At 38.9% G+C, this 144179-nt stretch overlaps 3 long non-coding RNA genes across 3 annotated transcripts; 2 read left to right on the top strand and 1 right to left on the bottom strand.

Moving 5' to 3' along the window:
- The first annotated feature begins 44261 nt into the window (after positions 1-44261).
- On the top strand, positions 44262-50288 carry LOC111093015. The gene is made up of 3 exons (XR_005380256.1): positions 44262-44505; positions 46465-46546; positions 47282-50288. It is a non-coding gene; the product is annotated as an uncharacterized LOC111093015 (long non-coding RNA).
- A 1435-nt stretch (positions 50289-51723) lies between these two features.
- LOC102152390 lies at positions 51724-86063 on the bottom strand. Its single transcript, XR_005380415.1, has 3 exons — positions 85955-86063; positions 68557-68675; positions 51724-51864 (listed from the first exon to the last, which is right to left on the bottom strand). It is a non-coding gene; the product is annotated as an uncharacterized LOC102152390 (long non-coding RNA).
- A 19-nt stretch (positions 86064-86082) lies between these two features.
- On the top strand, positions 86083-105577 carry LOC111093069. Its single transcript, XR_005380414.1, has 5 exons — positions 86083-86171; positions 102766-102880; positions 103522-103648; positions 104190-104254; positions 104867-105577. It is a non-coding gene; the product is annotated as an uncharacterized LOC111093069 (long non-coding RNA).
- Positions 105578-144179: the final 38602 nt, after the last annotated feature.

The raw sequence follows: 144179 nt of genomic DNA, 5'->3' as shown, positions 1-144179 counted from the left end.
AGACCCAGCAGGCCAGAAAGGGCTGGCATGATATATTCAGGGTACTAAATGAGAAAAACATGCAGCCAAGTATACTTTACCCAGCAAGGCTGTCATTCAGAATAGAAGGAGGGGTAAAGAGCTTTCCAGATAGGCAGAAACTGAAAGAATATGTGACCACCAAACTGACTCTGCAAGAAATATTAAGGGGGACTCTGTGAAAGAAAGAGGGAGCTCAAAGAAATGGTCCACAAAAACAGGGACTGAGTAGGTAATATGATGACACTGAACTCATATCTTTCAATAGTTACTATGAACGTGAATGGGCTAAATGATACCATCAAAAGATGCAGGGTATCAGACTGGATAAAAAAGCAAGACCTATCTATTTGCTGTCTACAAGAGCCTCATTTTATTTTATTTGTTTTAAAGATTGTATTTATTCATGAGAGACACAGAGAGAGAGGCAGAGACACAGGCAGAGGGAGAAGCAGGCTCCATGCAGGGAGCCCCACGTGGGACTTGATCCTGGGTCTCCAGGATCACACCCTAGGGTGTAGGCGCGCTAAACCGCTGAGCCACCGGGGCTGCCCAAGGAACTCATTTTAGACCTAAGGACACCTGCAGCCTGAAAATGAAGGTTTGGAGAACCATTTACCATTCAAATGGTCCTCAAAAGAAAGCTGAGATAGCAATCCTTATATCAGATAAATTAAAGTTTATCCCAAAGACTATATTAAGAGATGAAAAGGGACACTATATCATACTTAAAGGGTCTATCCAACAAGAAGACCTAACAATCACTGGATATTTATGCCCCTAATGTGGGAGCTGCCAAGTAAATCAATCAATTAATAACCAAAGTAAAGACATACTTAGATAATAATATACTTATAGTAGGAGACTTCAACATGACATTTTCTGCAAATGACAGATCTTCTAAGCAGAACATCACCAAAGAAACAAGGGCCTTAAATGATACACTGAACCAAATAGATTTCACAGATATATACAGAAGTTTCCATCCAAATGAAACTGAATACACATTCTTCTCAAGTGCACTTGGAACTGTTTCCAGAATAGACCACATACTGGGTCACAAATCAGGTCTCAACTGATACCAAAAGATTGAGATTGTCCTCTGCATATTTTGAAACCATAATGCTTTGAAACTAGAACTTAATCACAGGAAGAAATTTGGAAGAACCTCAAACATATGGAGGTTAAAGATCATCCTACTAAAAGATGAATGGGTCAGACAGGAAATTAGAGAATAATTAAAAAGATTCATGGAAACTAATGAAAGATACAACCATTCAAAATCTTTGGGATACAGCAAAAATAGTCCTAAGAGGGAAATATATCACAATACAAGCATCTCTCAAAAAATTGGAAAAAACTCAAATACAGAAGGTAACCTTGCACCTAAAGGAATTGGAGAAAGAACAGCAAGTTAAACCTACACCAAGCAGAAGAAGAGAGATAATAATGATCCGAGCAGAACTCAATGAAATAGAGACCAGAAGAACAGAACAGATCAACAAAACCATGTGTTGGTTTTTTGAAAGAATTAATAAGATAGATAAACCCCTAGGCAGCCTTATTAAAAAGAAAAAAGACTCAAATTAATAAAATCACAAATGAAAGAGGAGATATCACAACCAATACCAAGGAAATACAAATGATTTTAAGAGCGTATTATGAGCAGCTATATGCCAACAAATTAGGCAATCTAGAAGAAATGTACGCATTTCTGGAAAACCATAAATTACCAAAACTGAAACAGGAAGCAACAGAAAACCTGAACAGGCCAATAACCAGGGAGGAAATTGAAGCAGTCATCAAAAACCTCCCAGGACACAAAAGTCCAAGGCCAGATGGCTCCCCAGGGGATTTCTATTGAATTTTAAGAAGAAATAATACCTATTCTACTAAAGCTGTTCCAAGGGATAGAAAGGGACAGAATACTTCCAAACTTGTTTTATGAGACCAGCATTACCTTAGTTCCAAAACCAGACAAGTACCCCCACCAAAAAGGAGAATTATAGACCAATATTCCTGATGAACACAGATGCAAAAATTCTCAACAAGATACTAGCCAATAAGATCCAATAGTACATTAAGAGGATTATTCACCATGACCCAAAGGGATTTATCCCTGGGATGCAAGGGCGGTTCAACACTTGTAAAATAATCAACGTGATAGATCACATCAACAAGAGAAAAAACAAGAACCATATGATCTTCTCAATAGATGCCAAGAAAGCATTTGACAAAATACAGCATCCATTCCTGATCAAAACTCTTCAGAGTGTAGGGATGGAAGGAACGTTCCTCAGCATCTTAAAAGCCATTTACGAAAAGCCCACAGTGAATATCAGTCTCAATGGGGAAACACTGGGAGCCTTTCCCCTAAGATCAGGAACACCACAGGGATGTCCACTCTCACTATTGCTATTCAACATAGTACTAGAAGTCCTAGCCTCGGCAATCAGACAACAAAAAGAAATAAAAGGCATTCAAGTTGGCAAAGAAGAAGTCAAACTCTCCCTCTTTGCAGATGATATGATACTGTATATAGAAAACCCAAAAGACTCCACCCCAAGACTGCTAGAACTCATACAGCAATTTGGCAGTGTGGCAGGATACACAATCGATGCCCAGAAATCAGTGGCATTTCTATACACTAACAATGAGACTGAAGAAAGAGAAATTAAGGAGTCAATCCCATTTACAATTACACTGAAAAGCATAAGATACCTAGGAATAAACCTAACCAAAGAGGTAAAGGATCTATACCCTACAAACTACAGAATACTTCTGAAAGAAATTGAGAAAGACACAAAGAGATGGAAAAATATTCCATGCTCATGGATTGAAAGAATAAACATTGTGAAAATGTCTATGCTGCCCAGGGCAATTTAGACATTCAATGCAATCCCTATCAAATACCATGGACTTTCTTCAGAGAGTTGGAACAAATCATCTTAAGATTTGTGTGGAATCAGAAAAGACCCCGAATAGCCAGAATAATGAAAAAGAAAACCAGAGCTGGGGGCATCACAATGCCAGATTTCAGGTTGTACCATAAAGCTGTGATCATCAAGACAGTGTGGTACTGGCACAAAAACAGACACATAGATCAATGGAACAGATAGAGAACCCAGAAATGGGCCCTCAACTCTATGGTCAACTAATATTCGACAAAGTAGGAAAGACTATCCACTGGAAAAAGGACAGTCTCTTCAATAAATGGTGCTGGGAAAATTGGACAGCCATGTGCAGAAGAATGTAACTAGACCACTCTCTTACACCAGACACAAAGAACACTCAAATGGTTGAAAGATCTAAATGTGAGACAAGAATCCATCAAAATCCTAGAGGTGAACACAGGCAACACCCTTTTTGAACTTGGCCACAGTAACTTCTTGCAAGAGACTTCTATGAAGGCAAGGGAAACAAAAGCAAAAATGAACTATTAGTTCTTAAGGTAAAAAGCTTCTGCACAGCAAAAGAAACAGTCAGCAAACTAAAATATAAACTACAGAATGAGAGAAGATATTTGAAAATGACAATATGTAATGGGAGAAGTCATTTGCAAATGACAATGATATAAAGGGCTAGTATCCAAGATCTATAAAGAACTTTTTATGCTCAACACCCAAGAAACAAACAATCCAATCATAAAATGGGCAGAAGACATGAACACTAATTTCTCCAAAGAAGACACACATCGCCAACATGCACATGAAAAAATGCTCTGCATCCCTTGCCATCAGGGAAATACAAATCAAAACCACAATGAGATACCACCTCACACCAGTGAGAATGGGGAAAATTAACAAGGCAGGAAACAACAAATGTTGGAGAAGATATGGAGAAAGGGGAACCCTCTTGCACTGTTGATGGGAATGTGAACTGGTACAGCCACTCTGGAAAACAGTGTGGAGTTTTCTCAAGAAGTTAAAAACAGAGCTACCCTATAATCCAGCAATTGCACTACTGGGGATTTACCCCAAAGATACTGATGTAGTGAAACGCCAGGACACCTGCACAGCAATGTTCATAGCAGCAATATCCACAATAGCCAAAGTGTGGAAAGAGCCATGATGTCCTTTGACATAGGAATGGATAAAGAAGATGTGGTCTATATATACAATGGAATATTACTCAAGCATCAGAAGAGATGAACACCTACCATTTGCTATGAATGAACCATACCCTACCCTGGAAGGTATGCTGAGTGAAGTCAGTCAATCAGAGAAGGACAATCATCATATGGTTTCACTCATCCGTGGAATATATGAAATAGTGAAAGGGATTATAAGGGAAAGGAGGAGAACTGAGTGGGAAAAATTAGAGAGGAAGACAAACCATGAGAGGCTCCTAACTCTGGGAAACAAATGAAGGGTAGTGGAAGGGGAGGAGGGCAGGCAGATGGGATGACTGGGTGACCGGCACTGAGCAGGGCACTTGATAGGATGAGCACTGGGTGTTATACTATATGTTTGCAAATAGAACTTCAATAAAAACGAATAAAATAATTGGGCATCCTGTGTGTGTGTATGAGAGATAAAGACACAGTGAGAAGGAGTAGAAGAAACTCATGTGGCAAGTAAGTGTTTTATATTTTCTAGAACATTTAATCGGATTTGTAGAAGACATATTTATTTCCATTACCTTTGCAAAAAGATTATTGGACATTATAAATCCATATACACTCTTCATTTGGACTTCATTTCCTGCTCATTGTCACCCATTAACCAATTCTCAGCTCATTTGTTCATTTCTATCATGTACTTACTAGATTTTTATAACTTAGGTATACTTAGTGGAACTTATTATAAAAATGCAGTTAATCATCAATATGGTGTTGGCAAGCTTCATACTCCTAGTGGCTTCATTCCTTTTATTTTGTTGTTACTTTCATGAACCCTGTTTTATTTTATTTTTTAAAATATTTTATTTATTCATGAGAGAGAGAGAGACAGACAGAGAGAGAGGCAGAGACACAGGCAGAGGGAGAAGCAGGCTTCACGCAGGGAGTCCAATGTGGGACTCGATCCCAGGATTCCGGGATCACACCCTGAGCCAAAGGCAGATGCTCAACCGCTGAGCCACCCCGGCATCCCCTCCCTGTTTCATTTTAGCAGTAGCAATATCCATATCTGGATACATGAACTAACTGAAAAAAAATTCTCCATTCATTTAATCAAAAGCATTTCCAATAAAAATTTACATTTTTTACATTACTTATCAATATGTGCAATACATTTTGGTTCAGCCAATAGTAAGTTAGTAGTAATTTATGTAATAGTAATTAGACAAAACAATAATTAGTAATGTAAATTATTACTAAAATAGTTATCACTGAAATAGTGATAATTTTTTAAATCATTAACCCTCAGAGTCTTAAAGGCACACTTTTTTATTTTTTGCAATTTATTGTTATATACACATATCTGTAACAGGTAATAAGTTGATCAAAAAAGATATTCGTATGTAAAACATACTACATTAAGATAAACTTCAGTGGGATGTGGAATGGAAATACAAGTTTAAAAAAAAGACTTAATTTCCAAATGTTAAATGAGAGCAGTTTGTGTAATCTTAAAAATAGGTAGTATTTGTTATCTGATACCACTTTTGAATAGATTTAAACGAATGACATCACCGTTTTATTTTTTAAATGTCAGTATTTATAACAATTGCAAAATTACATCTTCTGCAACTATTCACATTTATGATTTAAAATTTTACATGTCTAAAATTTGCAAGTGGCTGCATAGTTTTTCAAAATTACCTTATGGAGTACATGTGCAAAAAAATGTGGGAATCCAACAGCTTTACAGCGTGCCTGCCTGATTGCTGTGTAGGAGGCAGTGTATATCCTTAACTAGATTTTGCCAAACTTTGAGTCGTTGCCCCATTTTGGACTCCCACTAACAGTATATGAGGGCTCTTAGAGCTTCACATTTTCTCAAACATTTAGCATTCTCAAACACTCAACTTTTAAGGTTTTGCCAGTCTGAAGGGTGTAAAATGCTATCACTTTGTGTTTTTAGGTTTGCACTTTCCTGATTACTGGTGGGGTTAAACTTCTTTTTCATGTGTAGTTTGGCCAGGTGTCATTTCCTCTTCTGTGGGCTGCCTTCCTCATATCTTTGCCTGTTTTCCAATTTTTAATGTACATCTCTGTAATGTAAGGAACTCATTTTTACAACATGTTGACTTTTGCAGCTTATTTTGGGGAAAACATCTTTATGTTTCTCTACCTACTACTCATGACATAAAATGTAAGCATCAAGCATTGCATATGCAGACAACTGGAATTCCTGGGAATATTTGTCTGGGGTTGCTGTTGCAGTTAGGTGGGGTTTTCCAGAATTGAATGATTTAAGGTGGGAATTGGGGGTAAGGGGAGATAATATAAAGATGAATCTATTTTTTTACTTTCCACAACAATGTTTATTAATCCATTAACAAATGAAAGCAGAAGTGAAACGCCGGGACACCTGCACCCCGATGTTTATAGCAACAATGTCCACAATAGCCAAAATGTGGAAGGAGCCTCGGTGTCCATCGAAAGATGAGTGGATAAAGAAGATGTGGTCTATGTATACAATGGAATATTCCTCAGCCATTAGAAACAACAAATACCCACCATTTGCTTCGACGTGGATGGAACTGGAGGGTATTATGCTGAGTGAAGTAAGTCAATCGCAGAAGGACAAACATTATGTGGTCTCATTCATTTGGGGAATATAAAAAATAGTGAAAGGGGAAAGAAGAAAAAATGAGTGGGAAATATCAGAAAGGGAGACAGAACATGCGAGACTCCTAACTCTGGGAAACGAACTAGGGGTGGTAGAAAGGGGGGTGGGCACTGAGGGGGGCACTTGATGGGATGAGCACTGGGTGTTATTCTATATGTTGGCAAATTGAACACCAATAAAAAATAAATGTATAAAAAAATGAAAGCAGAAACCCCTCAGAATGCGATTAGTTTTCAGATAATCCTCATTTTAAATCCATTTTATTTTAAACTCAGAAATATTAAAGAATTATGCTGGAAAGGTGCTTGTTTGAGGGAGGTAGTCACCTTTGGCAAAATGCAACTTCACAGCTCATCTTTAGGAGACACTACAGATACTCAGGTGAGAGAAAATTATATAACAACTAATACAGTCCTTGAAACAGAGATCTTTGCATGTAGAAAAATTCTTATATTCTGAGGAAGAATAGGGGAGGTAGAGGAGAGAGTTACAAGAGATTTTTCAGTATAAACAGTACAGGGGGTACAAAGATCTGACTCTCTTCATGATATTTTTTAATCATTTGTTTTTGGTAATATAACCTACTTTCTCCCCCTCTTGACAAATTTCAATAATTATGATTATTGGAAAAAATAGGATTCATTTCTGTTGAAATTCATTTGGCAGACATCTTTGAAACAATATTTTTATTCAAAAAAACTGAATTTTTGGGATCCCTGGGTGGCGCAGCGGTTTAGCGCCTGCCTTTGGCCCAGGGCGCGCGATCCCGGAGATCCGGGATCGAATCCCACATCAGGCTCCCGGTGCATGGAGCCTGCTTCTCCCTCTGCCTGTGTCTCTGCCTCTCTCTCTCTCACTGTGTGCCTATCATAAATAAATAAAAAAAATTAAAAAAAACTGAATTTTTATAAAGCAATTTTCCACAACCAATTAGAAACGCACACTCCTTTTTGATAACTTTCAGAAGAATCTGTGATTGATCAGATGAAAGCAAAAACATATCCCTTCACCCATTCCTAGTTAAAAAGAATATGCCTGGTTTTCAATGCAATGTATCTCTGCTATATCTGGCAGAATTGAAATTGGGAAGATTGTTAAGCAGATTCTAAGATGATTTGGGAAGTTCTGGCTTGCTTACCTCATACATGCAGAGATGTACTGAGATTCCCATCACTAACATGCAGAGATGTATTAAGATTGGTCTCATGCACAAAAGTGTTCGAGAAATAGGTTCACCTAAATAGGTTTAAAACTGTATGAGGGCGGGATCCCTGGGTGGCACAGCGGTTTGGCGCCTGCCTTTGGCCCGGGGCGTGATCCTGGAGACCCGGGATCGAATCCCACATCGGGCTCCCCGTGCATGGAGCCTGCTTCTCCTTAAAAAAAAAAAAAAAAAAAAAAAAAAAAAAAAAAAAAAAAAACTGTATGAGGGCGAGGGTTTGGGGTGACTGGGTGATGGGCACTGAGGGGGCACTTGGCGGGGTGAGCACTGGGTGTTATGCTATATGTTGGCAAATTGAATTCCAATAAAAAATTTTTTAATTAAAAAAAACTGTATGAAACCCCGGTGTCCCTGGTCTTCACAGATCTGTTCTCTCCTTTGACGCTCTGAGTCACATGTGGCAGCAGGGAGTCCTGTCTTCATTATTTTCTCTCCCCAGGTATCTGAGAAATTTGCAAATGGCTGTGTAGTTATTCAAAATTACTTTATGGAGTGCATGTGCAAAAATCCATAGATGGCCAACAGCTCTAGAGTGTGCCCAAAGTAAGAAGCCATCCATGGCCCTCCTTACCCCATATCAATTGTTCCTTATCACCTCAGTCAACTGTCCACCCTTCTTAGGTCACTCTTGATGCTTGATGAGCATTTTCTTCTATTTCTGCTGTACAACAAAGGTAGGTTCAAGCCTTGCTTACATCAAAGATATAGGTACAGGTGGTCACACTGAGCAAACCTTGCATGTGTGTCTGTAGTACAAGGGAATTACAAGATGGAAAATATGACTGTGGATCACTGCCCCCACTGTCCAGTGGCCATGCCTGTCTACAACACGGAATGCTCCTGATGTCTCACCTTAGCTTCTGGCTCCACCGCCTCTCCACACAGTGGAAAGGCCTTGCACAGACCTTCTATTCATCCTGCTGACATGTAAAGTGAAGGAAAATTGGTTAGTTCTAAAGCTGTACTTAATTGCCTAATCTATTCTACTATGCCATAAGATGTAGTATTATTCTGTGTGCCTCTTGCCCAATCAGGGATTTATTTACAAAGGCACCAATTACAAAGGTGTGGGGGACCCACAAAACAAAGTTCAGAAACCTGAGGTTAACATCGGAGAAGCTGTCACCACCTCGATAAAAGAACAAGTGGGAGATGTTACAGGAGAGAGAATTGTAGAGCAGGCTGCCTGAGTCAGATACACTGCCAGGGAGAGAACAAGGCAGTGAATGCTCTGCCCTTCCCCTCCTTCCTCCCACGGGTCCAACCCAAGCTGAAGCAGAGAGCACAGGAACATGTCCACACAGTGTAAAGATCACAAGGAGTGTGGAAGGTGGACCTGGATGGACAAATAGGAGATATTTAAGAAGTCACTAAGAAAGAAGGAATTCTTCCAGTTAAACTGAGACACTGCTCCCTTGTCACCTATAATTTTTAGTTTACACTTACTGAAATAAGGCTGTTAGACATATAAAAAAAAGGGGGATTTATTTTTATCACATAGTACCTTTCTCAATTTAAAATAACTTTACGCTCCAATGCCATATAATAGTCTAATCATTTTAAAAGCATTTGGTGCCAGATATTTTTCCCCCCAGTGGCCACAATAATAGTTCTTGTCCCATATGTGTTTCTAGAACCATATACTTCCACATGAAGAGGGAAAGCCTATTTCTTCCTGCTTTATGTCTAGGCTAGTTTGCAACTTGCTTATAACTAATAGAAAGCATCAGTTCTGGCATGATTTCTGAAGCTAAGTCTTGAAAAGATGATACAGATGCCACTTGGCTTGCTGGAATATTTGCTCTGGAGCCCAGGGCCTCTGCATGTTCATGGTCTCAGTGGTCGTAGCTATCATGTTGTGAGGAAACCCAAACTCACCCAACTCCTGAGGGATCCTATGGAAAAGCCCACTATGTGAAGTGAGAAAGATGCTTTGCCAGTTTCCAGATGCTCCTGCTTCCTCCACGTCTGCTATGTTGGTTGCAGCTTCTAAGGGACTGTAATCTCATGAGATATTTCTTAACTAAAACCACTCAGCCAAGCCCTTCCTGAATTCCTGGCCCACAGGAACTGTGAGAAATAATAAAATTTTGAGGTGATTAGTTATGCAGCAGTATTAACCAAAGCAATTTTCAATGTCAATTACACTCAGCAGATGTAGAACCAACAATGTGTCTACTTAATTGAAATATGGCAATATGAATAACCATGACCAAATTTGCACATGCACAGGCAATGACAACTATGTCATGTTGGTCCCCTGGCCAAAGCAATTGTGAAATGGCATCTATTTTAAGATGCATGCCAGTGGAAAAAAATATGCTACTTAGTATTGAAAACATGCAGGAAAATTGGTGCAGAGGAGGAACAAAGACAGTGAAAAGAGGAAACTGGTAGGTATGGTAACTTACTTGGAAAAAGCTTAATACTTTGTCATTAAGATGATACATGCTCATCAACAAGAAATAAAATCAAAACAAAAATAAATGCAAAAAATCTACTAAGACAATAAAATCACCAAAATCTCACCATCCAGAGATAAACTTCTAGATTTCTTTTTTTTTAATTTTTTAAAATTTTATTTATTTATTTATGATAGTTACAGAGAGAGAGAGAGAGAGAGGCAGAGACACAGGCAGAGGGAGAAGCAGGCTCCATGCACCGGGAGCCCGATGTGGGATTCGATCCCAGGTCTCCAGGATCGCGCCCTGGGCCAAAGGCAGGCGCCAAACCGCTGCGCCACCCAGGGATCCCAACTTCTAGATTTCTAAATGTACATGGACATACATATAGAAATGTGGGCATAAAAAAAAAAAAGAAATGTGGGCATATGCACGCTTTATAAATAAGTTCATCCTACACAGCATCCTTTTTTTTCTCACTTAAAAACATGTTGATTTCATGTTTCTACCTCAATAGATAAAACACTACCTTATTTTTTAAATGATAGCAAAGTATCTTATTTACTTAACCAATCATTTAATGACATTTTATTTTGCTTTTTCTTTTCAATTTTGCTTTTACGATGATTAAAACAGGCATATTTATGTGTACATGTTTTCCCTATTTTGTAACTATCTCTTTGTAGAGGATTTCTAGATATAAAGATATAAGATTTTTAGATTGAATGAGTTGCCCAGTTATAATTGTGATCAAGAAAAATGCCTTCCAGAAAGGTTTTATCCATTCATACTTCTATCAACAGCTTTTTTTTTAAAAAAAGATTTTATTTATTTATTCATGAGACACACACACAGAAAGAGAGAGAGAGAGAGAGAGAGAGAGAGAGAGAGACAGGCAGATAGAGAAGCAGGCTCCATGCAGGGAGCCCGATGTGGAACTTGATCCCGGGACTCCAGGATCACGCCCTAGACCAAAGGCAGGCGCTAAACTGCTGAGCCACCCAGGGATCCCCCCTATCAACAGCTTTTGAAAATGCCAGTGTTCTGTCTCCTTTGCCAAGAAGCAATGCAGATCGTATCACCCCAAAGGGTGCTGCTTTGGTATATTAATTATTTTGAATTAAAGGCACTTGAAAAATGGCAGGTACCGGATGGACACTCTGACCCTGCTTTTTATTTCTGAAGGCAGGAGATAAAGCTCCCATGTGAAAGGTGTCCTCCCTATACCAGGAGGAAAGAAAACATTCTTATCACCAGTGATAGGGAACTGAGGCTGAAAGAAATCTGTCCCAGCAGACCTTGTTAAAATAAATCTTATCTCCTTTAGCTTCCCCATATAGTTACTTTTCTATTTGCGTATCTTTGTTCAATCCACTATAAAAGCCTGTAGGTTTTATCAGTTCTTTGGGTCTCATTTCTTATGAGGGCTCCTATGTCATGTAAAACATAAATGTGTGTGCTTTCCTCCTGTTGATATGTCGTATGTCAGTTTAATTCTTGGGCTCAGCTGAAAAACCCTAAAGGGGTAGAGGTAGAAATTTGCCATCCCTACATCAACACTTGGCTTTTGTCATTCATCTGATTCCAATATGATGGTTTTAGAAGATTTCTTTTAAAAAGTTGAGGATATGAAATCAAGATACAAAAAAACACTGTGTTTCTACACATTACTAGCAAACTATCAGAAAGAGAAATTAAGAAAATCCCATTTATCGTTGCATCAAAAAGAACAAAACACCTAGGAATAAATTTAACCTTGAAAAAGGTTTATGCATTGAAAATTAGAGACACCTAACTCTGGGAAATGAACAAGGGGTGGTAGAAAGGGAGGTGGGTGGGGGAGGTTGAGGAGACTGGGTGACGGGCACTGAGGGGGGCACTTGACGGGATGAGCACTAGGTGTTATGCTTTATGTTGGCAAATTGAACTCCAATAAAAAAATATACAAAAAATTATAAGACATAAATGAGAGAAATTGAAGAAGACACAAATAAATGACAAGATCTTCTGTGCTCATGTATTGTAAGAATTAATATTGTTAAAATGTGCTTGCTACCCAAGGTGATCTTCAGATTCAATGCAATCTCTATCAAAATTCCAATGACTTTTTTCATAGCAATAGAACAAACAATTCTAAAATTTGTATGGAACCACAAAAAACCTCAAATAGCAAAAGCAATCTTGAGAAAGAAGAATAAAGGTGAAGGCCTTGCTCTCCTAAATTTCAAACTCTATTACAAAGCTATAGTAATCAAAACAGTATGGTTTTGGCATAAAAATACACATAGATCAATGGAACAGAATACTCAGAAATAAACCCATGTCTATATGGTCAATTAACTTCTGACAAAGGAGTTAAGGATATACAATGGGGAAGGATAGTGTCTTCAATAAATGGTGTTGGGAAAACTGAACAGTCACATACACAAAAAGAAGGAACCTGGACCACCATCTTATATCATATACAAAAATTAACTCAAAATATTTACAAATCTTGTGTCTGGTAAGGGGTTAATATTCAAAATATATAAAGTACTCACACAACTCAATAGCAAGAAAAAATGGGCAGAGGATCTGAAGACTTTTTTCCCCAAAAAGGACATACAGATGGCCATAAATATGTGAAAAAATAGTGATCACTAATCACCAGGGAAATGTATATCAAAGTCACAATGGGTTATCACCTCACACCTGATAGAATGGCTATTGTCAAAGTGGTAAGAAACAACATATATTGACAAGGATGTGGAGAAAGGGAACACTTGTGCATTTAGGTGAGAACATTTACCATATTTACAATAGATGAGATATAGAAACATTGATAAATATCCATTGATAGATGGATGAATAAAGAAAATGGAGAATAAATACACAATGGAATATTATTCTGCCATAAAGAAGAATGAGATCTTGCCATTCACAGCAACATGGATGGACCTTGAGGGCATTACGCTAAGTGTATTAAGTCAGAGAAAGACAAATACTACATAATCTCACTTATATGTGGGAAAGTAAACACAAAAACAAATTAAAGACAAACAAGCTCATAGATGTAGAGAACAGTTTAGTGGTTTCCAGCGGTGGGGGTTGGGGAGTGAGTGAAATGGGTGAAGGTGGTCAAAAGGTACAAACTTTCAGTTATAAATAAATCAGTCATAGGGGTATAATGTACAGCATGGTAACTATGATTAATAATGCTGTCTTGCATATTTGAAAGTTGCTAAGAGAGTAAATATTAAAAGTTCTCATCATAAGAAAAAAGAATTCTATAATTATGTATGGTGATGGATGTTAACTAGGCTTATTCTGTTGATTATCTCACAATATATACAAATATCAAATCAAGTAATATACCTTAAACTAATATAATGTTGCATGTTAATTATATCTCAATTTTTAAAAAATGGGGAATGGGGGAAGTTTACCATAAAAATTTCTTTCTTGTTGTTTTATTTGCAGTTTAGAAAATAATGAAACTGAATGTATCATTTTTTGGGTCCATTCTAATTTCTTTATTTGTAAATTGACTATAGTCTGACCATCTTTTTTTGTTATAATTTATTTGTAAGAGCTCCTCATACAGTGGTAGTAATTCTTTGTCTATCATGCATGTTACTAAATGGTTTTTCCTAAGTCTCTTAAATTTCTATAATTGTGGTATTTTTGTTTTTGTCTTCGCTGCCAGGAAATATTTAACTTCTATGTAAATTTCTATGGTTTCTGGCTTTGGAGTCAAGTTAAGAAAGAGACGTTCCACTCCATTATTCTTGGGAGTGTTTTCTCCTACATTTTCCATTTATTACTGCTCTTTAACTGGAATTTAACTTATGAAATTTGACTTTTCCCTAAAATGGCTAGCTGGTTGTCCCAAATTATTTAGTGAATAGCAGTTCTTTCCCTTGTGATTTGAAATAGCACATTTAATCTCTAAATTCTCATAATACTTGAGCATTTCTGGATTTTCTATTCTGTTCCTTGGCAGTCCATCTTTTCCTATGTCAGTACCATCCATGTTGTTCTTGTGGCTGTTTTTAATCATCGCTGAATACAATAGGGATGAATATATCTTTTTTTTTAATTTGAGTTTTTATTGTTAGTTGCTATTGTAAATGTAATTTGTTACTAGTTATGGTTAGTATGTGAAAAGAGAAATGGCGTTTTTGTATCTTTATTTTGAAACTAGCTATCTTACTGATTATCTTGACAATTCTAAAAATTTTGCAGTTTGTTTTTCTGGACTTCACAAGTATGACATTTTATTAGCTAGAAATACTAATAATTTTGCATTCTCCCTTCAAGTATGTATGCATCATTTCATTTTCCTTTTTTTCTTTTTTTTAAGATGTTATTTATATATTCATGAGTGACCAGAGAGAGAGGCAAAGACACAGGCAGAGGGAGAAGCAGGCTCCCTGTAGGGAACCTGATGCAGGACTCAATCCCAGGACCCCAGGATCACAACCTGAGCCAAGGCAGATGCTCATCCACTGAACCACCCAGGTGCCCCCATTTTCTTGATTAATTGCATTTCCTTCAATATTCAGAATGATAGTAAATAATTGTAGTAATCTAAGATATCTTTATCTTATTTCTGGATTTAAAGGAAATACTGCCATTATTTATCCGCTAAGCATAATGCTGGCTTCAGAGTTACACTGTGTATTATTTTATAATATTCAGGCAGTATCCATTCAATACTACATCACAGTTTAAAAAAAAAATCTCCAATAGATTTGGAATCAAACAAATGTTTTTGGCAGCTAAGAGAGTATAATATGTTAATTTATTTACTGGTATCAAATTATCCTTGCAGTCTAGAATGAATTACACTTATTAATGGTCTATTATCCTTTCAGCATTCCATTCAATGATATCTCCTAATATTTTATTTAGCATTTTTGGGTCAATATTCATAAATGAGGTTGGTGAGTAGCTTTCTTTGTTAAGGGTTGGCAATTGTGTCATGTTGCTTATAACATATGTTTGGAATGTATCCTTTTCCTTGAAAGTGTTCCAGGGCTCAGTAGCAAGGTTTATTCCATATAGCTTTTAAATATTTGGTCACATGATTATACCAGGTCTTTTTGATAGGTGGCTTAAAAAAAAAAAAAAAAAAAAAAAACTTTTCGTTTTCTTCTGACTTTGGTTTCAAGGTAAGAAAGACTTTCCAATTTAATTTTATTAAAAGTGCTTGATCATACTTTCATATTGCCTGTTAAAAACGTCCATCTTTAGCTAATTTTGTGCTTGTTCTTTAAGTAGATATTATATAATATTTTGGGTTAAAAACTAATTAAATACTTTATGCAGATATTTTGATAAAGAATGTATTTTTCAAGCATTGCAACAACTCTGACAACAACCACAAAATACTTGACTGAGTTGGCCAGAGCTGAGTTAAATTTTAACTGATGACGGTTACTCTAATTTCAAAGTTGAATATTATTAGATAAGAATTGCCCTATGTATGCAAGTCTCAAAAAAACTTTTCCTCTTCATGAAAGTTTTTTTCAAGTTTTTCCCCCTATTTCTCTTTTGAGGATACATGGATACCTGATTTCACAACTGTCATTCTCTTTCACAAGCCAAGAAGAGAAATCCATCCTCTCGGAAAGAATTTATCTTCATGCAACAACAAGACCTCATGGGCAATTTCTTAGCAATCTGACTGGCTTCTGGGTGCAGTATATCTAGTGGCCTGGTGCTTCATGATTGCTAGGAGATGTCACAGGTTAGACGGAGAGAGACAAGAACAAGAGAAACCAAACCAAATAAACTACAGACACCGGCAAGGGCCATACTTCTCCCACCTTCCTCTTGCAACCAAGGGCAGCTTCTAGGAAAGCTCATACTGTATCTAGAATTTCTGTAAGGACTTCCTCACTCATGATTAGATTCATCAGTGTAACTTTAATGCTAGACTATGTAGTGAGTGTTTTCTTATGCTTGCTAATAGTTGTGATGACAAAACACAATTTTCTAAACCTGAAATGGAATGCTTCTGATACAAAAATATTTTAAATTGGTGTTTAAATGACTGAAGTATATAATTAATATTAAAATGCTTTTTAAAAATAAAGTCATTAGAGGCATTTGGCTTAGGAAAATAATCAGAAATAAGGTAAAGATTTGTGCACATATCAATTTATCTCAATGTTATTTCTGTAAGCTTTATAGACCTGTCATCCAAAAGTGGTTAGAGGAGCAAAGAAACACAGATTAGTAACAATAACAACCAAACAGTTTCAAAATAATTCAAGTTCTGCATGCATTAGGGTCCTTTGATTATAAGCACCAAAAAATAACTGTGGCTAACTTGGGCAACAAGGGAATTTGTTGGAAGGATGTGGATAAATCATGGATATGAAGGAAAAATTGAATATCTAGTTCTTATAAAAGATGGGTCAAAGGAACAAAAGAATGATCACCACAGGGCACTACCATCAGGATAAACTGTTCGCCATCCTTTTGTCACTTTACTCAAGATTCATATACCTGGGAAGAAAATTCTGAATAACCTTACTTATCCACCATTTGACCAGAACAACACTGATACCCCGAGTAACATTTTTTTTTTCTTACCATGACTCAACAGAATAGGGAGGGATAGCAGAGATTGCCATCTCCAGGATGTCATACTACATTCATGATTTCCCTTGCAGCCTAGTGGGGACTACGTGACTGAATTCTGGGCAATGGAATGGGGCAAAAGTGATGTGTGCCATCTCCACCTGTGGCCCCTTAAAACTCCTGCAGGATTGGTGTTCTGTTTGTTCATCTCCAGGCAGGATGTGGAAGGATCAGTGCAGGACTCTGAGGTCCTGGGAATGTCAAATACAACACATGAAAGTTGCTGAATTTCCACATCCTCACATGAAGGCCACCCACTGGACACCCATTAGACAGCAACAGGAGCAAGGCATAAATTTGAAATCTGGAGGGTTTGTTTCAGAAGTCGGGCCACCCCAATAGTCAAAGATGAATGTTGATCAGGCAAAAGGAGCAAAACAAAACAAGTAACTGATTCCACTTCAGTTTTAATACTTGTCATTTTAAAGGCACAGTGAGGAGGTTATAGAGACCACTGCAATAGCTCTCATCTCTCACGTAGTTACTCCCACATCTTATCCTCAACATCTCAGAAAACTCCTCTTCCAGTCCTAGCCCACGCACTTCTTACTCAACTTCAGCTTCCCTTCTTTCCTTCCAAATCTGCATCACGAAATCTCAAAGAATCATTAGGCAAAATCTCCTCTGAGGGTGGGAGAGAGATGGAATAAACAGCTCTCAGCAAGGGGGAAATAGAGGGAAAATTCATGCATTAATAATATCGTAACATTTATAACAGTGAAAATTTGGAAACCATCTAAACGTTAAATAATTGGAAAATGGTTAAATAAATTATGGCATACTTGATACTGGCTCTGTGAACAAGATATAGTCCCTGTGCTCATAGACCTTATACTCTAATAGAAATATTTTATAGCCATCAACAATAAACAGGGCAGCCTGGGTGGCTCAGTGGTTTAGCGCTGCCTTCAGCCCAGGGCATGATCCTGGAGACCTGGGATCAAGTCCCACATCGGGCTCCCTGTATGGGGCCTGTTTCTCCCTCTGCCTGTGTCTCTGCCTCTGTGTGTGTGTGTGTGTGTATGTGTGTCTCATGAATAAATATATAAAATCTTTAAAAAAAACCAATAAACATGCTTTGGAAATAATAATATGAAAAGAAATCTAATGGTATAATTTCTAATGAAAAACTCCAGGCAAGGAGCTGCATATATGTAAATAAAATCCCAATTAAAAAATTATATATCGGGGATCCCTGGGTGGCTCAGTGGTTTAGCCCCTGCCTTAAGCCCAGGGCATGATCCTGGAGTCCCAGGATCGAGTCCCACATTAGGCTCCCTGCATGGAGCCTGCTTCTCTCTCTGCCTGTGTCTCTGCCTCTCTCTCTCTCTCTGTTTCTCATGAATAAATAAAATCTTTAAAAAAATTATATATCTAAGTCCTTATATATATATGTGTATGCACATATATCTGTAAGTATGTATATCAATCTGTTAAAAGTGATTATTTCTGGATATTGATATTACGGGTGATTCTTATTTCCTTTTTTTATACTTTTCTATATTTTCAAAATGTTAAAGATAAGTAAATTTTAATAGTAAGTGGGTTTACAAGCTATTATTATTTTTTCCCTATAATTTTATACATTTTCCAGATTTTAATAGAATGTATAATTAGAAAAAAGTAACAATCAGTTTACAGTATTTGATATCACTGTGTACTGAGAGATGCAGATGTGGCCTCTTGATTTAGTAGACTTTTGCCTCTAAGAGCTCCATAGACCTCTGTATGTGTGTGTAATCTAATATGTATTGTATATATAATCCAATTGGATTTTTACAACAGGGTGGAGTATTCCCAAAGTACAATTTGCATATGCTTACTTTGACTATATCACCATGAACTCTAATGAAATTGAGCTTACATGCCCTTCAAAATACAAGCACTAGAATTTCATCAGATGGCTTTTAAGCAAGCAAATTCATATCTTTAAAATATGGAGATGAAATGATTAATAGCACTGGGCAATTCTGTTCAAATTTATTTAGAATTTTTGCTATGCTTTCCTCTTGCTGATACAGAAATCTACAGAGATATTAAAATGCAATTTACATTGTGGTTAAAGAAAATGACTTTTGCTTAATACAATATAGCATCATTGAATGCTAACCCCATGACTCGTGTGCCTCCTTGAACTACCAAATACCATTGAGAGGAGTGAGTGAATTATCGTAGGTGATTTTAATTTAGATTACTAAAACATTTCCATAGGCATAGAAGTCTAAGTTGATTAAACTACAAACTTATCTGATTATAGCACTTATTATATTATGGTTGAAGTTACAGGAAAGTACTTCAATTGATTGGATAATTATGAATAAATAGGGAAGGATATGACTTAGAAAATTTGTTTCAATTATTTAAGTGATTGCTATACGAAGGAAATTAAGAAACTGGAATTGTCTTGACACCGTATCAAATTGCCAGGCAGAAGTTCTGACCATGAATAACTTCATGGTGTGTATAATGCCATCAATTTAGACATGTCTTAATTATTTTCTTAGTTTACTGTTTACATAGGCTAAGAGATAGAGACAGAAAAATGAAAACTCAACTAATAGAAGCATTTCACTAACTGGCAGTTTGTCTCTAGCTCATATCTTCAGTTGATTTTAGAGAAGTCTCCCTACAAAAGTGTCATTAGATGTGCTAAACAGACCTCAGAAAAGGAACCAGGAACGGTATTTTTACTGGTTTCTTTGGTCTCAAACTTCTAATTCCCATTGACAGAGGTGATCTGATCTTGAAATTTAAATGCTCACGTTATTCTAACGAATCTTTTCTTTTGCTGAAGAAGGTTGAGGCTATGAGTAGTTGCATAAGCTCCCAGCCATGTAACCTAGGAAGTGGTGGAAGAGCAAGTGAAAGGCTGCTTCCTCCCAGTTCCCAGGGTACATGCTGCCATGTCCCATTGCATCAGATCTTGATCAGCTTGGAGTTTTTCTGGTTCATCAAATCTTTCTTGTTACATGACTACAAATAACTACATCTCTCTTTGGAGTGGTACATTTGTTACAATTGATGAACCAAAAATTGATAAGTTATTATTAAGTCCATAGTTTACATGAGGGTTCACTCTATGTGTTATACAGCCTGTGTGGGGTTGACAAATGTGTAATGACATGTATCTGCCATTATAGTATCATACAGAATAGTTTCACTGCTCTAAAAGTTCTCTGTGTTCCGCCTATTCATTCTTCCCTACCCCAGGTCCCTGGAAGCCACTAATCATTTTGCTGTCTCCATAGTTTGCCTTCACAAGCATGTCATATAAATCATGCAGTATGCAGCCTTTTGAGACTGACTCTTTTCACTTAGCAACATGCATGTAAGATTCCTCCGTGTCTTTTCATGGCTTGATAGCTCATTTATTTATAGCATTGAATAATATTCCATTTTCTGAATGTACCACGGTTTATCCATTTGTCTATTGAAGGACATCTTGGTTGCTTCCAAGTTATGGCAATTAATAATAAAGCTGCTGTAAACATCCATGTGCAAGTTTTTGTGTGAACAAAACCACATGAAAGTTTTCAATTCCTTTGGGCAAATGTCAAGGAATGCAATTGAGAGATCATATACAAGGATATTTTTAGCTTTGTAAGAGATAGCTAAATGTTTTCCAAAGTGATGGTGCCATTTTGCATTCCGCTAGCAATGAATGAGAGCCCTTGTCCCACATCCTTGCCAACATTCGGCATGTCAGCATTCTGGATTTTGTCCATTCTAATAGGTGTGTAGTGGTATCTCCTTGTTTTAATGTATATTTCCCTGATGACGGGGAAGTGGAGTGTCTTTTTATATGCTTATTTCCCATTTGTATATCTTCTTTGATAAGGTGTCTACTAAGGTCTTTAGCCCATTTTATAAATTGGGTTGTTTGTTTTCTTTCTGTGCATAATCTTGTTTAATGTAATTCTCAATATTTATAAATAAAGTCTTTTACCTTGTTTCCTGCACAACTCCCCCTGCCTTTTCAAGTAAATTACTAGGTTTGTTTTGCTAATATGTTAAGATATCTTGCATTTACATTCATGAGTGAGGTCTAGTTTGTAACTTTCTTTTCTTGCAATGTTTTAAATCAAGCTTTAATAACAGTTATTATGGCTTCATAAAATATGTTGGACAGTGTTCACTCTCTGAATATTCCTTGGTAATATTGTCCTGTAAAGTCAACTTTCTGTGAGACTATGATTTTTTTTTTTGAGACTATGATTTTTTTGATGCAGGTTTTAATTACAGACTCATAATTTCAAATTATTATAGACAGTTCAGATTGACTTTTTTTTCTGTATCAGTTTTTGTAAGTTTTATTTTTTCTAGGAATTTATCTAATTCATCTCCTCTTTTTTTCTTCAACTAATACCTCCAAAAGTTGATAAGTTTTATTAGTTTTTTTTTAGCATGCAAGTTTTGACTTGGTTAATATTTTCTATTGCAAGTATTGTTCCTAGTTTATTAATTTCTTCTCTTGTCTTACCTTTTTTGCTTTATTTTAGTTTGCTATTTTTTAGACTTTCTTGAGATGGATATTCATCTCACTGATTTTTAGTTTTCTAATACATACATTAAATTTATACATTTGTCTCTAATTGTGTTCTAAGTTTTGACATGTCATTTTTTCATTGAAGTATAGTTGACACATGATGGTACCTTAATTTCAGATGTACAACATAATGATTGGACAAGTTTATACATTATGTTATGCCCACCAGAAGTATAGCTATTATCTGTCACCATACAGTCCTCTACCATTGACTATATTCCTTAAGCTGTACCTCTCAAACTCATGATTTATGCATCCCATAACAGGAAGTCTGTACCTCCCCCTCCCTTCAGCCATTTTGTCTATCCTCTCATATCCCTACCCTCTGGAAACCACTAGTTTGTTCTCTGTATTTATGGGCCTATTTGCTTTATTTTTTAGATTCTTCATGTAAGTGAAATCATAGGGTATTTGTCTTTCTCTGTCTGGCTTATTTCACTTAGTGTAATACCCTCTAGGTCCATCCATGTTGTTGCAAATGGCAAGATCTCATTCTTTTTTATTGCTGAATAATATCTTACTTTATGTATATACCACATATTTATCCATTCACCTATTGATGGACACTTAATTTTTTTTTTTTTATTTATGATAGTCACAGAGAGAGAGAGAGAGAGGCAGAGACATAGGCAGAGGGAGAAGTAGGCTCCATGCACCGGGAGCCCGACGTGGGATTCGATCCCGCGTCTCCAGGATCGCGCCCTGGGCCAAAGGCAGGCGCTAAACCGCTGCGCCACCCAGGGATCCCTTGATGGACACTTAGATTGCTTCCATATCTTGGAATTCTAAGGGGAACCTCTTCCCCAACTCCTTCCACAGCCAAGGTCAAGAGAGTCATGTATTTCTATTGTCTCCCTCAAGGGTGAAAATCCTTGGTAGGGGGAGGAGTTTCAGATTTAATTAGAGTTTCTGACTGACTTCTTACCTTGCTTTCACAGATTTGTTTCCAGTCTTCCTTAGCTCTGTTAAATCCCAGGCTCTAGGCCTCCTAGGGCTAATGGTAGGCTAATGCCTGTTTTTAGCTCTTACATAATTCTTCTTTCCCTACCAGCTCAGCCATGAATTAAAAAGGATTTAAAAAGATTTCATGCAGAATTTTAAGTTTTAGGACTGTTCCAGGAGCAGTTGCTGTGAAAGTTCTTAAGTCAACCCTATTGTTGATACAGAAGTCTCCCCCTTGTCATTCTATAATTTATGATTCTAAAATGACTTGATTAATGACTATTATATATGGTTACATTTGTTACACAGCAACCCTTCCCTATTTGCATTTGCCCAGGTCTACATGAGTCTAATACATTTTGACTCAGGGGAAATCAGGGGAAATTCAGCCATAATCTGGAAATTTAGTACATTGTACACATCAAGCATTTAGATAATTGATTTGATTCTTCATCACTAAGATTTGCAGTGTTGTTGAGACACATCAACTGTCTGCAGGTTCTGACTTGCTGCTCTCATTTTAGATATAAGAATAATTCATTCATTTTGGTTTTGGCTCATCTTGTTATCTCACTACTGTTCTATCTTTTGTTTAAAAATACAACCACATTTTAAAAATAGAAGGCATTATTTTAGAACTAGAGGTTAGTATAAGAGTACAGCTAATCCATGTTGGCATAGAATTCTGATTATAATCAATTCCTTTCTTAGCATATTCTCTTGAGGTTGGGATGACATAGCAGAGGACACTAGTATCACCAGTTATATGATACATTACTGAACTTTTTATTTTGGAGTATTAGGAAAAACTTGGAAAACAAAGAGTAATTTGGGGGCTCTTAGGGAGTTCACTAATGATGATTTCTGTTATAATTTACTAATCCCATTTTACCTACATGGGACTTCAGATTATTAATCAGATGATTTACCAGTATATTGAGAAGAGTCATAAGCTTGGAGAAAAATAGAAGCAAACATATTAGTTCTTATGAAAAAACCAAGCTTCTTCCTAGAACTTTCTTCAGACAGTTTCTAAATAACGAGACATGCCAAGTTTACAGTAGAGGGGCCCGTTGCATTTATTGTTTCACTTGTTCAGTAATGTCCATCTGAGGTCAACAAAGCACAATAAGCCCTTGAACAAATTTGTTATTGTTCTAAGGTCTCATTGGTGTCCACAAATATCCTTCTTGTATGAATATGACACACCATTAGTAATTCACCTTAAGAAGGTGATTGACATTTGGGGATTGACTTCAGGAACAAAGATAGATTTGGTCTAAACTACTCAGACCCTACCAGTTGAATAGCTCAACACCTCATCTGATGACAATAATAAGAGGAATAATAATAATTAAGCAAGCTTATGTTGCTGTAGTGTTTTACAATTTACAAAGAGGTTCTTATTTACCTTTTTCAGATTCTCCCACGAGTCCTGTGAAGTCGCCAAGGCCAGGATTATAAATTCCTCCTTTCACAAATGAGGAAACCAAGGCTTAGAGAGGTTGCATGACACAGCTGAGATGGAATATCAAATGTCTTGATTATCCATGGAGTGTCCTATTCCCACTCCAGCCTGGTGACTTGGCAAGGCTCTTACTGCTGCGGGAGGAGAGTCCAAACAAACTGCAGAACAGATCTTGGCCACATGCCCTTGACATGGTCTGGGACATGATTCCCTGACAAGCTCATGTTATGAATTTCCTGAGGACTCTCATGTTATGACCTCTGTGTGCTTAACCAATACTTTAAGCAACAGTTAGTTTGGAATAAAACTAAATAAAATCAAACACAGAAAAAACTTCTACCAGAAACTGTTTGGTGAGTGCAATGAAGGGAGGCGTTGAAAGGGGAGACAGTGTGATACTTTGGAAGTTTATTCTTTTATCTTTTTTACCCGTTATTAATCAAGTTAATCTCATTTTCTTGCCTCTCAATGGTATGAAGTTCTCTGGAATGTTCCTCCATTTCATGTCTCTCTCTTTTTTTTTTTTTTTTTTAACCCTGCTCTTGATTGACATTGAATGGAGGTGGTTAATATACTGGAGCATGGCAAAGTTATAAAGAACATTTCTTGAAGAAACCTGAGCAAAGTGATGTGAATATTTGACAGCTTTTCTTTCACTTGTATGAAGACCTGAACGCTCTTGTAAGCCCCTTTTACAATCTCTCTCCAGGTTTTGCCATGCAGGTCCTGGTGGATGGATCTACTTCTTGAAACATTTACCTAGGAATTGTCTAGTAGAGAGATTCAGAGTGGCAATAGAAGACAGTGCCCTGAGATTTGTTAGACTGTTGATTTGGCATGTTTGGACCAAAAGCTTCTTTCTTTTCTTTTCTTTTCTTTTCTTTTCTTTTCTTTTCTTTTCTTTTCTTTTCTTTTCTTTTCTTTCTTTTTCTTTTCTTTCTTTTCTTTTCTTTTCTTTCTTTCTTTTCTTTTCTTTCTTTCTTTTCTTTTCTTTTTTTTCTTTCTTTTCTTTTCTTTTTTTTCTTTCTTTTTTTTTAAAGATTTTATTTATTTATTCATGAGAGACACAGAGAAAGAGGCAGAGACATAGGAAGAAGGAGAGGCAGATGCTGTACAGGGAGCCTGATGCGGAACTCCATTGTAGGACCCTGGGATCACGACCTGAGCCAAAGGCGGAAGCTCAACTGCTGAGCCACTCAGGTACCCCTGGACCAAAAGTTTCTAATTTCTTTTTATTTTATTGTATCTGGGGGTCTTATTTTTTTTTTAAATAATGGGCCACATTTAATATATGGCCCACCTTTTCAATAACGTATCTCCATTCCTCTCTCTGTGATCCCACTACCATTGCCTGGTTTAAGCTTGTGCACTTCTCAAATACATCAATCCATCAACTTTCTAACTGGCCTCTCTGACTCCATTTTGGTTTCCACCCCCACTCGCTTTCATGGTGCTGAGTGGGATTGTTATAAAATGCAATGCTAATCAATGCTAGTCATGGTACTCCTTATTTAGACTCTTCAACTGTTTTCTTATACTTTTCACTAGTTTAGCACAGAAGACTTTGTAGATGTTGGCTCTTCCTCCTCTATAGCCTCGTTTTTCACTCAAGTACCCTTTGTGTAGCCAAACTAAACCATTTGTAGTTGTCTGAAGGTGTTGTGGTATCTCAGACAAGTTACTTTAATCTTTTGTTAGTGATAACCCGACTGCACATCCAGATGCTGAACTGATTCAAGGACTTTTAGACAGTCAAGGATGAAGTGACAGTGCAGGCCTGACAGTTGGCTCAGCTCCTCCCTAGTTGTGCAGAGTGGCTATCCACACGGATATGATTCAGGGCCAAGCAGGTTCCATCTCCCTCTTTCTGCTTTAAATGCCTAGAATTGTGCTGTCCTTATAATATTTCCCTGTGACAGTCCCTGCCCCATTAAGATTTTGTCTTCAAATGTCAAATACAACAAAATGGCCACTTTATGTGAGTGGCCATGAAGATGTTTAAATCCATTCTTTAGAAAACTGAACCAGAGGCTCCTTTTAAAAAGAGATTTCCTTCAGGCCACACAGTTCCTGGTGACATCTGGGCTGGAACCTGGGGGTCTTAGCCTCCGGTTCTGATACTTCCTATGCTGTGATTCTGCTGCCTGTTAGTCAAGTCATTCTTAGTTCTATGTGTATAGGGTGACCTAATGTGCTTGCTGCCATTCTGACCCAGCAGGTCTCTGTGGACTTAGGAATCTCCATTTTCTGCCATCCCCTGGAGCATTGTGATGCAGGATACAGATGAAAGGCTAAGCTTATCAGAGGGCAGCCAGTCCCTTTCTCAGGGAACTTGAGAATCTGAGTGTCTAGGTGACCTAGGTCTGCCAGTCAGACTTGCATGAGAGGGAAATGTTGGAGAGGGCCAGGAATAGAATCTGCTGCCTTGTGCTTCTTATAGAAAATGTTAGCTATCTTTAAAAGGCTCCTGAAATGTACCCTCCACTTAGAAACAGTAACCGCCTTAAGTAGATCATAAGAGGAATAACAGACAAGTGGCTGGGGGTGATGGCACACTCAGGGCTCAGTCACTTCTCCATCCCCCACAGGATACTGCTCTTGTGTATGGTCCTTGGACTTTCACTCAGGGCCGGTCCTAATTAGTCATAGTGCGGGGGAACTGCTCTTGGTCACTTTCCAAGCCTCTGTGATTGGGGTTATTTGTAGCTGGCCCCTGGATTTTCTGGTATGTTATCCACAAAGGGCATCACAGAAGGGAGTGGTAGTTTGTCACTTAGCACAGGTTTTACACTGCAGAATTTCCTGATACTGTTAAAAACTCATTACTCTTTCTTCTAAGGAATCTTTTTTTTTTTTTTTTTTTTGGAGATTGGATTGTGTGCTAACTATATAAAACTTCCAAATTAAGTAAAAAAACTTTCTTAAAAGCATTGTTTATAGACTAGAGGAAGCCCCTTAAGGGCAGAAATGTACTACTTATCTTGCTCCCTTGGGATCGACGCTGAGAACGTTCCTTAGTGAGCATTTATGAAGGGTAGTTTCCCTTGCAAGGGTGATCCTTTGGTTCTTAACACTGAAGGCTGGATGAATTTATGCGGTGGGGACCTTAATGAAAATCTAATCTAATCTTTAAATTTTATAAGTGAGGAAAAGAAGGCCAAGCATGAGATGGTGGAATAAGTGAATAGAAGGGGCTCCTGATGGGAAGGGCAGGTTACATTTCAAGGCATTTGTGATTCTCTGCTGGACCAACCCCCCAGGCTTGCCCCTATGGGGTCCGTAGGCCCATAAGAGTCTCACACATCACCGGACAGGTTGATTCTGAGATTCTCGGGTTTTAAATCCAGGTGATCTGCTATTGGCTTTCTGACCACTTTAATTTAATCTCCTGTTTGTTTCATAAACAAGTATAGAGAAGGGGAGGGTCCTTGATTTAGAAGGGCAGCAGTTCCAGGCACATTCATGACTCACTTCTTTTAAAGAGAGGAGTTTGAGATTTTAGCTAATATTGGCATCATTTCTCTTAGACAGAGAAAAAGCCTCATTTCAATCTCTCCTGGGTCTCAGGGGTAGCAGGTATATATGTATATATTTATAGTAGGTGGATGTTGTATGTCTGTGTGAACAAACAGTGTCTGTCTGTTCCTGAAGTTGTACGTGTTGCCTGATTTTATGGCAGCAGTGTCTCCTGGCATCTCAGCAGAGGACTCCCCTCTCTAGGTTTCAATCGAATGGAACCTAGACTCGCTCTGATCTCTCAGTGACTCTTTGGGCAAGAACAATGGTGGGGGAAGGTGGATTGGACACTGGTGGAGACTTAGATGGGGAGTCCTTATCAAGTATGCCAAAGGATAATTTTGACATTCCTTCATGACAACATTTTATCTCTTAATGAAAAGAACAGGGTTAAACTAAGTCTGCGATATCTCTTAACACCTTTTTTTTCTTTTCCCCCTCAATTTCCTTCTTATCTAAAATTAATTCTTGTCTTAGAGTCAAGACTCTTCCCAGGGACTGGACATGAACAGCACTTCTCTGTGCAAGGTCACAGCATTCCTAAGCTCAGCTGTTCCTCTCTTTCCTAATAGCCCTCCCTCAACCCTTCTGCCAATTGTTCCTTCCCACGTCACTTTCAGGTGCCTTCAGGTTGCTGCTTTACCCTCCACTCCTTAAAAAGCAAGGCCTCCGCAGGCTCTTCTACATAAAATCACAACCTCTTACCTCCCCTTCCTCAGCACTCAATTCTTTGCTCCGTTTTTTGGTATCACTACTCTATTTGTTAGTTTGATTATTGTCTACCTGGTTCCACTAGACACTGAACTCCCCAAGGATAGGGATTTTTGTGTGTTTTGTTTACTGCTATGTCCTTAGCACCTAGAAGAGGATTCAGTGCACAGCGATTGCTGAAAAAATGTTTGTTGAATGAATGAAGTGTGTGGGGAAGTGAAATACTTAAAGTACTACTGGAGCAAAGCAAAAACATAAACATAAGCTTCGTATCTCTTCTGCTGCTGGGATTTTAGCGCTTCTAGAGCCCATCTTCTAAGATATGGAACGAGAGTCTGTGTTAGACAAATAGGTTAAGGACAAAAAGGCAGAGGACATTATACTGTCTCTTGTAACCAGGAAACACAGGGCTGGGTCTGGGGATGCAAGACAGCTCCAGGACCATGGCTCTCCATGTTTTTTTCTCAGCTTCTATAGTACTTCTTGGCTTCATTCTTCTGGTGCCCTCAAATGGCAGAGGACATGGCTGCTAAAAGCTCTAAAATAGTGCCTTTGGGGGCACCTGTTCTAAGCCAGTCAGGAGAACATGTGACTCTTGACCTTGGGAGTGTGAGTTCAAGCCCCATGTTGGGTGTAGAACTTCAAATAAATAAATAAATAAATAAATAAATAAATAAATAAATAAACTAATTCTAAAAATTGGTACCTTTACAGCTCTCAATCAAGGGGAAAGAAAGAATATTTTTCTGTCTGCATTTAAAATCCTAGAAAGGAGCTGCATTTGGTCTAACTTGGCCATCTCCTCCAACCAAGGTCTATAACCAGTCCAACCTCCTTTGCTTGCCACACGACAGGCCAGGAAGTTGAGAAGTAAGATGTTGGGGTAGGAAAGTGACTATGTGGGTAGCCTGGATGGCCCAGCAGTTTGGTGCTGCCTTCAGCCTGGGGTATGATCCTGGAGACCTGGGATCGAGTCCCACGTCGGGCTCCCTGCATGGAGCCTGCTTCTCCCTCTGCCTATGTCTCTGCCTCAGTCTCTCTCTCTGTGTGTCTTGAATAAATAAATAAGATCTTTAAAAAAAAAAAACGAAAGTGATTATGTGGAAAGACCGTGCACTGAGGAGATGGCAGACGACTATCTCAGAACACTACTTCCCTTCAGCATGAAATTTAAGCTTCTTTAATGTCAGCAAAACGAGGAAGTGGGAGAGGGTTGAGTCAATAGATAACTGACGTCTCTAGACATCTGAGGAAGTTCATGTAACTTGTTTGCCCTTGGTCAGTCTTTGTCTATAGGAATATGGTCATGTTGTTCCCATAAATCATAGACATGACTCAGTCATTTCTGTATGTACTTCTTTATCTCCTCAGGAGAAGTAGGTTTTGAGCAAAAAAAAAAAAAAAAAAAAAAAGCAGTTTTTACAGATCTTAGCTGACAGCAAAATTCCTTCAATGATCAACATGCCTACATGGAGGCCCATTAGAAGCTTCTAAGCTGTAGGTCCCAGCACCAAGGAAAGTAAAAGCAATATGAAGTCAGAAGTGCTAAGTTTCTCCCTGTTCCAGATCTAAGCTCCAAGAAAGCGGGAGCATTTTCACTTTCCTAAGCTGCAGAATTTCAAGATCCTAGAATAGCACATAGCACAAAGTAGGTGCTCAGTAATTATTGAAGGGATGAATGACTTACTGTAACAGAAGCAGGATGCTGACTGGCAGCTGCACCACCATCAGATGAAATGAGGCAAGTGTTGTTACCCCCATTCCCCTCCCAAAATATTTAATACACCAAGAGAGGAAGGGATGCTGGGCAGCCAAAATGTTAGGTGACCACCTCGGAGTCTAAAGTCTTTACAATTACTTTTTAAATCAGAGGTACTAATTTTCCATTTTAATTATAGAGTCTCTTTCTGGGAAAGCTTTGATTGAAGGGGTTAAGGATTGGGGTTGAAACGAACTGTGGTTACCTTCTAGGTATTAGCATGGTGGGACAAAAGGCCATTTTTCTAGTTACAAAATTTTTGCAGAAATAAAAGGATTAAATATGTGAGGGACTAAAGGGTGGATAGGTGGTCACACTTAAGTTATTTGAGAAGTTGGTTAACAATATCACACATGGGAGGAGGGGCAAGACGGCGGAGGAGTAGGGTCCCCAAGTCACCTGTCCCCACCAAATTACCTAGATAACCTTCAACTCATCCTGAAAATCTACGAATTCGGCCTGAGATTTAGAGAGACCAGCTGGAATGCTACAGTGAGAAGAGCTTCGCGCTTCTATCAAGGTAGGAAGACGGGGAAAAAGAAATAAAGAAACAAAAGGCCTCCAAGGGGGAGGGGCCCCGCGAGGAGCCGGGCTGAGGCCGGGGCGAGTGTCCCCAGGACAGGAGAGCCCCGTCCCGGAGGAGCAGGAGCTGCACCGACCTTCCCGGGCGGAAAGGGGCTCGCAGGGAGGTGGAGCAGGACCCAGGAGGGCGGGGATGCCCTCGGGCTCCCGGGGACAGTAACAGAGCAACTGCGGGCCCAGGAGAGTGCGCCGAGCTCCCTAAGGGCTGCAGCGCGCACGGCGGGACCCGGAGCAGCTCGGAGGGACTCGGGGGCGGCTCCGCGGAGGGGGCTGCGGGGCGGGAGCAGCTGGGGGGCTTCGGAGGCGGCTCCGTGGAGGGGGCTGAGGGGCAGGAGTGACAATCCAACAGGGCAGACCCCGGAACACAGGGCGCGGGAACACAGCAGGATCCGGCCTCCCCCGGGACAGGCAGAGGACGGGAGGGCCCAGGACATCGAGGACGCTCCTGCCCCAGCTGAGCAGATCAGCGGCCCCGCCCCGGAGCCTCCAGGCCCCGCAGACCGAGAGCTCCGGAGTTACTGCGGGGGCTGACTCCAGGGCTCCAGGGCTGGCCCCGCCACTGGGGCTGTTCCTCCTGGGGCCTCACGGGGTAAACAACCCCCACTGAGCCCTGCACCAGGATGGGGCAGAGCAGCTCCCCCAGGTGCTAACACCTGAAAATCAGCACAACAGGCCCCTGCCCCAGAAGACCAGCTAGACGGACAAGTTCCAGGGGAAGTCAAGGACTTAAAGTATACAGAATCAGAAAACACAACCGTGGTTTTTTTTGTTTTTTTTTTTTTTTTTTTTTTTTCCTGTTTGCTTCCCCTACCCTTTTTCCCCTTTCATTCTTTTTCTTTCTCTTTTTCTTCTCTTTTTTAGTTTTTTCTTCCTTTTTTCTTTTTTCTTTTTCTCTTTTCTTTCCTTCTTTCTATTTTTCTCCTTTTCCCAATACAACTTGTTTTTGGCCATTCTGCACTGAGCAAAATGACTAGAAGGAAAACCTCACCTCAAAAGAAAGAATCAGAAACAGTCCTCTCTCCCACAGAGTTACAAAATCTGGATTACAATTCAATGTCAGAAAGCCAATTCAGAAGCACTATTTTTCTTTTTAAAGATTTTATTTGGATCCCTGGGTGGCGCAGCGGTTTGGCGCCTGCCTTTGGCCCAGGGCGCGATCCTGGAGACCCGGGATCGAATCCCACGTCAGGCTCCCGGTGCATGGAGCCTGCTTCTCCCTCTGCCTGTGTCTCTGCCTCTCTCTCTCTCTCTCTCTCTCTCTCTCTCTCTGTGACTATCCTAAATAAATAAAATATTTAAAAAAAAATAAAGATTTTATTTATTTATTCATGATAGTCACACAGAGAGAGAGAGAGGCAGAGACTTAGGCAGAGGGAGAAGCAGGCTCCATGCAGGGAGCCCGATGTGGGATTCGATCCGGGTCTCCAGGATCGCGCCCTGGGCCAAAGGCAGGCGCCAAACCGCTGCGCCACCCAGGGATCCCCAGAAGCACTATTATACAACTACTGGTGGCTCTAGAAAAAAGCATAAAGGACTCAAGAGACTTCATGACTGCAGAATTTAGATCCAATCAGGCAGAAATTAAAAATCAATTGAATGAGATGCAATCCAAACTAGAAGTCCTAATGACGAGGGTTAATGAGGTGGAAGAATGAGTGAGTGACATAGAAGACAAGTTGATGGCAAAGAGGGAAACTGAGGAAAAAAGAGACAGACAAATAAAAGACCATGAGGTTAGATTAAGGGAAATAAACGACAGCCTGAGGAAGAAAAACCTAAGTTTAATTGGGGTTCCCGAGGGCCCCGATAGCAACAGAGGGCCAGAATATGTATTTGAACAAATCATAGCTGAAAACTTTCCTAATCTGGGAAGGGAAACAGGCATTCAGATCCAGGAAATAGAGAGATCCTCCCCTAAAATCAATAAAAACCGTTCAACACCTCGACATCTAATAGTGAAGCTTGCAAATTCCAAAGATAAAGAGAAGATCCTTAAAGCAGCAAGAGACAAGAAATCCCTGACTTTTATGGGGAGGAGTATTAGGGTAACAGCAGACCTCTCCACAGAGACCTGGCAGGCCAGAAAGGGCTGGCAGGATATATTCAGGGTCCTAAATGAGAAGAACATGCAACCAAGAATACTTTATCCAGCAAGGCTCTCATTCAGAATGGAAGGAGAGATAAAGAGCTTCCAAGACAGGCAGGAACTGAAAGAATATGTGACCTCCAAACCAGCTCTGCAAGAAATTTTAAGGGGGACTCTTAAAATTCCCCTTTAAGAAGAAGTTCAGTGGAACAATCCACAAAAACAAGGACTGAATAGATATTGTGATGACACTAAACTCATATCTGTCAATAGTAACTCTGAACGTGAACGGGCTTAATGACCCCATCAAAAGGCGCAGGGTGTCAGACTGGATAAAAAAGCAGGACCCATCTATTTGCTGTCCACAAGAGACTCATTTTAGACAGAAGGACACCTACAGCCTGAAAATAAAAGGTTGGAGAACCTTTTACCATTCAAATGGTCCTCAAAAGAAAGCAGGGGTAGCCATCCTTATATCAGATAAACTAAAATTTACCCCGAAGACTGTAGTGAGAGATGAAGAGGGACACTATATCATACTTAAAGGATCTATCCAACAAGAGGACTTAACAATCCTCAATATATATGCCCCGAATGTGGGAGCTGCCAAATATTTAAATCAATTAATAACCAAAGAGAAGAAATACTTAGATAATAATACACTTATACTTGGTGACTTCAATCTAGCTCTTTCTATACTCCATAGGTCTTCTAAGCACAACATCTCCAAAGAAACGAGAGCTTTAAATGATACACTGGACCAGATGGATTTCACAGATATCTACAGAACTTTACAACCAAACTCAACTGAATACACATTCTTCTCAAGTGCACATGGAACTTTCTCCAGAATAGACCACATACTGGGTCACAAATCGGGTCTGAACCGATACCAAAAGATTGGGATCATCCCCTTCATATTCTCAGACCATAATGCCTTGAAATTAGAACTAAACCACAACAAGAAGTTTGGGAGGACCTCAAACACGTGGAGGTTAAGGACCATCCTGCTAAAAGAGGAAAGGGTCAACCAGGAAATTAAGGAAGAATTAAAAAGATTCATGGAAACTAATGAGAATGAAGATAAAACCTTTCAAAATCTTTGGGATGCAGCAAAAGCAGTCCTAAGGGGGAAATACATCGCAATACAAGCATCCATTCAAAAACTGGAAAGAACTCAAATACAGAAGCTAACCATACACATAAAGGAGCTAGAGAAAAAACAGCAGATGGACCCTACACCCAGCAGAAGAAAAGAGTTAATTAAAATTTGAGCAGAACTCAACGAAATCGAGACCAGAAGAACTGTGGAACAGATCAACAGAACCAGGAGTTGGTTCTTTGAAAGAATTAATAAGATAGATAAACCATTAGCCAGCCTTATTAAAAAGAAGAGAGAGAAGACTCAAATTAATAAAATCATGAATGAGAAAGGAGAGATCACTACCAACACCAAGGAAATACAAACGATTTTAAAAACATATTATGAACAGCTATACGCCAATAAATTAGGCAATCTAGAAGAAATGGACGCATTCCTGGAAAGCCACAAACTACCAAAACTGGAACAGGAAGAAATAGAAAACCTGAACAGGCCAATAACCAGGGAGGAAATTGAAGCAGTCATCAAAAACCTCCCAAGACACAAGAGTCCAGGGCCAGATGGCTTCCCAGGGGAATTCTATCAAACCTTTAAAGAAGAAACAATACCTATTCTACTAAAGCTGTTTGGAAAGATAGAAAGAGATGGAGTACTTCCAAATTCGTTCTATTAGGCCAGCATCACCTTAATTCCAAAACCAGACAAAGACCCCACCAAAAAGGAGAATTACAGACCAATATCCCTGATGAACATGGATGTAAAAATTCTCAACAAGATACTAGCAAATACGATCCAACAGTACATTAAGAAAATTATTCACCAAGACCAAGTAGGATTTATCCCCGGGACACAAGGCTGGTTCAACACTCGTAAAACAATCAATGTGATTCATCATATCAGCAAGAGAAAAACCAAGAACCATATGATCCTCTCATTAGATGCAGAGAAACATTTGACAAAATACAGCATCCATTCCTGATCAAAACTCTTCTGAGTGTAGGGATAGAGGGAACTTTCCTCGACATCTTAAAAGCCATCTACGAAAAACCCACAGCAAATATCATTCTCAATGGGGAAGCACTAGGAGCCTTTCCCCTAAGATCAGGAACAAGACAGGGATGTCCACTCTCACCACTGCTATTCAACATAGTACTGGAAGTCCTGCCTCAGCAATCAGACAACAAAAAGACATTAAAGGCATTCAAATTGGCAAAGAAGAAGTCAAACTCTCCCTCTTCACCGATGACATGATACTCTACCTAGAAAACCCAAAAGCCTCCACCCTAAGATTGCTAGAACTCATACAGCAATTTGGTAGCGTGGCAGTATTCAAAATCAATGCCCAGAAATCGATGGCATTTCTATACACTAACAATGAGACTGAAGAAAGAGAAATTAAGGAGTCAATCCCATTTACAATTGCACCCAAAAGCATAAGATACCTAGGAATAAACCTAACCAAAGAGGTAAAGGATCTATACCCTAAAAAACTACAGAACACTTCTGAAAGAAATTGAGGAAGACACAAAGAGATGGAAAAATATTCCATGCTCATGGATTGGCAGAATTAATATTGTGAAAATGTCAATGTTACCCAGGGCAATGTACACATTTAATGCAATCCTTATCAAAATACCATGGACTTTCTTCAGAGAGTTAGAACAAATTATTTTAAGATTTGTGTGGAATCAGAAAGGACTCCGAATAGTCAGGGGAATTTTAAAAAAGAAAACCATGTCTGGGGGCATCACAATGCCAGATTTCAGGTTGTACTACAAAGCTGTGATCATCAAGACAGTGTGGTACTGGCACAAAAACAGACACATAGATCAATGGAACAGAATAGAGAACCCAGAAGTGGACCCTGAACTTTATGGTCAACTAATATTCGATAAAGGAGGAAAGACTATCCATTGGAAGAAAGACAGTCTCTTCAATAAATGGTGCTGGGAAAATTGGACATCCACATGCAGAAGAATGAAACTAGACCACTCTCTTTCACCGTACACAAAGATAAACTCAAAATGGATGAAAGATCTAAATGTGAGACAAGATTCCATCAAAATCCTAGAGGAGAACACGGGCAACACCCTTTTTGAACTCCGCCACAGTAACTTCTTGTAGATACATCCACGAAGGCAAAAGAAACAAAAGCAAAAATGAACTATTGGGACTTCATCAAGATAAGAAGCTTTTGCACAGCAAAGGATACAGTCAACAAAACTCAAAGACAACCTACAGAATGGGAGAAGATATTTGCAAATGACGTATCTGATAAAGGGCTAGTGTCCAAGATCTATAAAGAACTTCTTAAACTCAACAGCAAAGAAACAAACAATCCAATCATGAAATGGGCAAAAGACATGAACAGAAATCTCACAGAGGAAGACATAGACATGGCCAACACGCACATGAGAAAATGCTCTGCATCACTTGCCATCAGGGAAATACAAATCAAAACCACAATGAGATACCACCTCACACCAGTGAGAATGGGGAACATTAACAAGGCAGGAAACCACAAATGTTGGAGAGGCTGCGGAGAAAAGGGAACCCTCTTACACTGTTGGTGGGAATGTGACCTGGTGCAGCCACTCTGGAAAACTGTGTGGAGGTTCCTCAAAGAGTTAAAAATAGACCTGCCCTGCGACCCAGCAATTGCACTGCTGGGGATTGACCCCAAAGATACAGATGCAGTGAAACGCCGGGACACCTGCACCCCGATGTTTCTAGCAGCAATGTCCACAATAGCCAAACTGTGGTAGGAGCCTTGGTGTCCATCGAAAGATGAATAGATAAAGAAGATGTGGTTTATGTATACAATGGAATATTCCTCAGCCATTAGAAATGACAGATACCCACCATTTGCTTCAACGTGGATGGAACTGGAGGGTATTATGCTTAGTGAAGTAAGTCAATCGGAGAAGGACAAACATTATATGTTCTCATTCATGTGAGGAATATAAATAATAGTGAAAGGGAATATAAGGGAAGGGAGAAGAAATGTGTGGGAAATATCAGAAAGGGAGACAGAACATAAAGACTCCTAACTCTGGGAAATGAACTAGGTGTGGTGGAAGGGGAGGCGGGTGGGGGGTGGGGGTGAATGGGTGACGGGCACTGAGGGGGGCACTTGACGGGATGAGCACTGGGTGTTATTCTGTATGTTGGTAAATTTAACACCAAATAAAAATATAATTTATTAAAAAAAACAATATCACACATGATCTTTAAAAAATTTAAATGTAGGAAGAAATATGTGTAGTACATTTTCATAGATTAAAAGAAGGAAATGTCCTTCATGGGCTTTACTAAAAACCTCTAAAATTGTATTTTTTGATAAGTGAAATTAGTTTTTCTAAAAAATCTGTCCAAGGAAATAATAAGAAATGTGCAAAAAAAATGTAGGTGGAAGCCACAATTACAGTTACTTGTAATAGAAAAAAAAAAAAAACCCACAACTGCTAAAAAACAGGAATTAACTAATCTGTGGTATATTCATATATGGAATAAAACAAAAATCATGTTTGAGGGCACCAATAACATAGAAAATTGTCCCAGTATTGAAAAAAGTATGATTGGAGGTCATGATGTGGAGCATGATTCCAATTTTATTTTTAAAACTATCATTTGAGATGCCTGGGTTGCTCAGCGGTTGAGAGTCTGCCTTTGCCTCAGGGTGTGGTCCTGGAGTTCCAGGATCAAATCCCACATCGGGCTCCCTGCATGGAGTCTGCTTCTCTCTCTGTGTCTCTGCCTCTCTTTATGTGTCTCTCATGAATAAATAAATAAAATTTTTAAAAAAGTAAAAAAATAAAATAAAAACTATCATTTGAACAGTGTGGTTCTCTTGACATAGAGGATTAAGTTATTCCTGGTGGATTTTATTTTCTTCTTTATGCTTTTCTGTGAATTTTGAATTTTTTAAATGAACACATATTTCTTTGTAATAACATTAAACATAAAAAACTTTCCATTTTTTGGTAATTTTTCCAATACTCTTTGTAAATAGAGTTTAAATACCTAACCAATCTTCAAAAGTACTCCTAGTTATATTTGACGTGCTGAAATTTATACTGAGGCATTTGGAAATGCATGTATCCTGTGGACATTCTCTTTTTTCTGGCTGGAGGAATTTGGTCCTGCAGCTTTTGTTTCTGCCATAATGGCACATGTTTCCACTTTTCAAATCATTTGCACTGAAATTCCCTGCAAGAAAAAAGTGTCTAGGAGTTATTGCAGAGAACCCACAGTAAACATTTCTGAATGTAAAACTTGAAATGTTAATGGAAATGTGGATTTGCTTTCTTTTATAAAATCTACCACTAATAGGATGCCAGCAAGCCCTGTGAACAGCTCAAGGATGGGATCTTTGTACAGAATTAGAACAATGTGGGAGGACTGGAAAAGGTGATTTCAAGAGGACTGATTAATTAAAGGAATAGCAGAATGGTGTGGGGCAGGTGGGAAATCAGGAACATTTCTTGTTTTCAGACAAACAGGCTTGGGGGGAAAAAGAAAATAAATAGAAGCTGAAGCAAATCTACTGTATTACTCAAGAAAATGTGTTCCTAAATCTGTCTTCCATGTGCGGAAGTAATTCCACTGGTCTCAAATGTTTTACTCTTTAATTCAAACCAGAGAAGGCAAAAAACAAAAAACAAAAAACAAAAACCAAAAAAAAACAAAAAAAAACCCCCAAAAAACCAAAGAAGGCACTTGGTATCACTAGTGATCCTTTTTTTTTTTTTTTTAATGTTTTGTTCTTTAAAAAAGTACAACTTTTATTTTAGAGTGTCTTGTTGATGTTAATGGTTCTGCGTTTGTATGACAAAAAGCTGACAGAAAAAATATGTTACCTTAAGAGGAACAAAGCAGTCAGAAAAAAATCATAGAGGAGGGTTGATCATTCAAGAAGGAATGTAGATTTAAATAAGTAAAAGTTGCAATGAAAATCTTTAGGGTTTTAATTATCTTAATTTTGCAAAAATTTACCATAGTTTTAGCAAGAAAGTTCAAACTTAAGACAGATTACTTAAAATAAGTTTCCTATGGATAGCTACCTTAAAGAAACAATAATATGGGAAGATTAGTTTATTCAGAATAGTTGAAAAGGTGGAAAACTCCGTGTGTCTAATAAGAGAGCAATTATATGATACATTGTCATATATTCACTGACTGTAATAGGATAAAATATTAAAATGATGGTTATAAACACTCTGCAGCAGCATATAAGCATTTATGTCCTAATATTAATTAAAAGCTACATACAGAGATACAGATATATAGCATATTAAAGAAAATTAATGGAAGGAAACACTCCAGTATATGCTCCATTCCATTATTTTCATTTTTGTATACTGTGATTATATGAAAAATAATTTTTTAAAAAAATCATTCATGTTCAGGGCACCTGGGTGGTTCAGTCAGTTGAGTATCCAACCCTTGATTTTGGCTCAGGTCATGATCTCAAGGTCATGGGATCAATTCCAGCATCAGGCTCTGTGTTTGGGATTTTCTCTCCCTCTCCCTGTGCCCCTCCACTGACTCCCCTCAAAAAAAAAAAAAAAAGATTCATGTTCATCCCAAGATTAAAAAAAACCTACCACACAAACTGAGTCAGCTGCCTCCAAGAATCCTTTTGAGGTTAAGCTGACCTCATGTGAATTTTCTTATTTTATAAAACATGACAGAAAGTATAAAGTTTATTGTATTTTTGCACTGGCATGGGATATATTGTTCCCCCAGAGTCTACATTTCTTTTAAGGCACAGACAATTCTTCTACTTAAGAGTAAATGAGGTAATGCATTTGGAAATTATTTAAAATATATTATTATTGAAATGAAAGCTAGTATTATCATCTGTACCTCTATTATCTATGGCATAGAGTTGTGAGTACAATAGACACATGCTCATAAATGCATATTAAATGGATCAGTGAACTCATAAGAACTAGTGGCCCATGAGTCAAAAGATAGTCTTTCATGACTGCTTAAAGACTTGGTAATCTTAAGTGAGAATCACATTAAAAGTTGTCTGTAGCGGGATACAAGTATTTCCCCAAATCCAAAGTTATATCTGGTTTAAATTTATTTCAAAGGAATACAGAGGAAGCTTGTATTGAAACAAGGACTCAAAAAGATAGTCTAAAGGCATGTGAGGCTTGGAGGAAGGCTCAGAGGTTAGATCTGCTTACCTAGCTTGAGAGAAGAGAGAGGGAAAGGATAGTATGATCTCAAAGGAGCCTCAGTTCTGTAATTATTTTTATTTAGCAATACCTGGAAGAGCAAAGTCCTCCACAGGCCATATCCATGGGGAAATGCCAGAGCCATCCATCACTGGGGGCCTCTCTCTACTCACCAGCCAAGGCTGCAACCAAGAGTCCTCAGTTGGCTAAGAGCCGAATCAGGGTAACTACCTGGATAAGTTGGATTTTAATTTTTGTTCAATTGTTGAAGAAAGAGAATCTTCTTGCCTTGATAGGATTTACTGGATTATTTGATAACTGTCAGTTGGGTAAGGCCAAGACACAAACTGGCTTATCTGAAAAACGTGGTATAATTGATGAGGAAAAGCATACCTTATCTTAAGCAGCAAAATTAGAGTTCACAGAAAGTGAAACATTTGCCACAGAAATGACCCTTCATTAATAGATGTGAGGTCACATTTCCTTCTTAGATTTCTTCCCCCTCTTAGATTTTTATTTAAAAAAATTTTTTGAGGGACGCCTGGGTGGCTAGGTCAGTTAGCATCAGCCTTCGACTCAGATCATGAACTCAGGGTCCTGGGATACAGCCTCTCATTGGGCTCCCTGTTCAGCAGAGAGCCTGCTTCTTTCTCTCCCTCTGTTGCTCCCCCTGCTTGTACTCTATCTCTCTGTGTCAAATAAATAGATAAAATATTTAAAAACAAAATTTTTTTGAAAGAGGGAGACAGCACATGAGTAAAAGTGGGGTAGTGAGGAGGAGGAGAGAGGGAGAGGGAGAATCTCAAGCAGACTCCCCACTGAGCATGGAGCCCTTTGGCGGGGCTCTATCCTATGACCCTGAGATCATGATCTGAGCTGGAATCAAGAGTTGACACTCAAGCTTAAAAAAAAGAGAGAAAAACTCTAATTAATATAATCATGAATGAAAAAGGGGGATCACAACCAATACCAAGGAAATACAAATTATTTTAAAAACATATTATGAGCAGGTATACGCCAATAAATTAGGCAATCTAGAAGACATGGATGCATTTCTGGAAAACCACAAACTACCAAAACTGGAACTGGAAGAAATAGAAAACCTGAACAGGCCAATAACCAGGGAGGAAATTGAAGCAGTCATCCAAAACCTCCCATGACACAAAGGTCCAGGGCCAGATGGCTTCCCGGGGAAATTCTATCAAATGTTTAAAGAAGAAACAATACCTACTCTACTAAAGCTGTTCTGAAAGATAGAAAGGGATGGAATACTTCCAAATTAGTTTTATGAGGCCAGCATCACCTTAATTCCAAAACCAGACAAGTACCCTACCAAAAAGGAGAATTATAGACCAATATCCCTGATGAACACAAATGCAAAAACTCTCAACAGGACACTAGCCAATAGGATCCAACAGTACATTAAGAAGATTATTCACCATGACCAAGTAGGATTTATCCCCGGGATGCAAGGCTGGTTCAACACTCGTTAAGCAATCAACATGATAGATCATAACAACAAGAGAAAAAAACAAGAACCATATGATTCTCTCAATAGATGCAGAGAAAGCATTTGACAAAATACAGCATCCATTCCTGATCAAAACTCTTCTGAGTGTAGGGATAGAGGGAACTTTCCTTGACATCTTAAAAGCCATCTACAAAAAGCCCACAGCAAATATCATTCTCAATGGGGAAGCACTGGGAGCCTTTCCCCTAAGATCAGGAACAAGACAGGGATGTCCACTCTCACCACTGCTATTCAACATAGTACTAAAAGCCCTAGCCTCAGCAGTCAGACAACAAAAAGACATTAAAGGCATTCAAATTGGCAAAGAAGAAGTCAAACTCTCCCTCTTTGCAGATGCCATGACACTGTACATAGAAAACCCAAAAGACTCATGATTGCTAGAACTCATACAGCAATTCGGCAGTGTGGCAGGATACAAAATCAATGCCCAGAAATCAATGGCATTTCTATACACTAACAATGAGACTGAAGAAAGAGAAATTAAGGAGTCAATCCCATTTACAGTTGCACCCAAAAGCATAAGATACCTAGGAATAAACCTAACCAAAGAGGTAAAGGATCTATACCCTAAAATCTAGAGAACACTTCTGAAAGAAATCGAGGAAGACACAAAGAGATGGAAAAATATTCCATGCTCATGGATTTGCAGAATTAAGATTGTGAAAATGTCTATGCTGCCCAGGGCAATTTAGACATTTAATGAAATCCCTATCAAAACATCATGGACTTTCTTCAGAGAATTGGAACAAATCATCTTAAGATTTGTGTGGAATCAGAAAAGACCCCGAATAGCTGGGGAATAATGAAAAAGAAAACCAGAGCTGGGGGCATCACAACACCAGATTTCAAGTTGTACTACAAAGCTGTGATCATCAAGACAGTGTGGTACTGGTACAAAAACAGACACATAGATCAATGGAACAGAATAGAGAATCCAGAAATGGGCCCTCAACTCTATGGTCAACTGATATTCGACAAAGTAGGAAAGACTATCCACTGGAAAAAGGACAGCCTCTTCAATAAATGGTGCTGGGAAAATTGGACATCCACATGCAGAAGAATGAAACTAGACCACTCTCTTGCACCATACACAAAGATAAACTCAAAATGGATGAAAGGTCTAAATGTGAGACAAGAGTCCATCAAAATCCTAGAGGAGAACACGGGCAACACCCTTTTTGAACTCCGCCACAGTAACTTCTTGTAGATACATCCACGAAGGCAAAAGAAACAAAAGCAAAAATGAACTATTGGGACTTCATCAAGATAAGAAGCTTTTGCACAGCAAAGGATACAGTCAACAAAACTCAAAGACAACCTACAGAATGGGAGAAGATATTTGCAAATGACATATCAGATAAAGGGCTAGTGTCCAAGATCTATAGAGAACTTCTTAAACTCAACACCAAAGAAACAAACAATCCAATCATAAAATGGGCAAAAGACATGAAGAGAAATCTCACAGAGGAAGACATAGACATGGCCAACACGCACATGAGAAAATGCTCCGCATCACTTGCCATCAGGGAAATACAAATCAAAACCACAATGAAATACCACCTCACACCAGTGAGAATGGGGAACATTAACAAGGCAGGAAACCACAAATGTTGGGGAGGCTGCGGAGAAAAGGGAACCCTCTTACACTGTTGGTGGGAATGTGAACTGGTGCAGCCACTCTGGAAAACTGTGTGGAGGTTCCTCAAAGAGTTAAAAATAGACCTGCCCTGCGACCCAGCAATTGCACTGCTGGGGATTGACCCCAAAGATACAGATGCAGTGAAACGCCGGGACACCTGCACCCCGATGTTTCTAGCAGCAATGTCCACAATAGCCAAGCTGTGGAAGGAGCCTCGGTGTCCATCGAAAGATGAGTGGATAAAGAAGATGTGGTCTATGTATACAATGGAATATTACTCAGCTGTTAGAAACAACAAATACCCACCATTTGCTTCGACATGGATAGAACTGGAGGGTATTATGCTGAGTGAAGTAAGTCAATCGGAGAAGAACAAACATTATATGGTCTCATTCGTTTGGGGAATATAAGAAATAGTGAAAAGGAATAAAGGGGAAAGGAGAGAAAATGAGTGGGAAATATCAGAAAGGGAGACAGCACATGAGAGACTCCTAACTCTGGGAAATGAACAAGGAGTAGTGGAAGGGGTGGTGGGCGGGGGGGTGGGTGGGTTCAGGTGACAGGTACTGACTGTGGCACTTGATGGATGAGCACGGTGTTATGGTATATGTTGGCAAATTGAACTCCAATAAGAAAATAAATTAAATAAATAAATAAATAAATAAATAAATACAATCTTAAAAAATAAAATGACACTCAACCAACTGAGCCACTCAGGAGCTCCACATTTTCCCCCTTAGTAAGCAAATTTGACTGCCTGTCGAAATTCCAGTGTATTCCAGGCTTCCCTACATAGGTATTTCTGGGATTCCCTGGGAAATGCTCGTAGTACAGAAACCAGTCATATTTGTCACTCCTAAATCCATCCAATTGCTCTCTGCCCTCTGCCAGTTCATTTCCTGCTGACTCATCTGAACCCCCTGGTTCCCTAGATCTCGCCCCCCTGTAGTTGGATGCCTCATGAGTAGTTTCCCCCAGGTGGGCACAGTCACACCCCTTAATCCCCTCATAATTGCCTGTTGTATGGCCCAAAGCTTTACTAAGGCTTGGGGATTTCAGAAGAAAGTAACAGCAGAGAGAATGCAAACAGAAATGTAGTTCTGATGGCCTTCAAAGCCCCTCTGTGAGGTCATCTATAAGGTCTACCTCTTTCCCCCACTCCCCTTCCAGTGTAGCCCACAGTTTGCTGCTTAACCACCCCCAGGGCAGTGCCCTCAAGCACATCTCTCTTCCCTGGAGTCTAGACCCCAAACCCTAAAGACCACCAAACATCCACGTTTCCCCACCTCCTTTCCTGCGGATGACTGGGAATATTCATTACCCTGAAGAGAAGAGGCCACAGGAGTAAGGTCTTTGTGGTGTCTCTCCCCATCAGATGGGGGCCCCCAAATGTGCGGTGATCCAACTGAGTAGAAGCCAGCAAACGGTATGGGCAGTGAAAGGATTCACTGAAGGCAGAAAAAAGGAGATAGTTTATTGAATACACACTGCAAGGAAGCAGTGGGCGGTGGTGAGCGGCTACAGTTATAGGGCAGGGTGAGGGAGTATGGGGAATGTATGGAATGGAATACTCCCCCTTTCTGGTAATCTTAGGAACTATACCTGGGTGTAATTGGTCAGTTAGGGCCTATGGCTATTTTGAGGTGGGTCGCTTCATGAACCTGTTTGCATTCAGCTCCGTGGTTGTTGTGGGCCCTTTAACCTTGATCAAGTTTCTTTTGCTTTTGATTTATTTAAATTCAACTAGCCCACATATCATTAGTTTTGGATGTAGTTTTCATTAATTCATCAGTTGGTTATAACAGCCAGTGCTCATCCCATCACATGCTCACCCATCACCCAGTCACCCCAAGTTTCCTTGCTTAAGCCTGTTGCCTAAATGAGGCCTCTACAAGGTTTCTCTGAAGGCTCTAGAATAAATCAGAACTCTGAGATTTACCAATATACATTTTCCTAATTCAAGGTGTTTCATTGTTCATGATACCAATTGTGGAACAAAGAGCCCAGGCCCAGGGTGGACTGCACCAGTTCCAGCCTGTTCTATTTCACATTCTCTGTGGTACTGTTGGGTGAGGAGAACATCAGGCCTCCACACAGGCCTCTCTCTCATGCTGGCTCTTCCATTTCATCTCTGCCGCTGAGAGACACACATTCCTGTGCCACATGCGCTCGTGATATGAATAGGACATTAAAATTCCACACTTAGGAAGAAACATTTCTCTGTTGGCTATATAAACTGTAGAAACCTAGATCTCTTTTTAAAAAATCTGCCCCATTTACATTTCTTTTTTTTTAATAATAAATTTATTTTTTATTGGTGTTCAATTTGCCAACATACAGAATAACACCCAGTGCTCACCCAATTTACATTTCTAAACAGAACCTTTGGCTTCAGATGGAACAGAGTGCATTTGGATTTGCATTTGAATGGTTTCCTGGGCTGTGGGTGGGTACCCTATAGCCCTACAACCCACTTGAGTGGCTTTTCACAGAAAAAGAGGACTTTACCCCTCAAAGCAAACCCAAGCCACCACCTTTGAAGGGGAAATCTGCTTGCAACTTTTCCACCTTGAAAATAAAACATATCTTTTTTTAAAGATTTTATTTATTTATTCACAAGAGGCAGAGACACAGGCAAAGGGAGAAGCAGGCTTCTTGTAGGGAGCCCTATGACTCAATCCCAGAACCCCAAGATCACGCCTTAGCCAGAGGCAGATGCTCAACCACTGAGCCACCCAGGCGTTCTGAAAATAAAACATATTAAAGAAGAGCTATGAAGACTAGCCCTACCAGATATTGAAATGCATAATAAAGTTAGAGTAATTAAATCAGCTTATAATCAAGGTAGAAGTAGCAAATCGATGAACAGATTAGAGTCTAGAAATAAACTGCATATGTTTTGAATTTGACGTGTAGGATAGTATTTGGAATTAAAAAGTCAAAATTAGATTATGTAATAAATTATATTTGGGCAACTGGAAATCTGGGAACAATATATATAGTTGGCTCTTCACCTCATGTTTTACACCAAAATAAATTCCAAAAGGGTAAAAAAAATTTATAATTAAGGAATTAAGTAATAATAGTGCTGGAAGAAAAATACCAGTAATTTAAAAGATAATTTGGAATGGGAAAGTGCTTGGGGTCTGACATAAAACCCAGATGTTATAAAGCAAAAGGTTGATAAATTGGGTTATATTTTTTAAAATGTGAAAACTTCAGCATTATAATAATACTGTAAACAAAGTACAAACAGTTCAAAGGATGAAGTAGGAAAAAATGTGAAGGTATATGATAAAGACATAGTAATTTCATATATATATATACACACATATGTATATAAACACACGTGTATATATATGTATATATATATATATTCTTACAGATCAGGAAGAGTAAATGAACAATCCAAAAGAAAATGGCTGAGGGATATGAACAAGTAATTCATGAAGGAAATGTGTTTCTGGGTATGTATCTGTATGTGTACAAATAGGGCATTGTAAAATAGGATTAGGATTTATAATGAGTGGTTATATTCCCAATTTTATTCATAATTAAAGAAATGGAAAGTAAAACAATAAAATACAATTTTTGTCTGCTGGTGAATACTGCATGTTGGCAAGGATGTGGAAAAGCCAACATTTTACTTTCAGTTACTATTGTTGAGAGCAATATGATTTCATCTATCTAAATTTATAATATACATACTTTTTTAAGGCAAGGATTCCACTTCTAAGTTATGCCTGTATAGGTACACAAAGATATATGTACAAATAATCTAACTGCAGCACGGCTTGTGATAACAACTGCAAGTTACCTCATGGTCACTAATGAGAGGACTCATTAAATTATGGTCTGCCCCACCCATATTTGGTTCTTAAGAAGAATGAATTAGATCTGAGTGTACCGACATGGAAAGTGTCCAAATATATTAAGTTAAACAAGCAAGTGATGAAACAGGATGCTCTGTGTGATTCCCTGTGAATACTTTCAAAAGTATTACATTGAGATACAACTGCATGTGTGTCAGTCATTTCCTGAAGGATATGAGGTAGACCGTGGAGCCTGGTTACTTGTGGCCAGGGCAAGCAGTGAGTACAGGAGGGTGGTTAGGTGGACCAGGAGAGGAGTTTCGCCTTTCACAGTATACCATTCTGCATCACCGAAGACTTTCCTCTGAATGTGTAATATTCTTACCATAGATACCGGATGTAATCTTGGCTGGGGCCGCGAATTATCTGCCTGGAGGTTGAGGAAGCCAGATGGGGTAAGGAGCACCCGTGATCACTTCGGAAAGGACTTCTTTACCCTTTGCCATCCTAAGGAATGCAGTGTCCCCAGCACCTCTGGTCAGCCCTGGGGAGAAACGGGAATGTCTCCAAGGAACATCATCGCCATCTTCCCTCCTGTGGGCCTTTCCCTCACCGCAGCTCTGCCCTGCTGTGGTGTGGTGCCAAGTGTGCTCCCTGGCACAGTTCTTCCTCTCTGGGCTCTAGGGAACCACACTGGGTTTGGTACTGGCCCGTCATTGCACTCTGAGCCATTGTGACTGAGGGGACTGGGCCAAACTGCCTCTACTAGGCTCCAGTGCCCAGGTTCTGGGACGGAAGGACCACCCCACGTCTAAGTACTGGAAATAGGCTCGCGCAGTAGAGAACATTAGAGTCGCTTAATGGCAACAGCTTGAGAGCTGCTGAGGGAGCACTAGGAGAAACGAAAGGTCCTTGATGTACCTGCATTTGCTATCACTGTGGAGACCAAGTCCTTCCTGAAGGAGCTCTGGTGTTTGACAGCTCATGAATGTTTTGTCTTTCCTCCCTCCCCTTTCTTCTCTGGGAAGCCAGACATCGTCCTCCCAGCTGAATTTTTGTAACTGCCTGAGGAAGTGGCTGCTGAATATTCTTTCAGCTTTATTTCCCTTTCTTCTGTATCCAAAGCAGCATTTAGGCTCCAGTCAGTGGTGTGGAAATGACAGGATTCTCATGACAGGATGGGAGGCTAAGGACCCGGCAAGTTTCATTAGCGGTGGGTCAGGGCCCTCCAGGAGGAGCTGGATGGGAGTTCAGTTAGGCTTTGCTGGAGAGGAGCGTGCTCTACGGACTGGGCTCCCTGGGCGCCGAGGGCAGCTGCCTCTTGCCTGCACATTTTCTCCATCCAGGATATGTCCTTGAGAACCCACTATCCAGAGTTGCAGCCACTGGTTTGAGGTGCAGAGCTCCTGGTGGGTGCGGAAATGCCGGGGTGTAGAAGCCAGATGCCTGTGCTACAAGGTGGGCATGTATGTGGGCTTCGGATAGGAAAAACTGAGACCAATTATGCTATTTCTTCTTTGGGCTCTGGCTCAGGAGGCTTCCTGGTACAGATGGCTTGCTGGGAAGGAGTAGACTCTTAGTCCCTCTCCATGTTAGGCCTTGTGTCCCTGCATGGTCACACGGTGGGGCGGGGGGAGTGTGTGTGTGTGTGTGAGAGAGAGAGAGAGAGAGAGAGAAACAGATGGGGAAAAAGTGATAGAACTAGAGATACTCTGAGAAAGAGAGATTTATACTATATGTGAATTAATTCAGTCAAATGAATTTTTGCCATATGTTTGTCAGGTAAGAGCTTATATATTATGCAAACTCTATTAATCAGAGTCTAAGCTAACTTCTGATAAAATTGCTTAGTTTGTTTCTGAAATCAAAGAGTGTTCTCCAAACCATCTTATTGGTAACTGTGCTATTCTTGGGGACAGTTGTGTTAAAGCCAAGGAATTCAGAACATCTGCCTCCCACCTATCCAGCCCCAACCCCCTACCCTCCCTGAAATTTTCTCTGGGAAAGCACAGCCAAATGGAACACATGGAAAATAAATGGCTAAAACCACATGTTTGGCAGTTGGTTTGGGCTTGAAGTCTCATTCCACAGAATTTCAGTAAAGCCAACTGGACTATAGGAGTACAATGTTTCATTTTCCCCCAACTAGTTACACCCAGTCCATCACCCATCAGCTGCCTGGGAATGGAAGGACAGGGAGAGAGAGAGAGGAGAGACCAGGGGAAAAAATTTAATTGTTTCCAATCTGATGCCTGAGATGGCCACTAAACTGCATCTGGAGACTGGGCTTGGGCTTGGCTGTTGTCAAAGAAGAGGGAGTAGAGCAGTTCAGAGAACAAGCCTTGGGTCCACTTCCCACTCCAGCTGCACGCCTGAGAGCAGGAAAGGAAAGCTACTTCCAAGTGCATTCCACTCCCAAGTGAGCATTCCCCTTATGGTGCCCCTGCCTCATGCTGAAATTGGCCCCATCAGTGTTCTAGAGTCTGACAACCCCACCAGTTCACCTGGTCACCCCTGGTTCCAGTGGCATTTGCCATGGGAAGGGGAAGAGGTGAAGAAGCCCGTGTGTGAAGAGGGTGGAGGGAGTAGAAGAAGGAGTCTCTAGAATTTGAGGCTTCTGGAGAAAGAAATCACCCAGTCCCATCCACACAGTCTAGAGATGAGGGAATTTATCTAAATGGAGTGAATTCCGCCAGCAGGACCAGCATTAGAGCCAACATCTTTGGCCTGGACACCTTCACTTGCCCTAAATCACTTGTATAAGTGAAAGGCACCGAAGTCACCGCAAATCTCAGGAGACAGAAGAGCTCAGATGGGAAATCACGCACTGTACAGGTCTACCTCCCCCTCTGGGATCCATCATAAAAACAAATATTCTACCCACTGACAGACTATCCCATGGTTTCATAATCATGACATTTGATTTTATGATGCAAATTTATATGTTTATAAGGATTTTTTTCCCTGAGCCTATCACATAGTCCTGGACAGCGTAGACAAGAATTGTCAATAAATTAGAGCTAGTAATGGGTATTTTACTTTTTAGTTTGGGCTTCCAGGCCATGCCCACTGAAGCATGTAAACAACCAACTATGTGTGAGATGTGGTGGTTTTAGAAGCTTACAACCACTTTTTCACTCACCGCTGTCCTCATTCAGCGAGCCCGTGGAGATGGAAAAGGTAGAATCTTCCCTACATAATGGCTGTTCTTCAGAATAATTTCATAAAAATAGACCTAGTGCAGCCCAATTATTTCTACTCTTGTCTGAAAAGCAAGTGAAGGGTCTGAAGCATGCCTTCAGGAACCAGTCCCGGGGGTGGAGTTGGCATTGCTGTGATTCTCTTTATATTTCTGATTATGAAGCCTATTTAAGAAAATACCCAGAGAAGGTTTTGGAAGAGAAGCCATGAGGTAGAAGGAGATGGTGAGTGAGTAAGGAAAACTTGCTCTATGTAACCCGCTGAGCTGCAATTGGACCACTATACAACCCAACGAAATCATTATAGATGGAGACTCCAGAATTTCACAGTTCTGTTAAAACCTATTAATCTGGGCAGCCCCAGTGGTGCAGCGGTTTAGCGCCGCCTGCAGCCCGGGGTGTGATCCTGGAGACCCAGGATCAAGTCCCACATCGGGCTTCCTGCATGGGGCCTGCTTCTCCCTCTGCCTGTGTCTCTGCCTCTGTCTCGCTCTCTCTGAATAAATAAATAAAAATAAAAAAACTATTAATCGCTGGTTCAAGCTAGAGCAAGATCTAGCTTATTCTTCATTTGACAGAGAAGTTGAGGTACGTCTTTATCTCAGTGGTATAGAGAGGCAATGAAGTTGTCCTATTTAATAGTGTCTGTGGCTGTAAATTGGTCAAAAAATTGTATCCTACACCCCTATTCTTTCCAATATAAGGGTCAAGATTTTACCTTCTGCATAAGTCAACAGTAGGGCACATGAAATGGTAGCATGAGAAACCTTAGAATTTGGATCCAGACTTGGGAGTTTAAGTTCTGAACTCACCACTTCTTATATAAGGAGACCTTGAGCAAGTTATCCCTTTTCTGCTAAGCTTTCCTCACTTGGAAAAGAGGGATCTGCTTCACCAATGTCAGAGAATAGATGCGATGATTATATGAGAGAGCAGGAGCATAAAAGTGCTAGCATAGAGGCTCATACCTGTTTAGCTCAGTAAATGCTGGTGGTTAAATATCTTAGCTTCTAATTCATTGTATGAATTTAAAAGTATTTGCCTTATTTCCCTTCCTTTCCTCCTTGAATCAAATAGTCTATCTCTTGGGCAGCCCTGGTGGCGCAGCAATTTAGTGCCGCCTGCAGCCCAGGGTGTGATCCTGGAGACCCGGGATCGAGTCCCATGTCGGGCTCCCTGCATGGGGCCTGTTTCTCCCTCTGCCTGTGTCTCTGCCTCTCTCTCTCTCTCTCTGTGTCTATCATGAATAAATAAATAAAATCTTTAAAAAAATGGTCTGTGTCTTAGGATGACATTCCTTGTGTGTGCAATAATCTTTTTAAGCTAATTAACTATTTTTATCTGCAACACATCTTTTATATTTTATGACTTATATCACCATATAGGCATAGATATTTTCTGTGACTAAGATCCCCTTAGCACAGGAAACAAAATTCCTGAGTGGGACACAAAGTACAAGAGGCTCCTGAATGTGTTGATACTAGGATAACACACTAGATCAGAGTCTTCAAGGTATAGAAAAGTCAAGAGCTCTTGTCATTAAAACTATTTGGAAAGGCAGTCTGAGAATAATAGAAATGAGTATTCCTGGCTTAAAAACAAACTAAGTATTTCTGGAAACCACATCCATTCTTTCATTTAGTGAAATGTATTCTCTTTATGAGCATAACACAGCTGACTTCCCAATGGTATGGTGATGAGCTCTTCTCTTGCCAGGGTTCACTTGGCACATTGCTAGAAGATATCATAATTCTTTTCTGAGAGTTCAATGACCTGTGGAGGACACAGAATGTTTAAAAGAAAAATTGGTAATCATCTAACCCGTGTGCTTTTAGTGATAAAAATATTATATGAGAATGAACCTGAGAATGAAGGGGTATTCACCATGTTTTCACTCCACCCTTTTCTTTTTTTTTTAATTTTATTTATTTATTTATTTATTTTTATTGGTGTTCAATTTACTAACATACAGAATAACCCCCAGTGCCCGTCACCCATTCACTCCCACCCCCCGCCCTTCTCCCCTTCCACCATTCAGCATTTCCTTATAGCCAGGCATTCTGCTAGCCCTCTTGTTCTCATATAATTCTTACGACAACCCTTGGAGGCATTAAAAAAATACCTCGATTTTAAACACAAGGGAACAGAGGTTAAGAGACATTTAGAATGCAGCTTATTAATGGTGGAACTCAGATCTGAAATTACATCTGACCCCAAAGATCAAATTCTTAATCATTATACTGCATGACTTTGCAAATGAGTTTGAGGTACATTCTTTGGGTGGATGGACCTCTCATCTTCAACCACTGATCAAATACTGATATTATAGTCAGTAAGTCCTGGGGCTGCTGAAATAGTCTTGGAGGTATAAGTTTGAGCAACGATTTCCCTTGTCTGTTATGCTTTCATAACATAAATTCCACAGAAGGAATTCTAGAAAAAAAATTGCACAAGGGTGCTACCTGTTTCCCTCAAACCAGGAATGGAACCAGACACAGAGAACTCCATTGTCCTAACTCATTCACGGACTGACTTTTACTCAGCGTATTCAGTGCCTACTCTCTGCTGGGCATGTTTCTAGGCACCTGCAACATGTAAGTGAGCAAGGTAAATAAGGCTCAGTCTCTCCTTATATTCTGGATTATAATCTAGGCTCTGGAAGCTCCAGAATCATCCCAGCTTTCCAAAGAGAAATGGCATTGGTTACTTTGAAACTCTGCAGTGGAGATAGCCCAATGACTTGATTGCTTTTGTAGATTACAGTGAAATTTCTGCCTGTTCCTTGGGTCTAAGCAAATATCAAGAATACTGAAAAGGGTGAAACCAGAATGTTTTTATCAACAAATCCATACTGATTGGATGTAGTGGGATTAAATGGGTTCAGGAATCCTTCACCCTCCAGGTTTGCTGCTCTGTGTATCATTTGTGACCAATTGCTTTTGGTATTCACTGGATTCTTAAATCATCATAACTGTAAGTATAAATGGGAGCCTTAATTGTTGTTTACTCCTGCCCTGGAAAGTCAGATAAATGTGTCCAAAGGTTCTCTGCTAGACAAACATTATAATAATTATTATAAGAAGTATTTTTTTTCCCAGTCCCCCTCCAAAAACAAATGAAAAACCCAAACCCAGGGTTGTCTGCAATCCACCCTCTCCATGAACCCTCAGGTAATTTTCTTTTTATATATATATATATATTTTTTTTAAATTATTATTATTTATGATAGTCACACAGAGAGAGAGAGGCAGAGACATAGGCAGAGGGAGAAGCAGGCTCCATGCACCGGGAGCCCGACGTGGGATTTGATCCCGAGTCTCCAGGATCGCGCTCTGGGGCCAAAGGCAGGCGCCAAACTGCTGCGCCACCCAGGGATCCCAACCCTCAGGTAATTTTCTGACCATTTCTTTCTTTAGCTCTGAGGCCAGGAAGAAGAAAACAGTCAGCTTTAAGCTTCTATTCTGAGAAACAGTTGGAATAGAGTGGTTCAGCTCAGGGGTTCTGAAGCTGGAAGGCTTGGATCCAAATGTTTGACTTAGCCTCTAACTAGCTGTGTGACTTCGGCCAGGCACTTTACTTCTCTGTGCTTCAGGATTCTCACATGTAAAACACAGATAATAAGAATAGTACCTATTTCATCATTTCCCTGTGAAGATAGATGAGTAAAAACGTGTAAACCATTTAGAAAGTTGCCTGGCCAGAGAAGAATGTTCAACCAAAGTTAGCTGTCATTGATTACGGGGCTCATTGTGTTGTGAAGCCTCTGATCATCCTGACTTCTCTGTACTATGTCCTCTCAGACTTATACCGATTGGTCCCTACAATAAACCATGTACTGAAGTTTAGTCTGAGAATTCTCTGACCTGCTCTGTTTCTCAAACCCAAAGGGCGTTGTCTATGAGATGCTCCCATCCTGAGGTTCAAGGGCAGAGGGGGATGGTGGCAGGGACAGAAATGATGTGCGCTGTTTCCTGTTTCCAGCACCAAATGGGCCACTGCTTCAACAAACCATTGATTAAATTAGTTTCATCATTTGGGGAGCTAACTCGGGAGCTGAAACACAAACCGAGAAACTTATTGTTTGTTCCATTTGGCCATTTGAGGCCATTTGTTACCTCGAATTTGCCTAGGCTTTAAAATGTGGCAAATTTTATTTTGGAGACAGAGGTCTGTATGGGTATGGTTTAGGTAAGAGGCTCACTTAAAATGCACAAGATAGTTGCACAAGATACTAGGGAAGCGGTATGTAACTGTGTTTAAAAACTACTGCTCTTTTGAAATGTTCAGGGCAAGGCCCCCTGGAAGCAGTCGTCCTTGCTAAGCACTGTGGAGGGCTACAGTGGGCAAGAAGAGGATGGCCCTTTGAATGAACCAGACACTTGGTTCCTTAATAAGTTCTGGGGCAGGGAGATGAGAATGGCTAGAATGACCATTTAGGAGACACTTGGGGATCTCAGAAGTCTCCGTTATTCTGTTTCTGATGCAGAAATATCCCCACGGATGACAGAATCCACACAAACAGATTGGGGTTCTCTATCCGCAGCATGAATATTCAATGAGAACTGGCCTCAATTTAACTTCTTCAGCAGGAGGAGGCACCATGTGTTATAACATGCAGGCTGCTAATAGCTAGGAGGGGAGGTCTGGCCCAAGGCAAGGAGGGTTTTTCTTTTCTTTTCTTTTCTTTTCTTTTCTTTTCTTTTCTTTTCTTTTCTTTTCTTCTTTCTTTTCTTTTCTTTTTTTTTCTTTTCTTTCTTTTCTTTTCTTTTCTTTTTTCTTTTCTTTTCTTTCTTTTCTTTTCTTTTTTCTTTTCTTTTCTTCTTTTCTTTTCTTTCTTTTCTTTTCTTTTTTTTCTTTTCTTTCTTTTCTTTTTTCTTTTTTCTTCTTTTCTTTTCTTTCTCTTTTTCTTTTTTCTTTTCTTTTTTTTTTTTTTTAGCAAATGAAAATTTCCCTGTGCCAAGTTTTAATTAAGTGGTAATGGAAACAAAACTTAGTGACAAGAGGTACTGTTTTCACACAACTGTTTTTATTTCAGTTTTGTTTCCACGTACTTATTGGGTGACTGACGGTTACTTATCCCTTGCTGCCTTAGTTTCCTAATATTTAAAATGATATTAATATTGGCATTTCTTGCTTGGGGTTTTTATCAGGATTAAATGGATTGATAAATGTAAAATGCTTAGAAGAGGGACGCTTGGGTGGCTTGGTTGTTTAAACATTTGCCTTCTGCTCAGGTCATGATCCCAGGCTCCTGGGATCGAGCCCAGTGTTGTGTTCCCTGCTCAGTGAGGAGCCTGCTTCTCCTTCTCCCTCTGCCTGCTGCTTCCCCTACTTGTGCGCTCTTTCTTTCTCTCGCTCTCAACCTCTGTTAAATAAATTAATTAAATCTTAAAAAAAGAAAAGCAGCAGCAGCATGGAAGTATGCTCTATCTCATTTTCCTTAGCGACTTATGCTATCTGGGAAATTTCTTGGTCTGGACAACACACCCGGAGCTGGCTTAGGTCTTTCAGGAAGGGAGTAGTCTGTATAGGGCTGATCTTTTCTTTTTAAACCTATCAAGTGATAGCAAGCATCTTTCATGCACAAAGAAAAACCCTAACTGAACTAAATGACTTGTTTTATTTATCAGTATCACTTATTCCCCACAAGGGACATTAGGAAACCATTTTAGGCTATTATATAGACTACTTGAAATTTTAGATGAGGGTCTGAACTTTAGAGATTCAGTAGCACAATAAGGATACATGAAAAGCATGCCTCTCCTTTATCTATAATAATTTTCTACTTATCATTATTGGAGAGATGTACAGGTTGCTCTGTTCCTGTCATATCTGTCTTAAAAGAATGGTTGGCAGACTTAAAGTGGTAAAATAGCTGAAAAAAATAGCCAAGATGTATTCTGATTAAGCAAACTGCTGAGCCAAATTTTGTTTCACAGGAACAGAAGGAGGTAGGCTCTCTTCTCCTTATATCAAGGCTTCAGATAAAGTGATCAAAAATCCTTGTTTTCACCTTCTTGTACCAGCTGCTTTGAGGTTTGAGCTCCTACCAAGAACAGCAAAACATAGGGAGAGGGAGTCCTGTTTTTCTCCAGAGAATGATGAGAGGGAAATAAGATGGTGAGTCAGCAGGCCAGCAGGCATCCACTGCACGGGAATTCTCAGCCCTGCTCACTCCCTCCTCCACCTGGTGTTCAGGCTGTCCCTGGATTAGCTCCTATTGCTGGTTGCTCTGCACCAGACTTGACAGTGGAGTTCTAGGTTCCCTGCCCCAACCTCCTGAAATTCTTGGCACTGACTGTGATCTATGGTCTACTGAGAAATAGCAGAAACTACATGAGGAACACAGGGACCAAAAGTATGGAACTCCCTGTGCCTAGGGCCCTATGATGATGCAGTACAAAAGTTGACAAACAGGACTTGAAGTATTACCTAATAGTGATGCGTTAAAATAACAAGGTTATTTATATTCCCCAAATGAATGAGAACATAAATAATAGTGAAAGGGAATATAAGGGAAGGGAGAGGAAATGTGTGGGAAATATCAGAAAGGAAGACAGAACATGAAGACTCCTGACTCTGGGAAACGAACTAGGGGTAGTGGAAGGGGATAAGGGCGGGGGGTGGGGGTGAATGGGTGACGGGCACTGAGGGGGGCACTTGACGGGATGAGCACTGGGTGTTATTCTGTATGTTGGTAAATTGAACACCAATAAAAAATAAATTTATTAAAAAAAATAACAAGGTTAAAGTATTGGTTCCTGCCACCAATATAAACTGGTCAGCATTAATTAGGATAGGGGGAATGGAGGGAACTAACCAATAATGAAGAATAAGTATTTATAATTACTCAGAGTAATTGCAATTATACAGTATGGAAGACTTGCCACTCAGGCATGGGCATACCGCCACTCAGCCTTTCTCAGCTGAGCACAGAACATGATTTGGGTGACTATATTTGCTGTGTTCCTAAGGATGACTCAGAACATTCTAGATGCAGATGAGAGAAGTTAATTTCCGACATACAGTAGATGCTTCAGGGCACTAGAGCTTGATTCTCTCAGGTTAAGAGAGGGTCCCCATTGTTCTTGCATTTCAAGGGTATGGTATCTTTTTTTTAAAACTGTTTTAAGTTTTTATTTACATTCTAGTTAGTTAACATGTAGTGTAATATTAGTTTCAGGAGTAGAATTCAGTAATTCATCACTTACATTTAACAGCCAGTGCTCATCACAAGTCTACCTTAATCCCTATCTCTCATTTAGCCCATCCCCCCCACCTCCAGAAACCCTGTTTGTTCTCTGTAGTTTGAGTCTCTCTTATGGTTTCCCTCTCTCTCTCTCTTTTTATTTTCTTTCCTTCATGTTCATCTGTTTTGTTTCTTAAATTCCACATATGAATGAAATCATATAGTATTTGTCTTTGACTGACTTATTTTGCTTAGCGTAATACACTCTAGTTCCATCCATGTCATTGCAAATGGCAAGATTTCATTCTTTTTTATGGCTGAGTAATATTCCATTGTTTATATATACCACTTCTTTTTAAAAAAAAAAAGATTTTCTTTATTTATTCATGAGAGACATAGAGAGAGGGGCAGAGACATAGGTAGAGGGAGAAGTAGGTTCCCTGCGGGGAGCCTGATACAGGACTCAATCCCAGGACCCCAGGATCATGACCTGAGCCAAAGGCAGACAGACACTGAGCCACCCAGGTGACTCTACATCTTTTTTTTTTTTTTTTAATCTATTCATCAGTTGACGGACATTTGGACTCTTTTCATAATTTGACTATTGTTGATAATGCTGCTATAAACATCAGGGTGCATGTGCCCCTTTGTTTCACTATTTCTGTATCCTTTGGGTAAATATCTAGTAGTGCATTTGCGGGATCATAGGGTAGCTCTATTCTTAACTTTTTGAGGAACTGTTTTCCAGAGTGGTTGTACCAGTTTGCATTCCTACCAACAGTGTAAGAGGGTTCCTCTTTCTCCACATCCTCGACAACACCTCTTGTTTCCTGTGTTGTTAATTTTAGCCATTCTGACAGGTGTGAGGTGGTATCTCATTGCAATTTGATTTGTTTTTTCCCTGATGATGAGTGATGTTGAGCATTTTTCCATGTGTCTGTGGGTCATCTGTATGTCTTCTTTGGAAAAATGTCTACCCATGTCTTCTGCCTATTTCTTAACTGGATTATTTGTTTTGGGGTGTTGAATTTATAGACTTTGGATACTAATTCTTTAACCAATAAGTCATTTGCAGATATTTTCTCTCAGTTTATTGGTTGCCTTTTAGATTTGTTGATTGTTTCCTTTATTTTTCAGAAACTTTTTATCTTGATGAAGTCCCAGTAGCAAATGAAGTTCATTTTTGCTTTTGTTTCCCTTGTCTCAGGAGATGTGTCTAGTAAGAAATTGCTATGGCTGAGGTCAAAGAGGTTGCTGCCTGTGTTGACCTCTAGGATTTGATGGATTCCTGTCTTATATTTAGGTCTCTCATCCATTTTGAGTTAATTTTTGTGTATCATGTAATGAAGTGGTCCAGTTTCATTTTTGCTTGTTGCTGTCCAATTTTCCCAACAGCATTTGTTGATAAGACTATCTTTTTTCCCTTTGGGTATTCTTTCCTGCTTCATTGAAGATTAATTGACCATATAGCTGTGAGTCCATTTATGGGTTTTCTATTCTTAAAGATGTATCTTTTATTTTTTTTAGATTTTGTTTATTTATTCATGAGAGACACAGAGAGAGAGAGAAAGAGAGAGAGAGAGAGAGAGGCAGAGACACAGGCAGAGGGAGAAGCAGGCTCCATGCAGGGAGCCCGATGTGGGACTTGATCACAGGTCCCTAGGATTAGGCCCTGGGCCGAAGGCCACGCTAAACCGTTGAGCCACCCAGGCTGCTCAAAGATGTGTCTTTTTCAAAGATAGTACTGTAGACAGCCCATGGTTGGGAATGCCTGTTTGGTCAGGGAGTAAACTATATTTCTCTCATCCCCTGACCCAGGGCAGGTTTCAGAGTTCATATAATTGTGAGCTACCATTTGTTCATTCACTCAACAAATAACTATTCATCTCTTTTCCTTTTCTAGGCGTTGGGCCAAGAATAGGGCATATAATGATGAACAAGAAACAGTTACAAACAAATAAGTGATGATCCATGCTATGTTGGGGAAAAACTCAAAGGATCCAGAAAAAAAAAAAAAACATAAAATGATGGATTTGGGAGCATGGGTGGGAAATGTGTTGGGAGGTAGGCAAACTTTAAAAAGAGATACTAAGCATACACAAACGTTGTTGACTCAGCTTGGCTGATGCACCTCTCTGGCAGGTGGCGGTACTCAGGCAATGTTTATGCACTTATGCACAACAAAAAATGTTATCTTTCTGCCTCACAGGTATTTTATAAACACAAGTAATTCCTTCTGAGGGTCACTGCCACGATGCTGGAAATGACTGCATTGCCAGTAAACAGTAAAGAGCCTGGGACATAGCGGGGATGCAATTATGTGGAATAACAACACTAGTGAATAAATGAAAGGCACTTTTAGAACAATAGGATGTTGAATTTATGGTGTCATAAATTAAATCAGTTCCACATTTGTCTGTTTATTGTTGAATTTTTGGCAATAATAAAACAACTTAATTTTCTTCTCGATCTTATTTGTTGAAATGAAAGCAATCACAGAGAACATAAACTCCTAAAAAAAGGTTGTACTTCCCTTTCCTGTAAAAGGAAAAAACCTTCCAGATTGTGGTGTAGCATGTCTTGCATGTGTGTTGAGTTCAGCTATGTTGCTTTAATTCCAGAAGTTATATACTTCTGAGATAATAACAGTATCTACCCTTGGAATACTTTCCAATTCCAATTTATTTCTATATTTAAAGAGCTTGCAATATCTTAGAGCTTTTCTTTTATCTTTAAACAGCTCTAAGGCTTGTGACACAGTTTTCCCCTCTACTTCTAAAGGGTCTGTGCATTGTATGAAGCAATCATTTTGACATTACTTGAATTTATTTTAGAACAAGAAAAATCACATATTTATTAATCTGATAGAATAATATGTAAAAAAATTAACTTACAGAAGATCAACAAGGGGATCCCTGGGTGGCTCAGTGGTTTAGCACCTGCCTTCGGCCCAGGGCATGATCCTAGATTCCTGGGATCAAATCCCACATCGGGCTCCCTGCATGGAGCCTGCTTCTCTCTCTCTCTCTTTCTCTCTCTCTGTTTCTCTCTCTCTCTCTCTCTGTGTCTTTCATGAATAAATAAATTAGAAGAAAAGAAGAAGATCAACAATTTGAGACATCACTAGGACTGCTGCATGATGGTTAATTTCAATTGTCAACTTGGTTAGGCTTCTGTGCCCAGATGTTTAGTCAAACACTAGCCTAGATACTGTTGTGAAGGTATTTTGTAGATGTGATTAACACCTACAGTTGCAATTGATTTTAGATGAAAGAGATTGCCCTTGACAATGTGAGTGGCACTTATATAATCAGTTGAATACTTTTGGTACAGAAACTGAGCTTTTGCACCCCGATGTTTATAGCAGCAATGTCCACAATAGCCAAACTGTGAAAGGAGCCTCGGTGTCCATCAAAAGATGAATGGATAAAGAAGATGTGGTTTATGTATACAATGGAATATTCCTCATCCATTAGAAACGACAAATACCCACCATTTGCTTCAACGTGGATGGAACTGGACGGTATTATGCTGAGTGAAATAAGTCAATCAGAGAAGGACAAAAGTTATATGGTCTCATTCATTTGGGGAATATAAAAAATAGTGAAAGGGAATAAAGAGGAAAGGAGAAAAAATAAGTGGGAAATACCAGAAAGGGAGACAGAACATGAAAGACTCCTAACTCTGGGAAACAAACTAGGGGTGGTGGAAGGGGAGGTGGGCGGGGGATGGGGGTGACTGGGTGGTGGGCACTGAGGGAGGCACTTGACAGGATGAGCACTGGGTATTATTCTGTATGTTGACAAATTGAATACCAATAAAAAATAAATTTATTAAAAAAAAAAAAAGAAACTGAGCTTTTAAGGAGAAGAAGGAATTTTGTCCCAAGGCTGTAACATAGAAATCCCATCTGAGTTTCCAGCCTGGTGGTCTGCCCTGTAGATTTTGGACTAAAGACAAACTGTTTCCTGAATTTCTATCTTACTACCTGCCCTAGGAATTTTGGACTTGCCAGCTCCCACATTTGCGTAAGCCAGTTTTCTTGAAACAAATATATAACACACACACATATATATATATACATATATATCTTATTTATATATCATATATATATTTTTATATATATATAAAATCTCTATCTGTATATCTATATATCCATAAATAAATGTTACTCTGCTTTCTGCTTCTTTGGGGAATTCTGACTGATGGAAACTGTTTCATTGTCTTCTGAAATTGTGTCTCCAGTTGGACCAGAGAAAAATTGGTAACAGCTTCTAGACTTCTCCTGCTTTGATGGGAGACTAGAGGACTGAAAACCAGCTGAGACAGTGTGCCACATATCAAGCTGCCCTCTTCCAAAAGGAAAAGAGCTTGGAGCTGGGGAGAAGAACACAGAGCACAACCATTCATATGATTCATCAGCTCTATATTTAGCAAAACAGAAAAATATGGGGAAGATTTTGAACCTTAATAAACAACTCTGGCTTCCTTCTGCTAATCCCATATTTTATTTTATGCTGAGGTACATCCCCACCTTTATAAAAATCATATTATGCTTTTAGCACTAGTTAGGGATCTCTATGAAGTATGAGTCAGAATGGATCTCAGGATCTCAGGGCAGGATTATTTATTTATTTTTTAAACCAGGACTTTATATAATATTAAGGTAGCTGGAAGCTGAATTATTATTTCCAGAAGAATAGGAAAAACAATGTACCTCAACTGAGCTCCAAGAAATGACATTCATATGAGAACAAGTTCACATATTTAATTCCCAGTTTTGCATAAAAACAAATTTTACAAATGAGGCCAAACCTCAAATTATACTGCCATACAGATATGCCTGTAATGGGGTCCAGGTAAGTGATGTGCATGGCTCAGGACAGACTCCTTTTCATCACTGCAGAAAGCACTGAGATGAAAAACAAAAAACAAAAAACAAAACAAAACAAAACAAAAAAAGAAAGCACTGAGATGATGGCTTCCATAGGCTAGGAAGGCCATCCCTCTGTACCAGAAAAAACAATGCTTTACTTCAGTATTAGAACTCTTAGAACAGCTTTGACCATTGATCTTGGGGGCTGAAGAAAAGAAAGATATTCATAGAAGTTAATTTCTGCTACCCAAATAGTCTATAAAGAGTATTCAATAAAGAGTATTTATCAATAGAGAGCATTTAATCATTTTAAACATGTAAATTAGTAAAATTTTGCCTACTAAAAATATTAATATATAAACAATGGTACTTTCTTGCACTTCCACATGGAAAATGGTGGGGATGTGTGATTAGTGCTTGAGTTTGAGCTCTGAAGTTTATCAACCCAAATAATTACCCACTCCCTCTTCCAATTTACTTCATAATCGGGAGGCATCTCTATTATATCGCTTCAATTATAAAAACACACTGTACCACTAAATGAAATCTTGAGGTAAAATATGGTAGGTTTGGACTAGATGATTATGGCCAGACCTTCTTTCACACTCTGGGCCTCCCATGCTGCAGCAGCATTCATTCCTTTCTTGTCTTATGTTTTATCAGCCTAGATGGGTAGGGTTAGCTCCAGACTCTCTCCCTTTCTTCTTGGGATCTCCTTTCAATTCTTTTTTGCCCAAGACCAACTTTTTCCAATAACATGCATCTTACCAACTTCTCACATACTTACTTTTTCCTGGTTTAAAAAAGATCTAAAGAGACCCCTGCAATCTTTGCCTAGGACACACAATTACTACTACTTAAGCCTATACCAGGTGTTACTACCTTACTTGATTGCTGATAACGGCATGGCAAATGTTGAAATTTTATTATTTTAGAGTAGGAAAGATTGCTTGAGTTGTCCTAAATTTGGGGGTGGGAGTAAAATGATCTGTAGATAAGAATGAACAATAGAACTGAAATGGATCTCAATGTATCTAATTACCCTAACTGCTTTCAGGTAGTTTCTAGACCAACTCTGGCAAAACAAATTTTATCTCACATAAACAGGCTAATTAGTTGTTCCTGGACACCCAGGTTGGTGTGAATTCTGTGTTCAAATCTAGGCTCTGGATTTGCCATAATCAATTAGTGATACCTGCCATGGGTGAAGGATAGGATGGTGTGGACATTAATGATATTTCGTTTCCATTTTTTGGGATAAAAAAGATGGAGAACTTTTTCAGTTTAAAAAGATTTCAAACACTGAGAAAACATTCCAGGTGAGAAAGGTGGGGGTTGGGGGGATTCATCTTGGTACAGAGGAAAGAGGATGTTGACAAATAGCCAGGTTTTTTGAGTATGATAACTTTTCTGAAAAGCACTAAAATATAATAGTGCTCTTGAGATGATAATGTAGACTGTAATAGAAACTTTAAAGGGTAACAGAGTGTCATTGCTTGGTTTTCTAGCTCAGAAGAGCAAAATGCTGAGTGAAATATATAGTAGAAGAAAATTGGCCTTCACAACTGAATGAAGATGCTCTTTCCGTGTTCAGAAAGCATTCCTGAAATGGACTTTCAGTGATCTAAATTTAAGCATGTAAATTAAAACAAAACAAAACAAAAACTGTTTTGCTGAGAACTCTATGAAACAGCCATTTAATGGGATTTGCCATTTAATAGGAAATCCATTTCCTCGTGAAAACATAGCTTGCTGTTTTTGGTTCAAATATCTTCAGAAAAACTTTTTTGTTGTTTTGTTTTAAAATGTCAATAGCCTATGATTCACTTAGAAATAAAACAGAAGGAGAAGTAAATTTCTTTCAGAGACTTTAGTCTGGAAATATGATTACATAGTAGCAAAAGCCCAACAAAATGTCTGAAGGACTAATGAAGTCTTTGTAAATGCAAGCAAATGGACTTACAAGTCCATCCATAAAATGTGAGTAGTGACAGCAATAATAATCATGACCACTTATGGAACAAGAAGCTATCATTTGTTATTACGTGCCTGCTTGCTTCCTGACTTCCTTCTTTCCTTCTTCCACTCCCCATTCCTTCTTTTCTTACTTGCATGGTACTGAGCTCCTACTATGTTCCAGGAACTATATAAAGATCAAGAAACAATGACACCGTGGATCCAGAAAGACAAGGATTCTGATTTCACAGAGTTTATACTCTAGTGGGGGAAAAGCTGGGTATTCACCGTGTATTAACAATAATGTATTGGGTCAGGATGGACTGAGATGTCTGTTTTCTCTTCGGGGGACAAAGGGAAAATCTTATGACTATAAAAAGTGATTTCGGTGTGCAACTAGTTGCTGCTTGTTAATATGAGGAAGGACAAGTGTGTCTTTACTGTGAAATGATCTGGATATTATTTCGCAAGGAATTGGGCCAGATTCATATTTAGAGGAGAAATTAAACTTTTAAAAAATATGTAGACAAGTTATATTTGTCTCTAGAAAGACATGTCACCTTGTAAGTGGTTAAGTTTTATTTTGCTATAATGTGCTAACTGCCAACTAATGACTCCAGATTCACTCAGTTTCTCTGTGATGCACATAGGTCTTTCTTGGTTTCGGGAGGGTGGTTAAAGGTGATGAATGCTATTGTGCTACTGAGTGTTAATTATTAATTAAAGATTTTTACTAAATAGATTAGCCTGTTGTGAATCTAGTATAGCTTGAAGAGTTTTAATCGAGAGAGCATAATTTTGTGGTTTTCAAAGTTGTATATTAATTTAAAAAACACAAAGGACTACTGCAAAATTGAAGATGAACAATCAAAGCCCTTAGTTTCTTTAAAAAGAGAAAGGTAACAGGGCATCTGGGTGGCTCAGTGTGTTAAGTGACCAACTTGATCTCTGCTCAGGTCATGATCCAGGGTTGTGAGATGGAGCCCTACCTCCGGCTGCATGCTGAGCAGTGGAGCTCACTTAAGGCTGTCTCTCCCTCTCCCTTTGTCCCTCTCCTCTCCCCCTTTGTCTCTCCTCCTTGGCACTCCCCCTGCCCCACTCACTCTCTCTCTCTAAAAAAGAAAAGATAAAGGTGATTGTGCATAATGAAACAATTAATACTTTTTGGATTAGTAGATCTAAGAATATCTAAGTATCTCAAGACATAAAATGTATATGCTTCTATCTTTTGTTCTTATGGACTTGTGTGAACTGAGCTTTTTAAATAATGCCACAGTGAAAACAAATATAAGAATAATCTTGGTACTGTACCAGGATCCAAAAAATACCTAATAGAGGATATGTAATAAATAATTAAAAATTCACTTCTTATATTAAAATATTTTATATCCAAAGTTTATAACAAAAAGTAAGATTAAACATATTATTTTAATTTTAAGATGATTGAAATTCTCTAATATTTTTATTATTTTATAAGATAAAATATACTGAGTATATACTAGCATCACTGAACACATTTGAACCATTCATTCAACCATGGAGTATACCTCATGGGCACCCATCTGAATGTTTAATGAGCTACCCTTTTCAGAAAATCACAAATGAATGGGGTGGGAGGTCGCTACTTTAGAAGAAATGCTCTTCAAAGCAGTCTTCCTTACTCCTGGTTTTATAATGGTGCAGCAGAGGGATTATAAAAAGCTTAGAGAAAAGAAACAATTAGAAATGTTAATCATGTAGTTATTTGAGCAGGAACATGAAGGAATGAAACCAATCCTCTAATGGGCCCCATTGGTGGAAAATTGCATCATTGCACACACTTGTGGTTGTTGGCTGATTCCCCCTTATGGCTGAATAATCACCAAGCAGTTGGAGGACATTCTCTATGGAAAGTTACAGAGAAAGACCAGGTTAGGAAGTGGGCTGGGGTGCTAGAGCAGTGCCCTGAAAGGAGATGGCATTGGAGCTCATGCTCTGTGTTGTTAATCTGCCTCTCAACTCCTTCAGTTGTAGCTGGGAAGCATGACCTCTGAATTATTTCATCCTGTACCTTCCTTTGAAGCAAGACAGTCCTTTAAAAATAAAAAAAAAAGAATCCTTTAAAAACTATTTTGCTAATAAAATAATTTTTTTAAAGATTGTATTCATTTATTCATGAGAAACACAGAGAGAGGCAGAGACACAGGCAGAGGGAGAAGCAGGCTCCATGCAGGGAGCCTGATGTGAGACTCAATCCCAGGACCCTGGGATCATGACCTGAGCCAAAGGCAGACGCTTGACCACTGAGCCACCCAGGCATCTCTAAAAATAAAATTTTAACCTAATTTCTTTATATATGTTTTCTATATACATGTATATATAATTTTGCATAAATGCAGATAGACACATAGTTTTGCATAAGTGTGTATGTATATACATATGCAATTTTTTGCTTTTGAATTTTACTTGGATTTTACTTCCTGTTCTTCTTCCTTCACTCAGTTTTTTAATACATGATAATCCAAAATAATCTTCTATATATCTTTCCATGCTTACAAATCTCTCTTCCTCTTGAATATTTGTGGTTTTTTTGCTGTTGCTTTAGGGAATGTTGTTTTAGTGCATTTTGATTTTGTCACTCATGATTCCTATGGAAATTTCTCCAAGATATTTGGGTTTTCAGTGTATAGGAGCATGCATCAACAATAATATATATTTATATATATTTTTTTGATGCTTATATTTATTATTTTACTTTTTTTTACTTGCTGAATTGGCTAGAACTCTCACAATAATAAAGAATTTTGATATTATATATCATTCTCTCCCTAATGTCTGATTTTAATTAAAATGCTTTATGACATTAGGATATCAAATATCTTTTCAGTATCTGTTAATATACTATAAATATTTTGATGTGTTTTCAGATTCTATTTGATAACATTTGTTTTTAGTTTTGGCATCTTTATCCATGAGGAAAATTGGTGAATTAGTCATTCAAAAGATGTTTATTGAGCACCTGCTTTCTGTCATGTATTGGTCTGGGTGCTGAGGCTATAGTATTTAAGTGTAAACGTCCTCATCTTTATGGAGCTAACATCTAGAAGAAAGTTTTCTTTCTCTTCCTCCCTTCTTTTTAGAAAAATTTTGATTATCAGGTTTGATATTAGAATAATTTCATCTTTCAAAAGTTAACTGGAGACATTTTCAACTTCTTCCTAGGAATGGACTAGATTAAATAAATATTTGTCTGTTCTTAAAAAGATGACTAAAACATAGCCATGAACCCAGATGGTCTTGTGCTGCTTTGAATGGTGGACTTTTAATATCTTTTTCAATTTTAGGGTCATTGGAATATTTGAGTTTTCCTTTTCTTCTTAGATCAGTTTAAAAATTTTGTGTTTTGCAGAAAGAGCATTTTTAAATGTGTCACTTTACTTTCACTTTCTATAAATTATCATAATTGCTCCTACATCTGTGGTTATATTTTTTCTTAATTTTAATATTGCTCTATTTTTGCTCTCTGTTTTTTTTTTTTAATTCAGGATCCTGATGAAAAAAATTATCTATTTTTTTCCCTCCAAAGAGTCAGTTTGCAGCTTTCTTTCTTTCTTTCTTTCTTTCTTTCTTTCTTTCTTTCTTTCTTTCTTTCTTTCTTTCTTTCTTTCTTTCTAATCCTTCCTAGTCTGTGTTTTCTGTTTTACTAGTTTCAGTTTTTGTTATTACCGGTTCTTTTTCCATTGCTTGGTTCATGTTGTGGTTCTTTCTTTCCAATTTCTTAAGATTAGTTCTTAGGCCTTTTGCATTATTTGTCCTTACTCTTTCTTCTTTAATAATAAAGGCATTTAAAACTATACAATTTCTTTGGAGTAGAGCTTTACATTTGTCCAATAGATTCTGAATGAATGGTTCTCCTTTTCCTTGCTTTCTAGATGATCCTGATTTTTATTGTGCTCTTTTCATTCAATGCTTATTAGGAGTATGTTTCTAAATTTTCAGTGGTAATTCTTTCACTTTTATATTACTTATTTCAAGTTTCATTGGCAGATGATCAGAAAAATATAGTTTGTAAAGATCTTCAGTTTTAGAATTCTGTTATGGTTTTGAATCAAGTAGATGATTAATTTTTCAGAATGTTCCCTGAGTATATGAGAAAAGCTATATATTCCCTATTTAAATGTAAATTTTCATGTATGACCCAGTGGTGTGCTGATTAAAATTTAACAGCCAGCTCTCTGGATATGATGATTTACAGCATCTGTAGCATTTGCGTTTCCATGTGTATCTATGGCCACCATGGCCTGTTTTTAGCTACCAGCATGACATCAGTCAATATGGAGGTGGGGTAGAGATACTCACAATTGGCTCTCCAAAGCTGGTACAAACCAACTCCTGTACCCCACTGTATATGTCCATTAAATCGTGTTTATTGACTGTGTTATTAAATTCTTCTATCCTTACTTACCCTTGATGATTAGGTTCGGAGTGAACTGTATTGAAGGCTCGTGTTACGATTGCATTTTCTTCAAGTTTTCATTGTATAGATAGTAGTTTTTGCTCCACGTACTTAGCTGCCATGTGTTTCTAGAACATAGAGTTTATAATGATTTAGTGAAATTCCTAAACTGTGCTTTTTATCAGTACTTAATGATTCTTTCAATCCTTTATAATGTTTTAACCTTAAATTTCACCTTCTCTGGTATTAGTATTGCCATATCTGTTTTCTTTTGTTTGCATTTGTCTGGTATCTATTTGCTGATCTTTTCATTTTATATCATTCTTTGTCACTCAAGTGTGTTTTCTGCAAATAGCAGAAATCTAGGTTGACTGTATTTGAATAGGATACTTCAGTGTATTCACATTCAATGTCATGACTTTATTTCTTCAGTTTTTGCATTTCATTACTTACTTTGTTTCCTTTTTGTTAATTTAGTTGGTTTAAGTTGATATTCATTTTTTCTTTGCCCTTGTTAATTTGGAAGAGGTAGTGTATTTTCACCTTTTTTAAATGATTATCTTCTAGCTGACGAATGAACTATTTCCCTAACTCAGGGTGCTTTCATTGTGTGGTGCTCTATTTCTCCAGTCCCCCCCACCCCCACTACAGGATGAGACTATTTTTAAAAAAGATTTTATTTATTTATTCATGAGAGATATGGAGACAGGCAGAGACACAGGCAGAGAGAGAAGCAGGCTCCCTGCAGGAAGCCCCACATGGATCCCTTGAACTCCAGGATCAGGCTCTGAGCTGAAAGCAGAGCTTAACCGCTGAGCTATCAAGGCATCCTAGGATGAGATTATTAAAATACTTTTACTTTCACCTTTCTTTCCCCTCTTTCTACCATTAAACTTTTGGAATCCTTTCATTTTTTCCTCACTCTCAATCTCTAAATTTTGCTAAGAATTAGTATCTATTGGTGTTTTCCTCTTCTGCTATTTCAAGCATCCTTCTTAACGCTCTGCTGAGCAATATCAGATCATTTATCCTCATTTTTTATAACTTTATCTTCAGTTCTATGTGTATCTGCACCAAGATTTATTTACATATCAATCAGGTTTATTTGCTCACTGTTCTTTTATTTATTTTTTTATTTTTTTAAATTTTTATTTATTTTATGATAGTCATCACAGAGAGAGAGAGAGAGAGAGAGAGAGGCAGAGACATAGGCAGAGGGAGAAGCAGGCTCCATGCAGCGGGAGTCCGACGTGGGATTCGATCCGGGGTCTCCAGGATCGTGCCCTGGGCCAAAGGCAGGCGCTAAACCGCTGCACCATCCAGGGATCCCTCACTGTTCTTTTATTTTTCCTCTTTGCTTGCCTTAAGGTTCTTGAGTATTTTCCTTAGATGGACTCTATCCCACACTCTGAGATCTTGCATATCCTCTGTGGAAGGCTAATTATACCTTCATAGGGTAGAGAATTCAGTTGCAGTCTTTGCTCCTAGCTGTAGATTAAATTCTACAGTTTAACTTCCCATGTTCTAAGTGCCAGTGATTTTTTTCTTCCTGTGTATTTTTTTTTTCTTGGTGGTATTTAAGATTTTTTTTCTCTTTATCCTTAAGAGATCAGAAATGTTACTGAGGCATGCCTAAAAATCCTCCAGGCTTGAAATTAGAGAACTTTTTCAATCTTGTAGACATAAGTCTTTCATTATCTCATGAACATTTTCTTATAACTACTACCTCCTCTTATCTCTCTCCTTTTATCCTTGTGAAATATGTTATTCCTTTGTTAAGTTTTCTGGATATACAAATTCTAAGTCTCTAAACTTTTCCTTCATGATTTCTATTTCTATGCTTTTTTTCTCAGGTCTGTGAGATTATTTCTAACAGGCCATTTTCTAGGCTACTAATTAGGGTTTCAGTAATGATCTTCATGAAAAAAAGTAAAATGCTACCTTTGTTAAAATTTAACAAGGGGTAGTGGAAGGGGAGGTGGGCAGAGGGATAGGGTGACTGGGTGACGGGCACTGAGGGGGCACTTGACAGGATGAGCACTGGGTGTTATACTATCTATATGTGGGCAAATCGAACTCTAATAAAAAAAATATATATATTAAAAACTTTTCTCCCTTAAATTAGTTCAAATTTCCAGAAGCATAGATGTGTTTTGAGGTCACAGACACCAGATATTGGAATCCTTGCTCACCCCTTACTAGCTCATGACCTTGCATAAGGCAGTTACCTGCTAAAAGCTCAGTTTCCCCATCTATGGAGAAGGAGCTGCGCCACCCATGTAAACTGAACTATAATAATGAGTACATGGTATGAAATAGATAGATACTTTTTGCAAGGTACTGGGTACCTAAAGAATGTTCCATAAATATTGAGTGTAACATTTGATTAAACATCATATTGACTTTTATATAAAAGTGAGGGGAAATCATAAGGCTTTTTTCAACACTAATTATGTGTTTTTACGTATATTTTGCAGCTTCTGCATAGAAAGCTTTTAAACTTTCCTAATAAAATCATAATGCCTTACATTTGTATAGTACTCAACAGTTTATCTGTAGCCTTGTGATTGAAAACAGGTGTTAATTATTTTAATGCTGCAGCTGAGTTAAATGATTTTCTGAAGTTTACCGAGCTAATAGGTGGCATTGACAGCTGTCAAAAATCTCTGAAATAAAAACATTTCTGTCATTGACAGTTAATTCCACAAATATCAATAATTTATTATATTTTAAAGAAATATAATCATCAAAGAATTTCTAGATGGATTTTATTCAATCAGTTATGTATACAATGAGTAGAAGTAAAAAATATGTATGACAGTACCTTACTATGTGCCATGCATGGTTCTGAATGCCAAGGATAAAAGGGTGAGCAAAAGCAGATATATATATATATATATATATATTTCCTGCTCTCATGAAGCTTATGATCTAGTGAGAGAGATATCCATTAATCAAAGAATCATATGAATACATGTAAACTGCTGAGAAAAAGTGCATTTGAGGAGGGGATTTTACATTGTCATGAAGGTTAGAATGGCTCCCTGAGCATATGATGATAAGATGAGGTTGGAAGGAAGAATTCTGGGCAGCCTGAATTCAGTCAGGCTGAAGTCAGGCTTAGTGGTTTAGCAATCCTTTAGCCCAGAGCCTGATCCTGGAGACCCGGGATCGAGTCCCATGTCAGGTTCCCTGCATAGAGCCTGCTTCTCTCTCTGCCTGTGTCTCTGCCTCTCTCTCTTTCTCTCTCTCTCTCATGAATAAATAAATAAAACCTTAAAAAAGGAAGGAAGAATTTTTGTTAGCCAAAGAGGGTTAAGTAGGGAGGAGCCTTCAAGACAGAGGGAATAGCAGAGACAAAGGCTCTGTATTAGGAAGAAGCCTTTCAGATTGAGAGGCTGAAATTGGACCAGTGTCATTGGAACTCAGAGAGTGTATGAAGGGAATTGCAGAAACAAGTGGGGACCAGGTGACAGGATTCTGAGAGGCATGTTCAATATTGTGGTCTTTATCTTAGAATAATAAAATTCCAAATAGAGTTTTAAGAAGTATGTATGTGTGTATGTGTCTGTGTATGTGCATGCTGCTGGCACTTTGTTTACTTAGCAAAAATCACTCTAGCTAAGGTGAAAAGTTGATTAGATACAACTTTGTACCTGGATACAGGTAAAGCAGTCAGGATGCCATTGAAGAAGTCCAGTTGGGAGACAGTGGTGGATTTGGGTAGTAGGTGGCAATGAAAATAGAGAGGAAGGAGTCAGATCTGTGAGGTCATTAGGAGGTTAACATAATTGGACCTGATGATGGATTATATATAGAGGCTGAGGTAGAGAGGCTTTTAAATATGAATTCTAAATTTCTAGTGCAAGTAGCTGATGTACAAATAGTAGATGTACTTACTGTTTTAAGGAAAACTAAAATAAAGCCAAATTGGAGGGGGGATTTAAATGATGAATTTGGTTGAATATGTTCAATTTGATGTGTCTTTCACACACCAGTTAGAGATATGAAGTAGTAGTTGGCTACATATGTCACGTGCTCAAGGAATAGGACTGGAGATAAAACATGTTGAGTCATCAACCATAGATGGTTATTGATGTCATGGATGTAATTGGAATAAGATTGTCTTTTCCATACTCTCTCAGACATTTACTTCTTGATTTATTTTGACCACTATATTCAGGACACTAAGGAGCAGGGGCCAGCATAACAGCCTAAATCTCCAGGGCTATCTGTATTTCTACAGATACTGGTGGAGAGTGCCTAGAAGCCTGTCTGTACCAATGACATGTACACTGTAGAGCAGTGAGGGAAGAAAGCAGGTAGACCAGATGGCTCAGCCCTACCAAGAAGCAGGTGCACCATAGACATTCCCTTTACTCCGGTGCTATACCAAAGAAAGAAGGAATGGGAGAATATTGAAATTTTTAAAAAGAGGGAAAACCTCTGAGAGGGAGTTTGAATTAACTATTTATTCAAATAAAATTATTGCACTGAAGGAGACTTTTTAAAACTTGAGATTAAACCACTTTGACTTGTCAAATTTAAGTATTTCATTTTTCCTTATGGTATTTCCACCATTGAAATGAGAACCTGACAATGATGGGGTTAGGTGTGGACAAATGAGATATTTTTTTACTTTATTGTTATTGCATATCTGAACTGTATTGTGTAAATCAATGCCCTGCCACACTATAATTTAAATTGTCTGACCCATACGCTTGTTATAGATCTCACTGTGTCTTACAGATTTCACAGAGCTAGCTAGTGGCAGAGCTGGAGAAGGACAAAGCTCTTGAAATCATGTTTCCCCTCATGATGAAATAAAATCTATATTCCCTTTAAATTTATGTTTTGGATAATTTTATGTCCATTTCCTGTATTAGTTCAATCATGTAGTACTGCGTCCTTGATTTTACATATAAATATTTTAAATTATGGTGTACTTTTGTATACATGCAGCTAGTAACTGGGCTCTGATAGACATAGATATACACATATAGATAACACACATATAATATCAGATATATATTATTTATCATAAATTGTATAATATATATAAGGCCACATATATTATATAACTATGGTTTTTCCTTTGGATTTGGTTCTCAGCAGTTTCCAGCACCCAATAGCAGCAGAATCCAGAAGGGTGACGAAATCTCAGCTGTATTCAGCAGCAGTGATTACAAACACTCAAAACAGCAGAAAACTGAGGATAGCTGTCCCTACTCCTCACCTTGTGCAAAGGGACTGACCAGGAAATGAACAACTTCAAGAGCACTGGCCTTGCAAACAGAAATCCATAAATTAGTTGCAACCATTCTTCTACAAGTGTGCATCCTGCTGTCATAGTCAGTGTGCACCTGAGGGGATCCTCTGCATGACCTCTCGGTCGGCTGCTGGTGCTGGTTCAGAAAATAAACAAGCCAGCCCAGCCTCCGACAATGGCCCACACCCATCTATGCTCTCCTCTGACAGACCAGTTTATACAGCCCATGGAATTTTGGGGAAACAGAAGCTCAGGATTGAGAGTTTTGTTCCAGATCACATGGCCAGTGACTGGGGACATATTTCATGCTGGGGTTCATGCTTTATCCGTGGTCCATGTTGCTGCTTATGCTATAATGAGGACTACAGCATTGGGTTCAGTCCTGGACTCACATCTACTTCTGGGCTCCTTGGAAAAACTAATCAGCATCCATTTGAGAAATTAGGGGTGGTAATACTTCTATTGTGGAATGTGAGGAAGGAGATGAGAGGGGCCACACACACATCTTTAGTGTGACATCTGAAATACAGTTAGAACCCATTAAATAGCAGTTTATCAGTGCTGGTGTTTTGCTATTTTTGCTGTTATTTATAATACCTTCAGAGGAAAATTCTTTAGAAACTGCCAAAAAAGTTCCAAATTCTTAAAGAGATCAATACCTGACCTACAGCTTCATGCAAATGACTTTTGGTGCTGTTCAGATGGGCCATGTCGATTTGGTGGGAAGCACTTCAGTTTAAAATTCTCCCTCAGATTGGATTTAGTATGCCACTCTTCAGTTACAAGGATCTCCTCAGCTAGTTCAGGCACTGACCTTTTCATATTTTCACCAAGGAATGGAGACAAATAACAGGATTTGAGTCAGATAACTCCCTGGGAGACTGGAAAGGGTAATATTGTTTTTTTTTTTTTAAAGGTTTTATTTATTTATGAGAGACACACAGAGAGAGAAGCAGAGACACAGGCAGAGGGAGAAGCAGGCTCCATGCAGGGAGCTCCATGTGGGACTCGATCTCGGGACTCCAGGATCACGTCCTGGGCTGAAGGCAGGCGCTAAACCGCTGAGCCACCCCAGGATCCCCGAAAAGGGTAATATTGTTGCTGACAACTTAGTAAAATGAGTACCCTGAGAAGTTCTATTTAGGGCTCTAATTGCCATCCAGTGTTAATGTCTAGAATCTTCTGAAATAGGCATCGTGCACTGAGGACTCTTGTTCCTGCAACTCTGGTGGGGCATTGTGGTAGATACCATTGATTTGAGTGTCTGTCCAGGTTTTCTTTCCTGAGAACTGTGTACCTCATGCTGATGTAGGAACCAAAGACTTCAGTGAGGCCGTGTGGATCCAGAATGATATGTGATATGCACAGGAGCAGCCCAGCTGGGTCAGAACCGTGCTGCTGGCCCCGCTGGTGAAAGGCTGTCTCTGTGCTGCTTGATGAGGAGGCCCTGGAGCCCGACATCAGGGTCTCTCTTTCCACCGTGTGCCAGCTTGCATCACAGCAAGCACATTTGTCTCTATTGACACTGTCATCTTGACCAAATCCTCTTACAGGTCAAAACAAAACAAAACAAAACAAAACAAAACAAAATAATACAAAGCCTTATTGGAACAAAAGAAATCTCCTTAATGATTTTAACTAAGGGGCTGATGCCCAGTGTAGGAGAAGCTGGTGAAGGGTCACCCTGCCCTCTCATAGAAAGCAGTTTAATGGGCTTCCTTTTGTCTCTGTGTGTGAGCTGAGCCCGTTCATGGCTTGGTCTCAGAACCTAATGAGACGAGACCTTCCCTGACGTTTCTGAAGCATGTTGGGAGTCTCATTTAATTGCATTTAATTGGGTCTCAGAACAGTTCCAAACTTCCGAGACACTCCTGAAGCTCACTTTGGCTTCTGCCCCCAGGAATTTCCTGAAGCAGAATCCCTTCTAGTTCCAGTCCAGGAGCTCCTTGGATGAACAGAGCCCATGAGAGCCCTTTCACTTCCTCCTAGAGATAATGAAGGGCTAGGCTGCTGGGAGGGACTCTCTCCCCATTTCTTAGCCCCCTTGGACCTAATATTGTGATTATTAATCCTATCAGATCCAACACATACTTATAACATCTCGTAGTATCCTCTTTACTATCCTAAAATGAAATACCTATTCACACAAAACATTAAGACCTTAGCAATAATATAGAGGAGAAATAAAAAGAAAAATTTCTACTCAAATGAGATGTGTTTCAATATGCAAATTTTCAAATGCAATGACGGTGTTGCATACTTGCATTTACATTTGGAAACTCTATGAATCCAGAGGCTGTGAAAAACAGGCTCACAGAGTCCAGAATCCAAAACTATCATTCCTGTTGCTGTAAGGTAAGTCATGGTGAACAACTCTTGGAAGTTTCAAACAATGGAAACTGTTTTTCTGATTTACATGGTAGTTGGGTTTCTACAAAATTAGTATATTGCAAAAGATATTTTGTATTTATATTTAAGACAGACTTATGTTTTTTGCTCTGATAATTATACATAGGTTTTATTCCTCATGGCTCTCTGGAATGACATGTGTAAAGTATGTGGAATGCAGAACAATTGTTTATTGGGTGGGACTGTCCCAGGTGTTGTGGGACATCTGGAATATCTGCCTCTACCCATCACTGGGACAACCAAAACTGTTGATTGGACAAATCCTGCTCTTCATGGATTTTAGAAGTTAAAAATTAAATTGGCACAAATGAACCTGTAACCCACACTGCCTATTATTAATAATGAGGCAGCATGCTCGTACTTCTGTGAAAAGTGATGGAGTGTTGTATTTTTATTTTAATCACCTTTCTAGGCTGCTAGTCTGTATTCAGATTGGAGCCCAATCCCTTGGTCATTTCCTTCAATTCTAGCCTGTTATAAAAGGGCATTTCCACTCCCATTCCTACCCCTGGCCCAATGTCTGCCACCTTCCTGCCCTCACTGACTTGGTGCTGGCTTACATGGACCACTACACAGGCTGAGATGGCCAAAACTTGTCATCCAGGTCAAGCCTTGTTTGATATTTTTCCTGCCCATTCCAGGAGAAGCCTTCTGACTAATAATGGTAAGGTCTTTTTCTCAAGTCATGAATCTTCCTCTAGAAAAAGCTTATTAGCCATCAATAAATTGAGCCCAATGACAAATGGAATTAAACTAGTTCAAGTCCAGTACTTTCCAGCTGTTATTTCTGGCAGTGGAAGGATGATAGGCATTTTAATTTTAATTTTAAGAGAATGGCATGTCTGTCAGCAATGTTCCCCGCTGCTTTGCTCTTCCAATCATCCCTTTTTGGAATGGTTTCGATGGGCTTCCTCTGGCTAAGTGAGGTCCAGTCCTTAGTCTAACTGCGAGGTCCTTTCTGATCTGGCTCTTCCTTTGCCAGCATCCTGTATTGTGACTCCTCCCCTTCATACTTCATGCCCTGACAGCACCAAAAGGCTCAGTAGTTTCCAAATCTTTACCCAGGCAATCCCTCTGCTTAGGAGGTCTGCCCTCCCACCTCCTGATTCATTCCTGAAAATTGCAACTCAGACAATGCCTCCTTCCTAACGCCATGCTTAATCACCCTCAACATTGGAGTTAATCTCTTCGAGATGTGTGCAGGCTCTGCACCTTTGACATGTTTACATTGTCACACATTCCACACTGCCCTGTAATTTATGATTCAATCAGTTGGCTCCCCATTACTCTGAGACATCCTTATGAACCAAACCATATCTTTTTAAATTTTAAATAAACTTTAATTTTCAGAACACTTTTGGATTTACAGAAAAATTGCAAAGACAATACAGAGAGTTCTCATATATCCCAGCAGCCAGTTTCTCCTTTTACTAGCATTTTACATTATGTAAAGTACATTTGTTATAATGGATAAACCACAATGATGCATTATTGACCAAATCTGTACTTTATTTAGATTTCTGTTTCTTTTACCTAATCTCCTTTTTAGTTCCAGGTCCAACCACAGTACATTTAGTTGTTCATATCTCCTTACACTAATCCTGGCTGTGACAGCTTCTCAGATGTCCCCTGTTTCTAATGACCTTGGCAGTTTTGAGGAGAACTGGTCAGGTATTTCATTCAATGTCCCTCAGTTGAAATTTGTCTCAGGTTTTTCTCATGAGTTGACTGGTGTTGGGGTACCTATAATTAACATAATTTATCACTGTTATGGTGAGCTTGATTGTTTGCCTGAGTTGGTGTTTGTCAGGTTTCTTCACTGCAGAGTTGCTGGCCTCCCACCCCTTTCTACGCTGTGCTCTTTGGAAAGAGTCACTGTGTGAGGCCCACACTCAAGGAGCAGGTTCTGCTGAGTATCTATATAAATTATTTGGACTACTTCCATGTGATAGATTTGGCTCTTACCCCTTCATTTATTCATATGTTTTTATATCATTGAAGACTGAGTGCTTAGCTCAGGATTGAGTGAATGGTAGGTGGTTCTGATTTTCAAAGCAACCACTGTAAATCTCTCTCAATATGGACATAACAATGCTAATAACTTCAATGATAAGAACACTAAAATAGGAAATGTTGTTTTAGAGGCACTAGTCTATGTGTTTTAGCTCATTTATTCCTCACAACAATCCGATCAGGATGACACTATTATCACCAAAGAGAATTTGTTTAGCTTATCTAAGGTTACACAACTAATAAGTAGTAGAGACAATATTCAGATCCACGCTCTCTGATTCCAGAGTGCACACTCTTAAAGCAATAGAGGCTGGAGTGCCTCTTTGGTTTCTGTTCCAATTACCTTGGCCTTGCTCTGTTAAGCTTTTCCCCTATGAGAGCAGGGTTCAATATGCAAATAGTTCGCAGCTGGAAATCCTCTAGCAGAGTCTTCTTGCTTTTACCAAATTCTCCTTTAGATCTGTGAGATCTGGGGTGCTTGGGTGGCTCAGTCAGTTAAGTGTCTGCCTTCAAATCAGGTCATGACCCTGGGATGGAGCCACATATTGGGCTTCCTGCTCAGTGGGGAGTCTACCTCTCCCTCTGTCACCCTCCCCCATGCACACTCTCTCTCTCTTAAATAAATAAAATCTAAATAAGATAAAATAAAATAAATCTGCGAGGCCTGCAAAACACACTGGAACAGGGGTCTTAAGAAATCATAAGAGAAAAAAAATCATAAGAGGCCTCCCTTTTGAGGCTTTCTGTGGAATACTGATCAAGTTCTGTGAGTTATAGAGTCCAGATCCCTACATTGTACTCTGGAATGACCATACTCAGCAGTCATGAATAGAAGCTGCCTGGGCGTATGGTCCCAATATTTCTCACACCTTAAACCAGACACATTGCTCCTTAGGGTTACAGAGGAGGTATAATAAGAATGCATGGCTATTGGGATTTCAGGATAATTGGAAAACTTATGCTAAGAATAGGCCAAAATATTTCACATTGTAACTGTGATAGGAAATTGGATCTATGGTCAACATTCAAGTTAAGTATGAGTTGAGGATGTATATATAAGGCTCAAACATTTTTCTTTTCTATGATGCATGAAATCTGCGAGTAATTCCTTGGGGCCTGAATATCCTGCTACAAGGTTGAATAGAATGAATGGATTAATGCTTCTGTAGTAATGTCCCTTGTCTGGCTTCCAGAGAAAAATCAGCCATTAAAAATGAGGAAAGGATTGCATTAAACGTGTATATTGCCCTGGGTAACATTGACATTTTCACAATATTAATTCTGCCAATCCATGAGCATGGAATATTTTTCCATCTCTTTGTGTCTTCCTCAATTTCTTTCAGAAGTGTTCTATAGTTTTGAGGGTATAGATCCTTTACATCTTTGGTTAGGTTTATTCCTAGGTATCTTATGCTTTTGGGTGCAACTGTAAATGGGATTGACTCCTTGATTTCTCTTTCTTCAGTCTCATTGTTAGTGTATAGAAATGCCACTGATTTCTGGGCATTGATTTTGTATCCTGCCACGCAAAATACAGAATTGCTGTATGAGTTCTAGCAATCTTGGGGTGGAGACTTTTGGGTTTTCTATGTAGAGTATCATGTCATCGGCGAAGAGGGAGAGTTTGACTTCTTCTTTGCCAATTTGAATGCCTTTAATGTCTTTTTGTTGTCTGATTGTTGAGGCTAGGACTTCCAGTACTATGTTGAATAGCAGTGGTGAGAGTGGACATCCCTGTCTTGTTCCTGATCTTAGGGGAAAGGCTCCCAGTGCTTCCCCATTGAGAATGATATTTGCTGTGGGCTTTTCGTAGATGGCTTTTAAGATGTTGAGGAATGTTCCCTCTATCCCTACACTCTGAAGAGTTTTGATCAGAAATGGATGCTGTATTTTGTCAAATGCTTTCTCTGCATCTAATGAGAGGATCATATGGTTCTTGGTTTTTCTCTGGCTGATATGATGAATCACATTGATTGTTTTACACGTTTAATGCAATCCCTATCAAAATACCATGGACTTTCTTCAGGGAGTTAGAACAAATTATTTTAAGATTTGTGTGGAATCAGAAAAGACCCCGAATAGCCAGGGGAATTTTAAAAAGGAAAACCATAGCTGGGGGCATCACAATGCCAGATTTCAGGTTGTACTACAAAGCTGTGGTCATCAAGACAGTGTGGTACTGGCACAAAAACAGACACATAGATCAATGGAACAGAATAGAGAACCCAGAAGTGGACCCTGAACTTTATGGTCAACTAATATTCGATAAAGGAGGAAAGACTATCCACTGGAAGGAAGACAGTCTCTTCAATAAATGGTGCTGGGAAAATTGGACAGCCACGTGCAGAAGAATGAAACTAGACCACTCTCTTTCACCATACACAAAGATAAACTCAAAATGGATGAAAGATCTAAATGTGAGACAAGATTCCATCAAACTCCTAGAGAAGAATACAGGCAACACCCTTTTTGAACTCGGCCACAGTAACTTCTTGCAAGATACATCCACGAAGGCAAAAGAAACAAAAGCAAAAAGGAACTATTGGGACTTCATCAAGATAAGAAGCTTTTGCACAGCAAAGGATACAGTCAACAAAACTCAAAGACAACCTACAGAATGGGAGAAGATATTTGCAAATGACGTATCATATAAAGGGCTAGTTTCCAAGATCTATAAAGAACTTCTTAAACTCAACACCAAAGAAACAAACAATCCAATCATGAAATGGGCAAAAGACATGAAGAGAAATCTCACAGAGGAAGACATAGACATGGCCAACATGCACATGAGAAAATGCTCTGCATCACTTGCCATCAGGGAAATACAAATCAAAACCACAATGAGATACCACCTCACACCAGTGAGAATGGGGAACATTAACAAGGCAGGAAACCACAAATGTTGGAGAGGATGCGGAGAAAAGGGAACCCTCTTGCACTGTTGGTGGGAATGTGAACTGGTGCAGCCACTCTGGAAAACTGTGTGGAGGTTCCTCAAAGAGTTAAAAATAGACCTGCCCTAGACCCAGCAATTGCACTGTTGGGGATTGACCCCAAAGATACAGATGCAGTAAAACGCCGGGACACCTGCACCCCGATGTTTATAGCAGCAATGGCCACAATAGCCAAACTGTGGAAGGAGCCTCGGTGTCCATCGAAAGATGAATGGATAAAGAAGATGTGGTTTATGTATCCAATGGAATATTACTCAGCTATTAGAAATGACAAATACCCACCATTTGCTTCAACGTGGATGGACCTGGAGGGTATTATGCTGAGTGAAGTAAGTCAATCGGAGAAGGACAAACATTATATGTTCTCATTCATTTGGGGAATATAAATAATAGTGAAAGGGAATATAAGGAAAGGGAGAAGAAATGTGTGGGAAATATCAGAAAGGGAGGCAGAACGTAAAGACTGCTAACTCTGGGAAACGAACTACGGGTGGTAGAAGGGGAGGAGGGTGGGGGGTGGGAGTGAATGGGTGACGGGCACTGGGGGTTATTCTGTATGTTAGTAAATTGAACACCAATAAAAAATAAATTAAAAAAAATAAAGTTAAAAAAATTTTTAAAAAATGAGGAAAGGAGAAAGGAAAGATAGGAAGCTGATTTTTTTTTTACAGCAATCTAGCTGTAATTCTTTGGTAGCAAGGAATTATGGAATTTTGTACAATTTATCTCTGTAGAGTCTGTTTATATACTAATAATACCTCAGAATAGAGTCTGCTTTAAGCCCAGAGTTTAAGAGGGAATCTTAACAGTTTATTTTTAACTCCATTTAAAAATACAATAAACAACATCTCCCAAAGCATGATCTTGTACTTTGATTTATAGCCATAAGAAATCTAAGAATACTCCCTTTGAGTCATGGAGTTCCTGTATATCAAGAATTGCAAAGATTTCAAACCACTCAATGCGCCTTTCAGATACCCCTATGGGACAGGCCAATCTGTTTGTCATCCAATAAGTGTTCTAAGCTCCCCCATGTGCAGGTAGCTAGAATCAGCTCAGATGGAAAAAAAATTTTATGAAAATCACTAGTTTCACTCATCCTTTAGAGATGATTTATTGAGGAGGCAATGTTCAGTAGGCTACTGAAGGGATGGCACATGACCAGTAGCTCTATCACAACACTGTTGGCAGCTAACCCTGCTAAGTGAGAGAGGGAAGTATTTTCCCTCTCTTCCTCACCATTTCACATGGAAGTTCATGATCATTTTCTTATCGGTCTGCTTGCAGGGTGGATTTAGGCCATCAGGAAGGAGACTTCACTTAACTTTTCTCTTTGGTCTAATGGCAGGCACTACTCTGAGCACTTCAGGCGTAATAACTCTTCTCATTCTCATAACATCCCTGTGACACTATTATTTCCTCCTTTTTATAGATGAAGAAAAAAAAACCAGAAGCACAGACAGGCTAAGCAATATGCCTAAGGTTGCTCAGCTAATAAATGATCTATTATCTGAAACTAGGCTGGAATTTGAATCTAGGCAATCAAACTGCAAAGCCCATGCTAAGAGCTGCTTTAGTGAATTCATTAGGATAAAGTCATAAACTATTAGGATTTCCTTACATCATCTGCCATAAAGACCTCTGCTTTCTATTTTGTGTGCTGGCAAAATAAAGTTGGTGAAAACTGCAGCTGCTCTAGTTATTCAGGTTCTTCTAGAAGCCTGTGAAGTTTATCCTGCCAGGAAAAAGAAGTGGGGCTGCACATGAACATCAAAACATTTCAGAGGATTCCTGTATCCTAAAAATAGTTGGAAATATGGAAAAAGACTAAAATATAAGGATGTTTTTCGCAGTGTTAATTTATGAGGGTAGGAGTGCCTGGGTGTCTCAGTTGCCTGAGCATCAGGCTCTTGAATTCAGCTCAGGTCATGATCTCATGCTGTTGGCTCTGTGCTCAGTGGGAAGCTGGCTGGAGATTCTCTCTCCCTCCCTCTCTGCTCTTCATCCCTTCCCCTGTTGCTCTCAGGCTATCTCTCTCAAACAAATAAATAAATCTTTATAAAACAATTATGAAAGTAAAAAAGAATAATAATTGAATGTTGGGAAATCAATTTAATTTATTGGAATTAATTTATTTAATTGTAAAATAGGTATATAATATTTACCATTTGTCAGGCATTGTTATAAATAAATATTAGTTTATTTAAACCTCAGCAAGTTCCTGTGAAGTGGGTAGTATTATCTCCAGTTTACAGATTTAGTACCTGAAGTACAGGTAGATTAGAAAATCTGTCCAATGGGACTCAGCCAAGAATTTAGCCCCTTAGGCGAACTGAAGGACTGGCTTTAACCACTTTGCACCTAAATGCTCAAAGGCCATAATTGTGTTTTTGAAAAATTTTGCTTTCTGTTTGCTTTCATTTTATTTTTCTGTTTCCTTTTTTCTTGCCTTCTTGTGAGTTAAATTCAATTTTGATTTATTGATAGTGTTTTTGAGTGTTTTTTTTTATAAGTTTTTATAGTTATTGCTCTACGTATTGCATTATATACACACATCACTTACCACAGTCTATAGGTGTCAACATTTACCAGTTTGACTGAAATATAGAAGCCCTACCTCCTTTTTCTCTCTGTCACTACACTTGTCTTACATACTTCCTTTATAAATATATTGAGAACCATAGTACACATTGCTATCATTTTTGCTTCCACCATCAAACATATTTTAGAAAACTGAAGAAGGAAATATTGTTGCATTTACCCATACTTTTTATTTTTTTTTGTGTGTGTGTTCTTTCTTCCATCCTGGTTTTCAAAGATTCCTCCCCTTATCATCTTCTTTCTGGTTAGAGAACTTCTGTTGGTCATTCTTATATAGTCACTGTGCTGGCAACTAATTCTAGTTACTCTTCATCTGAAAATATCTTCATTTCTCCTTCACTCATGAAAGATATTTTTGCTAATTTTAAAATTCTAGATTGGTGCTTGTCATTCAGCATTTGAAAACTGGTGTCAATTCCTTCTGGCCTTCATTGATTCTGATGAGAAGCTTGACTCTGTCCAATTGTCTTTTCTCTACAAGTATGCATCATTTCTCTCAGGCAACTTTCAACTTTTTTTTTTCTTTGTCTTTAGTTTTCAGAAGTCTAGCCATGATATATCTTGACATAAATGTCTGGTTTTTACAGTTTGGGTTTCTTTCAGCTCCTTGTATCTGTAGGTTTATATCTTGCCAAATTTGAGAACTATTCAGCCATAATTTCTTAGAATACTTCAGCCTGCTCTCTTTTTCTTCTTTTTCTAGACTTCAGTGACATGAATATAATTTTTTTGTTAAAGTCTTTCATGTCCCAGAGGCTCTATTCATCTTTTTTTCCCTATCTGTTTCTCTCTGCAGTTCAGATTGGGTAATTTCTATTGTTTCATTTTCAACTTTACCAATATCCCTCTGTCTTCTCCATTCTGCTGTTACGCCCATCCACTAGGCAGTTTATTTTATTCATAGTCTGTTATAATGATAAAATTTTCATTTAGTTCTTCTTTACATCTTCTGTTTCTTTTCTGTGACTTCCTATGTTTTCGTTTGGTTCAAACATGTTCATAGGTTCATTGAAGCACTTTTATGATGACTGCTCTAAAATCCTTGTTAGATAATTCCAATATTTGTGTCATTTTGATGCTAGTGTCTATTGATTTTCCTTTCTTATTTGTTTTTTTTTTTTTAAGATTTTTTTTTTATTTATTTATTCATGATAGTCACAGAGAGAGAGAGAGAGGCAGAGACACAGGCAGAGGGAGAAGCAGGCTCCATGCACCGGGAGCCCGATGTGGGATTCGATCCCAGGTCTCCAGGATCGCGCCCTGGGCCAAAGGCAGGCGCCAAACCGCTGCGCCACCCAGGGATCCCTTCCTTTCTTATTTGATTTGAGACCTTCTCTGTTCTTGGTATGCCTGATTTTCCATTGAGATTTGGACTTGTGCAGTGTTATAAGACTTTGGATCTTATTTAAATTGTTCATTTTAGAAGATTCTTTTTAAGGAGCCCCATGTGGGGCTTGAACTCATGACCCTGAGATCAAGAGTCAGACACTTAATCAACTGAGCCACCCAAGTGCCCCAGACTTTATTTTTTAATATGGAGACTCAGAGCTCCAAGCAGACAAAAACAGAAGCTGTAAGTCCTCTTAAAGCCTAGCACCATTATTTGTACAATGTCACACTGTGACATTCAATTGGCAAAACAAGCTGCAGTGTCCCCCTAGATTCAATGCAAAGGAAAATTAAACTCCACTTCTGGATGAGAACGGCAAGGTCAATAGCAAAAGGGCATGCACAAAGGGAGGCATGGCTGTTGTCATCTTTGAAAATAATCTGCCACATTAATAGTTATTTTGCCTTATAGAATTATGGATTACTCTTATTTCATCAATTATTTTTTTTCTGTGTTATCCTGGTTTTCCATATTAGGACAATGCTCCCTTCAATGGTAGAAAACATATGTCAGAAACACCCAAAAAAGTCATGTAAATGTCAAATTATACTGTGCAAATGGAATTCAACAGCTGTGATCTTAGCTCTTTAAAATTGTAAAAAGTTTAAAGGTGATGTCTGGGATGATTTCAAACCCTTGAGAGTGATGATCTCCATCTGTGTCTTTTAGTCTGATCATCCCCTTTCAAGCCTGGGAAGCTACTACCTGTGTACCTGTCACCCTTGTCTTTACATAGCCTCAAGCGAAGAAGAATCCTTGCAACCTTCTCACCTGCAGGGCTGTTGGCAGTTGGAAGATTCCAGATTTCTCTGAGTCTCTCCCCTTCCCCATTCCTCCATGCATCTGGTTGGCACAGGTAGGTAACTTGACTGGCTCTCTGTTGCCATGGTAACAACCATGTCCATGCAAATAGCAACAACTCTGTTTTCCCAGATATGCTCTGAAGGAGGACAAGGACACAGGGGGGATTCTCCAGCCTCTCCTTAGGGTAAACTAGGGCTCTCTATGGGGATCAGAAGCTTCTTGATGGTGGAGGTTGATTACACACAACAGTGGATGTTAGAATATGTATGTTGAACTGAATTTTAAATACTAGAATGAAAATCCACTACTTGAACCTGTGAAGGGAAGACTTAGGAGATCTTATTTTCCTCATCTTGTATAATTATGGCACCTTGTGCTAATGTAACACTGTACAGTTTTCACCTTACTTTTCCCTCTTGCATGATTTTCAGTGTCTTTTCCATAAAATGGGAATAATGATACTTACAAGTCGGAATGTTAGGGGTTAGATAACAACCACCAGTTTGAATAAATACTAAGGGTTTTTTGCTTTTAGAATAAAATGTGATGATAGATATGAAAGGAATATTTTAAATTTTATATTCCAATGTTAACTGTTAGCATGCTTATTCCTTTGAGGCAGAGTGTGTACCATTTCATTTTCTTTCATTCTTTTTCTCATTTGAAAATGAAAGAACTGAGATTTACAGAAGTTAAAGAATTTGCTAGTTAGTTAAATGGTGGACTTAGGCTACAACCTACATCTTGTGGCTCCTATTTCAGTGATCTTCCAAAGGCTGTCATTTACATCATGGGTCAGTGAACCACAGCCCATAAGTCACGTTCCCACCACCTGTTTTGTAATGGAACACAACCTGCTCCCATGTTTAAGAATTGTCTGTATCTGGTTTCACACCACAATGGTGGGGTTGAGTGGTTGTAACAGAGATTAGCCCCATGAAGCCTAAGATATTTATTATCTGACCTTTCATTAGAAAAAGTTTGCTGACTCCAACTTTATTGTCGTCCTGAATATTATAGAATCTGTGCCCACAAAGAATGATATTCTGGAGTTCTTGAATAACATCAGCAGGTGCCCTTTCCAGCTCTTCACCCCCAGTTAAGTCAGGATAACAAATGGGGCCCTTTAATTTCTGCATTTCCTCCCCAGGAGAAGGTTGAGTCCTCTGTGTATGGGAAGCATTTATTCCTAGGAATCTCTCTGACCCTAGCTTTACTGAACATCAACACAAGAAGGATAGCAATTTAGAAACAAGGCTCAGCATCCTTACACGAAGGAGAAGAAAACCAAGACCCTTGGAAGGAAAGCAATTCCCCTCAAGTTAGGAAGCAGTCGGCAGTTTGATCAGAGCCCAGGTATCCTGATTTCTAGTGGTTCTGCTACACTGCAAACTGAACTGGACTGAATTCCAGTTCCCCACTGATGAACTGCAAGTGTGAATTTCCATCCATGTGTTTTGTGCTGGGCCTGAAAAGACCAGAGAGATTAAATGAATAACAAGACATTACCTAGAAAGTTCATGTTAGGATCTGGAGCAATTGAGCCTTAATAAATAGACCAAGCATCTCCTTGTTTTCTTAGGAAAAATCACAAACAAAAAATAGCTTGCACTATACATGGATCTGTTTTTGACCTTGATTCCCCTCATTTCCTAATTCCCTTATGGCTAAACATAGTGTTGATGTTACTGTCTGACCCAGTGTCCTGGAGGGCTCAAGAGGTCAGACCAAGCCTGTGACAGCTGTTCAAATAGCATGAGTGAATTCATGGAGGGAGGAGTTCATGAAGAAGACACTATGTTCCTGCTCTGTTTTCTGGGTTTCTTTGTGTTGTCTCTGGTGGAGATCAAAGTTTTTAAATTTATTGATTCGTCAGTTATGTGGAGTTTGTATGCTTCTGTAAGTGAAAAAAAAAAAAAAGTCTTGTGTTAGGGGGAACCTAGGACTACCCATTGGATCGATGGTGTTTTATGGCTGAGTTTACCAGTGTGAAGAACTTTTCCCCTAAAAGCAATTCAGTTTAGCAAGGCTCTCAATAGGAAACTGGAACCACAAAAAAGGGCCAACAGGAAGGCAGGTAGGGTAGAGGAAAGGTCATGACATAGCTAGGGGAAAATATTATTGGATAGGCCATTTAAAAAACAACAATGACTTTGGGATCTAACCTTTGTATGACATTTATGAGAATTCTCAGGACTGGTCATGGAACCTGTTTTCTGTTTTCTGTCTGCCTAGGATCTCTTCTGTTGTTCTAGGAACAGTGCTTCCTTCCTCTAGGGATCTCACCCTTCTCATTCCACATGGCTTGAATGGGGTTTTCTATCACAGGGCTCTTTACCTTTGATCCAATGTAGTCAGATGATCCAAACTAGGCCAGTTGGGTTTTCTCTCCCAGAAACTTATATAGTGAACACAGAAGATGGGTGGGTCAGAGAATACTCAGTTAGGAATGCTCAGTCTATTGTGGAAATACCCAAATCTGCCCTGGGCCTAGTGCTTCCCAGGTTTGGTTTTGTCTCTTCAGTTTTTTTGAGCTCACTCAGTATCATTCCAATGTATTCTTATCTTATTTTATTTTATTTATTTTATTTTATTTTATTATTTTATTTTATTTTATTTTATTTTATTTTATTTTATTTTTTTGCTTAAGTTAGTTTTCTGTTTTTATTACTTATGAAATGTTTAAATGACATCAAGGGACACAAAATACATACATTATCTTACATATTTAACAAAAACACCAACTATTATTATATAGGTAGGTTAGATATGCATCATTAGTTCTGTTGCATGCATGAAAGAAATTAAAATTAGAAAGAGCTTAGGTACATTGCCAAGGTTTATGCTAGTAATAAGGGAAAGAGCTAAGGTGGGGGCTCAGGATTATGAGATCCTGAATCCATGACATTGTAGAGCCCATGAGTGCAGGGTGCTGCTGAAAGAAGGAATGGGGGAAGCATCCAGGAGAGTCGCAGGGAAGCCAATTGCATGCTCAGGACCAAGAGCCTAACATCAATTTTGCCCCTCCCCTCCCCTTTTTGATTTCCTGGAAGCAGTCAAATTTTACCTGGTAGATATTATATTTGGTATGAAAGGGTTCAGACTTGTTTCACAGAGTCAAAAAACGTGTTACAGACAAGAAAACTGAGCTTTAGGGATGTCTACTGAATGTTCACACGTAACGAGGTCACAGAGCAAGTTAGTGCCAGATCAAAGACTGAGACCAGGGCTTCCTGACTCTTGGGGCAGCACACTTTCTAGTTCTCTATACAGCTCTGACCTCCTTGATTACTCTGGAACTGATGGCATGTTATCTTTTCCCAAAACAGTATAGTGGAGTTGCACCAGATACATTTAGCTTTTGTGAATTTAAGTGTTTGAACACTTGGCAATGAGAGGAGACAGGAATAGAGAAAGAGCAAATTTTAATATCTCAAGTGATTCCATCTGTCAGTCTGTATTATGAGCCAAAGAAAAATGAGATGGTTGAGTATGATGATCATTCAGTGGCTTTCAGGTTTCATGCATCTCTCATAGTGTGAGCATCTAACCATGTATGAAATCCATGGCTGGGTATCTTGTACGCAGCATGGACTCTGAAACATCATCCACCTATGTAGACTGACTTCTGCCCTCCCAAATTATAGCTATCTGTAGAATATTGGAGGATAAAACTGACTCTAGTGGACTTCTTGACAGCTGGCATTACAATTTATAGACAAAGACATTTTCAAGGATAATTTCAACTGTAGTTATTATTTGCTTAATGTATTGACTAGAATTTCAGCCCTGTGGTAGGTGCAGTTCCATGCCTTACCATCGTGGGAAGTAGTAGAATACAGTAAAACTGTAGCACAGGGGCTCAGATATCATAAGGGTTTACCTTCATACACTAGTTCCATGTGGATTCTTCATTTCCTCAGATTATGGGGAAAAATTGATGTAAAATGTTTAGAATATTTCTGTCTATATTAAATGCCTAAATGCTAGTAGCTATTAATATGGTTATTATAATGAAACTGTTCAAAGTCATTTTGTAATATTAGCTAAATATAGTTCAAACAAAAACCAAAAACCAGGGCTGGTATTTCTGATTTTTAGTTCATGTCCTTTATGTTTACTTTTTACTTATCTTCATAAAATGAGGCAATTAGATCAAAGATTCTTCCCAAAGATCTACATCTCTGATGATGGCAAGATAGACACCCTCAGATTTCTGTTTCAGCTATTTGTTGCCTAACTATTTGCATAGCAAACCATCCTAAGTCGTAGTGGCTTAGTAATACAAATATATCTGGTTTGCAAGTCTGTCAGCTGGGCAGTTCTGGACTCCTCTAGGCTCATTCCGTATGATCAGCCATGGGTTGGACAAAGAGCTCTGTTGATCTTGAGGAGGCTCTAACATGTATGAGGAGCAGGTTGTAGGATGGTCTAGGACAGTCTTGACTAGTACAACTGAACTCTCTTCAGCAGACTAGCTAGGGTTTGTTTGGTGGTGGCAGGGTTCCAGGAAAGAGGGGAAACACACATACCTCTTGAGACTTAGGTTCGGAACTAGTAAATCACTTTGTCCATATTTTATTAGCCCAAGCAAGTCACAAGACTGGCCTAGACTCAAGAGGGTAAACAAAGAGGCTCATTGTTTTGTTTTGTTTTTAAGGTTTGTTTATTTATTTGAGAGAGGGAGGGAACATGAGTGGGAGGGGCAGAGGGAAAAGGAGAGAGAATCTCAAGCAGACTCCATGATGAGTGTGGAGCCTGACAAGGGGCTCGATATCATGGCCCTGAGATCATGACTTGAGCTGAAACCAAGAGTCCATTCAACCAACTGCACCACCCAGGTACCCCAAGAGGCTCATCATTTTAATAGGATAGGCTGCAAAGTTATATCTTCAAGAAGCATGGATACAATTAGGAATATAATTGGGACTATTTTTTAAATCAAATTTTCATAACTTCTTATATCTTAGTATCTGTCATTGGGCTCTGATGTGTTCTGTGGACAATCTTTTGTCTTCCCTGGGGGAGAATTCAAGTTTTTCCCAGGTCACCACATTTTCCCTCAGTTAATTTTCCCCTGGAGCTTACTTCCTGGGGTTAAGACAAGGTTTCTAACAGATAACTCCGTCAGTACTTGACCTGGAGAGGCAAATATTTGTTTCAGATTTGGTATAAAAGTCCGCCTATTTATTCATAGAATCATGACCATCTGCACATGGCCTGAGTTTGAAAAAGCATTAGCCAATTAGGATTGTACAAAAAAGCAATTATTGCCCAAAATAATGACAGAATTATCATTATTCTTCCTTATGGTCATCAGAAGAAGGGAACTAGGCAAACATATAGCAAAGAATACTACTTTCAATAGCTATAATTTTTGTTCTTTTCCTTAGCAATGGTAGAGGTGGTAGTAGTGGTGGTGGTGGTGGTGGTGGTGTGTGTGCATAAATAAACTTAGAATGTCCTGCAAATGTTCTCTAAACAGAATAGAGGCTTATTTTTATTAGATGTCAGCCAAGAGGTCTGTAATGTTCATGTGGCTACCATTGTTGGCTAATACAGGTGCTGGTATTAGTCAATGAAGACGATGAGACAGCTACCAAGCTTTCAAGTGTAAGAATAGACTGTGAACCTCTGACACAATGTGATGGAATCATTGGGGCAAATGCAAATACAAATAGCTTTATTAACTGCTCAAAGGAATAAAAAATGCAGTCTGTAGTCATGTTCTTTTGTTTTTGTATTTTGAAATTTATATTGGATTATATTTTGAAATTTATATATATAGAAATGTGCACAGATCATTAAGTTTGATGAATTTTCTTTGCATGAACACAGTTATATAATCAGTACCCACATCAAGAACTAAAAAACATAATAAGGATTACTGAAGCCTCTCCCATTCCCTTCCTAAACACTATCACTCCTCAAAAGTAACAATACTGTTTTCTAACAGCATAATTGGTTTTGTCAGTTTTTCTGCTTTAAATAGATGGAATAATGCAGATTTTTCCCCCAATTTCTTTTCTTCAAAATAATGATTCTGACATTCATCCAAATTGTTGCCTCTATCAGTACTTCTTCCCTTTTAATTGCTGAGTGATATTCCATTGTATATGAATCATTCATGATGTGTTTTCCCATTCATTTGTCAGGGAACTTTTGAGTTGTTTCCAGATTTTGTCTATTATAATTAAGCTACTATGAACATTTTGTGTACAGATCTATGTAAAAACTTATATACATATGCTTTTCTTGAATTAATTCCTAGAAGTGTAATAGTTGGATGTTATTATATATATGTGTATATATATACACATACATATACATATATATACATATATAATAACATTCAATATATATATTATATATACACATATATAATATGTGTATATATGTGTATATGCATACATATATATAATATGTGTATATATAATCTTAAAAACAAAATAGTTTTGCAAATTAATTGTATTGTTTTATATTCCCAGATGAAGTGTATGACAATTCATATTGTTCCACAACCTTGCCAAGTACATAGTATGGTCAATTATTCTAATTGTAGCTATTCTCATGAGTATATATTACATTATTATTTAAATTGCCTTTTCCTGATGGCTAATGATGTTGAGCATTTTTTATATGCTTATTGACAGTTTGTATATCTTCTTTGGTGAAGTGTCTACTTAAATCTTTTTTTTTAAGATTTTACTTATTTATTCATGAAAGACACATACAGAGAGAGGCATAGTCACAGGCAAAGGGAGAAGCAGGCTCCATGTAAGATCTTCTTGACTTAGAGTTTTCTTTGGGGGATGTTTTGATATCACATTAAATTCTTATTTCAATTATTCCTATTTCTGTTCATACTTGTGTCTATGTGGGTAAATTTTGCTATTTGGGCAGTTGTCCATTTCATCTAAGTTGTTCAATTTGTTATAATAAAGTTGTATATGTTAATGATAATAACCTTTTGGTTTCGACCATGGGAGATTTCTGTTATTTTTAATTCCTTCATCAATATAGTTAGAGATTTCTCAATATTATTGATATTGTCAAAAAAAGCATTTTTTGACCTATAAATGCTCTGTTTTCTGTCCACTTTTTATTTCGTTAAATTCTACTTATTGTCTCCTTTCTCTACTTACTTCGGGATTACTTTGCTCTTTTTCTGGCTTATTTTTAAGGTAGACCAATGTGTCATTGTATTTAGATCTTTATTCTTTTCAAATTTAGGTATTTAAAGCTAAAAATTACCCCCTAAGCATCACTTCACCTTCATCTTCCACATTATTTTTATTTTTAAAATTAAAAAAAATTTATTGGAGTTTGATTTGCCAACATATAGCATAACACCCAGTACTCATCCCATCAAGTGCCCCCCTCAGTGCCCATCTCCCAGTCACCCCAACCCCCTACCTACCTCCCCTTACACTACCCCTTGTTCTTTTCCCAGAGTTAGGTGTCTCTCATGTTCTGTCACCCTCACTGATATTCCCACTCATTTTCTCTCCTTTCCCCATTATTCCCTTTCACTATTTTTTATATTCCCCAAATGAATGAGACCATATAATGTTTATCCTTCTCTGATTGACTTACTTCACTCAGCATAATACCCTCAAGTTCCATCCATGTTGAAGCAAATGGAAGGTATTTGTTGTTTCTAACGGCTGAATAATATTCCATTGTATCCATAGACCACAGCTTCTTTTCCATTCACCTCTCGATGGACACCGAGGCTCCTTCCACAGTTTGGCTATTGTGGACATTGTTGCTATAAACATCGGGGTGCAGGTGTCTTGGCTCTTCACTGCATCTGTATCTTTTGGGTAAATCCCCAAGCAATGCAATTGCTGGGTTGTAGGGCAGGTCTATTTTTACCCCTTTGAAAACCTCCACACAGTTTTCCAGAGGGGCTGTACTAGTTCACATTCCCACCAACAGTGCAAGAGGGTACCCCTTTCTCCACATCCTCTCCAACATTTGTTGTTTCCCTATTTTCATTTTCATTTTCCCCATTCTCACTGGTGTGAGGTGGTATCTCATTGTGGTTTTGATTTGTATTTCCCTGATGGCCAGTGAGGCAGAGCATTTTCTCATGTGCTATTGGCCATGTCTGTGTCTTCCTCTGTGAGATTTCTGTTCATGTCTTTTGCCCATTTCATGACTGGATTGTTTGTTTCTTTGCTGTTGAGTTTAATAAGTTCTTTATAGATCTTAGATACGAGCCCTTTATATAATAGGTCATTTGCAAATATCTTCTCCCATTCTGTAGGTTGTCTTTTACGTTTGTTGACTGTTTCTTTTGCTGTGCAGCAGCCTTTTACCTTGATTAAGTCTCAATAGTTCATTTTTGCTTTTGTTTCTTTTGCCTTCGTGGATGTATCTTGCAAGAAGTTACTGTGGCCGAGTTCAAAAAGGGTGTTGCCTGTGTTCTCCTCTAGGATTTTGATGGATTCTTGTCTCACATTTAGACCTTTCACCCATTTTGAGTTTTTCTTTGTGTCTGGTGTAAGAGAATGGCCTAGTTACATTCTTCTGCACGTGGCTGTCCAATTTTCCCAGCACCATTTATTGAAGAGACTGACCTTTTTCCAGTGGATAGTCTTTCCTACTTTGTCGAATATTAGTTGACCATAGAGTTGAGGGCCCATTTCTGGGTTCTCTATTCTGTTCCATTGATCTATGTGTCTGTTTTTGTGCCAGTACCACACTGTCTTGATGACCACAGCTTTGTAGTACAACCTAAAATCTGGCATTGTGATGCCCCCAGATATGGTTTTCTTTTTTAAAATTCCCCTGGCTATTTGGGGTCTTTTTTGCTTCCACACAAATCTTAAAATAATCTGTTCTAACTCTCTGAAGAAAGTCGATGGTATTTTGATAGGGATTGCATTAAACGTGTATATTGCCCTGGGTAACATTGACATTTTCACAATATTAATTCTGCCAATCCATGAGCACGGAATATTTTTCCATCTCTTTGTGTCTTCCTCAATTTCTTTCAGAAGTGTTCTACAGTTTTTAGGGTATAGATCCTTTACCTCTTTGGTTAGGTTTATTCCTCAGTATCTTATGCTTTTGGGTGCAATTGTAAATGGGATTGACTCCTTAATTTCTCTTTCTTCAGTCTCATTGTTAGTGTATAGAAATGCCATTGATTTCTGGGCATTGATTTTGTATCCTGCCACACTACCAAATTGCTGTATGAGTTCTAGCAATCATGAGTCTTTTGGGTTTTCTATGTACAGTGTCATGGCATCTGCAAAGAGGGAGAGTTTGACTTCTTCTTTGCCAATTTGAATGCCTTTTATTTCTTTTTGTTGTCTGACTGCTGAGGCTAGGACTTCTAGTACTATGTTGAATAGCAGTGGTGAGAGTGGACATCCCTGTCTTGTTCCTGATCTTAGGGGAAAGGCTCCCAGTGTTTCCCCATTGAGAATGGTATTTGCTGTGGGCTTTTTGTAGATGGCTTTTAAGATGTTGAGGAGTGTTCCCTCTATCCCTACACTCTGAATAGTTTTGATCAGGAATGGATGCTGTATTTTGTCAAATGCTTTCTCTGCATCTAATGAGAGGATCACGTGGTTCTTGTTTTTTCTCTTGTTAAAATGATCTATCACATTGATTGTTTTATGAGTGTTGAACCAGCCTTGCATCCCGGGAGGTAAATCCCACTTGGTCATAGTGAATAATCTTTTTAATGTACTGTTGGATCCTATTGGCTAGTATCTTGCTGAGAGTTTTTGCTTCTGTGTTCATCAGGGATATTGGTCTATAATTCTCCTTTTGGTGAGGTCTTAGTCTGGTTTTGGAATTAAGGTGATGCTGGCCTCATAAAACGAGTTTGGAAGTATTCCATCCCTTTCTATCTTTCAGAACAGCTTTAGTAGAATAGGTACTGTTTCTTCTTTAAACATTTGATAGAATTCCCCTGGGAAGCCATCTGGCCCTGGACTTTTGTGTCGTGGGAGGTTTTGGATGACTGCTCAATTTTCTCCCTAGTTATTGGCCAGTTCAGGTTTTCTATTTCTTCCCGTTCCAGTTTTGGTAGTTTGTGGTTTTCCAGAAATGTGTCCATTTCTTCTAGATTGCCTAATTTATTGGCGTATAGCTGCTCATAATATGTTTTTAAAATCGTTTGTATTTCCTTCGTATTGGTTGTGACCTCTCCTTTTTCATTCATGATTTTATTAATTTGAGTCTTTTTTTTTTTTAATAAGGCTGGCTAATGGTTTATCTTTCTTATTAATTCTTTCAAAGAACCAACTCCTGGTTTTGTTGATCTGTTCTATCGTTCTTTTGGTCTCTATTTCATTGAGTTCTGCTGGAATCTTTATCAACTTTGTTGTTCTGCTTGTTGTAGGTTTTAGTTGCTGTTCTTTTTCCAGTCCCTTTGGTTTAAGGTATTTGAGTTTTTTTCAGTTTTTTGAGGGAAGCTTGTATTGTGATATATTTCCCTCTTAGAACTGCTTTTTTGCTGTATCCCAAAGATTTAAATGGTTGTATCTTCATTCTCATTACTTTCCATGAATCTTTTTAATTCTTCTCTATTTTCCTGGTTGACCCTTTCATCTTTCAGCAGGATAGCAGGATGCTGTTTAACCTCCACGTGTTTGAGTTTCTTCCAAATTTTTTCTTGTGATTGAGTTCAAGTTTCAAACATTATGGTCTGAAAATACATAGGGTATCAGTTAAGACCTGATTTGTGACCCTGTATGTGGTCTATTCTGGAGAAAGTTCCATGTGCACTTAAGAAGAATGTGTATTCAGTTGCATTTGGATGCAAAGTTCTGTATATATCTGTGAAATCCATCTGGTCCAGTGTATCATTTAAAGCTCTTGTTTCTTTGTTGATGTTCTGCTTATAAGATCTGTCATTTGCAAAAGCGCTATGTTGAAATCTCCCAGTATTCGTGTATTATTATCTAAATATGTCTTTACTTTGGTTATTAATTGATTGATATACTTGGCAGCTCCCACAAGAGCATAAATATTCATGATTTTTAGGTCCTCTTGTTGGATAGATCCTTTAAGTATGATATAGTGTCCCTCTTCATCTCTTACTGCAGTCTTTGGGATAAATGTTAATTTATCTGATATGAAGATTGTTACTCCTGCTTTCTTTTGAGGACCATTTGAATGTTAAATTGTCCTCCAACCTTTCATTTTCAGACTGTAGGTGTCCTTAGGTCTAAAATGAGTCTCTTATAGACAGAAAATAGATGGGTTTTGCTTTTTATCCAGTCTGAAACCCTGCGTCTTTTGATGGGATCATTAAACCCATTCCCGTTCAGAGTTACTATTGAAAGATATGATAAATTCATATCTATTATGACGACGCAATAAATGTGTCATCGTAATACCTATTCAGTCCCTGTTTTGCAGAGTATTTCTTTGAGTGTCCTCTTTCTTTTATAGAGTGCCCCTTAATATTTCTTGCAGAGTTGGTTTGGTGGTCACATATTCTTTCAGTTTCTGCCTATCTTGGAAGCTCTTTATCTCTCCTTCTATTCTGAGTGACAGCGTGCTGGATAGAGTATTCTTGGCTCCATGTTCTTCTCATTCAGGACCCGGAATATATCCTGCCAGCCCTTTCTGGCATGCTAGATGTCTGTGGAGAGGTCTGCTGTTAATCTAATATTTCTCCCCATATAAGTTAGGGATCTCTTGTCTCTTGCTGCTTTAAGGATTTTCTCTTTGTCTTTGGAATTTGCAAGTTTTGCTATTAAATGTTGAGGTGTTGAATGTTTTTTATTGATTTTAGGGGGGGACTTCTCTATCTCCTGGATCTGAATGACTGTTTCCCTCCCCACATCTTTCACATTTTGATGTAATATATGTGATAGTTAATTTTTTGTGTGTCAACTTGACCTAGGTGTATGGTTGTTTGGTAGAACACTAGAATAATTGTTACTGTGAAGGTATTTGTAGGTGGATATAGTTAACATTTGCCATCACTAGCCTTCAAATAAAACAGATCACCCTTTAAAATATGAGTGGGCTTCCCCCAGTTAGTTGAGAGTCTTAAGAACAAAAAACTGAGGTTTCTCAAAGAAGGAATTCAGCCTGAAGACTACAGCAGAGCATCGTGACTGAATTGCAGACTTGAGACTCAAGACTGCTACATCAACTCTTACCTTCAATTTCCAGCCTGCTGGCCTGCCCTACAAAATATTTTAAAATTTCCCTGTGCCTTTGTCTTTCACCTGTCAATTATTTAGAAGTATGTTTTTCAAACTCTATATAGAGTTTTCCTAAATATATTAATTTATTAATTTTTAAATCAAATTCTATTGTGCTCAGAGGATAACCTTTGTATGATTTCAGTCCCATAAAAATATTGTGACTTGCTTTATGACTCAGTGTATGGTCTCCTTTGGTGAATGTTCCATGTGAGCTTGAAAAATGTATATTCCACACTTGTTGAATGCAGTGTTCTATGAATGTCAACTGAGTTGGAGTGTTTAAAGGTATTCAGATCTCTATGTCCTTCCTAATATTTAAATGGTTAGTGAGCCTATAAATTATTGAAAAATAGATGTTAAAATCTTCTACTTTAATCGTACAGTGGTCTCTCTCTTCCCTTAATTCTTCGATTTTTTATTCATATAATTTGAATTTCCATCATTAAGTGAATACACATTTTAATTTATTATGTCTTCTTGAATGATTATGTCTTTTATCATCATGAAATGTCCTTTTTTATCTTAAAGTTCCTTAATTTTTATATTCAAATCCTTTTCTTCTAATATAAAAGTAGTCATTCCAGCTTTCTTATACTTATCATTTTCATGGTATATCTTCATCTCCTCTTCCTTCCATTTCCTTTCACATTGTCTTTGCCTTTATATGTAAAATTTGTCACTTTGAGGCAGTATATAGTTAGGTCTTGCTTATTAATTTCTGTCTTGTAATTGGAGTGTTTTCTTTAGACCACTAATATTTTACATAATTGTTGATATGGTTAGACTTAAGACTACCATTTAATTTATCTTCTCTTTAGCTTTGGTTTGTGTTCCTCCTTTCTGTCTTGTCTTTTTTGGATTATCTGAATATTTTTTTCGCATTCCATTTTCATTTGCCTGTTGGCTGTTTGGCTCTATCTCTTATTATTCTTTCTATATTACACTATACCTATGCAATTTCTCACTGTTTAGATTTAACACTGTACCACTTCCTATAAAATGTAGAATTCTTGGAACCATACAGGTAAATTTACTTCCTCTCATTACCCTTTGTGTTAGAGGTGACATATGAATTTCATCTACAATTATTCAACTCCTTTGAGATAATGTTATAATTTTTGCTTTTATTCGTCATACATATTTTAAAGAACTTAGAAGAAAAAGTAGGTTTTCACATTTGAATAGATATTCACATTTTCTTGCTCTTTCTTCATTCCCAAAGGTTTAACTTTTCCTCTGGCATCATTTCCCTTCAACTTGATCATCCTCTAGCAATTATTTTAGAGGAGGTCTGTTGGCGATGAATTTTTTATATTTTCTTTTATCTGGTAATGTTTAGTTTTGCCTTCATTTCTCCAGGATATTTTCACTAGATGTAAAATTCTGGACTGAGCGTTTTTCTCTCAGCACTTCAAAGGTGTAGTTCTACTGTCTTCTGGTTTCTGATAAGAATTCTGTGCTCATTCAAATTGCTCTCCTATCTGCAATGATTGCTTTTTTTGCTAGCTATTTTAAGATTTTGTGTGCATGGTTTTCTGCTGTTTGATTTTGACGTGTTCAGTTGTAATTTTCTGTGAGTTTGTTCTACATGGGGTTCACCGAACTTTTTTAATCTGTAAATTTAATTTTTTCACCACATTTGGCATGTTTGGGGACATAAATTATTAAATTATTTTTTCCACCTGAATCTTTTCCCCCCTCTTTCTAGAATTCTAACAACATATGTGTTAGATATTGTCCCATAGAACTCTGAGGTTCTGATAATTTTTTAAAATCTTTTTTGTCTATTGTTCAGATTCAATATTTTATATTTCTCTATATTCAAGCTTACTGACTTTTTTTTGTCTTTCATCTCTATTCAGTTGTTGGATGAGCCAGTGAAATTTTAGTTTCAGACATAGTTTCCATTTCTAAAATTCTCCTGTGTTTTTTAATAGTTTCTATTTCTCTGCTCAAAACTGTTATCTTTTCACTCATTTCCACACACTTCTGCTAGTTATAATAGCTGGTTATAAATCTTTGGCAATTCTAGCATCTGGGTCATCTTGTAGTTGGCATTTACTTATTATCTTCTCCAATGAGACTTAGTCACATTTTGTATTATCTTTGAGTTAGTCAGTAATTTTGGAACTGTTTGGGTTCAGACCAGAAATTGTGCTTCCTCTTGTGAGAAGTGTTTCTAATTTCAGTTCAGTTCTCAAAGCCTTTGCTATGCTACTTTGATCTGCCCTGCAAATGCATAATTTATGAATGATTTCAAGGTTTGGGTAGGTTCATACAGAGTTAGGGAATCTCCTCTTAGCTCTTCCTTCTCCAGGACTTTCCCACTCCCTCCATCCTGCTAAATTCCTATTTCTGATTCCATTGATAAGAAAAGAGGATCTCTATCAGAGATTTTGCCACCAATGCCACTGATGTGCAAAGGAGTTCAGTGACTTGGGTATGTCTTGAGTGCAGAGCCATGAGCAAAAAGGAAAACTCACCTTTGTGTAGGTCTCTTCTTCCAGTTTAGGCTTCTATCCACAATTTACCTGCTTTTGTTTACTTAGGTAAGTGATTTTAATTTAGTTTAGTTTTTGTTGTTTGTGTGTGTGTGTGTGTGTGTGTGTGTGTGTGTTTGCATCACTACTCTTTTTCTTTGCCCTAAGAACCACATGTCTCAAGTATAGTCTTCTACTTAATCCAGTACTGAGAAAGAGAAGAGGAGAAACAAAGCCTTAGTTGACCTACACAATTTTGACTAGTGTCAATTGTTACAAGTAAGCCACTGCGATTATGAGGTTATTAATTAATGCAGGGCATCTTGTGGAAAGATACTGTTTATAGATTTGGAGAACTCTCCTTAGCAGGGTCTGAATTTTACCCTTACAGACTTCAAAAATCTGACAATGAGGGTACACTGAAAATAGATCAGGACAGAATATAAACTCTAAGCCTGATATATAAGACCAGACTATCATTTCTTTAATTTATTTTGAGAATTATGATATGTAAGTACTAAAATACTTAAGTCTGCATGGATAGCTCTTTATTTCTTAATAGAAAAGTACATAGGGGAATCCAAGTCATAATTGGAAGGTTGCTCAATAAGCACGATGTGCTAGGCTGAATAACACCCTCAATGTGTCTGCATCCTAATTCCTGAATCTTTGTTACTTTATATGGCAAAGGATATTTCAGATGTGGCTAATTTAAAGATCTTGAGATGGAGAGGTTTGTGTTGCACTAAGTATCCAGGTGGTCCTGATGTAATTCCAGGGGTCCTTATAAAATGTAGAAAACAGATTAGGGTAGTAGGAAGCATTGTGACAATAGAAGCAAAGATCATAGTGGTGCAGCCACAAGCCAAGGAATGCTAATAGCTACCAGAAGTTAGCTGAGGAAAAGAAGGGATTCCCCCCTTAGAGTCTCCAGAAGAAACTAGCCCAACTGATATTTTGATTTTAGCCTCATTTCAGATTTCCAACCTCCAGAACTATAAGAAAATAAACTTGTGTTGTTTTAAGTTACTTGGTTTGTGAAAATTTGTTACATCAATGATGGAAGAATAATACACATGGGATCAAGAAAAAATGGTCAGAGGAGTCAAATATTTAATGGAATTAGCCTACAATGGCTTGATTTCTCTGCATAACAATACAAATAGTCTCTTGAACAAAATTTCATAATGGTGGGTGGGCAGTACTATAATTTGACTTTATAAAGTCTTTTAAATGCTAGGTTGACTGACCTATCCATTCATAATTGTCACAATCTTACTTTGGGTATTTATGATATTCATACAGGTCTCAGATATGCTGTTTTTATGAGACCAACTCTATTTTGTAGGCTCAATCTCCGCATATTTTCACTTTGATCAATTCTCTGTTGGTTGAAAATTTCACTCTCCTAGATCAAACTGATTCCCATTATTACCAAATGACAATGGAGAGCCTCATTCTGGACCCTAAACACTAAGTCTTCTTATCAAGAAAGAGGTTTATATTCAAACAAACTATTTCTTGAACTGTAAAATCTCTTCTTCATCATGTAAAACAGAAAACTCAGTAGCTAACAGCTTCCCAATCATCATGTAGATAAGGTAGCAGTGTTTAAGTCTTTAGATCATCCCCTCCTCTTATTTTTCACAGTTACAATGTTATAAACTTCACAATAAGGGAAAAACTAATATTTGCTGATACTTCTTAGTCTTGCCTTTATAATCAATTAATTATTTGTGTTCTTTTTAAGTGAAGAAAAGTTACAACAAAAAATTTCAGTGTATAATGTCATATATTACAACTCAGTAGTAATGTTCTATTCTATGATCCTCTACTGTTACACAATGGAGTGTAAGAAATATTATGAAACATAAATTCCTAAGAAAATTTACAGGAATAGGTGATAAAATAATGAAACCGAATAAACGGACAATGCCAAAGTTCTGTGATGTGTTTGTGTGCATGCAAGTACATTAGAAGCAATCCAAATCCAAATGGAAGACTTCATTTCTTTATTTTAATGCTAATTTTCTTACATTTTTTTTCACATCCTCTGAAGTATAATTGTGTTCTGTTCAAAATATACTTGCATTTTAAACTTTTTTTTCCCCAGAAAGAGTGAAAAAGAAAGTCCTTCTAAGCAGAGGCTTTTAAGATTGCTAAAACTGCAAAGATAAGAAGTATAAGACCTTTCCTGGCATGGTAAAGAGGATTCTTGGAGGAGGAAGGTAAGATACGAAGTGATCAAATGACATGTCTTTTAAGTAATAACTTCTGACTAAAGGTAGCAATCTCAAAGCTGGGAGATTGACAGAGAGGGCTTAAAATACAGACACTTGGCCTAGAAAGAGATCATTACAATTGGAGGGGGACTTTTAGAGGCTCAATCAGGAAGCAAGTCAGGACAGGATGGGAAATTGAGGCAGATAGGGTGAAACTCAGGTTCTGAGGCCAGGCTCACACAGCACTGGGGCTTGGGGGGTAGAAGCCCTTAGCCAGGCACAGTGGATCATTTCAGGGAAAGGTTCTAGGGCTGATCCAGAGGAATCAAATGACAGCAAGATGAGATTTGAAACGAGTAGGCTGTCCATCGCTGAGACAGATGGTGTTTGCAGGGTGCCCCAGGGATCCTCAGCCCAAGGTCATGAACCCTTCAGGGAATCTATGGATGAACTAGGAAATAGGCAACTTCGTGAAACTGTTTATGAACTGTGTGCATGTGTTTGTAGGTTTTTCTGGTGGTAGACATCAAATTCTCACAGGGGTCATGACCTTCAAACTGCTCAGACTGCCAGCTCTAGGCTCAGAGGTTACAAACTGGTGGCCTGTGTACTGGCAATGTTTATTTGTCCTTGTGTTATGGTTGCAGAGCATGTGACAAGGCATGTGAGGAAGGCCTGAAGCTCAGTCCCACACCAGCCAGCTCATCACTGATGATAAAGTCAGTCCACCCTGAGCATTTCGGTGACCACACGCCCCTAGCAAGCATTTGAATTGTAACTGTCGTGTCCATTCTGCTTGTTGAATTGGTATAAGACTGGTGGTATAGAAATAATCGGAAGGCCTTGTTAAAGCTACAGCTCTGTGGGGAGGTCGGGGGCAGGGGGGCACTTGGGAAATCTGTTATTTTATAAACAGATGTCTCTATGACATCACCATTCACAGGGGGAAGAAGAACAATGATGATGTCACTTCAGGGATGTGTAAGAAATAGAGAATCTATGACCCTCCTCTTCTCGCACTGGGTCAGAATTCACATTTTAACAAAATCCTTAGGTGTTTTGTGTGCACACTAAAGTCTGAGAAGCACTGCAGCAAGTTTTATGAACTATAAGCCAAAAAGTTCTCTCTCTCTCCCTCCCTCCCCCTCACTGATGGGAAGGGAATTCTAATTAGAGGAATAAGAATATTTTATCAGCTATGGCTAGTTTGTTGTAGAGTATCTTATACATATGTTCACATTAGATTATTTTTAAAAAGAAGCTATATTATAGTTTCTTAAGAAAGTAACATATGTATCCATTAATGCCCTCCTAGAAGATGGAAATACACATTGAAATGTTATGAGAAGAAGCGAGCCTGAAAAAAGGGGACACATTTAGGTAAATAGGAACTTCCTCATATTGGAGCTGTGTTCATATCTTTACAAATGTCCTTTCAATTTCACTTGATTCTTTTAGAAGCTGCAGCTGGAACCTTGAGAACCTGGAGCTGTGTGTAGCAACAGGTGTACAGCTCTTTCCTCATCACCCTGGAGATCAGGAGACTGTACATCTCTCCTCAGGGCACTGAGAGAATAGATCTTCTCTGGTTACCAGTTTAAGGAAGAAACCAAACAAAGCAAATACCCTTCTGCTTGGGCTCACCCTAACTCAGACTTTACTGAGTTTTTTTTTTCTTTCTTTGTTTCTTGTTTTGTTTTGGTTTTGGTTTTGGTATCCAGCCCCATTTAAAAGGCACTGAGCACTCTTGTTCTTCTTTTCCATGGCTAGAAGACAAAACTCCGGGGAAGCTGGTGCCCATGTTTTCTTGCTCTACTCACTTCTAATCAGAATAGGATTAACTGGTTCAATGATCAGCCAAGAAGCGACATGTTTTCCCCTCTCTAATCCTCTTCGCTTTGTCACTCATTATTAGTGAGCTGCTAATGTTAAACGAATTGAAGGTAACTGCCTTCTGCATTTTATAATCTCTACCTTTTTTTTTTTCTGCAGCAGATTTAAGGCTGCTTCTTAGTGCAGACCTGGCTCTGTTCTGAACATTTGGAAGAAACAGTTTTTAAATATAACCCACCACAGTGATTCCTCCACAGATGCTCATCCAAGCTGCTCAGTAACCCAGACAGTACACAGTCACTGCACCCACGTGCTCCAGAAAGTTTCCAGCCAAAAGAAAAAAAACATCATTACTTAGCCATGAAAGTCAGCCTCCAAACCCATGAATTAATTGGAAATTGGACACAGGTGCTCATGAAAAGGTTGCCTTCTTTTCTAGTTAATTTTAAAATTTTGTCATAATTTAAAAAACATGTTGGTAATTGCAATAGAATAATGGCCCCCAACCTAACAACCTAGAGCTGGTGCATATGTTACCTTCTTTGGCAAAAATAGACTTTATTAATGTGATTAAGTTAAGGGAACAGTATTTTGTGTTATCCAGGTGGGCCCAATGCACTCACAAGGATCCTATAAGAGTGGGGCGGGAGGCCCAAAGCCAGTAGGAAGTAGGTATACAAGTGGAAGCAGGACTTGATTGCCGTGGTGTAAGGAAGCAATGGGACCGAGGCAACGGGGTGTCTTTTAAAGCTGGAAGGTCAAAGAAACATTCTTCCCAAGTGCCATCCTTCCTGGAAGGAACCGGTCTTGCCAATACCCTGACTTTGGCCAGTGAGACTAATGTTGGACTTCTCACCTCCACAACTGTCAAAGCACAAGTTCATGTTGTTTTAACTTGCTAAGTTTGTGGTAATTTTTTTTTCCTTAGTAGCAACAAGAAAATTATAGGAAAGAAAGCTATAATACAGATATTTTACTAGTTATTCTACAATTTTTTAAAAGTTTATTTATTTATTTATTCATGAGAGACACAGAAGGAGAGAGAGGCAGAGACACAGGCAGAGGGAGCCTGAGGTGGGACTCGATCCTGGGTCTCCAGGATCATGCCCTGGGCTGACGGCGGCGCTAAACCGCTGAGCTACTGGGACTCCCCATATTCTACAACTTTATATAACTGCATTTTTTAGTAAAAGTGACTATTTTGTGGATATTCTTAAAATCATCAGTTTTTCTTCCCAAAAATAGGTATTTTATTTCATACCTTTGCTGTTTTTTGTTTTATTTTTTTAACTTGACTGGTGACATCAATCTGGTGAAAATTTGAAAGGAAATAACCAGCATGTAAGGGATAGGAGCAAATTCTACCTCAGTTTTTGTTGACTGGGTCTTAGCCCCATCTGGTGCAGAACGTTGTATTGGCATGCTGCTTTCTCAGTAGACTTTGTGGTTAACCATTTGCTTCTGGGAGTTAGAAATACGTACATGCAAATTCTGGGTCTGCTACTTCATAACTTGTATCATAACTATGAACTGAACTTTCCTAAGCTTTGAATTCCATATACATAAAATATCACAGGGATGTTCTGAAGATTATCTAAAACAGAGTATTGCAAAATGCTTAGCATAGTTTCTAGTACATAATAAAGGCTACCCACTCAATAGTATCGATTTTTGATTAGTTAAAACTGCAATAAACTTGGACATGGTACATAACTGTTTATTATACTCACATTTGGGTCCAACCTGATGTGTTCTGGGTGAACCTGGAGAATTTAGCTGATAAGAAATGTCTGATAACCAGTCAACCAGCTGGAAAGAATGATCTTAAGATTGGAAGGAAGTATTATCTTAAGAGCACTTATTTGAAAACACCATATTCTCCCAGGAGTGAAATGTGTACCCGGTGCTGTTCTACATGTGACAAAACTACTGTGTGATGTGCTTAGTGTGTGGGAGGTAATTCTTATGATTGTATTAATCTAACAAAAGATGGCATTCTGCCTTAGTTTTTATTAAAGACTCAATTGATGAGGAAGTTGTCAATGCAGAAAGTCTGTGCTGTGTGTGTATACTTAGTCACAATGTTGGATGTGAGTATGCTATTTGCTGAGGTTCCCTGCTTCATTTCCAAAGCCTCTTTTATATTTTCCCATGAGGTATTTCCTAATGGGTCACCACCCCACTTCTCTCTGGCCCAGAGTGTGTGTGACTAAGCTAATAGGAGGTACTCATGACCGGCAGCCCGGACTCTGATGGGACCTGAGAAGACCTGAGTTCCTAGTATAAACTTAAACTGCACATACCTCTGAGAGGTACATTTACATTAAGAATAACTTACATTGACGAGCACCACTATGTGCTGAGCACTGTGCTCACTCCTTGTGCTTTGTCGCATAGTAATAACCTTAATGGGTAAGCACTAGCATAACTCCTTTCTTATTAAGGAAAATAATTCAGAAGTAATTGCCCAAAGTCACATGGGTGACAAGTAGTAATGTCAAAATTTGAACCCAGGTGTTTTGCTTTGATGACCTGTTTTCTTAAGCTACTCAAGTACATGATCCCTGAAAGTCCTGAGACTTTCAGAAATACCCTCTTTTCTTAGAGACAAGAAGCTGGGGGGAGAGGAAGGTTTTGTGTGTGGCTGCCCTTGAAGTAGTATGTAGACTACAGTCTGTCTCTCGAGGGTTCAGAAAGCTAGGTACTCCTTCCCTGCACCTTTCTGGTAGCCTCTTGGGCATAAATTGGGCTGTTCCCCTTTCTATACCTGGGCTGTCCTGACCGTAAGCAGAGAATCGATTGCCTCTTACCCTGAGAAGTCTGCAGTATTATCACAGTATAATAAGCAAAGCTGCATGTTACCCATTAGTTTGAAAAATTGATGCCTCATCCTCTCACCTGAGTTTGTTGCTGAGCTCAGATGTGGGTATTTGGCTCTGTTGTGGAACAAAACAGCAGCATCCAGATGAAAGAACACTAAAGAGGCTAATGCATGAGCCACTGAATCTCAAAGCAGATTTGAGACTATCTGCTGTCCACAGCAGCACCGGGCTGATTCCTCATTGACTAACTGGACCTCTTAATAGAATCAGGTGTTGGCTCACCACTGTTCCTCATCCTTGCATTTTTCTTACCACAGCAAGGAAGTCTAGTGCAGACAGGTGAGCCATTGGGTAATTACAACCACAAGCCTAACCTGTAACTTGAAGAGCAGGGCTGTATAAACCTGTGATTTCCCTATCCTGGCTATACCTCAGAATCACTTTGGGAGCTTTTAAAAACTGAATGTCTTGGCTCCACCCCCAGGTGTTCTAATTTAATTGGCACTCAGGCATAAGTACTTTTTTTTTTTTTTAAAGCTCCCAAGGTGATTTTAAAAGTATAGCCAAGTTTGAGAAGCTTTGTGTGAATCATTCTAACCAAGATTGCCTTTGATTTTGCTGGGAGGAGAGCATTTCTTCCTAGCAGTACTGCCTAGAAATGAAAATCTGAGTGGAGTCATGGTTGGGCTGCAGAATTTTCATTCTGGTCGTTTCTAGTGTATGTTGGTATAGCTCTAGCTCATTTGTGCTATGCAGGTGTCCCCACTTTCTCAGGGAGCTAGGTTAGGACCTGTGAGGGGGTAAAAGACATGGAAATGAGAGCATCCCATAATGCCTGGCATGTAGTAGGGGCTTATTACATGTTTGAAGATAAGGGGAATTAGGGATGTTCTATTTGGATTTCTATATAATTAATGTAATGGTTAATTCTACGTGTCAACTTGGCTGGGCAGAGGGTACCCAGGTATTTGGTCGAACATTATTCTGGGTATTTTTGTGAGGATATATTTAACACTTAAATCAATAGATGGAGTAAAGCTGATTTGCATGAGGGCCACCTACACAGAGAAATCAGTTGAAGGCTTGAATAGAGCAAAAAGCTAAATCTCCCCTGAATGTTGAGTTAGGGAATTCTTCTTGCCAGACTACCTTGAACTGGGACATAGGCTTTCTCATGCCTTTGAACTCAACCTGAAACATTGGCATTTCCTGGGTCTTAAGCCTGTGGGCTTTCAGACTGGAATTATACCACTGGCTCTCCTGGTCTTGGGACTTGTCAGCCTTAATAATTGAGCTGATTTCTTATCTCTTAGATCTACATGCACTACTGGTTCTGCCTTTGAAGAATCCTCATATACTTGCCTATGAGAAAATCGTTATTTTTGTATCCATTTTCTGTAATAACAGGTGATGACTAAGTTATTTTTTTTCTCCATCTTTCCTGGAATGAACCACCATGATCCAAAAATAATCAAACCACCAAATTTATTGAGGACCTACTATGTGTGACACATTGAGTTAAATACTTTAGATAGATGAATAAGATGTTACTGTATTCCCTCACCAAAGGGTCATCCTCTTGGGAGACAAATATTCATAAAAAGTACAAAAGGTTATATGCATTAGGTCTATATACAGGTTAAAATTGGGTGAAGGGAGTAGTTAAGCTATTCTACCTTGAGACCTGAGGAAGCCTTCATTGTGTAGGGTAAAACCTCAGTGCCCATTCCCTCCTCCTCCACTTATGGGAGCAGCCACCTCAGAGGGTGCCCTACCACTGGGCAGACCATTTGGGCCTATCATGCTCCATAAGTCCGTCCTCTGTGGACCTGGGATTGGGGAACCTATCAGGACTTGCACTGCTGTTTTCTTGATGCAAAACTATACTTGTCCCCTAGCTTGGGAACAGCTGCTGAAGTGACCAACATGGGACAGTTTGATGGCCTTCAGTCTGGAGGGCACCTGATGAGAGAGGAGAGAGAAAAGGAACTTCTACTAGAATGAGAAGTCTGATAATCTAGGCCTCTTTGTTCAGCAACTGAGTTTGGAAATGCAAGCTGCTTTAGGACCAAGTGGTGCAACAGCCTTTCTCCTGCATCTGTTCCTTCAGTCACTAGATAATGTGACTATTGGCTGATAAATGCTGCTATGTAGGTAGGAACTTTATTGTAGCTTGTATTTGTCCGGTCTTATTTATTACAAGCACAAAGATGCTTAGAAAACCCAGATCTTTGAGGTACCAGAAAACACGTACCTATAAGGAGAAATAGAGGGTAGTATCTCATGGGAGGCCGATGTCTCCAGCCTCCTCCCTTCCTATGATATGGGAATGGTAAGTTGGAAGGGGGTCCAATTGGGAGGCAATAGTAAAACTTGTTCTGGGAGATAGGAGCTTTCACATTTCTTCTTGAGCAGCCTGGTAACACCCATTTCTGGGGCTGGGTTGGAGATGGCCATGATCATCCTCCAATTGTGTCTTGTTAGAAGTCCTAAGGTTCAGCACTTCCCAAGATTTTTGTTCTCCCCTACACTCCCCACAAAAATGTATCCCCTCTAGGAGATCAAGGCTCTAATGGCTTCTAACTGGGCACATAGGTACTCAGGAAATGCCCATTCCTTTGTCCTTGACTCGCCTACATACCCAGGCAAAAATCCCAAGGGCCCTGGGATCTTTTCTCCACTACTTTCTAGTCTCTCTTCCTCCTCATTATCCTCCTCATCAACATCACTTCACCATTCCAACAATAGCTAACACTCAAATAGCTTACTATATGCCAAGTGCATCCTAAGTGCTTTTTATGTATTAAATCAATTGTCCAGCAACTCAGAGGTAGATACTTATCTTTATAGATGATGAATCTGATGGCAGAGAGGTTTAATAACTTGCCAAAGGCAAAGGCACACAGCTTTTAAGTGTCAGGGCCCAGATTTAAAACGAAGGAGTCTCACTAGAATGTCCATGCATCTATTATCCTCTTCTGACTTTATTCACCTTAGAAAAGGGATGATCAACTCTATCCCATTGATATTTTTAACTTAGTTTCTTGTCCTTGTCAGTGGTCTACTAACAAACCTTTCCATCGCCTGATGGAATACATTTCTAATAGTGGAGCTTGAAGCTGGAGACTTTATATGCTTCCCTCCGACACACACAACTTGAGAGGAAATACTTAGCTGGCATCTCATTTTGTGTAAAACAAGCTCTGATCATTCAAATCATTTTGTTCTTAGAACAAAGTGGCCATAATTTCATGTAGGGGCTGTCTACTCTTGCAGTCATGAGCAAGCAGTTGCCTTGGTAACAGCTTTTGGAAAGGACAAAGGCCCGGGGAACTTTTGTCAAGACCCATTACACTGTGCAGAGAGGCTCTTCCTCAGCTGTCACACTCCCCACCCCCCTGGCCATTTCAGCTGCCTGTCTCTCCTTTTGTGGCCAACTTAGAGGCCAAGTGGTATATAAGGCAAAAGATTTGAGCTGTGGTTGGACCAGCCATTAAAAAAATATGCCAATCGGAAGGAACCTAAGAGGACAGCTGAAGATTCTAGATGGTGTGAGCAGTGAGTAGTGGCTCAGCATTTATCAGGTGGTCTCCTACATCTTGCTTGGGTCTGATGGTTAGCATTCTCTGCAAACTGCAGAAGGAATTCTTACTTTAAGACCAAGCTGAAGATCAGCTTCTCTAGACTTTTAGTCTCTGATCTTAGCTCTACCTTTTGGAGTAGCACAAACTACGCCTGGTTTCTCCTTTGAGCATCCTTCTGGTATTTAGGGACAGGAGACTTATCCTTCTGAGGCTTCTCTGTTCCTGCATCACTTGTTAGTAGTAGTATAATTAAGAGCATGCAGCATCTTCAGCACTCCACTCTGGAATCTTTTTCCTTTACAGCCTCTTCTAAAACATGGTTCCCTCAAATGACACATTACATATGTGGTCTGAGCAGTGTAGAGGGAGCATAATCACCTCACTAGATTGCACAACATGTAGGATAATATTCCAACAGTTGACTTTTTCATAGGCTTATTATAAAATTTTGTGCTACCAGAATAGAGGGATGTCTTTAAATATTTCACACACTTATGACCAGAGTCCTATTGTCCACATCATTGGAAAGAGGTAGATTATCCTGTATGAAACATAAATTATAATGTTATTACTAATTTTGCAACGTAGTTCATATGGAATACTTTGACAGGCATACTGAAAAGTGTGCTTTATACTATAAACAGCTTAGCCTTGTTCCTATGATTAAAAATAAGTGTTCTCAGGGCACCTGAGTGGCTCAGTGGTTGAATGTCTGCCTTTGGCTCAGGTCGTGATCCTGGGGTTCTGGCATCAGGTTCCCCACAGGAAGCCTGCTTCTCCCTCTGCCTATATCTTTGCCTCTCTGTCTCATGAATAAATAAAATCTTGAAAAAAAATAGGTGTTCTCCTGCTGACCACAGATATCCATCTGCTTTATGACTTATTGGCAGCATGATGCTCAACTGTCAATGAGAGAAAGGACAAGGAGCAGTACCTGATTAACTTCAGGCTCTGTAAGGTTACTTTGAGTATCTCAGAAGCCAAGGAGGGGAAACTTGAAATAAGGTAAGGTTCCTCCTCCTTGTCTGAGTTAGGAGAGCAGAGTGGGGAAATGGACCTGCTCTTTTCTCCTTGAACTGGGCCCTAATAATGAAGGAAGCAGGACGATATTGTCAGAAGAACATTCAGCCAGAATTACATACTGGAGTTTGGATTCTGACTCCAATCCATACTGTTAAATCTCTCAAAGTTAATTCCTTGGATGTGAATGTCTGTGCCCACATGTGGAATAGGGATGATGATATCATGCATCTTATTAGATAGGAGACCATAAATGTAAAAGATCTAGTTAAGTGCCCCCGAAATCTCTTCAATAAATAACACTTTCCCTTCAGTTAAGGATTTCTGACAAGCCCCAATATGCTAAAAATCAAGGCTATTTTTAGAAAATCTGATGCTGCCCATCTATTAACATGAATACAATTTCAGTATTGTATTGGACAGGGAGAAATAAAATTTGCTTTTCCATTCCCAGTAAGCTTCTCCAGTTGGGAACACAAAGTTGTAGAAAAGATGCACCAAAAATACTCCAGCAGTGTAGGAGGAAATACTATAAGCAGTTTGGGAGATTGTTCTTGAAGAGTTTCTGTCTCTAAGGTGATCTTTGAAGAGCAATGGCAGTTTGAGTAGCAATCATAGGAAAGTCAAAGCTTCAGGTGGAAGAAATGCTGAGGGCAGAAATGGGGTGGTGGCAGTGGGAGAATGGGGAACTAATGTATTAGACCCTTTGTACCTGTCAGGCATATATATCCAGGCATTTATGTGTTGTTAGTGTGTCCTTATACCATCTCCCGTTTCCTGAGTACTTTCCATGTGCCAGACAGAAACCACAGAAGCATTATGTGGAGTCTCACCTGATCCTCCAGCAGCCCCATGAAGTGGGTACTCCCAGTATCCCCGTTTCTGATGGAAACTCAAGATCTAAGTGGTCAAGTTATTTGCAAAGGATAAAGAGTTAGCGGGGGAAGTGGAGGTTTGAATGTAGGCAGCCTTCTGTTTAAAGAGATGAAGCACAAGGCTGAATTTTTATAGCCAATAAAGGTGGGAACAGTTTTTTAACCTAGATAAACTGGGCTCAAAGGTCCGTGTTTTTTCTACTGTAAAAGCCAAGCCCCCAGCCTGAAACATAAGAGGCTCAAAGAATATCTGTGACTTGACCAGAGGACTGGACAGAAGGCCTTGGATAAGGGAGTTGACTACTTAATGTCTCCCCAGCCCCTTGTTCTCCAGAATGGAATTGGGCTCAAAATCATTTCTATTTTCATAGAATGAGTATACAGTTTCACTTCTAATTATTTCACAGGAATAATCTCTTTAATTTTAGTAAACATAAACTTACTTAGGAATATGATAGAGTAATCACTTAAATGATGCATGTAGTAATTGCAAACATTTTCAGTGCTTGGTAGATAGGAAGCCCTATACACTTTCCATGGATTAACTCAATTCTGCTAGAATCCCTTATCTTACTACTTCTTATTTTAGCATTTTTACCAAATCCTGTTGAATGAAACTAATACAATTCAGGTCTGCATTTTTAAAAAGGTGGTGTTTTTGTTACTTGTTTTTATGAACTAGGATTTAACCCTAGAGATGGTTTCTTATGCTGTAGCCATTTCTTTTGAGGCCAGAACTCCCGAGAGAGACAGTAGGATGGTGAGTTGTAAAGGGGAGAAGTAGCAGGGAGAAATGAGGATGGAGGACCAGGTTGGGGGAAAAAAAAGATGTGGAGACTGAACTGACAGGAGGTTTCTTATGGTACACAGAACATGAATATACAAAATCTTTGTAAAAATAACTTCATGGCAGATATACTTGATCTTGATAGGCAGTTTCTTAAATTCTCAAGGGATATTTAGGTTTCAAAGACTCTAAATTTAAGGGGGTCAATTCCTTCTTATACCTCCTTAGATGGTACTCCTAAACTGGTTTGGGAAAGGCTGCAAATAGCAATCTCCCAAGGTATTTTTTTTTTCCTTAAGCCTATGTGCATCCTGAGATCATGTATTACCCTTCTAATAAAAATGAAGTCAGGGAATTGAGGTTAAGTCACTTGCTGAAGGTTAAGCTGGCAGGCGGAGCCAGGCTCTTACCATGATAGTTGCCTCTCTTTGGGAAGCAATGCTATCTCGCGATAGAGGTTTAGCTTTTTTCACTTTTTGTCAAGGGAAAAGCCATTAGCTATTTGATTTGGATGCTGTTTCTTCAAAATATGGAAATAGTACTAGTAATCTGTGTGCCTTTGTTTTTTATTTTTTTTTAAATTCCTCCTGCTTTTGAGTTTAAACTAGTATTGGTGAGTTGGAGTCAAGGGCTCTGCACTCACTGTTTTTCTATGAAATATTTTCTTTGTCCCTGTCACTCTGCATATTCACAGCTGGGAAATTTGGGAGGACAGTCCCAGGGGTAAGAACTCCACTGCAGACACTTACCCTGTACCTGTATCTTTCAATCCTGAGCAATTGGGAGTGAGTCTGCTTCTGGAAGTAAAGAATACTTCATGAACAATGCTACCTGGGCTCTTTAAAGACCAAGCTCTAAGCCAGGTCAGCTGTAAGTTTATTCAGCAACAAACTGTCATTTTATGACTTACTTACCTGTTTATAAAAAAAATCACCCCCCCCCAAACCACAATTATTTAGAGAAATAGGGAAAGGGGGAGAGTTTTTTCTTAGATGGAATATTTTGGAGTTATTTGTGACAAATACACAGTTGGAAAGGAGATTGCTTTGGGTCATTATTACTTTATCTCTTGCACATTAAATATTTGCCTGAACAAAAGGCTATATCCTATGAGATGAAGATTTTCTGTTCTGGGCATCAACACTGGTCTTTGCAGTTGGTGACTGAGGCAACAGACCTTTTCTACTGCAAATAGTTGATTGCACTCCTCTATCCAGAGTGCTGAAGAGTTGACAGGAAACAACAATTCTGCTATATGATGTCTGTGGTTGAACATCTCCTTATCAGGAACAAAGTCAAGTGTTGAGAAGCAACAGGTCTGTCTACAAGTTCAGATCCCCATTCCATCAGGCTGGGGTACATGGACGGTAGCTCGGGAGAGTATCTCTATAATCTTTCTTGGGAGACCTTAAATTCCCATGGGGTTGAATCAGTTTGATATTTACTGGGAGTCAGGCTGCTCTGATGAATAGGCTACTTTATATTTTTTGAGAATGGGGGCTTGTGGCTGGGAACTTGTGGGTGGTCTACACTGTGACACAAGTGCCAATCATGACCCTCCATTCCCATGGCCAGAGTGATATCCTCAGAGTTAACCGAGCTAGTCTGGGCTAATCATTGCTATAGGAAATGGGATTCTGTTCCTGGAAACCCTAATCAAGAGTGCATGATTCACGGGAGTGCCCGGGGCACTTAGGTAAGCATTAGACTCTTGGTTTCAGCTCAGGTTGTGATCTTGGGGTCCTGGGATTAAGCCCTGTGTTGGGCTCCCTGCTCAGTAGGGAGCCTGCTTGAAAATTTTCTCTCCCTCTGCCCCTTCCTACTGTGCTTTTTCTCTCTAAAATAAGTCTAAAGAAAAACCATGCAGGATTCACATGAGAGAATGTTACCCAAGAAGGATGGTAGTACTTGGCAGATATTCACCATAGGGGGAAATGTGACAGTGAAGTGTGAGCCAGGAAGGGAAAGAAAGTTTGTTAGAGCATGAAATAGGGGGGTCCACTGTGCAAGTTAAGAATTAATCCACCCAAATGTTAATAGTGCTTATATTACGAGAGGGTAATTTTGAGGGAACTATCACTACCTATGCATACGTTCTGAGGGGCTGTGTGGGCACCAGGGAATGTCTAGAATGAATTTTGGGAGAGCCATCTCTAGAGGTTTGAGGCTCTGCTGTCCAATTCAATGCCTGGGAATAAAGAAGGCATTGGGGGCTACAGAACTTTTTTTTTTTTAATAGACAAATTGAGAAAAATCTAAATTCTAGAAATATCCTGGCTGCAGTATAGAAAATATTAGACTATAGCAAGATGGCAAAGGTACCCAAAGTGGCCTCCCCTCCTGCATGTTCCTTATACAGAAGAAAATGCAACCACTTTTTCTCTGCCTTCCAGATTTGAGGACCCTTTGAGAAATTCTTATTTTATTACAAAGTTTCTATCAGCTGCCAGACTTTAGAATTGCTTGATGAGCGCTGAAAGTAGTGTATTTGGTTTGTGAATTATTTGTTCCCAAGCCAGTTTCAAAGACCTGCCTAAGCATCTCTGTATCTGAAAGCTGTGATTCTGTAACATAAACATGCCTCATTTATCCTGCCACTGTGACAAATGTTCTGGAAAGAAAACATGACCTTTAGTGACCTGTTTCTCTCACAGATATTCTCTTAATACCCCTAGCTCTGTGACAAGTATACATGCTTGAGGATTAAATTTTGTATCTGTCTATAGAGTATTTCACTTAGATCTTAGCACTTAGTAGAACCAACAAATGTTAGCTGTCAGTGGTTGTAATCATCAGCACCCACATCACCACCACACTTCTGGATGCAAGTCTAGCATGCAAACATGGCAGTGAGAACAGGATTTCTTGAACCTACCCTTTCTATGTGGTAGGATGTATGTGGAAGAGGAGGTGTTCCCAACCTTGACCACTCAGGGGAAGTACCCCATTGATGGGTAAGCTGGGGAATTCTAATAGCACTGCCTTGGACTAGCCTTGAGAGGGTTATGAAAGGTAGCTTATCTTTCATTCCAGAGGTATGTGGCCTTTGGATAGTTGATAGGTTTTGGCTAGTGCTTCCACAGTGCCATCTTGAAGCATATTTTCACTTCTTCACCCTCTTTCATCCACACTGGCCCCCTTGGAGCCTCTTTAGTCCACAAGTCCCCTCTTCCCTCCCGTGGGACATCTCCTGTACTGTGCCCTCTGTCTGGACAATGCTGCTCTCAGCTCTTCACATGGCTGGCTGGCCCTTTTCACTGATCAGGGGTCACTTTATCTTTGCCTTCTTAATCAGGCCTTCCCTGAAAACCTCACCTAAGTTAGTCTCCACATTTATTCTGTTGTGAGATCCTCCCTGTCACTTAAATAGCACTTTTCTTAATTTGCAATTGTGTCACTTTTTTTTCTTCCCTTATATGGGGCTGGCCAATCACCCACTAATGTCAAGGGTGGGCCTCTTCTGAGCCTTCATATGATGGGCACCAGTGTTGGGAAGAATTACATCCAATGGTATGGATTAAGAAATAGTCTTTTAAAACATTTTATTAATTTTTTATTTTTTGAAAGGCAAAACCTCAAGGCCAGGATGCAGTGAGAAAAGAGCATAAACCCATCATTATACCAAGTGTAGTGGAGGCAGGGGACTTGCGGTCATAGAACATAGAGGTCTAAGCTTCAGGAGAGGAGCTCTCTCCCATTAAGGATCAGTCTTAGTGTGGGCTGCTAAAACAAAGTACTGATGAGGCTCAGGACACATTACTCCAGAATATGATATGTTGGTGTGTTAAGTATTTTAGGCTGGAAAAAGTTTGAGCAAATGGCAGAAGCAGGAGTATCATCACTCTGACCTCCCTACCCCTGCCTTTCTTCCCTGAAGTAGGTCCTAAAATCCTTATGTGAAAGTTGCCTTCCTATAACACAGAAATCTCCTTACCTCAAAAGGGAAAGGGGTGCCAGAATAATCCAAACAGACCTCGATAAGTATCCTTTAGTTTACCAAACTGATCTCATACTTTGCCCTATCCTATTTCTCCATGACTATTCTGCATCAAACCTAATATAAAAATACTCAGCTTAACCATGTCTTCAGATTTGTATTTCCTTATGAAGGCTCTTGTCTCCTAAAACTTACATTAAATCTGTGTGGGCTTTTTTTCCCTTGTTAACCTGTCTTTGTCAGTTTTAATTTTGAGGGTCACTGAGTGACCCTAAGAAAGTAGAGGAAAACTTCTCCTCCCCTACAATATCCTAGACTAAGTGGCTTACAAATAAACTTATTTCTTACAGTTCTGGAGACCAGAAATAGGAGATCAGGACCCCAGCATGGTTCAGTTCTGGTGAGACCCCTCTTCTGGGTGTGGACTTCTGACTTTCCGTTGTAGCCTCACATGGTGGAGAACAGACAAAGCAAGCTTTCTCATGACTCTTGTAAAGGCATTAGTCCTATTCATGACCTCATCTAATCCTAGTTACCTTCCAAAGGCCCACCACCTAATACCATCACACAGTGTGTGTGTGGGGGGGGGGGGGGTAGGGTTTCAACATGAATCTTCATAAGACATGGATTTATGACACTTGCCTGTCTTAGAGGGCAAAATCAAGAGCAGCCTGTTCAGTGGGTGAATAATCAATCAGATGACTTTCCACGGGCAATCTGGATTTGAGTGTTAGCTTTTTAAAGGAATTTTCTGGGAGTCCCAGGTAACCATTGGAAGATTAAAGCATCTTCTGGGAAAGAAGCTCCTGGTACCACTGGGAGCTAAGTTCAGGTGCAACCCCTTCTGGTGGAAAAGCAGAATCCTTTGTCTCAGTTGACTTACTGTCCAGACAACCTAGAGTGAGGTCCCCAGTCCCCTTCTGGATAATTGTGCTCATCCATCAATGTAACCTAGTGACTGGGATAGAGTAGATATTCAACTATTTCATATATGAAACAACCATGAAAGAAGGAGACTTGGAGACTCCCTGAAAACCAGATTTTAGATTACTTTGGTTGCAACAGCATATTCTTCTGGTGTATCTGCTAATAAAAATCAATCCTAATTTATCTCTACAGGAGACTTGTCCATGGCAGATAGCTCGAACATCCACAGAATTTCATAGTCTTCTAGGAACTCATGGTGACCATCTCTTCCCTGCGGAACTAGAGGCATCCTGAAAACTATGTCAGGATAGAGCAGATTCCCAGAAAAGTGTAGGACCTTGGAATATTTGGCCAAAAATATATCTACACTTCCCAGAACACATGTAATGAAGAGGATGTATGAAAGGCATCATTTAGTTTCTGAATGTTGCCTGTTGGCTCCTTATAATCCACATGGCTTCCAGATCCTCTCTGGGCTAGCAAGATTGATAAATAAGGCACACTTTGCCTAAGGGCAACTCATTATTCTTAGATGATGGTTCATCTCATCAATAACAAGATACCTCAGAGCTCACTGGAAACTTGGAGACTTGGATTGCTTTCACCCTCTATTCAGTTTAATGACAAAATGCCAGAATATTCCAGAACTAGTGATTGGATACTGCAAAATTAGCCCTTTGGGGGCATAGGAGATGGGGAACCTGGGAGATAAAAGTGTCCATGGGGAAGGGAGAAGAGAGAAGGAAATAGGGCAATGCATTTAGTCAAGGGAAGTGATTTACAAGGAGAGACAACAGTTGTAACTGGGAGACCAGTTTCATGAATAGCAATGAGCTGAAAATTAAAAAAAAAAAAATCAGTGATTCTGTCAGGACTCTCCAGCTCTTTCTCTGTACATCCTTTTTTTTTTTTTTTTTTTTTTCTTTGCTCGTCTGCTTTCTTTATTTCTTTGCCTATACATAGGAGAAGGACTATCCCATTGTGACTTCCAAATTCTTCCTGAAGGATCTGTGACTTACTCAGTTGGGTCAGAATTCCAACTCTGGTCCACTCACAAAGAGCTAGAGATCTGGCTTCTGTGATAAATACCTCCTAGAAATCCATCCCTGGGGTGGGCCTTTAGTGGGACAGAGGTACATGTCTCCTCAAGGCCTGGGCATCTACCTCCAGAGGAGTTATTTTAGGCAGTGAGTAGAAACTTCAGTGGGGGAGGAGACTTACTAGTGTATGGGGGGGACTAGAACAAACTTGGTAAATAAGTCCTAGGTTCTCATTTATCACTGTTTTTTCTAAGAGTTAACGTTTGATGTCTTTCTAGAGGTTTCTAGGAGGAAGCAACTGGAAATGCCTGGCTAGGGTGAAAATTTTGAGGTCAAAGTCAGAGGTTGCTTTTTTGTTGTTTATTCTTGAACTTAATTGAGGTAAGATTGACCTACAAAGAGCCATACCTATTAAACATATACAACTTGATGAGTTCAGAGAGAAGTATATACCCTTGGAACCAGCAAGGCAAAAATATGCCATAAGCCTATCCATTGTCTCCAAAAGTTTCTTCCTACCCTTTTACTCTTTGGAAAAAAGGACACCTAAGATCTACCCTCTAAGCATTTTTTTTGGAATATAATAAAATACTATGAACTGTCAGCAGTTTCTGATCTGGATTCCTTTACTGGCCTAAGCAAGGATGTTGTCTTAGACTGCCCTGTGTACCCTTCTTCATCCTTTCCTGTCATCTGTGACCAGGGTAACACACTGAAGATGGTGTGGATGGTATTAAAAGTGTCTTCCCAGAAATAATTGTTTCTTAAAGGACTTGGATGGGAGTTTCCTGTGACCTCAGTAAGAGCAGGCTCAGCCACACATGTTAGGTGAATCCTGGAGTTACCTGGAACTTCCTTTCATCTTCTGGCCTTAGGACCTTTCTCTGTAAAACTTTCTTTTATTCTGTGACCTTTGCTTTGTCTATTATCTCCAGAAGCTAAGCTATGTCAAAAGGGTTTTGAAAAACCTGAGTGTATTGCCCTCACTGACTTATTGTCAGGTAAATAAACAGACAGCTTCAAAGGCTGCAGTGGGTATGGAGGCAATGTTGTTGTTTTTCCCCCTTTTGAATCATGGCTGGAGAATCTAGATGAGAATGTTCTTAATCTCAACCATGTTTCTGAAGTATCTTCAGAGAGGTACTGTTCATGCCCTCTCCCCCTGCCCCACACTGGCCGGGTGGTCTCAATTCCTTTCAACCTACTCAAATTCCCCCAATACTGTTTTCTCCATTTCCTTGGTTAGTGTTGGCTTCCTCTGGGGTTTTGCCTTAGGATCAAAGGAAAATGAGGAAGTAAGAGGATGTTCTGGCTTTTTGGCTATTTAAGGGGGTAGAGAGTTCCCCTAGTGGGTTTCTTCTCTGGAGTAAAGACCCAAGGTGGTATCCATTTAATTTTTTCCTCTTAAACCATCTGAAATATTTCCCTACCTCCTTTGAGTGCATAGGAGATTATTAGAACAGAATAAGGTAAAAAAAAAAAAATATATATATATATATAACCTAGTAAAGTGTGACCAAAGTGTGATTTCAACTCCTCTGGTACTCATTTTGGCCTTCCTTGGAGGCTCTTTTCTGCCATTGTAGTCTGGTTCCTATCCTTAGGATGTACCCAAGGGTAGGCTCAGAAATTTAGTCCCTAGGGAGAAAAATGAATGTATCCATTCCCCAACCATGGATCTTGCCTGAGGAATTTGTGGGGTGCTATTTAGACTTAGTATTACCTAGAAAGCTTGGGCCATGTTTGTCATAAATGGGAAATTTTATTTGCAACATTTTTGGTATCACAAGCAGCGACAAAGTAACAGACATGGAGATGTCAAAAGCAAACCTCCCCAGTTGACCCGAACATTTTGCAAAGGAGGAAGAGAGATGAGAGGCAGCAGGAGGCAAGATGACAGATCAAGTAGGCCTTAAGGGTAGGTTTAAAATGCATGCATTTATACCTCTTCTCAGATTCTTGATTGCTTGCTATCATTGATGTTGAGCTAGTTTCTCTGGTTTGATCTGGAATAAAGGAAGCTGCAATATGATCATGCTAAGGTGAGCACATAAAACACAAAAGTTCTTCCCAAAATATCACTTGATACTTTCTATATCCTTCTCGTTTTGTACCTCTTTTCCCAAGTTTATGGAGGTCTGTACCCCATCCCTATCAATCCTACTTCCAGGATAAGAGCTTATAAACTTACATTAAAGCCAAAAATATTACTCCCCACTCTGTCCCTGGGGTGTTGGCCATTTATTTTTTTTTATTTTTTAAAGATTTATTTATTCATGCAAGACACAGAGAGAGAGAGAGAGAGAGAGGCAGAGACACAGGCAGAGGGAGAAGCAGGCTCCATGCAGGGAGCCTGACATGGGACTCAATTCCGGGTCTCCAGGATCACACCCTGGGCTGAAGGTGGTGCTAAACCGCTGAGCCACCTGGGCTGCCCAAGTGTGTTGGCCATTTAATAGAAAAATTTAAGCCAAGGAACCACAGAATTTTCAGGTCCCCATATTTAGGTTTTAGCTAACTCTGCTTTTGTTTTCCATATGCCAATGACATCTGTCCAAAATTTTAGCTTTTTTTTTTTTTTTTTTAATCTTAGTAATTAACGACTTTGGTCTACTTTTTCTATTCCATTAGATGGCAACTGAAAAAAGCCTGCTTTTACATAGAAGCAATTCTTCTACACAGTTGCCAATCTTAAGCTAAAAAGCTTCCCTTTACCTGCCTCACTCCCTCTCACAGCCACCACACACCTGCTTGGCTGTCAGAGACTCAGTGTCTCCTGGTGTTGTGGGGTCAAGACCATTTCTCAACTCCAACCTCCAGCCCTGTCTCCTAGTGGCCTAGTGCATGCTGCATTTCTAAGTAGGGGAATATCAACAGGGTAGTGCTGTTAATAGGTAAATACTGCCTATTTTTCTTTTTTAGGAGAGACTAGATGGTTCTAGGTTGTGAAAGTACTAATACCAGACAAGATTGGCATCCAAGATGGAGGCTGACAGATTGCTAGGGAAAGAGAATGAGGTAGCTAGATATTAATGTACTTTAAATAAATGATAGAACTCCCTGGCAGCTTAGTAAGTAAAACAAACCAGTGGTTCCTATCTCTGGCTATACTCCAGGATCATCTCGTACTTCTTGAAATATTGATGCCTGAGCCCCATGCTCAGGGGTTCTGATTTAACCTCTGGGTAGAGGGCTGAGCATCAGTGTTAAGAAATGTATAGATGAAATGGGGAAACCCTGATCTAGGACCAAGAGTCTTTACACTTCTCAGTGTTTTCATCATACAGGCACAAATGGCTCTTCAAACTGAGGGAAATAAGAGTGTCTTGCACCATAGAAATCTGGATTCTGTATCTCTGTGGCAGGGGGAGCGCCTAGAATCTGATTTTATATAAACGTCTCATGGGAAACTAATTCTGATGTTTTATGGACCATCCTTTGAAAAAATCCTCTAAAATAGAGACCATCTTGGGGCCCCTGGGTGGCTCAGTAGGTGAAGCTGCCGACTTGATTTTTGGCTCAAGTCATGATCTCGGTGGTGGGAATGATCCGTTCGTGGGGCTTACACTGCTGGGAATGAGCCTGCTTAAGATTCTCTCTCTCCTTCTGCCCCTCCCCTTACATGCTTGTTTTCTCCCTCTCTGTCTCAAAACAAGAGACCATCCTCTTTATGTGCCTCCATTGTTCATCCTGAAGGTTATTTTGTTTCAGCCTCATGATGATCCTATGAGGAAAGCAACAGTATTCCATTTTACAGTTAAGATAAAGGAGATTAAATAACTTGTCCAAAAAACATGGAGCTAGAAATAGTGAAACTAGACCACACACATGAATGCTTAGTTGGAGTGATAAGGACAGGAAAAACGTTCATCACAAATTCCTTTTCTTAACCTCTTCTGTGCTCCCCATTGGCACACTAGCTGACCCTCAAGGGTCATTAGCTTGTGGCTCAAAGAGGATGGACAAGAGGACCTGACCAGAGCAGAAACACAGAGGTTGCATAGATTGGCCCAGGCAGGAAGAAGTCCTGGCGAGGTGTGGGACATCCACAGGTTGTCCCAGTGCTGCAAATTCTGAGGACCTGTAAAGTCAGCCAGCCCCAACTATAAGAAAAAGCCAACGGTGCCAGAGCAAATTAGATGGCCCCACTACTTTAATTCTTGCTGTCTTTCCTGCTGTCAAATGTTGTCCTTGTCCCAATAAGGAAATATGCTCACTCTCCGCAAAGAGATCTGAAAGGTCTATAGACATGCAATGGTGACTATAAGGCCCACCAGCAGAAGGGCGGCGTTGTCAGAGCAGTGACGGTTTATGAATGGAAAAGGGGAGTGAGTGAATGGTAGTGATCTGGTCTGAGGCATGTTGGACTTCAAAAGGGGAGAGAAGCCCATTTCCTGTTAGTCATTTTTTTCTCCCACGTCTGAAGGGAAGTTTCCCAGGGTCTTACTCATTTTAGCTTAAAGCTGACCCAGCTTAGATGTGCTTCAAGGTTCTCTATATCCTAGACTCTGCATTCCCCAGCTTGCTGGATACTTCCACTTGGATGCCTCAGAGTTAACCAAACATATTCTTTGGTCACCTTCTTGATGTCCGAGGCGAATTCCGTGGTCTCCCTAGCTGCTCCTAGCAGAAAAGGAGAGAGAGGGCATCTCCCTCTTACCCTGTAGCCGATCAAGTACCAAGTTCTGAGGCTCTTTGCTCGTCAGTATTCCCTGCATCTGTCTACTTCTATCTTTGTTACACTCACTAGCTGCTATCATAACCTGTCTGGACCACTGTGGGAACCCGCTTCCCGGCTCTTCCTGCATCTGTGCATACCCCTCCCATCCCTTCTTCCCATCTTGTCAGATGAGTCATCTTCTCAATGATAACAAAGACCACTACCCATAGAATGAAAAGTTCTTAAAGATCAAAACCTCTGATTTAGCCCGTCAGGCTCAGTGCCTGTCCACTTCAGCTCTTATCCCTATCTCGTTCTTGGTCCCATTCACACTGCTCTCCTTAGGGTTCCAGAATAGTTCATACTGGTTCTTCCTTTGGGGTCTTTATGCCCATCTTCTTGCTGCCAGGATGCCCTCCCCTTTGCCTCATTAATGCTTCCTCATCCTTTGGACCTGCAATCAACTATTCCCAGGAGTGTCTTTTGCTGTCCCTCCCAAATGAGCTTGAATCCTCCAGCAGTGCACCTGGGCTTTCCACATGTGCTAACTGCTTACACAAGCATGCAATGCTGGTGCAGGGGCTCTACCTGCTTCATTCATGCTCTATCCCCATCACAACTCAAGTGACTAGCACATATCAGGTACCCCATAAGTATCTCTAAGTGGAGAAATGAATAATAAATGATGGACCTCACAACATCCACCACCCCTATTCTTACATAAACACCTTTATTTTATCCAGCTGGGCTAAAGAGGACTCCAGCATTTCACTCCTTGAAATCTTCAGTGGCTCAGCATCCATTTTATTTTATTTTATTTTTTAAAAAGATTTTATTTATTTATTCATAGAGACACACACACAGAGAGAGAGAGGCAGAGAGAGAAGCAGGCTCCATGCAGGAAGCCTGACGTGGGACTCGATCCTGGGTCTCCAGGATCACACCCCGGGCTGCTGCAGGCAGTGCTAAACAGCAGTGCCACCGGGGCTGCCCATCAGCTCCCATTTAATGATACCTGGCTAGCATATGAAAACACTGTGATCAAAAGCTATTTACAAAATACTTTTCTATCCCATTTGATCCTCTTAAGGACTTTGTGAAATGGGAAGATCTGCTATTATTGTCTTTGTCTATAAAAGAGGAACCCGAGCTCCAGGGAAGTTGACTGATTTGCCCAAGGTCAGAGATGAGGCCTGAAATGGGAGAGAGTCCTCGTAATAGGATTTCTACCTAGCACAAATGATATTAGTAAAACTAGCTAACTTAATTTGAAACCATTTAGATGCTGTGCTCAAGGCTTTATGTAAGCTGTCCTGAGTGTACCATAAAACACCATGACATAGTAGGATTACTATCTTTACAGACTGGGAAGCTGAACCTTAAGGAGGGAAGATAAGATGACGTAAGGGAGCATACCTGGGCACTGGGGCACCAACCTGCTGTGCCTCGCCTGTGGTGGCAGGAGCTCCTGGCCTCCTAGACACGCTTCTGTAATGGGGGGTGAAGTGGGATGGGCATCTTGAATGTAAAAATGTATCTCTTCCTCTTCATTTATCTTACACTGTAGTTTCTTTTTTCCTTTTTATCATGCTTCTTCCTGGAACTCCTCATTCTTTATGGAATGCAGTAAATTTGGTTGCCACAAGAGTGGCAGCAGCATATAAACTTACATTTTGAAGAGCATCACTGCAATCTGTCCACATATCTTTCTTGAGAATGTGATGTTCTTTTGCAAAAATGTTTAGTTTTTCTGCATTCTAATCTTGAGGGAGATAAACTGCCAACAATGCTAGGACTTGTTCGGGGTTGAAGCCATCTTGGTCCTTTGGGTAAGTACATTGATGGAGTGGAAAACGTTGGGAATTGAAATTCAGAATACTTAGCATTTGGGCCTAGCTATTTCCTTCAGCTTTGTGACACCTAACAAGTCATTTAACCTCTCTGAAACCAAGTCTCTTCATCTATAAAATGAAATGATAGCTTTGCCTTGTAAACAGTTACCTTGAATTGTAAAGTATCTTCCTTTAATAAGGGAGTCACTGCAGTACTTTTAGGAAGCATTAATGAGGCAAAGGGCAGGGAGTCCCAGCAGGAGGAAGATTGGTATAAAGACCCCAAAGGAAGAACCAATATGAAACATTCAAGAGACCAAGTAGAATGTTTTCATTAATATTTCTAAGGAGAATGGTAACTCTTCTAACTAGCCAGCTGGTGACAATAAATACACTGTTTCCAAATGGTTAATGTGTGATGGAGCTCAGGACAGGTTGGGAGGTGGGGGAGGAAAAAGTGAATAATTCCTCTTTAAGCTTGGATTGTACACAATGGCATGGCAAGAGTGAGGGGGGCTCCCATAAAGCTTGTTGTTTTTCCTTCTTAACAATCCTTAGGAATAAGAATTGACTTTTTTTCTTCTTCTCTTTCAATTCAAATTTATTGACAGTACCTGCCTGGAATACTTTGTCAAGGCTATTCAGGGCTCCCTAGGAAATAGGCCATGATGAATCTGCAAGCATGGAAGGGCAAAGTGGCCTCACTTAACACATGTATTTGCCATCTCTTGCTTAGACTGAAGTTATGATGGGAAAGATAGTCCAGTTATAGAGCATTTAGAAGCTTGGGAACTCTCACTGTCCTCCTGTGTTTATAGCACAAAACATCAGTGTTGAAAGCTGGCTTTTCCTTGGTTAGGGGCAAAAATGATCACAAAGCTGATCCACCAGCTAATGTAAATTAGGTCCTGTTTTTCACAATTACTTCTACATTTGCCTTTCAGGGACTCAGATGGAAACTCAGAAGTACCCAAAGCCCTTTGGGGATAAACTTTTGAACCATTAATACTGTAATACCATATCTGTCTCCTTTAGACACTTAAGTAACATTCCTACCTGGGAATGGGCTGGGCCCTGGGGGAGGTCTTTAGGACAGAGAAGAAGCTGTTAGTAAATCTCCACATTAACCTAGATTTATTTTCAATTTACACCAGGATATGGATCAGTGAGATAGCTCCACTAGTAATGGATATTTTTCTGGCTATTTCTGTTCATGATCTAGTACTGGGACACTCCTACTCTAGGTCTAAGGTAAAGATTTGGCAGTTTGGACTTGCTGTCTTGGAGACCAGATTCACATTAAACTAACAGTTTCTGAGCCGTTACTAATATCCTGGGAAACATTAGCTCATCAATTGTTGCCTGTAGTCCTGCAATGTACCAATGACCATTTTCCTATTTTTACCGAGAAAACAGGCTTAGAAAGGTAAGCTAACTTTCTTAAATCCTACAACTAATGACTACCTGATCAGGGCTTATGCACCAGTGTTCTCAGGTTAATTAATTCCTGCGTGCTCTCTGTAAGCCACAACTGACCAGTAAGTAACTATGCTGGACTTGTTGCCAGAAAGTCCTATGCAATTAAGTTGCTAGAGCAGAAGATGGAGGACTTGTAGACTTCTACCTGAGTTCCTTTCTCAGGGCTTGTTCACTGACCTTCTGACTATAAGGTGTCTTTAAGATTTTCTGCTCCTGCAGCTTGCAATCTCCTGGTCCAATTAATGCCATTCTTGTGACCAATCACTTAATGACCCTCTATTGCATACTTACTCAATCATTGATTGTACTGAGAATTGCACAGCAAATAAAGACCAAGTGCATGCCCTTGTGAAGCTCTTTCTCCTATAGGAGATAGGAAATAACATGTCAGATAATAATTCCTCAAGCATAAATAAAGCGGAATAGGAGAATCAAAAATGATGGAGATGCTATGTTAGATGGAGAGGATAGGAGGGGACCATCTCAGAAGAGGTAGCATTCGAGCTTAAACTTGAATAAAATGAGTGGTGAGTCCTAAGGATATCGAGAAAGAAAGTGCCAGAGGAAACAGGCAGGACAAAGACCCTGATGTAGAAACATACTGGATGTGCTCACAGAATAACAAGAAGCCTGATGGGGTGGGCTGAGACAGGGAGGAGTAGAAGGACACAAGATAGGAATGGTATAGGAGAAGTAGGCACAACCATATAAGGCATTTTGGACTATGGTAGAAGTTTGGATTTTTAGTGTGGGGAACTCATTGGAGGGTTTTGAACTGGGATATGATGTACTGTTTATAAAAGACTTTGTCAGATATATTGGTAACAGACTCTGGGGTCGGAGGCTGCTGCAGAAAGCCAGGTGATGTGTATTGGTAGACTCAGGTGGTAAGGAGTAGCTGAATGACAAAGGTATTTTGAAGGTAGACCAGATAGGCTATGCCTGTGAATTAGATGTTGGGGGATTTCCAAGGCTTATTTTACTCTGATCTAATCCAACATTATTCTCCTCTGTGTACTTGCAATTGGTGGCTGTGACTCGGAACTGTCAAGAGGTATAAACATAGTGGTGTATATTCCTTCTCTGCCTCATGACGTTTTCATCCTGGGCTATTTGATCTTATTGTTGAGGGGTGTCCTCTCCAGGTAGGTGTAACTTTAATGCTGTGTCTTCCGTTATGCCTAGCTATCCCCTCTATGTGGGAAGCTGAAATTATTAAGCTATACATCACCTGTTTACTGCCCTCGTGGAGCTCTTAATCCAACGAGAGAGGCTATATCACAAGGTAAAGGTGGAGAAGTGGCATAATACGGTTAAAGAGGGCTCAGGGGGAACAGAGCTGGGAGTTGTGAAGTCTAACTGGTCAAAAGACCAAAAATCAGGGTTTGTCAGGGGAAGTAGCAAGGATCTCAGCTTGAAAAGAGCCCCTCCAACCTCATGCTCATATCCATTCAGGTCAGTTTCCTGATGCCTTGCTCTTTGTTCCCACTGTGGCTATTGGCTCCCTTTACTTATTCTGTAAACGCATAATCCTTCAGTCTAGAGGCAGGGGTGGAAGAAGCTTGCATTTATCTCAGTGACTGAGACTGCATGCCAAATTAGGGTGGGAGACCCAAGGCTATTCTCTTGCTGTGACCATAATTCTCAGATCTCAGAGTGAGTCCTTGTTGCCTACTGACCCATCAAAGCTAGGACAACAAGGGAGTCTGTTAGGACTTGGTACTATGAAACATGTGACCTCCCCTAACTCACGAAGCTTGGGCCTTGGGGTCTACAGAAGGTTCAGTAACCTCACTCTTTGGGCTGCCTTACAGATTTTTGATCTTCTAGGGAGGAGTGTTTTCAGTCATTACTCATCTCAGGTTGAGGCAAGTTCTGTGTTTGTCTGTGTTCTGCAGGACTCTTTACCGGGTAGTGGTTTTCTCAGTAAACCCATTGTCCTAACAGAAGGCTTAGGGTTCTAGAGGCTGGGAAGGCCCAGGTAGATTCTCAAGCTGAATTACTGTAGATTTATTTACAATGTCTTTTTCATGTAAAGTATGAATCTGTTGCTATACTATCAAGAGTCATTAGCTGACATTGACAAGAGAGACTTACTTTTAGAAAACTGTTTGCATGGACATACAACCCCTGTCAACTAATTTTATTGTAAGTTGTGCATATGTGTTTTCTCTATTGAACTCTAAGCTTCTGGAGGACAGAGGACATGGTCTTACTTTTTCTTTCAGGCTAATAATCCTAAGCAGATGATGCTTCAGATTGAATGTTGGTCTAGTTGTTTAACTTCTGTGTGCCTTAGTTCCTTTAGATATGAAATGGGAAATCTACATAGGTTATGAAATCATTGGGGATCTTAAAGAATACATTATAAAAGCACTTAGCACTGTTCCTGAATTCACGGAAAGCCCTCAAACAGGACTACTATAATATGAGTGCTCAGTAACTTCATATTGAATGAACAGAGGCTCTTGGAGACCAGAGCTCTACTGTGGGATGTGAAGTTCTGTTTTCCTTCACAGGGGAACAAGGTAAGTACTAGTAGCCCTCATCCCAAACCTGATCCTTTCTTGATAGGGAAGGGCTGAGACTGCTTGGTGAAAGATGTCAGGGTTTGTTTTAGGTATGTCTTAAGAGATTAGGTTATTAGCCCAGGCATTTGCCAGAGATTGACTAACTCCTCCTTTGGTGTAACATGAGAAATGTCAAAGGCTGGAACTGAATTTACATTTGGACCCCTTGTTTGGGAGGCTCTGTCCCATTAATCTAAATCATGGAAAGGAGTAGAAAAGATTTAACTGTCTCCATCCCAACCCATTTCCATGTCACTTACTTATACTTTTGTGTGATTTTTGTTTTGTTTTGTTTTGTTTGTTGAGTAATATGTCTAATGACATGGCATGAATTGTCATGAGCAGCCATGGTGGACAGATGGTTTGGGTCTTTGCGGTAGGCTCCATTGCCTGTAAGGTGGGATTGGAGAATTCTGGATCAAAATAAACCAACTCTGTGGTTGCCTCTTTAGGGTAGCTAGGTGATACACGTATCAGGTGTGTGTGACTGTCTGTCTTATGACAAGACCAGAACCCAGGAGTCCCAGACAGCGCCTCTTACACTGGCACAATTTAATTGAAGATAAATGACTCCCAGTTGTAGAGTTCCCACTATATACCTTATTTTGTCTGATCCTTGCTGAAAGCCTGAAAGTATTATCTCTTTTATCCACATGAAAGAACAGATTTCAAGTAACTTTTCCAAGGTTATAGGATAAGAAGGATTTAAACTCAATCTTTTAAGCTTCAGCTATACTACTAACCTCCCAGTAGGCCTGTTATTTATTAGAAAGTGAGCTTGCAGTATTATGTAAAAATAGTTCTCATTTAATACCAGACTATTGAGCCTATTCCAGTCCTTTGACATTCTCTGTTCACTAATTTAATAGCTTTTGTTAATAAAGGAAATTATACATAACTTCAGAATAGCAATTTTCTAGGACTCTTGGTAAATTGAGTAGTTTTCTTTCATGCCATATGATACTGAAACATTGGTTGATACAGGGAAATGTAAGAATATTTCAGGAATTCAAGGTCTTTCACTCTTCTTGAGTTGTGACATAGTTTATATATATGATAATAAGTATTGTCCTTCAAGGAATTCACTATAGGAGGTGAAAGATATATTTCCATCCTCATTGGTCCCTCAATTTGGGAATATCTTCATAGCTAGTTAATGAGCTACAGAAGAAAATCTGTCCCATTAAAAAAAAAATTTCTATTGAAATTCCAAATACATGTGTAACATTCACTAAATTAAAGATCTGTTGCCCAGCTCATCCATATTCAAGATCATACGCTTTAGAGATGATGTGGGAAATGGAAAGATCTTAACAGATCTCCATTTACTACATATGGCATACCTAATTAAAAATTGGAATAATTTTATCCATTAAAACTCACCTACCTTCCAGTTTGGATGACATTGTCAAGAGCATTTCACCTTTAGTCATGTCTAAATATAATTTATTTGGACCTGGTGTGGAAATCTATAATCTCTACTACCACTTATGATTAGTGCTCTAAACCCTACTTTTGAATATTTGTAAACATTAATATTAGTTAGATCAGTTTCATATCTGCTAAAAGGCATACACATGATTCTTCTCACAATTTCAGTTACGGAATTGAGATAAATAGGTTTGTTGTTCATTTAAAAAAGATAGATAGCTGTCCAGCATATTTTCCAGAAAGGGGCATTGTAGTATCAAAAAATGTGAGCTTCAGAGTTAGACTCCCTTATTTACAGGAACTCTATCACTCCTGGAGACCAGTCTCTGAAGTGTATGTGAACTCTCTGGGCTTCAATTTCCTCCTCTTCTGTCTGTTTTGCTACTGAGAACTGTGCTGTCTATTCCCTCTTGCTGGGTTTTTGGTCTTTTTCTTTCTGTGACTCTTAAATTTTTATTTTCATTATCTTTGATATTCTGTTTCTAGGACTATAAGATGTAGATATTTTTCTTGGGACTTCTGGTGCTTACTCAATCTGAGATTTCACATATTTTAATTGGAAATTTCCCAGCCATTACCTCATTCTAATACTCTAATATTCCCAATAGACTTGTTGAATGCTCTCTTTCTGTTCTCCATATCCTTCAAAATTTCTTAGTTTTATCACTCAACCATTCAGTTCTTAGTACCATTCCTGGAAGACCTTGATTTGCATCACACCCTCTGGTTTGACACTGGGTATCTCCAGTGACTCTGGTCTTTGTCGGAGCCTTCTCACAATCATTCACCATTTTTTCACCAGACTTTTATGGAAAACATGGTTGAATTTTTTGCTTTCAGTGATACATAGTGTCAGGTATTTCTTTCATTAACCTACCAGTGAAATTCACAAGACTTGAAAAGATGACTGAAGACACCTTTTTCTGTAAAATGTAAAAAGACTATCTGGGGGCAATAAACAAAGGTGTTAACATTAGCCCCTGACTGATCTGTCATTTACCACCATTACTGCCACAGATCACTGATGCTAAGCAGATTGTGATATTTTTGTTTGGCAATCAATATATCGATTACATTTTCTGAAAATAATATTTACATAAAAGGCTGGGGGAATATGAAGAAATACTAGATTTTTTTTAGTGGAAAATTGTGCTTTTAGCTTTTATGAGCTTTCAAGTTTTTATAATCTGTATCATATCCAGAAAAAGATAGTATCTTTAATAGAATTGTTTGTAATTACCCACAAAATGGAACTAACCTACAAGCAGAAAATGAACAGCTCAGTGTTTTGTAGCCTTTTGAGACCATAGAATATTTCATTAGCATTAAAATATTTATGCAAACAAATGACAGTGTAGCATCACCAAGCTATATGCAGAGTAAAATGATTTACTGCAAATGGTTTATTATTAACAACAAAGAATAAAACCAAGTATTCTATTTGAGATCTGGAAAAATTAAGCCAAGGATAATAGAAGATGAAATCAATAAGGGTCAAAACAGAAAAATAAATCCATAAATGGTTTTTTTGGAAAAGCCAATAAATGGCCAAAGTCCTGGCAATGAAAGTAAGGGAGAAAGACCACATATACACATCATCTGCAATGAGAAAGATGCTATAATTAGAAATGTTAAGGCCATTAAAAAAAAGTTTCAGTAACATTTGGAAAAAATCAACTAATAACAAATCTTCGGTAGGAAATGTAAGTGATGACCATGCTGGATTTTTTTTTTTTAAGATTTTATTTATTTATTCATGACAGAGAGAGAGAGAGGCAGAGACACAGGAGGAAGGAAGGCTCCATGCTGGGAGCCCGACGCGGGACTCGATCCCGAGACTCCAGGATCATGCCCTGGGCCAAAGGCAGGCGCCAAACCACTGAGCCACCCAGGGATCCCCTGGATTTTATAACTTATTAAAGATTCATCATTGGTAAGGCTGTTGCCTGGAACATTTTACAAGTGAGTTCTTTCAGACCATTCTTAAGTTATTGAAACTATTCCAGATTTCTGGTAGAAATCTCCAAGTGAAGGCATATTTATTCTATTTAAAATCTACCAGAAATAGCAAGAAAAGAGTGAACCACGGTCTGCAATGAGAGGAGAAAATGTCTACTACAATCTAAAACTACACAGTACCAGCCAAATATGTGCTCTCTCTACTGAGAAGGGAGCTTGTTGAGAGGTGCTCTTGACCTTCTGCAAGATAACAGATCTCTCCTCAAATTAGTGCTGTAACCCTAAAAGGAATGGGGAGGTGAAACCCACTGAACTTCGGACTACAGCTAGAGGAAAGGATCATCCATGGGAGATGTGGGATGTCCCTATGCATTCTTAATTCAAAATCATAGGAGGTCCAGGAAGTATGACTGAATGGTATACATTATTATGTCCTTTCTATTGTCTCTAACTAGCTCATAATCAAGGTGAATACCTGGATGGTAGCATGGCTTAAGAAAAGGAAGATAGCAGTTGCAGATTGCAACAGAAAGGTACAGGACACTAATTAACAATAATGTTAATCTTTATACCATAATTAGTATGTGGCAGGAACTGCTCTAGTTAAAAAATTTCATTTAATTTTCATTCAGGAATTATTACTATCCCCATTTTACATATAAAAAAGAAATAAAAATACTAGTTATTTGACCTTGAAATAGTAAGTGGTAGCTTTGGGCTAGAAACTGAGTAGGTGACTTCAGAGCCCAATGTTGAACTATAATCCTCTGTGTTTCCCCAATCCCCCCAATTCTGCTTCTAGGACACTAAAAGATTAAGTGAGAAGGTAAAGAGGAGAATATTAAAGATGAGGCTGCAGATTGTCAGCTTACACCCCCTACCTCCATAGAATGTTCTTCATCTAGAATCTGACCAATGAGTCATTGAAAAATGGATAAAAATCTTCAAAGAAAATGAACAACATGCATTATAAAAGGAATTGTGTCAAGAAACCTAGGGAGGGTTGAGTTCAATAGTTCTCCATATTTCTCACAAAAATTACAGATAGTTCTTCTAAAAATCTCAGATTAAATCAAATAATCCACAAAATATGTTGGAAAAGCTCAAATGAAAGCAAAACCTAAGACCTTACAGAATGAAAGTAACAATGTAGACAAATAGTGATAAATTCTAGCAAAGATAAGGTAGATGGTTTGGGAAAATCATAAAACTGAAGAACAAAGGTGTTCTAATAGACACAAAGGTAAATAAAGAAGGTCTAATATATGCAAAACTGGTATCGTTGAAAATGAGAACAGATGGAACCGATACAAATCTTGAATGCCAAGGAGGGAGAATTTCAAGAATGCAAAGAAGTTCTATGTTAGATAAAGAATGAGAGATATAATTTATTAAATCAAAAAGAATATAGATGCTAAAAAAGGCATTTGCTAACATTCAAAACACATTCTGATCTTAATAAATTGAATACAATAGAAGAATTATTTTTGTACTGATCCCAAATGAACAAATATATCTAATAGTTGGAAGATGAGATTTATTCTCCTTAAAACCAAGATAAGAACAAAGGTTCTGTTATCAGTTATTACTTCACTCTGTAATGTTAGCCAACTTACTTATATTAAAAAATACCTGTAAACATACTTAACTGATGATAAAGGAATATTATTTTAAACAAATAGCCATGTTAATGAAAAGGAAAGTCTATAACTAGAAGAAAAACCTAGTAATTCTATAAAATTCCTTAGCCTTGATAGTATTCCAAGGCACACAAATTAAGACGAGAAATAATTTGTTTTTTCTACTAGACTAGAAGGCTAAATTTAGTAATACTCAAAATAGGAAATGGACATTCTTAGGTACTCCTGGTAAAACTACACATTGACACAAACTTCTAAAGTCTTAGAAATAATTAAGGTTATTACAGATTGATTCTGCAATTTCACCCCTAGACTTTTCTGAGTAAAATACAAAGGTGTATCCTAAAACTTAATAGGATAAGTTCCTTAATAGCAAAAGAGTGGAGGTGTCTAGAATGTTTATGATCTATCATTAAACAATTTTCTAGATTATTTTTCTTGTTTAAATTTTATCCTTTAAAAAAGCTTGACAGTCGGCATAGTGAAAACTCTTACATCTTAGGTGACAGGGTGATTGACTTTGTTGAAATTTTCTAATTTCTTCTACAATGATCACATATTTGCATAATAATTGTGAAAGTTAAGTTTATAAGAAATTTTTCAATATCACATCACATAGAAAAAACTATAAACATTTCTCACTCCCTTTGATCTCTAGTGCCAATCTAAATGCCTAGAAAAAACCCTGTAATTAAACTAAAATGTTAATGGTGGCTGCTGCTGGGAAATGAAATTACATACAAGGAGGAGTAAAGATTGTGTCTATGTTCTCCACTTTTCTAAAATACTTCCTTGTTTAATTCTTTCTAAAAACTGAACTCCAGAAACAGCAAGAAACATGAAAAAAATTAACAACCTATTCATTACATTAAAATTTGTTTCTCCTTCACTCTACTTGTTATCTGCAGCTTCAATTGTGACCTCAGTAGGGGGCTCATCTGATTCACATGGTTTTCTTATCCATATTTCAGATTCCCTCCAGGAGGCTTATTTTGAGGAAACACAAATTAAGACCAAGTTAAGAAATGGAAGTAAAAAGAGCCCTCCCTCCTAATACCATGCTTCTGATCATTCTCAATTACAGATGTTCTCTTGGATCAAAGGCAGGGTTCCCATTGTCTGTGGTTTTTACTTTACCTTGAGGTTGAAGTGATTAAATGGGAATAAGATGATCTATTTATACTGAAATAAAGTTTGAAGAAGCTCCAAATTCCTTTTCTATTTTCTTAAATTGTAATATTACCCATTTAGTTTACAGATTTGTAAAAACATATGTGTATTAAAAAGGCAAGCTATAGAAAAGAAAGGGGAAAGTAAAAAAAAATCCCATTAAATTCAAGCACAGAAGAATCAGTCATAAATAATTGAACATCATTCAAGATGTGCTTTCTGGATGTGTTCAGAGAAAGACAACTAGATTAATGGAAAGAAGTAACTTAAAAATAGCATTGGTCTATATATACTGTGGGGGTTTTTAACTAAATTTAGATTCTCAATGAAACCAAAGGAAAGCGAAAATAAAAATTCTAAACTTGAAATTAACATCTCATTAGCAGAAGACTTCGTAGGTCCTTGAAAGATAATAAAGTTTAAAAAGAGCAGATAGAAAGGTCCCTGGCTGAGGGCACCTGGTTAAGCATTTGCCTTTGGCTCAGGTCATTATTTCAGTTCGGAATTCAAGCCCCATGTCTGGCTTCTGGCATAGTGGGGAGTCTGCTTTCTCTCTCTCTCTCTCTCTTTCTCTCTCTCCCCCCCGCCCCATCCCCTGCTTGTGCTCATTCTCTCTCAAATAAAATCTCTATTTAAAAAAGTCCTTGGCCAGCTCAGTTGGTAGAGCATATGACTCTTGATCTTGGGTTTGGGAGGTCATGAATTCAAGTCCTACCTCAGAGGGAGACTCTCTCTCTCAATCTCTCTCTCTCTCTCTCTCTCTCTCTCTCTCTATATATATATATATATATATATCCCTCTATAATACTAGTCACATGTATATATATTCATGCATATATATATGTGTGTATATGTATATATTTAGATATATTTCAAAATGTATTTGAAATGTATATATTCAACTTTTCTCCCAAGTCATACTTTTTTCCCCCCTTCTTTGGGAGCTTTTTCTCTCTTGTGTGTCTGTCTCACTAAGAGTTTGGAGTTGCACTGAAGAAAGCCACAGGAGGCCAACAGATTGATTTATCTCGACAATAAAAAGGATGCAAAATGGGAAGGACATGCCCATCAGCACGCAGCACCACTGCTGGGTTCCAGTATTCGTGCTGCTTTGATTCACAGGGAAACCAGGCAGCCACTCAGTGGCCATGCAACATGTGACAGTTGTCAGGGCTGACCTTACAAGACCTCAGGGTGGCTTATGGTTTAATTGCATATAAAATCCAAGAGGAAAAGAAAATTAAATTCCCATTACTATAATCCTTTTTAAAATTATTATTATTTTTGTGTGCGTGTGTGTGGTCTCAAGATTTGCTAGCATCTAAGTAGCGTGTTCATCCATCACTTTACAGGCAACCCAGATTTCTCTAGCAGTTCATAGTCCAGGACTACAGTTGATAAATGAAAGCTGGTAGACTAAGGGAGGTGGTAGTGGGAGACCTTGCCTCTGCTCTTTGAGTCTTCACAAATGGGAAAACTGAAAGAATTGCCTAGATGGTAGTTTCTGATGTTAATATGTAGGTTGATCAGGTTTGATGTGGAAGCTTATATGTATATTGACATTCTTTGCTGGCTCATCAGGGCTGACACACTTATCCCCCTAGTGCTGGAAATAATGGCTTCCAGAGGATCATAGCTATGCCTTCACTGAAATTGCCCTCAGCTTCAGTGAACTGCACCATTCATGGCTATACCCCCTAGAGGAGATGATTTGTGGCTGATGATGTATACAGGACAGCAAAGCCCAGCTCTAAGGCTCAATTTGGGATAACTCTGGAAGGCCATTGTAGATGGATGCAGAGCTCCCTGTAGACGTGAATAAGGTTCAGTTGCGACAGCATTGCAGATCAGCTTCACCTTCTGCTCAGTCTTGCTGGTCCTCACTTTGCTGCAGCTCTCATCTCTTGAGGGTATCCTCCAAAAGACCTGTGCACAAAACTGAAGACCACATTCACACTCCTGAGAGGCCAAAGGTAGAAAGTAATGTATAGTAAGCTTTTCATAAAGCTAAATTTTAAAGAATTACCTTCTATTCTGTTTGTGTGCATGTGAGCATATGCATGCATGCATGTGTGTGGAACGTCCTCCTCTAAAAAACCAAAAACCAAAAAAAAAAAAATTCATGGTGATAGATAGTAAGTATGACGTATGACCTCAGCTCTGGAATGTCTTTCCAAACAGGGTCAATAGGCAGACCAGGAATGTGATGAATTCATATGTGTCTATTTATTTGTACTGGTTGTGACCATGCCTGAGGGTGTAATGATGGGCAACTGTGTCCAGGATGATCTTAGCAAACAGTCTTGAGGCTTCCTTTTGAGTGATCAGCCAGTCCTCTTCCCTTATGATTTTACTCTTGTATTATGTCCCTTCCCTGAAGTTCATTATAATATTAGCATGAGTAGAGATGCCATGTAAGTGGGAATGGGAAGGGCAAATTGGAAGGGTCCTGGGAATCCCTGTGCATATGGTCAAATGTCAACTGAATTGGTTGCTCAAATGACTCTTATGGCCTTCTTCCTTATGGCCGAATTCAGAATAGATTATTCTGCTTCATCTCTTCTGTGTGTTCATGTATCATGGTGACTCTAGCAAGTTCTATTAAAATGTACTCTTTGTATATCCTAGTTCAATTGATATAACATGCAACATATTTTCAAGCACATAAAATAGAATTCAACACAAACTTTGACACATATATTAATCTATTATAACAACTCTTTGCAAGCATTGAACATTTCTTCTCAAGCCAACAGGTGGCCAAATTTGCTCCTCTCCATGAGGCTACTATCTTTGTGGTCCCAACCAGTCTCTTCTAAGCTCCCCATCTCGCTCAGCCCAGGTCACTTAGCCTAGGTAATCTATATCTTCTCTTGCCTTTCCAGTCTGTTATCTCCTGTCTCCTTCAGAGCCTTCCCTTTGATTTGCAAGAGACTCTTCTTGATTTAGCAGAACCCATCTCCTGCAATTCAAAAGTTTTGCTTTCAGAACAATTGCCTCTGTTAATAGCTTTAAAAAAATCTATTTTATTTTTTTTAAAGATTTTATTTATTCATGAGAGATGCAGAAAGAAGCAGAGACATAGGCAGAAGGAGAAGCAGGCTCCCTGTGGAGAGCCCGACAGGGGACTCGATCCCAAGACCCCAGGGATCATGCCCTGAGCCAACAGCAGACTCTCAACCATTGAGCCACCCAGGTGCCCCTAAAAAAAAATCTATTTTAGAAGTAAAAAATCTCAACACTCACTGTTTCTTGTTGTTAAAAGGAATTCTTCTAGAAGCAATGTGGATGTTTCTGACTGATTAGGAAGAGGGATCCTATATAAGGAAGTAACAAAAAAATTATTTTAAGACCCCATGGGCAGCATACATGAATGAAGCATTCACAAGGTTATGTTGCAGCCCCTGTTCTGATTGTGGTCATCTGCTTGGAGAGACTAGTTACTGATGTTCAGTCAGTCCCCCTTTTGGAGCTCCTCTATCAAAGTCTTTTTACCAGTACTCTTCCTTGTTTAGCTAAGACTACATCTCAAAGTTCCACTCTTCTCATTCCTATCATTTGATCAGTGTTAAGTTTAATCAAGATGAAATTCTATTACCAATTACCTTGGTCTTTTAGGTGCAGTTTTTTTTTTTTTTTTTAAGATTTGATTATTTTAGAAAGAGTGAGTGGAGGAAGCAGCAGAGGGAGAGAACATCCAAGCAGACTCCCACTGAGCTTGGAGCCTGACATGGGGCTCAATCTCATCACCCATGAAATCAGAACCTGAACTGAAAGCAAGAGTCTGATATTTGACTGAGCCACCCAGGTGCCCCTTGGGTGCAGGCTTTAAACAGGATTTGAGAAGCATGAATACAAAGATAGGGACTCTCTGATATTTCTGCCCTATGTTTCCTCACAAGGATTCAGTTTTACAGAATATATTGCAGGATATCTTCCTTAATTCAGCACATGGAGGGTTTTTAAAAATCTATAACAAGGCTGCAGATGAAGCTCTGTGACTAGTTATAGGAAGCCATGTTCTAACTAAGGTGCTTTCTATTTCTAACTAAACCCTAATTAGAACTCATAATTTAACTGAGTTGCATTAATGCTCCGAGTTCTAGGAAAAGCTTACTAGGCTGTTTAACACCCATGGGTATTGAAATAATGCCAAAGCTGTCTTTCCTGGATGTGGAGAGATTTAAATAGAGAATAATCTCCTATGTTTGGTAATTTTAAGATCTGTTTCATAAAATGGACTTTCCATAGGCTATCAATTCTTTGTCCTCTTTAATCTATCTTTTGCTCTATCATTTAAAAGCATAGTCCCAGTTATCTCATAATTTTTCCTCCATCCATGGCTTAAAAGCTGTGTTGGCTACAAAATACAGTCTAGAGTTATTATCTTGTAGGTGTGACCCTGCCCAAACTTTCCAAACCATTCCTTTCACACGTGCCCTATTAAATCTCTTCCACTAAGTTGACTCTTGGGTCACACTTAAACTCTTGCCAAGCCACACGTCGAGGGATAGGGTCCCTCCTCCATGTTCTCATACTTTCTGTTCTCTACTTGAAATGTTCTTCCTCCCTTTTCACCACTTGAAAAAGTTAGTTCTTGTATTCTGCTCAGATGAAAAATAAAATCAAATAGACAATTATACATTTAGTCGTGACTGAAGAGGAGAAAATGGTGTGACGCTGGAGATCAGTGGAGTTTTGATGTGGTGTTAGTGCTCTGTATTTCATGTTCCTACTTACTTTTCCATACCACAGAGTGGCTGGCACGGCTATTTGAACAACTTGAGAAATGTGATGGCACTCTAACACGGCCTTTATAATTGGCTTTTCTTGTAGTTAGGTGACGATAAATGTCAGTGCTCTCTAGCCGAATACTACCTGGAACACACCCGTGGTGGAAGTTGGGTTTACTAAATGTTGCAGTTCGAGTGAACATACGTCATAAGGAACTGTTGAGATTTCTCAGTAAGAGGATGTCTGGGTTTTGGTGGGGTGATTTTTTTTTTTAAGGTCAAAGGAAGTAAAGGTTTGCTCTGTATGTATTGTGTGCTGTCAAGAAGCCAGGCAATTCTATGATTGGGTATCTCAATCCTATCTATAGGAAGGGCAGACCAGAACAAGGATAATGCTATTTATAGGTAAAGAAAGGTAGTCACTCATATTAACAAGGAGAGGGGCATATAGTTTTTTTTTTTTTAATGGGTCAGATGGTGACTTTGTGTCTTTCTGTGGTTAGACAAAGTTATGAAGTGGACTTTTGTCTCTGTTATCAGGGGCTCAGAGTAAGCATATTTGATATTGTTCTGTGTGATTGCTAATGTCTAACATGAGAAGAACATGGTCTCTGAGTGTCAGGCCAGCTTCAATAAATACTGAAGCCTACTTGTAAGCTTCAGACCATTTCCTGGATGTTGAGAGTTACTTTTCTTTTCTTCTTTTCTTTGGATCAAGAGATCACATAAAAAGTACTTCTGAGTTTGGTCTTGTTGAATCATATAGACACATGATTACCTTTCTAGAATCTTCTGGGTAAGAGACTTTAATTAAGAGATGATTGGAAGCGGCAGGTAGGGACTGGCATTTGACAAAAGTTTGCCCTCCAAAGAGAGTGAGAAGTCACTTTGCTGCAAGTATTGCCAGAGGATGGCAACCTGGAGGGGATCCATCATAAGAGGCCAGGCAAGCAGGTCTTCCCTCCATTTTTTTTTTTTTTTTCACTGATTCCCAGTCTCCTCATATCTGCATTTATTGCTAGCTCCTGGTGTCTTTGAATGACTCTAGGCTTCCAGGTAGACCTGCTTCTGTGCTGGAGCATCCTTTTCAGTGCAAACCTTTCTTTTCTGTGTTATGTCTTGTTAGGTCTTTGAAAATATCAAATTTATTGTATAATACTTAAGAAACCCAAAGTCTAAAATAAAACCAACACTAGCATCTACTACTTAAAAATAAAATATTAACAACCTGAAATTCCTCTTTGATAGCTCTCTCTGATCACCCTGTGTCCTACCCAGAGGTAACCATTTATCCTGAATTTGGGACTTTTTTCTCATACACTTATTTATACTTGATGCATATTTACATACCAGAAACTGATGCATTGTGTTGCTTTGAATGGTTTTGTATTTCATATGAAGAGCTTCATATATATTCAACATATTTATGAGATTCATTCACGTTGAAGCACATGACTCTAGTTTACCTGTTTTATGTATCAGTTCCTTTATGAATATATTCTAACTTATTACTAACTTTCCTGTGTTAGATGTGATGTTAGGGTTTTTTTTTGGAAGGCAATATTACTATGAGTATCTCTATATACATGTACTGCTGTACAGGTGGGTGAAATTCTGTAGGATTTATATGTAGGAGTGGATTTTCTCAGTGTCTGCAACTTTAGTTCTCTAATCACCCCAAATCCCCCATCCATCAGCAGTGTAGGAAAGTTCCCCAATCTCCATATTCTGACAGTGTTTATTGTTGGACTTTGAAGTTTCTGTGTTAATATGAAATGAAACCATATCTTTATTTTCATGTGTATTTTCCTATTCACTGGACAAATTAGGCAACTTTTTACACGGTATTTGCCATTCAAGTGGTATGGGTTACCTGAATTGACTGCTTCTATCATTTGTTTGCCTTTTTATTGATGCGAGGAAGTTTTTTGCATGCATTGCATATAATGTTTCAATTGTTGTATGGTTGCAAGTTTCATCCTGTAATCTGTGGGTTACCTTTCTATTCTTTATGGTATTTTTGATGAATGGAAGTCTTTCAGTGTTAATGTGGCTAGATTGTTTCAGTGTTTAGTCCATAACTTAGTGGCTGAAAACAATAACAGGTGTGTTATTCTACCCCATGGTTTCTTTGGTTCAGAATTTGGGAAGGGCCCAGCAGAGTGTTTCTGACTCAAGGTGTTTTGTGTGGTTGCAGTGGGAAGCTGACTGGGCATTTCTCTCTTCGTGTACTGTCAGAACTTCCCTATATCCTGTCTTTGTAGGGTCTTCTTTGGTTTTCTTCATAGCATGAAAGCTTGGGGTGGTTAAAATGCTTAGTTGGCAGTTCAAGACTCTAGCATGTGTGTTTCAGCAAGCAAGGTATTGCCTGTAACTACTTAGCCTTGGACTTTTACAGTGTTAATTCTACTGTATTCTTCACTCGAAACAGTCACGGAAGCCCACCGCTTCATGTGACTTTGACACTCATCCCCCTAGAAGCAGAGAGCATAGAATGGAAAATATTGTTGTGGCCATCTTTGGAAAATAGGATCCGCTTTATAGATTTATTAAAATTTCCCATTTTTAAAAAATCCGAAGTTTAGTGGCTCTAAACTTTGTCCTTTTAGGTAAAGTAGATTCTGTACATTTTTGATACATACTTATTTGGTAAAATGTTTCCTTCTATGCATAGTTCACTAAGAGTTATTAATCACAGATGGTATTGACTTCTATTGAATTCTTTTCAATTCCAGCAATTGTCTTGATGTAATTTTTCTCAGTGACAATTTATATTACCATATTTTGTATATTTAAATCAATCCCAAATATTGGCTGTAAGTACAAATTTATCTTAACATTTATATTTATTGCTAAATTTAGTAAAATAGTACTTCATTTAAGTGACTTGAAGTCATGTTCCTAAGATTGATCTACAATTTTTTTTTTTGATCTACAATTTTTAAGACTGTAGTATAGTCATAAAATCTTGAAGAGTGACATTCATGAGAACAGAGTAAGGGATCC

This window comes from Canis lupus, chromosome 28, assembly GCF_011100685.1.
Source record: "Canis lupus familiaris isolate Mischka breed German Shepherd chromosome 28, alternate assembly UU_Cfam_GSD_1.0, whole genome shotgun sequence".
In the NCBI taxonomy this organism is placed as follows: Eukaryota; Metazoa; Chordata; class Mammalia; order Carnivora; family Canidae; genus Canis; species Canis lupus.
This window is presented reverse-complemented; position numbering and strand designations above follow the sequence as displayed.